The 108514-nt window shown below is 61.0% G+C and overlaps 2 protein-coding genes across 4 annotated transcripts; one reads left to right on the top strand and one right to left on the bottom strand.

Annotated features, from left to right (window-relative positions):
- Nucleotides 1–18090: 18090 nt before the first annotated feature.
- CKM (creatine kinase, M-type) lies at nt 18091–26842 on the top strand. Its single transcript, XM_044989227.1, has 8 exons — nt 18091–18244; nt 20808–21021; nt 21825–21979; nt 22276–22408; nt 24163–24334; nt 24893–25016; nt 25432–25621; nt 26607–26842. Exons 2-8 carry the CDS (start codon nt 20829–20831, stop codon nt 26783–26785), a joined length of 1146 nt encoding a protein of 381 aa, XP_044845162.1. The 5' UTR covers nt 18091–18244; nt 20808–20828; the 3' UTR covers nt 26786–26842.
- A 2096-nt stretch (nt 26843–28938) lies between these two features.
- MARK4 (microtubule affinity regulating kinase 4) lies at nt 28939–85691 on the bottom strand. Of its 3 annotated transcripts, XM_044989218.1 has the most exons (18): nt 85226–85691; nt 58990–59187; nt 58508–58561; nt 57085–57133; nt 55928–55993; nt 54774–54844; nt 53333–53389; nt 52350–52586; nt 51101–51220; nt 48790–48889; nt 48232–48341; nt 40123–40279; nt 38111–38325; nt 36894–36997; nt 34178–34444; nt 33079–33158; nt 32022–32066; nt 30713–30914 (listed from the first exon to the last, which is right to left on the bottom strand). In XM_044989218.1, the coding sequence occupies exons 1-18, from the start codon at nt 85274–85276 to the stop codon at nt 30850–30852; spliced, it is 2046 nt and encodes a 681-aa protein (XP_044845153.1). In that variant the 5' UTR covers nt 85277–85691; the 3' UTR covers nt 30713–30849. The 3 variants fall into 3 exon arrangements, with proteins under 3 accessions (XP_044845152.1, XP_044845154.1, XP_044845153.1); XM_044989217.1 differs by lacking the exon at nt 33079–33158 and having other exon boundaries at nt 28939–30914; XM_044989219.1 differs by lacking the exon at nt 33079–33158 and having other exon boundaries at nt 28939–30914; nt 85593–85614.
- Nucleotides 85692–108514: the final 22823 nt, after the last annotated feature.

Genomic DNA, 108514 nt, shown 5'->3' with positions numbered 1-108514 from the left:
GCCCTGCCCCCTGAAATCCATGGGAGTGGGACCGGGGCCCAGCACAGCTCATTGCTCTTTGCTTCTGTTGCCTAATTACAGCTCCTTTTCCTCCACCGCCACCACTCCCTGAGCTTCTGCAGAGACGCGGGTCCCTGGGGAGTCGGAGACGGGCACTGTTTAAGGGTTGGGGGGGCAGCAGCACCCCTCCCCCGCCCGACAGGCTCATTCTCCAGCAACCTGTAACTCAGAAACCAGGGGATGGAATTTCTTCAGACTTGGCAGAAATATTCTCTGTCACCCTCAGGGGAAAGCTGCCCGTTTCCAGACCTAACCCCTGTGTAGCGGGGTGACCCCCCCGCTCCAGCCTGGAAGGGGTTGGAAAAGCCCTGCAGAGGGCAAGGTAAAACCCTGGCTGATTGAGGGAAGTGGCTGCCGCCGGGGCCACGCCCCAAACTGAGCCTTATAAGAAGGCCAGGGAAGCCGGAAGGATCAGTCTCTCTCTGTCTGTAGAGGGAGAAGGGCCTGGCTGCAGGGAGCTAGAGACAGCGTACTGGAGTGGAGCAGGGCTGGGGAAAGGCAGAGGAGCTGGGGAGCTCCAGCCTGGAAAGCTCCAGGCTGCGGCCTAGCAGAGGGCTAACAGGTACCGGGGGTTGCAGAGGGCAGCCCAGGGGTAGGCCAGGGCAACAGGTCCAAACCCTCCTTGCCAGTGATGAGTGGCTGACACTGTGGTCTGCCCCAGGGTGTGGGGCTAGACAATGACTGGCAGTAGCCATATACTGAGGTGAGGTGGGGATAGTGGGTTGGGGGTCCCCTGGGGAGGGGGAGACCCAGAACTGTGGGGGTACTGCCAGGGGGCAGCACCCAGTTAAAGGGGCACCAGGGTCCAGGGAGGGACATGGAGGCCAGAGGACAGGTGGATCACCAGCCTGCAGAGGGTCCTGCGGAGCTGGAACAAGCTAATTCCCAGAAGAGACCAGCAGGAGGCACCGGAGGGGTGAGTCCGCTCCTCTACACCCTGCCTTAGGCCAAAGCTGTCGGCTGCTAAAATGGAGCTTCATGATGGAAAAGGGCTCTCACCTTAACATTAGAAATCAACTGCCCCAGAGCTGAGCACAGAGGAATGGGCCAGTGGGGCTGGCACTGACCACCACTTCCAGAGAGCTGGGTTCACTTCCTAGCTCACCCAGAGACCTCTGGGTAACACTCTTTAGCTCTCCCCTGCCTCAGTTTCCCCATCATCCCAAATGAAGGGTGCTCTTTACTTTCTGCTGTGAACATAACAGCCACTGATGATTGTGAGGTGCCCAGAGGCCACGGTGATGGGGCCTCCAGAGTTAAGGTTAAGATAAGCTTGACATTTAAAAGGTTTTTTTTCCCGAATGCCCTAAAATCCATCTGTTGATTCAGATTGGGCCCCCTGAGGGTCTGGGATGGGGGTAGTGGAGCAAACTTGGAATTGTTTGGCACAGAGGTTCCTGGCCCTTGGGCCTGGCACTTACAAGGGGTTTTCCCAGGACCTTGTTTAAAGGTAATCCAGGCACTGGGGCCTGGCTGGATGATACTGACTGGGGGCTGCTTTCTGCGGTTATGGCTCTGGGGTTTGGCATTTTTCCTCCCCAGGGTAGTTTGGAGGCTGCTCTGCGCTGAACCCCAGGGGCAGGCTGTGGGGAGACTGTTCTTCCCCCGGGATGCCCAGTCTTCCCTCCGTCACCGGTGTCGGGATGGCAGCTCCATGGAGCTTTGTCTGGGTTCAATGCAATCGTCTGACCCACTTCTGAATGCCACCCACACTCGGCCCCAGCAACCCCGGGGCCGTGAGCTCTGCAGGGCGAGTGGGGTGCAGCGGGGCGAATCCAGACGCCGTTGGGTCATAAGCCAGTGGGGAATTCCCCCTCTTCTGGCCTGGCGGGTGCCATGCCCCAGCCTGCCTCTGTGCCAGGCCCTGCTGTGCCCATGCTGCTGGCCAGCTGCTCGACTTGGCTGAGGCTCAGGGCCCATCAGGCTGCTGGTTCTGGAATGGATCTGGCCTGGGATCCTGTGCTGTGGGCTGGCACCAGTCAGCTCTGGCAACATCAGCTCCCCACACCTGGGCGATACTGTGGGAGTGGGGCGGGTGTCTTAGCTCAGAGCCCCTCCCTGTGCCCCCAGTGCCACCTGCATCCCCCCACCCAGTGGAGCTGCTCATCCTGCTGTTGTGCCCTCCCAGCCTTTTGGAAGCTCCTCGCCCACTGTCCCGCACCTCCCCTGTCCCCCGGAATCTCTCACACACACGTGCAGGTCAGGACATATAGCTGGGTGCTTGAGACGTGTGTAGTTCCCCAACATGCCAGAAGGTGGCGCTGTTTATCAGTGGACCAGCACCTGCCAGGCAATAATGTAAAATTCCGTGTGTGTGTGTGTGTGTGTCTGTCACACTAATTAGGGCACTTCCTCGCTGCTGCGTGAACATGCCATGCAAATTATTTAATGGGCTAATTTGCATATTTGCACATAACCGTCAGCGTTGTTTTTTCAAAGCCCCAGTGTGGGGTTCTGTGCTGACGGAAGGGTGGGGGAGCGGCGGGCAATGCCCCATGCCAGCACATCACGCACTGCCCTGCCAGCCCGGCTCAGCCGATCTGCCCCTAGAAGAACCAGGGCTTAGCCCCCAGGGCCGGGGCACCCTGCACGGGGCACAGCGCTGCTCCAGGTCTGGGAGATCTGGGTTGGGGACCCCAATGCCACCAGGGGGTGTCTGACAGTGCAGCGCCCCAATGCACAGGACAAGCAGAGCCCAGCTCACCCCCATCCCAGAGGCTGTGGTGCCTGGTGCAGATAATGAATGTCAGATCCAGCTCTGTGGGGCCTTCCCTCCACAATGCACATGGTCCGGGGGCAGGGCCAGCGTGAAGGACATGGAGAGACTGAGAGAGGGAGAACCCCCCCCCACATTTCCCCACATGCAACTGAGGGGGATCGGGGAGGACAGGGGAGGATTGGGGGGTTGTGGCGAAGCAGGGGATTTTCGTGTTTTCAATGGTTTGCATGCAGAGGGGGTGGGACTCAGTTTCCCTGAATGTTACTGGTTTAACGAGGTGGTGGGAGAGGGAGTTTGTTGTTACCGAGAGCCAGAGAATGGCCTAGGGAATGGATACCCCAGTGACTGGTGACCAGCAGACCCAGCTCGGGAGTCACAGCAGGTTCTGGCCAGTGGGAGGACAATGGGCTGCGGAGAGAGGACCCCGGTGACCTGACCAGCCGGGCCCAGGCGGCCTGTTTACCTGGGACAGAAGACAAAGGACAGAGGCAGGGCTTGGGGGCCGGTGATATCAGATGCCCAGCTGGAAGGAGGGGGATTCTGGGCTGGCAGGGGAGAGCAACCAGAGCCCACCTGAACGCTGGAGAGACCTAGATGTGTTGTGCTGAGGGATGCCAGGCCTGAGGCCCTGAGAACTTCCTGTGCTGGGTTCAGTCGGTCAATAACCTTTCTGTTTTACACTGTCTGAGTCTCACTTCAGTCTAGAGATCAGGGTTGCATTATTCCTTCTGGGAGGAAGGATCCAGGGATGCAGAGCGAGTGGACTCCCTGAGGGGGCCCACGGCGAGAGACAGGCGTGCTAAGGCTCAGAGAGGTACAGTTCCAGGAGGTGGAGGGGCTTAACTCCATGAGAGAGTGGACCCCCAAGAAGGGCTGTCGCACTGAAGGGGGTTCCTCCCAGGGACCATACAGCACCAAGAGAGAGCATGAGTCCTGTGAGTCCATGGCAGGGGTGAAGAGGGGACCGGAGAGGTTGGTGTGAGGTCGGAGTGGATTGGCAAAGGGTGGGGGCAGGTTGGATTTAGAAGGCAGGTCAGCATGCACCGTGGAAGTAATGTAGCTGGGGTGGGCCCCAAAGATCACGTCTTTGGAAAATGACCTGCTTGCTTCTCCATGACAAAGATGGGGTCACAGCAATTAAACAGGATGTTGTTCGACACCTTCCAATAAACGATACCCTGTGACCTACCCAGGCACAAGCCACACGAATGCACAGCTGTGTCACCCCTGCTCTCTAACCTGGGGAGCCCTTTGCAATGCCTGGCTGCTGTAGCCTCCAGCCGGGACTGTTCCCAAACAACTTCCAGCACTGAAGTCACGCACCGCGCTGTGTGTGTGCTGCAGCCGGCCAGCCACACCCTGGCTCCTACCAGCCTTTGTTATACTGCGGGGTGACCCCAACACACTCCCAGCTCCGGGTTTTCCCCCAGAAACATATGTCCTGTTCTGCCCGGCCCTGTCCTGGCCAGTGCAAATACATCGACTCCCTTACTCCGTTAAGGGAATAATATGCACACGACTTGTGACTCCTAATGGAGTTTCTCAGACACTTCAACCTGACTGCACTGGATTAGAGAAAACAAGAAAATGGGTTTATTCCTAACAAAGAGAGAGATTTGACGTGAGTCCAAGAAATGAGGTGTAAAAGACAGAAATGGTTACAATAAAAATAAAATGCTTCCTGGTGCCTAAGTGAACCGACTGCTTTTGAGGCAAAGCAGGGTTTTCTCACCGCAATCTTCCAGCAGTCTGACGGCCCAAACCCTTGGCTCAGGACCCGTCCCTCAGAGTCCCAGGGCTGCTTCCTGTGTCTCTTCAGTGCAGTGAATGTGCCAGGCAGGAAGGGGGTGGGGGGGGGTTGGGGTGTTTGTCCCTCCTTTTTATAGTTCCAGTCCCCCTCTTGAAAATCATTTCCACCTGGGACCCAAGAGACAAAGAGTCTGTGTGGAAGGATGTTCCCTGCTGGTTTTTGATGAGCAGAGCCTCGCCACTGGAAAAAGAAAGAGCACAAGAAAAAAACAACAACAGCGAGAACAAGAGATGGAAAAAGTTACAAGACATGCATAAAAACACAGGCTCAAAAAGCAACAACAATTAACTAATATTAGGGGGAAACTGAATAGGTTGAGGGCAGATGCTGCTGCAAAAGCCCTTAGGTGGCCCAAGCAGAAGTTTTGTAAAAGAAGGACAGAACAAGGATGGGTGACAGTACTAGCTACAGCCCAGCGTGCTCTCCCCAGGGGGAGATGAACTGCTTAGGGAAATGGTGCTAGTGCCATCATGAGTTCACAGGCTCAGGCCATCGACCAGTGGTTTCATGTTGGATCAAGGACCCACGGGGCGCAGCGGGCTCTGAATAACCGTGGGGACTCACCACACCCGGCAGGCCAGGCCCAGCTCCACTCCTGGCTGCTCTGCCTGGTTCCGGTGGCTTCAGAACCGTCAAATGCCATGATGGCCACTAGAGGGCTCCTGCCCAGTTGCCAGCCCCGTGGGCTCTTGGGTCCCAGCTGGACGGGCAAGTGGGGGCGTCTGGCTCACAGCTCCCTAGCTGCAGGGACGTGTCTTGGGAAACCTCGGCTCAGAGCCCCGGTGTCGAGCCCAGCTGGGGCACAGAACCTGTGCCTTGAGCCTCAGTGCCCCCCGTCCTGGTGCTGGCCGGGGCTGTTTGGCTCCCGGTGCGAGCTGGAGGTTGAGCCTGGCTGCCTGTGACCCCCGAGAGCCACCTCAGCAGCTGGGAACGGCGCGAGCACATTGGTGTTCTGCCCGCGCTGCCCCCCGGCCACACCCCATACTCTGCAGGCTACATCTGCGGGGTCCCAGGCTGGCGGGTGCCGCCCTCCGAGCCCCTGGGGGTGCAAGGGGCCCGGAGCTTGGCCTTGGTGTGCTGGGGGCGCCGAAGAGGAGGGAGTGCCTCTGCGGAGCTCAGGGAGGGGAGCCCAGCCTGTCACCCCCCTCCCCATCCAGGAACAGCTCCTTGGGGCAGGGGGTAGGTGTGCAGAGCTGGCAGGGAGGGCAGGTCCCAGGTCTCCTGGAGAGTCACCCGCCTGAGCGCAGCCCGCCTGGCCTCTCAGCACCAGCTGATTTACGAGGTGCTGCAGCTCTCAGCCGGGCCCTCTGAGGGCTGGAAAGGGCCAGGCCCAGGTGTCTCTGCTGGCATCACAGGACAGGGTCAGGCGGGGTTGGGTGCCCAGCTGCAGGGCGAGGCCATGGGCAGGCCAGGGCTGCTTTCCACAGACAAACGGGCTTTACAATGAGTTAGTCCCTGAAATCCCCCCTCGCCCAGGCCCAAGGCCCCAGGGATGCCCCCTCCCTCATGGGGACATCGGGCCAGCACAGGGTCTGGGTGGGTGCGGGGAGCAGTTGTATGGAGGGGGACGTGAATTGGGCCCTGAGTGGGGGATCTGGGGTGGGGGGGCACTAGGTGGGCTGGGGCTGCCTCAATGCACTCCTGGCTGCTAAGGAGCCACGTGAGGCAGGGGTGCGGGGGATCCCACCAGGAAAGGCAGAACGACCCCAGGAGTGAGACACCCACTCAGCCCCACCCCCACCCCAGTGCTGGATCCTTGCCAGGGCCGTGACCGCAGCTCAGATCCAAGCAGCTGGGGATGGGGCAGATGGCGGGTGCGTGGGATGCTGCCCACCGTGTCCTCCCCCGACACTGTGCCCCAGGCTGGTGCCAGCACCACACACACCCCTGGCCGTATCTCGGCCCATCACGGGGGCTTGCAGCTCATTCTGCCCTTTCTGGCCTTAGCTGGAGACACACCTGGGGCCTCTCTGAAGCGGGGCTGGGGGAGTCCTGCCCTGGGTGCCGGGCCTTGCCCGCTGCTCACCATGGGCAGGTCTGGGGCGTCGGGATGGCGGCTCAGAGCTGCGTGCCGGAGCAGCGGAGCTGAGAGCCTGCAGCCCCCTCACGCTCTGGAGCAGCAGGCAGCGGGCAGGGCTCTTCGGGGGTCTAGGCTAACGACGCGGAAAGTGCGTCAGGGCTGGTGCTGGGGGAGGAAGGGACCCAGTGGTGATTACAGCCTGTGGTGTTAATAACGGGCAGCAAGGTAATTAGTGCTCAGTTCCTGCTCCTCCCTGCAGGGGGCACAGCTGGGCCCTGCCACTGGGCAGCATTTCACTCGCCCCACCCCATCCTTTGGTGCCCACATACTCGGGGAGGAGTGGGGGGCAGTGCCAGCGTCAGGGGGCAGTGCTTGGGCTGGCAGAGTTTGGAGCTGGGGGGGGTGGGGTGGTCGGGGTTGTGCTCGGGCTGGCAGAGTTGGAGCGGGGGCAGGGGCAGGGCGTGGGCTGGCAGAGTTTGGAGCCGGGGGGGGGGTGTCGGGGGTCGTGCTTGGGCTGGCAGAGTTTGGAGGCAGGGGGCAGAGGTAGGGGGGAGGGGTGCAGCCAGCAGGCTCAGGGTTGCCAGTTTTGGCTGGACGTGTTCCTGGAGGTTTCATCACATGAAACAATCTCTCATTCCTGGAGACGCGTTAGCCTGGAGCAGGTGGGCAACCCTAGCAGCAGCTGAGCTGCCCACGGCTTGGGGGGCGGTGCTGGGCCCTGCGGCTCCTGCACTGGCAGGATGTGGGGGTCTGTGCGGCAGAGAGGGAGTCACCCTGTGCCCTGTGGAGGAGGCTCCAGGGCCTGTCTCTCCAGGAGGGCTCAGCACCCACAGCTTGAGGGGGCTCCCAGGAATGCCACATGCTGGAGGATCCCCGAGAGCACGTCCTTGGCATGACACCTCTAGGCCTGAGAGCTGCTCACTGGCATTTGCCCCAGCTTGGTACAGGCAGAGGACCTGAGGCACAGAGAGGGGAAGGGACCAGGTCAGCGTTACACACAGAGCTGGGACAGAACCCAGGAGTCCTGGCTCCCAGCCCCACTCCCCTCTCTGAGCTGGGAAAGAGAACTCAGGAGTCCTGGCTCCCAGCCCCACTCCCCTCCCCCAGCTGGGACAGAACCCAGGAGTCCTGGCTCCCAGCCCCACTCCCATCTCCGAGCTGGGAAGAGAACCCAGGAGTCCTGGCTCCCAGCCCCGTCTGCTATCTGCGGGACACTCCAGCAGACTGCTGTGTATGGCTGTGAGTGCCTGACCTTGGGGTGGCTGCTCAGGGACACTCAGCCAGGGCTGTCCTATGCCAGCTGCATGGCCCAGGAGTGGACCCGCTGGCTTGTGAGACGTTCACCCCGGCAGGGAACTTACCGGCCGTTCAGGGACTGCCCCCCATGCCCCTGGGTAAGATGCTGCCTCCCCGCCCTGCCTTGCCTGGCAGCTTTGCTTGGGCACAGGCTCACAGCACCGGGTCACAGCCGGGCGCCCTGAGCACTGTAGGAGAAGGTGACATCAGGGTCATTTGCTGGCTTCAGCCTGGCTGGCCCTGGCTGGAGCCCCCGGGTGGCCCGTGAATGCCAGCGGTGTCTCAGCAGGGCCCTTGACTGGCAGCCAAGCCGTCCTGTCAGTGTCCAGGTGGCCAGCACTCCAGAGCGAATCAGAGCAAAGCGACAGGCGCTGGCAGCAGGGGTGACCCGGTCAGGGCTCACGGGAAAGAGCACCTGTCCTGGGACCCGGTTTGGAGACACGAAACCAGAGACTGCTGGCTGCATATGGCCAGGGTGGCCTCTCCCAGCAGGGGGCGCTGTGGGGAGCGGGGCAGGGCACTGGCCAGGGAGCATCTCCTGCTACTCCAGTCCTGGCCTCTCCCAGCAGGGGGCGCTGTGGGGAGCGGGGCAGGGCACTGGCCAGGGAGCATCCCCTGCTACTCCAGTCCTGGCCTCTCCCAGCAGGGGGCACTGTGGGGAGCGGGGCAGGGCACTGGCCAGGGGGCATCCCCTGCTACTCCAGTCCTGGCCTCTCCCAGCAGGGGGCGCTGTGGGGAGCGGGGCAGGGCACTGGCCAGGGAGCATCTCCTGCTACTCCAGTCGGGGACTCTCCCAGCAGGGGGCGCTGTGGGGAGTGGGACAGGGCACTGGCAGAGAGGTGCTCCCCACAGGGTCTGTGCAGGGGTGCTGGCAGTAGGGGGTGCTTCGGGAAGGCATGTTGACTCTTATGATTTACAGATGGGGTCTGCTGCCCAGGAACATGGAGGAGGGTGGCAGGAGGTGGTTCTGGCTGGAGGATGGGCTGTGTGAGCGTGGGGGGGGGGGAGGGGGGAAAGAGGCCATGGGGCTCCCAGCTGGGGTATGGGATCTGCAAGGGCAGGGAGGGGTTGGGTGACCAGATGTCCCGATTTTATAGGGACAGTCTCGATATTTGGGGCTTTTTCTTATATAGGCTCCTATTACTTCCCCCCCTCCCCCCTCCCACCCTGTCCTGATTTTTCACACTTGCTGTCTGGTCGCCCTAGGGAGGGGGGCAGCCAGAGGAATGAGCTGTGTGAGTGCGGGGAAGGGCCCTAGGTGGGGGATGGGCTGTGTGAATGCAGGGAGGGTCCCAGGTGGGGGATGGGTTGCATGAGTGTGGGGAGGGTCCCAGGTGGGGGATGGGCTGTGTGAATGTGGGGAGGGTCCCAGGTGGGGGATGGGCTGGGTGAGCACGCTAGGGGGCGGGGAGGCAGCCAGAGGTTGGGTATGGGAGGGCAGGGGTCATAGCTGGGGGTGGGCCCCTTGCCTAGCCCTGGGGTCTCCCTGTTGCAGGCTGGCAAGTCAAACTTCCCAGCCGGCCGGGACATCTGAGCAGCTCTGCCTCACTAGGACTCTATAAATAGCCCTTGTGCCCGGGCGCCTGGCGTTCCGGGATCTAATTCCCGTGAGCCAGCGGATCCGCACAGAGGTGACACCCTGTGAATCTCCCTATCACCCAGCAGGAGGGTCTGGCACATCCCCCCTAATATCTGCAGTGCAATCCCTGACCCCCACGACTTTGCTCAGCGGGTCCCTGGGCTGCAGGGAGTTGGGGGGCTCAGCAAGGGGCGCTGGGCCACAGAGAGCGGGGTGGGGTCAGTAGGGGGCACTGGGCTGCAGGGAGTGGGGTGGGCTCAGCAGGGGGCACTGGGCTGCAGGGAGCAGGGTGGGGGCTCAGCAGGGGGCGCTGTGCTGCAGGGAGCTGGGTGGGGGCTCAGCAGGGGGCACTGGGCTGCAGGGAGCAGAGTGGGGGCTCAGCAGGGGGCGCTGGGCTGCAGGGAGCTGGGTGGGGGCTCAGCAGGGGGCGCTGGGCTGCAGGGAGCTCAGTGGGGGCTCAGCAGGGGGCGCTGGGCTGCAGGGAGCTGAGTTGGGGCTCAGTAGGGGGGCTCTGGGCTGCAGGGAGCCAGGTGGGGGCAGTAGGGGGCGCTGGGCTGCAGGGAGCAGGACGGGGGCTCAGCAGGGGACGCTCTGCTGCAGGGAGTGGGGCGTGGGCTGGGTTGGAGGTGCTTTGCCTTGGTTGTCTCCCTGCCATGGGGCAGCTGGTGGACTAACTGTTCCCTCTTTCTTTGCCTGAGTCACGGAGGTTCATCCCCAGCCCTAGCAGCTTGGGGAATGTGTCTGTCTTGGAGCTGGGGTGTGATGCCCAAGCTGGCGCTCGGGTGAGTTCGCACTATGGAGAGCGCCCAGGCTAGCTGCCCAGGTACCTACCCACAGGGTTCAGGCGGGTACCTCGGCCTCTGGCCGCTGCCCGAGCTACGCTGCTCTTTGCACTCTGCTCGCTCAGAGGAGAACTAGTGCGAGCTGATTGTAAGAGCTGGGCATCTCCCCCTAGCTCGTGGCACTGGGGCAGGGCGAGGGGTGCCTGAATAGCTTTACTCCCCTTTGCTGAAGCCATGCCATGCCCGGCCCCCCATGCACACCACGGCAGCCTGGGGCAGCACAGAGGGGGCTGAGTGTGACTCAGAATTGGGCCTGGGATTTTCTACTTCCCTGGCTTGAGAAGAAGCCACTTTCCAGCTGTGCACTAAGATCTCTGGAGTCTGGGGCTGAGCGGGCACCACACAGACCAGCACTGGATGCTCAGTGTTGCTTCACCAGAATACAGGGCAGGGCAGGAGGCACAGCCAGCACACCGCATCCCAGTGCTCAGGGCTGGAGCGGGGAATGAGGACAGGGGACCAGTGCCACTCGGAGCAGCCAGGATCGTGGGGCCGAAGTTGTTACCTTCTACATGGATGCTGCACTTTGCACATGGCATGCTGCACACTGCATGCAACACACTGCAGATGGTATGCTGCATGTAATCAGCATGTCACACACTGCATGGCACACTGCACACTTAATGCCCACATACTACAAACAGGATGCTGCAGAAGGCATACTTCACTGCACACGGCACACTGCATGCCAGATGTTGAACACCACATGGCACACCGCATGCCACATATTGCACAGCATACTGCACTGCGCACACTGCGCACGGCACACTACATGCCACACACTGCACACTGCATGCCATATGTTGCACACCACATGGCACACTTCGTGCCACATATTGCACCGCATATTGCACAGCACACTGCACATGGCATACTGCATGCCACATATTGCACAGCATACTGCACTGCGCACACTGCGCACGGCACACTACATGCCACACACTGCACACTGCATGCCATATGTTGCACACCACATGGCACACTTCGTGCCACATATTGCACCGCATATTGCACAGCACACTGCACATGGCATACTGCATGCCACACTCTGCATGCTATATATTGCTCAGCACACTGCACCTGGAACACTGCATGCTGCACACTCTTCTCAGGCAGTGCAATGCCTATGTTAGGAAACCCAGTGCCCTGAACCCAGCCAGCCTCCGGGAGCTTGTGCCCAGCATGTCGACACAGTGCCGTGGTATAACTGTGGCCAGCGTGAGACACCTGCCCAACCCCAGCCTGAGACATGATCAGCTGGGCCCAGTGGGCTGGGGTCCTGCAGGGCCCATGCAACAGTCACCTGGCCCAGCTGCAAAATTGCATGGGGTGAGAGCCCCAGAATGGGCACTGTTCCTAGCCCCCCACCCAGCTAGAGCTTGGTGGCAGCCTTGAAGCAGCCGGTCTCAGAGCCAGAGCTCAGTGGGGTCTGGGCTGCCCCATAGCCTACGTGCCCGTCCATCCGTCCCCACAGTCTCCTGTTATGCTCATATGACGGGCACTGGCCTTGCCAGGGGTATAAAAAGAAACAGCTGGGGATGAGGGGGGTGCTGGGCCACGAGCTGCCTCACGAGGTGCTACTGTAGGCCCTGACCGGCCACCCAAGGGTGCCAGCTCAGCCTGTGCGCAGGCACAGACCCAGCCAGCCTCACACATCCACCGTCAACATGCTGCACGGGCAGGATCAGGCCCCCCGCCCAGACACTGCACAGGCAGGATCGGGCCCCCCGCACGGACACTGCACAGACAGGCTCGCCACCCCCCCCAGACACTGCACAGGCAGGATCGCCACCCCCCCAGACACTGCACAGGCAGGATCGCCCCCCCCCCAGACTCTGCACAGGCAGGATCAGGCCCCCCGCCCAGACACAGCACAGGCAGGATTGGGCTCCCCGCACAGACACTGCACAGACAGGTTCGCCACCCCCCCCAGACACTGCACAGGCAGGATCGGGCCCCCCGCACAGACACTGCACAGGCAGGTTCGCCACCCCCCCCCCCAGACACTGCACAGGCAGGATCGGGCCCCCTGCCCAGACACTTGCACAGGCTGGCTCACCTCCCCCCACCGCCCAGACACTGCACAGACAGGATTCCCCCCCCCCCCCGCCACCACCCAGACAGATCGGGCTCCCCCACCCAGACACTGCACAGGCAGGATCGGCCCCTCAAGCCCAGCACACTGCATAGGCAGGATTGAGCCCTCACATGCTACACGGGCAGGATCAGGCCCTCAAGCCAGCACACAACCCTGCAGGCAGCACCCCACAGTTAGGGGCCCATGGGTCCATCCGTCAGCCCCTGCATGTGGTAATGGTCGCAGTCCACCAACCAAGGATCACTCATGAGAAAGCCAGCGGCATTTCCCAGGTTGGATTCATCTGAACTTCAGTCCCACTGTATGTTCTCCCACCCCCTCGCCCCCCCAAGACATTCAGTCCTTTTGGACTCTTGTTGAAAAAAGAGTCCCACAAAGCCATCGCACGGACGGCATTTTAATGTCTTTTGAAGCGTCTGCAGCCCGTACTAGCGCTAGCTGGAGTCGCTGGCCTCTGCAGTGTGTGTAGGAGAGACGAGGGTTACACTTTTCTCTGCGCAAAGCTTGTCCTCCGCCACGTCTTCTGGAGAAGTTTGTAGCTCCATCAAATGCACAAGCAGCCTGCTGTTGGGGGTCCCATTGACCAAGCATTTAACCCGCCTAAGATGTCACAGATGCAGCCCATGTGTCTTCTGTAACCCGACCAGCTAGAAATGCACCTACTGGCGTACCACGGACTCCCCCAGCATCCTGAGGTGGCCCTTGGGGCATGGGGCAGAGAGCTGCCATGGGCACAGGGTGGGCTCTGGGTTAGGGAGCACAGGTTGGGCTGCTGTTCCAACCCCCCCGTTGCCCCCTGACATCGCAGGATCGTCCAGCCGGTGCCTCCCGGCCCAGCCCCGGACTTTCTTATCCCAGGGTAGGGCAGCGGGAACTGTGGGGCTGGGAGGTGGGATTGGGAAGGGTGGCAGGGGAAGGGGGGACAGTGGGGGATGGGTGGGACGGGGGACTGGGACTGGGCTGGGTGGCAGGGAGAGGGGCACTGTGGGAGCCAGGTGGGAGGTGGGATTGGGAAGGGGCTGGGTGGGAGGGGGACTGTGGGGGATGGGTGGGAAGGGGCTGGGTGGGAGGGGGACTGTGGGGGATGGGTGGGAAGGGGCTGGGTGGGAGGGGCAGGGCAGGAATCCCAGTGATCTCCCACCTGGGCAGGGCCAGAATCGCAGAGATCTTCAGCCCCGGGCAGACCTGGTGTCGCAGAACCCTCCCGCCCCAGGCCAGAGGTCTCTGTGTGACGCGTTGGACCCCTTGGGAAGCCACCTGATGTGCTGAGATACCACTGAGTCTCCCTGTTCTGCCAGCCTGGGCCCCCTTTAACCTGTCCTGCTGATCCAGGCTCTTAAAACCTCTAACACTGGCTGGAGCCCAGAGGTTCAGTCTTGGAGGTGGAGCGGGGCCAGCCAGGCTCCTGGGAGAGCCCTGTGCCCCCTGCGGGGACTGACGCCCCAGCGACTCTTGCAGGGACGCTCGGCAGCACTGGCAGACCGGTCGGGTTCACAGGTCCCTGGAGCCCAGCACAGGATGGCCCCAGCTTAGCGCTGAGACACGGAGGTTAAAGCGTCGTCCGGCCTGGTCAGCGCAGTGAACCCCATGGCCAGGCTCTGTGTCTCTCCCCATGTGACCTCCTTGGTCAGTTCCCAGGTGAGAGCCCCTGCTCCTTCCAGAGCCGGCTCTTACCCCGCCCCCCCGATCCAGTCCTTTATTCTCAAGCTGGGGGCTCTGCTCAGCTCCCTGCCGGGCGTGTCCATCCAGGGGTCACTGGAGCTAGCGTCTCTCCGGCCCCTTGTTGATGTGGGTCCTTGAGGACTCTTCATTCCCCCCACACAGGGAGGTGACCCCTCAACCTGTGTCTCTTAGGGGGCCCAGAGAGCAAACTTCATCCCTTTCCCCCCCAACAGGGGTAGCCATGCAACGAAAAGAGGTAAACTGAGGCACACACCAGCCTCATAAAAATAATACAAAAAATTCCCATTTCGTCACAACATCCTGCGGCAGCGCTTTCCACAGATCGGTGATTGCTTGGCTCTATTGAACGCCTTGTGGTTTAACTGAGGCCTCCCCAAGGAGAGTAGTGCCTCCCCCACCTGGCATCCCACCCAGCACCCCCTGAACTGCAGCCCCGGGCTGGAGTGAATATGGCCTGAGAGCCCCGGGTGGCTCAGCCAGGATATGTGGGCAGGAGCTTGGGCCCAGGCCCTGGCCTTCTGGGAGCGGCAGTAGGAAGGGAGGGCTGGGGCGCACTGCTGGAGCAAACTCTGCCCCCCCCGTGCCCCCCCAGAGCTGCAGCCAGTCCCCGCAGCTAGGTCTCTGTTTGTCAGCAGGGCCCTGGACACTAGCTGGGGTCTCTGTTCCCCATTTCGGTCCTGGAGGCCCCCCCCCGGCCCTTTGTGCCGTGGTGGGCGCAGCAAGGTCAGGGGGGAGGGAACAGGTGAGGCCCGGGAGCCCCGCGCCGCGGCCCAGCTGCGGGTCGCATTCCCATAAATCACTGCAGCGGCAGCTGCTGCGGCGCTGGCTCACGGCCCCTCTCCACGTTAGGAAGGAGTCGGGGGCCGGGACACCCGATCCGGGCTGTTTTGGGCTCAGGCCTGGAGCCCGGGGCTGGCGGGAGGCTGCCAAGCTGCTCTGGGTCCAGGCCAGCTGCAGAGCAAGCGGAGGGTTGGCATTGCTGCCTATATAAAGAGCTGGGCGGCCTGGCCTGCGGGGGGCGGGGGCCATGTGCTGACAGGCCAGTTCAGCAGGCCTAGCCCTGGGCTCCAAGCTGGCTGGGAGCTGGATGGGCTCGGGGGGGGGCTGGCTGGCTGTGGGGGCCCGGGGGGACAGGCTGGATGGGGGGCAGGTGGGCTGGGGTGGGCAGGCTGGGGGGGCTCAGGGGGGCAGGTGGGCTGGGGGGCTGGCTGGGGGGGGCTCAGGGCAGGCTGGATGGGGGGCAGGTGGGCTGGCTGGCTGGGGGGGCTCAAGGGGACAGGTGGGCTGGGGTGGGCTGGCTGGCTTGGGGGGCTTGGGACAGGCTGGATGGGGGGCAGGTGGGCTGGGGGGGCTGGCTGGGGGGGCTCAGGAGGACAGGCTGGCTGGGGGGGGTAGGTAGGCTGGGGTGAGCAGGCTGGCAGTGGGGGAAGGTGGGCTGGGTAGTTGGGGGGGGCAGGCAGGTGGACTCGGGGGCCTGGCTGGATGAGGGGAAACAGGTGGGCTGAGGGGCTGGGGGGCCAGGCTGGCTAGATGGGCGGGGGGGACAGGCAGGCTGAAGGGCTGGTGGGGACAGGCTGACTAGGCGGCATGGGGGGGGCAGGCAGGCTGAGGGGGTGGGGGGCAGGCAGGCTAGGCGGGATGTGGGGGGGGGACAGGCAGGCTGAGGGGGTGGGGGCAGGCAGGCTAGGCGGGATGGGGGGGGACAGGCAGGCTGAGGGGGTGGGGGGCAGGCAGGCTAGGCAGGATGTGTGGGGGACAGGCAGGCTGGGGGGCTGGGGGGCAGGCAGGCTAGGGGGTCTGGGGGACTTGACACTCCAGTGGTAGCACTGGCTGGGGGGCTGGGCAGACAGGAGCCCAGGCCAGTGTTTCCCAGCAGGGGGGCGGTGGCTGTGGTTGTGGAGAGGGTCCAGGGGGTCACCCCACCAGAGCCGTGTTAGGAATTAAGCCATAGCCAAAGGACCCCACGGGATCCACTGGTGGGGGATGGGGCAAGGCAACAGCATCTTCTATCCCCCCCCCCCAACCCGACCCCCCAGGCTGGGGGCCCCCAGCAGCCCCAGGACAATGCAGACTGGGGTCACTTCTCCTTGGGTGCCCTTCACTTCATTTCTAAGGGCGTCTGACAGGTGGGGCTGGGCTGGGGATCCCCAGAGCCGGCTCGCTCAGAAACTGCCCCCCTCCAGGCCTCCCCGGGCTCTCTGCCCTTGTGGGGAGGAGGCACACGGAGCACACTGGGTGCCCAGACCCATGGACACCCCCTCCAGCCTGCATGTGGGCTGGTGCGGTTGGACCGTCATCCCGGCCCCAGATCTCTCCATACGGGTGCCCCCCCAATTCCCCCTGCAGGCAGCCATGTCTGGCCATGACCCCCCCCCCAATCCCCTGCTGCTGGTGACTCTGCCCAGCTATGTCCCCCAAACCCTCCCCTGCCCCCCCCCCGGGACACTGGTGCCTGGGTGGGGTTTCCTGCAGCCAGGGGGTGCAGGGTGGGGTGGGAGCTCAGAGTCTGGGAGGACACGTCCCGCTCGCAGAGGGACCCTGTCACAGTGTGGCCTGGGGGAAGGAGTTTGACAGCATCTGTCCAGGGCGCCTGCCCGAGCGGGAGACAGGGTGGGGGCAGGTGGCACCCGCCACCTGGGGCTCAGGTTAGGGTGCGAAGCGGCTCCCACTCCCTAACCCAACCCTTTCCAACACCGGCAGGGCCCCAGTGCCGGATCCACTGGCCCCTCCTCCCCCTGCCCCGCCTGGGGGTCATTGGGGCCAGGGACGCCACTGTCTGCACAGCTCCAACCGGCTGTGGGGGGGAGGGGGGATGGGCAGGGGGCTCCAAGGGGGCGGGGCTTAGTTGGCTTCATTATTATTCATTGCTAGAGGGTCACATGTTTCCTAGCAGGTGCCGGCCAAGTGCGTGGCACCCGCTGGGGACTCCCTGCATCCCTCCATCCTCCCTGGGGGCCCCCAGCCCCCTCTGAGCCCCTGCCAGGGATTCTGTCTGCCCCCCACACCAGAGGGTCTGGGAGGGAGTACCCCTCATGCCCCCCATTCTGCCATCCCAGGGTCCTCTAACATCCCTCACGCCAGGGGCTCTGTGGGCCTCTCCTCCCCTCCTGCCCCCCATGCCTGGAGTGTTCGCGCCCCGGAGGCCCGCAGCAGGGACGGGCAGTGAGGACGCTGGCACTAGGGAACAGTCTGTCTGGAGGGGACAGATGCAGAAAACACTCAGCCCCTGTTCCTGTATGGGGGGGTGAGTGGGAGGGGCTGAGTAGGCGGGGTTGCCCCTCCCCCCAATTATATGGATATTGGCTTTAACGACCCATTTATTGCACCCTAGACAGCAAGGTGTCCCCCATGTCCCTGTTTCACCCCAAGAGCAGACGTAACTCTTTAACCCCCCTCCCCCCATAGCAATGCAATGTACAGGGGGAAACTGAGGCACGTGTGGGCTTCATAAATATTGCACCGAAAATTCTCACTTTGTCGTAGCCCCTCCCACATGCAGGGATCTCCGGCCCGGGCTGCAGGTGGAGAGCTCCCTTCTAGGACATTTCCCCAAGGGGTGGTGGGAGGAACCCAGCCGGTCGTGGCCCGGGGGGTGGATGGGATGGACCTGGCCAGTTGTGGCCCAGCGGGGGTGGGAGGGACTCGGCCGATTGTGGCCCCGGGGGGTGGTGGGATGGACCCAGCCGGTCATGGCCCAGCGGGTGGGTGGGACGGACTCGGCTGGTTGTGGCCCGGCGGGGGGTGGGAGGGACTCAGCCGATTGTGGCCCCGGGGGGCAGGTGGGACGGACCCGGCTGGTCGTGACCCAGGGGTAGATGGGATGGACCTGGCCGGTCATGGCCCGGGGGGGTCACAATGCACCAGCTGGGATTTCTCCCTGTGCTGTTTGTCTGTTTTGTTCACTGGGATACAGCCAGGCCGAGATCCCGCAGCCCTCGGGCGCCCAGCCAGGCCAGCTGGAGACATCCCCAAATTTTGTGCTGGGCTGGCGGCAGCAGTGTCCAATCGGGGTTGGCCGGCTGCTCGGAGCCAGCCAATGGGAGCTGGCCACAAGGTATATAGGGGCAGCTCCCCTGCTGTTGTCTTGGGTCACCTGTTGCGCTGGAGTAGAGGAGTCCCCGTTGTTCTGCTGATCAGGTAACCCCTGGTGCGGGCTTGTGAGGCAGCAGCTGATGGAGCCCAGGAGGGGGCTGGGGCTGGGGCTGGGCTGGGCAGGGCAGGGACGGGTGTCTGTGCCGTCCTTGGGCAGGGCAAGCAGAGAGTGCCCAGGAGCTGCTGGGCAGGGGCTGGCTGGGTGGGTGGGTGCTGGGTGTTCCCAGGCTGGGGGCCACAGGGAAAGGGGGCCCTGTGGGTGCAGTGTGCATGGGGCGTCAAATGGCAGTGTCCCATCAGCTTCCTGGAGGGAAGGGGAAGCCCCCTGAGGGGAGATAAGGGGCCCAGCAGGGTGGTTGGTGGCCAAGGTGCCCCCATGGAGGTGGAGGGGCTGCAGGGCCAGTGGTTGGTGCTTGGGATATGCCCAGGGATGGCCCTGGGTTGCTGGTGACCTGTTTGACCTTGGCAGTGCCTCTGGGTCCCTGGGGGATGGTGGAGGGGCTGTGCTCAGGGTCCCTCTGCTCTCAGAGCCCTGTGGGCTGGGGCCCCATATCGGAGCCTGCTGGGTCCCTCTGCTCCCAGAGCCCTGTGGGCTGGGGCCCCGGGGCCCCATATCGGAGCCTGCCGGGTCCTGGCTCCAGGAGCGCTGATCCACGCCAACACAGCTAGGGTGACCAGACAGCAAGTGTGAAAACTTGGGACAGCGGATGGGGGGTAATAGGAGCCTATATAAGAAAAAGACCCAAAAATCGGGACTGTCCCTATAAAATCGGGACATCTGGTCACCCTAAGCACAGCCCCTGGAATGTGGGTGCAGCTGGCAGCTGCGGCTGCTCCCGGCAGGTGCCCGGGGCCCTCTTGGGACGAGGGCAGGGGCTAAAAATAACCAACCCAGAGCAGCAGCTGAAAAAGGACCCGACTTTCCACTGGCAGCAACAAGATACATCCCCTCCCCTGGGCTCCTCCCCACTGGTGCATCGCCTCTGACCTCTGCCTGCCTGTCCCTGCTGCCCCATAGGCATCCACCCGCCAGCCCCTGGGCATGATGGCTGCCACCGTGCTCTGCCACAATGATGCTCCCCTGCCCCGGGAGCCCTGCCCTGACAGTGGGGTGCTGGGCGCTGCCCGAGGCTGACACTGGCTCCCCTGTTCCAGGAGCCCGAGCCCTCACCTTGGGGGAGCGCCCCTTGCTGGACCTAGCTCCCATTGCCCAGGGAGGACCCACAGCCCCACGCCAGCCTTCAGGCTGGGGGTGTCACGGTGCACAGGCTCGGGGCTCCGGAGCCGCTCTGAATGAGGTTCAGGCAGGACCCTCCTGCAGCGTGACCCCCCTCCGGGCTCACTCTGCCTAGGGCAACCGCCTGGGTCTGACCTCGGAGCGCTCAGCACCCCGCTGCATGCCGTGAGCTCCCCGCAGGGAGTCCCCCTGGATGGGACACCTGGGACAGCCTCATCCCCCCCCCAAGGGGCCGTGCACCCCACTCCCGCAGTCAGCAGTGAGCCCAGGCAGCGGGTCACACCCACAGGTTATTAGTGGTGGGGAACACAGCGGAGAGCCGAGCTCGTTAGCACAGACAGCAGGAAGTTACAGCAAAGTCCATCCTGGCGGGAGGGTGGGCAGGGCCGCCCAGACGATTCAAGAAGCCTGGGGCAAAGCGGGGGAGCTGCGGCGTTTGTAGTCACCCAGCAGCGGTCCGGGTCTTCGGCGGCATTGCGGCGGTGGGGGGCCCTTCAGTCGCTCTGCATCTTCGGCAGCACCGAAGGGCCCCCCGCCGCCAAAATGCCGCCAAAGACCCGGAGCAACCGAAGGGCCCCCTGCTGCTGAAATGCCGCTGAGGACCCGGACTGCCACCGGGCCAGGGCTCGTGGGGCCCCTGTGGGGCCTGGGGCAAATTGCCCCACTTGCCCCCTCCCGCCCCGGATGGCCCTGAGGGTGGGGAACCCTGAACCCAGAGCTCTCCCTTCTCGAGTTCCTCAACCACAGACGAACCAGCTTCCAGCAGCCGAGCCTCAGTCACGCCCAGCTGCCCGCCTCTGTCCTCTGTCTCTTTCTCGGGCAAGCAGGTCCCCCGGCCTCTACCTCTTGCTTTGTTCTCCCACACCTCCGGCCGGCTCTGGCAGAGAACGGGCCCAGGCCATCAGCTGCCAGGCTACAGAGTGTCGGCCATTGTCTGTGCCCAGGCAGCCAGCCGGTAGTCACACCTGCTCACTAGGGGTCTCTGCAGCGATCACACACCCTTGTCCCACCACCTAGATACTTGAGTAACGCAGGGGAAACCGAGGCGCACACAGTATTCAGACAAAACATTAAGAACTTTCCCACTTCGTCACATGGGGTCACCCTGACTTAGGTGCCTCCACCCCCCAGGAGACCTCAGGCTGGTGCAACTAACACAGGATGCCTGGGCAGTGGTGGGACGTACCCCTCTGTCTGGGGTGTGGCTCCCCCTCCCATGGCTGCTGTGCTGTTGGGCCCAGGCGGGTGGGGAAATGGGCATGGGAGGCTGGCGGGATCAGCCCCCTGGGCATGGCCGAGGGGTTTTGTCCAGCGACCCTTGGCTCCAGCCGGCGGCTGCCCCCGGGACTCAGCAGGCCCCTGTCCCCGCAGGACTCGCCCCCGCCCGCCATCATGCCGTTCGGGAACACCCACAACAAGTACAAGCTGAACTTCTCCGCGGAGGAGGAGTTTCCCGACCTCATCAAGCACAACAACCACATGGCCAAGGCCCTCACCCTGGACATCTACAAGAAGCTGCGGGACAAGGAGACCCCCAGCGGCTTCACCCTGGATGACATCATCCAGACCGGGGTGGACAACCCAGGTGGGTGCTGGCTGACGTGTTATCTGTGACAGGGCTCTGACCCTCGCCCCCGAGAACCTCCTGCCCCTCGCTCCCCACCCCCCTCGGCTCTCTCGCTGCTTTCGACCCAGTCTAGCTGGGCATGGCAGCGGCTGTCCCCAGCCTCCCTGCAGGCTGACCCCTGACTCCCCAGCCCTGCCACTCGGTGCCCATGTCATCCACCGCGGCACCGAGTGCGGCCCTGCCAGGGGTGAATCAGGATGGGGCCCCTAGGCCTGGGAGGTGCCTGCCACTGAGCGAGGCGAGGGCCTTGCAGACACCTGGCCTCTAGCCCCTGGCCCCTGCTGGGGGGGCACTAGGGGGAGCCACCTCTTGTGAGCTCATATCTCCCCCCCCTCCCCAAGTGCATCCAAGATCCTGTGAGCCTCCCCCCGACCCCACTCCCCGGTCACTGCAGCTGCCCAGCCTGGCTCCCAGCACTGTGACAGTCTGCTGGAGACTAACACCCCCCCCCCCCCGGTGTCCCTTGGCCTCCCCCACAGCCACCAGCAAAGGGACAGGCCACCTGGGCAGGGTGGGGGGGAGTGACCCCCTGAGCCTAGTGCAGAGGGGCTGAGCCCTTCCTGCTGCCCCCCAGGGGCCTGGTTCCTGGCCTGGCCGCCCCCTCGCTGGGGAATGGGCCCAACTCGCCTACCAAGGAGCAGCAGGGTGGGGTGCCATCCACCTGCGCCCTATAGCTGCACCCTACGGCAGGGCCCATAATCCCTGTGCCCCATGGCTCCTCCCAGCCTGCCCAGTCTAACCCCCCCCCACGCTGCCTACAGGGCACCCCTTCATCATGACGGTGGGCTGCGTGGCCGGGGACGAGGAGTCCTACGTTGTCTTCAAGGACCTGTTTGACCCCATCATCCAGGACCGGCATGGCGGCTACAAGCCGACGGACAAGCATAAGACCGACCTGAACCACGAGAACCTGAAGGTGTGAGCAGGGGTCGGGGGGACGGGGATTGGAGGGGCCGGGGATGGAATAGGGGTGGGGGGACTAGATGGAGTGGGGCAGGGGATGGAGCAGGGGTTGGAGGAGCTGTGATGGGGGATGGAGTGGGGGTTGGGGGGCCTGGGACGGGGGAAGGAGGGGAAGTTTTGGGGGAGTGGGACTGGGATTTGGGGAGCAGGGGGTGTGTTGCGGGAGGGACCCGACTCAGCTGGGGGCCAGCAGCTCGGGCAGGGCCATCCCAGGGCATTACAGGGTCTGGTTCCCTCTGGCTCACGCAGGGCGGAGACGACCTGGACCCCAACTACGTGCTGAGCAGCCGGGTGCGCACTGGGCGCAGCATCAAGGGGTACACGCTGCCCCCCCACTGCAGCCGCGGGGAGCGCCGCGCCATCGAGAAGCTCTCTGTCACTGGTAGGGGGCTGGGGTCAGGCCCCATCCGAGAAGTAGCAGGGATGGGGCGGGGCACCTGCGGGCCAGGACTCAGGTGTGCTGGTAGGGGGGGCTTGGGGGAGGGCTGGGGGGATCCCCACAAGCCATGAACTGAACATGTCTCATGGGGGGCGGGGAAGGTGTCCCCTGGGCCAGGCCGTTGGTGGGGTGAACCGCTCTCACTGGCTGTGAGGGAGGGGGGTGTCTGTGGGGCCTGCTTGCTGTTTATGGGGCATGTGGTGGGAGGGATCCTGCTGGTTGCGGAGGGGAGGTGGCACCGGGCAGGTGAGATGGGGCTGTTGGGGGCCATGAATGGGGTGTGGGGGTTGGGTGCTGGGGGCTGGGCACTGAGTGCAGGGGAGTAGGGCTGGGTGCTGGGGGCAGGGGGGCTGGGTAGTGGGGCATCGAGGAGGCTGGGCACTGGGGAGCAGGGGCAGCGTGGCATTGAGGGCGCTGGGTGCAGGGGAGCAGAGCGTTGAGGGTGCTGGGGCACTGGGTGCAGGGGAGTGGGGGAAGTTAGGTGCAGGGGAGTAGGAGGGGTTGGGTGCTGGGAGTGGGGCGCTGAGGGGTTTGGGTGCTGGGAGGCTGAGTGCAGGGGAGGGAGGAGTTGGGCACTGGGTGCAGGGCAGCAGGGTGCAGGGGAGCGAGGGAGTTGGCTGCAGGGGAGTAGGAGGGGTTGGTTGGTGGGTCCAGGGCAGCGGGGTGCTGGGTGCAGGGGAGTAGGAGGGGTTGGTTGGTGGGTGCAGGGCAGAGGGGTGCAGGGGAGTGAGGGAGTTGGCTGCAGGGGAGTAGGAGGGGTTGGTTGGTGGGTGCAGGGCAGCGGGGTGCAGGGGAGTGAGGGAGTTGGCTGCAGGGGAGTAGGAGGGGTTGGTTGGTGGGTGCAGGGCAGAGGGGTGCAGGGAAGTGAGGGAGTTGGCTGCAGTGGAGTAGGAGGGGTTGGTTGGTGGGTGCAGGGCAGAGGGGTGCAGGGGAGTGAGGGAGTTGGCTGCAGGGGAGAAGAAGGGTTGGTTGGTGGGTGCAGGGCAGCGGGGTGCAGGGGCGTGTGGGAGTTGGCTGCTGGGGAGTAGGAGGGGTTGGTTGGTGGGTGCAGGGCAGCGGGGTGCAGGGGAGTGAGGGAGTTGGCTGCAGGGGAGTAGGAGGGGTTGGTTGGTGGGTGCAGGGCAGCGGGGTGCAGGGGAGCGAGGGAGTTGGCTGCAGGGGAGTAGGAGGGGTTGGTTGGTGGGTGCAGGGCAGCGGGGTGCAGGGGAGTGAGGGAGTTGGCTGCAGGGGAGTAGGAGGGGTTGGTTGGTGGGTGCAGGGCAGCGGGGTGCAGGGGAGCGAGGGAGTTGGCTGCAGGGGAGTAGGAGGGGTTGGTTGGTGGGTGCAGGGCAGAGGGGTGCAGGGGAGCGAGGGAGTTGGCTGCAGGGGAGTAGGAGGGGTTGGTTGGTGGGTGCAGGGCAGCGGGGTGCAGGGGAGTGAGGGAGTTGGCTGCAGGGGAGTAGGAGGGGTTGGTTGGTGGGTGCAGGGCAGCGGGGTGCAGGGGAGTGAGGGAGTTGGCTGCAGGGGAGTAGGAGGGGTTGGTTGGTGGGTGCAGGGCAGCGGGGTGCTGGGTGCAGGGGAGCGAGGGAGTTGGGTGGTGCATGTGCGGGGTTGGGAGCCGGGCAGTGGGGTGCTGAGGGGGTTGGGCTCTGGGGCATAGGAGCCATGGGGCTGGGGAACGGAGCCAGGATTGGAGCTGACCCCTGCTCTCTCCTCAGCCCTGAACAGCCTGAGCGGGGAGTTCAAGGGCAAGTATTACCCCCTGAAGGACATGAGCGACCAGGAGCAGCAACAGCTGATAGACGACCACTTCCTGTTTGACAAACCCATCTCGCCCCTGCTGCTGGCCTCAGGCATGGCCCGCGACTGGCCCGATGCCAGGGGCATATGGTGAGCACCGAGGCCCCCAGCCCCACTGGAGGGGGAGTCTGGGTGGGGGGATTCAGTACCAGGACTCCTGGGTTCTATGTCTGGCTCTGGGAGGGGAGTGGGGTCTAGTGGTTAGAGCAGGGGGGCGGCTGGGAGCCAGGACTCCTGGGTTCTATGCCTAGCTCTGTAATGGGATGCTAAACTGTTTCACCTCCAGGTGGCGCTGCATGCTCCTTCCCTTATCCCTGCTGCCCTGGGCCCTAGGGTGGCGCATTAGTGGGGTCTGACAGTCGGGGCAGGGTGCCCCGTAGCCCGTCCGTCCCTGGTACTGGGCTGCCCAGCTCAGAGCGGCCCTGCAGCCCAGCAGGTACAAGACAGACTGGCAGATTCTGGCCCAGAGGCCAGGGCTCTGCAGCAGCTGTGACAAGGGGGCGCGGGCACTGCCTGGCTTGTGGGGGGCGAGGGCTGATTGGGGCAGGGCTGGAGAGGAGTCCCAGGAGGCTGTGCCAGGCTGGGCAGAAGGACCATGCCAGGGGCTCAGGCTCTGCCGGTGCCATCACACTGCGCTCTGGGTTGCAGGCACAACGACAACAAGAGCTTCCTGGTGTGGGTGAACGAGGAGGACCATCTGCGCGTCATCTCCATGGAGAAGGGCGGCAACATGAAGGAGGTGTTCCGGCGCTTCTGTGTCGGGCTGCAGAAGGTGAGCCCCCTGTGCCCCCGCCCCGGGAGGCAGCCCAGCAGTCCTGGCTCCCAGCCCCCTGCTCCAAGACCCCAGACTGGAGAGACAGCCCAGCAGAGCTCGCTGCCAGACGCTGCTCTAACCACTAGACCCCGCTCCTCTCCCAGAGCTGGGATAGAACCCAGGAGTCCTGGCTCCCAGCCCCACTGCCCACCCCGGTGCTGGGAGTGGGGGTGAGGGCCAGCCAGCTGGTGTACGGGCACACTCCAGGCCAGTGGGCTGGCCAGACCCTGGCTGGGAGTTGGGGGGAGGGTGGGGGGGGCTGGCTGGGAGTCGGGGGGCGGGCTGGCTGGACCCTGGCTGGGAGTTGGGGGGTGGGCTGGCCAGACCCTGGCCGGGGGGCGCTGGGCTGACGGGCTCTCCCCCTGCCCGGCAGATTGAGGAGATCTTTAAGAAGGCCGGCCACCCCTTCATGTGGAACGAGCACCTGGGCTACGTGCTGACCTGCCCCTCCAATCTGGGGACCGGCCTGCGGGGCGGGGTCCATGTCAAGCTCCCCCACCTCAGCAAGCACCCCAAGTTTGAGGAGACCCTCAAGAGGCTGCGGCTGCAGAAGCGCGGCACAGGTGAGGGGCGGGGGGCCCAAGTGGGTGTAGGGCAGGGCTGGGGGCACAGGTGAGGGGTGGGGGCACAAGTGGGTGTAGGGCAGGGCTGGGGGCACAGGTGAGGGGCTGGGGGCCACCAGTCGCTGTAGGGCAGGGCTGGGGGCACAGGTGAGGGGAGGGGGCCCAAGTGGGTGTAGGGCAGGGCTGGGGGCACAGGTGAGGGGCGGGGGGCACCAGTGGGTGTAGGGCAGGGCTGGGGGCACAGGTGAGGGGCTGGGGGCCACCAGTGGGTGTAGGGCAGGGCTGGGGGCACAGGTGAGGGGCGGGGGCCACCAGTGGGTGTAGGGCAGGGCTGGGGGCACAGGTGAGGGGCGGGGGCCACCAGTGGGTGTAGGGCAGGGCTGGGGGCACAAGTGGGTGTAGGGTGGGGCTGGGGTATGGGGGGCAGGGCTGGAGACACAAGTAGGGGTGGGTTTACCAGGGGCTCGGGTTATAGGGCGTATAGGTGGGGCTACAGGTGTGTGTGGGGCACATAGGTAGGGCTGGGGTTACAGATGAGGGTGGGGACATACGGTTGGGGGAGGGGACTCAGGTGGACGTGGGGGCACAGTTGTGGGGGGCGGGGGCAGGGCTGGGGTTACAGGTGGGGAGAGGGCAGGGCAGGGCTGAGCTCCACAGGGGCTGGGTGACACTGTGGTGCGGCCCTGCCCATCCCCCAGGCACAGCCGTGTCCCGCTGCCCCCAGCCCCTGGGTCCCCTTGCGCTGAGGGGCATCTGAGAGGCTCTGGGTGAGGCCTGGACGCCAGGAGTGCCGGGGGGGCAACCAGGCAGCTGTGACGTGGGGGGGCTGGAAACGTGCTGGGCCGTCGCTGCTGCGTGGGGTCTCCAGGGGCCGGGCAGCTGTGGGCAGAGAGGCCAGGCTGGCGCGGTGCGGCCAGGAGGCTGGTGGGGCTGCTCCGCTGCAGTGGGGTCTGGGCTCAGCTGCATGGCGCTCTGCCCCTCCCAGGTGGCGTGGACACCGAGGCGGTGGGTGCCGTGTTCGACATCTCCAACGCCGACCGGCTGGGCTTCTCCGAGGTGGAGCAGGTGCAGATGGTGGTGGACGGCGTCAAGCTCATGGTGGAGATGGAGAAGAAGCTGGAAAAGGGCCAGGCCATCGACGACATGGTCCCGGCCCAGAAGTAGGCGCCTGCCCCCTGCCAGCGGGCATGTGTGACCTAATAAAGTAACGGTGGCCACCCAGCAGCCTGTTCTGTGTCCTTGGGGGACCTGGCGGGAGCGCAGGTGGGGAGAACAGCTCCTAATTCCAGCATGTCCCAGTGCCAGCCGTGGGGCTGCGTGGCAAGGGGCTGTCACGCCCCCCAGCTCTTGTGCTCTGGGGAAGGTTGGGCAGGAACCGCCCCACCCCCAACTCCCAGGTATGTGGGTGCTGGGCCAAGTCCCTGGCTTTGGAGGGGGGGTCCCCACACCTGATGGGCAGGCAGCACATTAGCCAGCCGCTCTGCTCTGCTGGGCGGGGCACTGAGCACCCAGGGCTGGCCTTGCTGGGTCTGAGCCCCCCTGCTGTGCGCTGGCCTCGAGCTGTGTGCCCCCCATGGGCATGTCAGCTCCCCATCCCCCAGTGCACCAGGGAGGGGAGCTGCCAGCTGTTTCCTGAGCCCTACAGCTGAGCTGCTCCGCCATCTGCCTGGCCTCACCCAAGATTGTGTGTAAGAGGGGCTATGGTCTGGGCAGGAGAGGCCAGGCCAGCCCCAGAGCTCCTGCTGCCCCCCTGGCTGTTTACAGGGGGGCCCACATGGTCAGGGTGAGGTTTGCTCGGGGGGATGCTGCCCCTCGGGGTGTGCAGCAAAATGCCCACCTCCGCTCCGGCCATAACAGCCCCTGGCCCCCTGGCTCCTTGGGAGCCTGGTGTGGTGGCTTCCCCTAGCTGTGTGCAAGGGGCAGGACATACGCCCCATGATCTGCCTGTGCAAAGAGCCATCTGTGTTGGGGGGTGTGGCTCAGGTGGGAGGGCTCCAACCCTGGCATCACTGCTCCAAGGAGCTGGGGCCCCTCTCCCCATGGCCCTAGTAGCAGGTGGAGGCCCTGGGGCCCTGTAAAGCCGCACTGGGGGGCATCCTCCAGCCCTGCTCAGTGCCTGCAGCCCAGCCTGCCCTCTCCTAGGCACCTGTTTGACAAGCAACCACCTCCCTGGCATTGGAGCTCAGCTTAAAACTCCTGAGAAGTACAGGGGCCCTGGGAGCAGGGTGCCAGCTTGTCTCTGTCAGTTGCCCATCATCCCCTGACTCCAGGAAGTGGGGCTTTGAGTTGCTCCCTGGGGGGCTGGTACCACTGGTGAATGTGGGCCTGAGCCTCCAGAGAGAAATGGGGCAGTGCTGGAGGCCCTCCAGCCATCCCCATGTGAGCCCCCAGCTGTGCCCCCCTGCTCCCTAGCCCAACCAACCGTCTCATCAGATCAGATCTCAGCTGTGCCCTCCAGCCCCCCAATTTCATGAGACCCCAGCGGTGCCCTCCAGCTCCCTGCCCTCCACGCAGAGATGCAGTCTCTGGTTGCTGGAGGGGGCTCCCCTCTTGGCACGGTCCTCAACCCCGCTCTCCTGCCAGCCCAGCGGGTGGCATCGCATGGAAGCAATGGGGGTGGGGGGGGAGAGACCTGACACACAACGTGAAACAAGGCAAAACTGGTCCTGGAGCAGCTGCCTAGAGCTGGCATCTAAGTGCCTGGCACCAGGGGCCCATTACCCTGGAGCAAACCAGGGTCACAGTGCGTGGCAAGCACCAGGCACCCACCATCCTCATGCAGGGGCCAGTGGAACGCCCACCCCCAGCACAGAACCCCCCTCCCCAGAAGGCACTCCTGCTGGTGCCAACCTGTGCCTCACACCACGGCTTTCTGCAGAGCTGCCCAGGTTTCCCAGCAGCCCTGGCACCTGCACACGCAGGCACAGGCTGGCCTGCCACTTGCTAGTGGAACGGAGACAGGCCAGGAAGTCCCACTCCCGTGGGACTTGCTGGGCTGACAGTGCCTGTGGTGGGCTGGGCCTTGAAATCACCTACACATTAAATACAACCCCCTCTGTCCCTGCAGCAAAATCCTCTGCACTCTGCCCCGTGCTCACGGCCGGCAGCAATCTGGGAGGGGGTGGAACAGCTCTCAGGACGCCTGGGTTCAACCCCAGGGCAGCCTCCGCCGACACAGGTTTCTTTGCAAAGCACCCTGTGCTCCCAGGGTGGCAGCCCAAGGGTGGAGACGGAGGAAGGCCTGCGCTGTGGCAGTGCCAGGACAGCCGGGCGAGACCTGTGCCCACGTGGCGGCGAAGCAGGAGCCAGACGGGGCGGAGGCTTCCTATGTTTATTGGGGGGTCAATACAGACTGGCGCACAGGGCTGGAATAACTTAAAAACGTCCCAAGGCTCTGGCTCGGTGCTCTACACAACCCTAAGGGACGCGGGGGCTATTTACAGGGGCTGTACAAGGGGGGAGGGTCCGGCCCGGGGGGGAGGAGACCCACCAGGGCTTTCCCGGGAGCTGCCTGTTGCTTTGCTCTGCTCTTTAAAAAATGGGGCAGGGGTGTCAACAGGCCCCCAGCTGGGCCTCCCCCTCACCCAGCCAGGATGCCTGCTGCCTAGGGACGCCCCCCCAACTGCCAGGATGCCTGCCACCTAGACACACCCTCCAGCCCCATGGCCAGGACGCCTGCTGCCTTGCTTACAACCTCCTTTGTTCCACCAGCCCCTCCGCTGCAGCCCCCGCAGGAGCAGGGCATAAAGCCAGGCTGACCCCCACCCCCCAGCCCTGGGCACACGTGGGCAGGTCGTGCCCATCCATGGGAGGTGCAGCCGTGCCAGGCCCCAGGTCGTACCAGCTCCGGTGAGGCCGTGGCCCACCTGGGGCCCTGCCCGCCAAGGGAGCTGTGCCCCGGGCAGCGCTGAGTCCCCCTGGAGGTCCAGCCTCCCCAGGGGCCGCCCGCAGGGCCCCTCTCAGCCACTGGCCCTGAGCTGAGGCAGCCAAGCAGGGGAGAGGGAGAGAGGGCTGGGGTCAGAGCTGCCCCCAGGAAGGGGACACAGTCCCTCGTGCTGCCCTGCCAGGGCTGCTGGGCAACAGGGGTGAGCGCTGGAGCAGCCATGGGCACTGGGGCACTTGCCCCATGGCTCCCAGCTCCATCCCCCCTCACCCACCCACGAGCTCAATCAACACTTTCCAGGGCCCGAGTCATTGCCATGGCCTAGGCTGGGACCACCCCCGAGGACCCCGCACTCGCCCTGGCACCTGCTCAGCACTGCTGTGCCTAGAGGGGGTCCCCCCTTGTCCCTGTGCTGGGGAGACTTGTGACCTCTCGGCCACCCAGGGAGATGGGGCTCCCCTCTGGCCCAGAGCTGGAGGCGGATGAAACTGTGGGCCCGGTGGCTACACTGCTGTCCCGAGCGTCGGCCCCACTGCATCGCCCCCAGCCCAGAGCCCCTGCCCTGCCCTCAGCCCACAGTGGCCTGTCAAACCTGGAGTGCCCCCCGTGCCCTGAGCCCCCCCAGCCCAGAGCGTCCCCCCCCCCTCCCAGAGGGCCCGGCCCTGTCCCTGCCAATGTTATCACCCCAACACCTGCCAAGGTTGGGAGTGTCCCCCCCTATCCTAGGGCCAGTAGCTCGCTGACACCCCACAATTGGCCTGGAGAGCCCCCTGCTGCACTAGGCTGGGCACGCCCCACTGTGTGTGGGGCAGCCCCGGGCCTGGCCCCAGCCCCTTGCCCCAGAGGGGAACAGTGCCCGGTGCCCTGGCTCTCCCTGTGAGCCCCTGTGAGCAGCAGGGCAGGCCCCAGGCCTAGGCCCAGAAGAGGAGAGGCCGGGTTCACAGGCCAGAGGGGTCAGGGGCATTTCCCCTCCAGGCCGAGCTGCTGGCCAGGTCCATCTCAGGGCTGCACTGGCTCCAGGCCAGGGAGCCAGTGGGGACGGGCAGGCCGCTGGGCGTGGGGAGGCGTCCAGGGCGCTAGAGCTGCAGCTGGCTGGCAATGCTCGTCACCACGGTGCGGAAGGCCAGCGAGGTGCCGGCCAGGCGCCGGAAGAGCACGCCGGTGAGGCCGAGGCGCTGCAGCCGGCACACCTCCGCCTCGAAGTGGCAGAAGTGCTCGCTGGCGCTCTTGGCGTGCGTGCAGGACAGGAGGAAGGGCTCCAGCTGGCGGCAGCGGCAGCTGGCCGAGTCCGTGGCCTGGCGCAGGGCAGCCATCATGGCCTCGGGGGGGTGGGTGCTGGTCACCTTCACATTCCAGGTACATCGGAGCAGCCGGGGTTCTGCTTCCTTTTGATTCCAAGGTAAATTGCAACTGTGGGCGGAAGGAGCAGAGGGGGCGTCAGCCGGGTGGGACGGGGGCTGCAGGGCGCCGAGCTGGGTCCCTCGCTGGGGGGCTGGGTCCCTGCCGAGACACTGCTGGGGTGGAGGCATGTGCTGCCAGAGCCCAGAGCAAGGGGCAACTGTGTGTGGAGGCTAGGTCCTGGGCAGCCCCGGCAGGACAGGGCGGGTCCTGGGCAGCCCCGGCAGGGCAGGGCAGGGCGAGTCCTGGGCAGCCCCGGCAGGGCAGGGCGAGTCCTGGGCAGCCCCGGCAGGGCAGGGCAGGGCGGGTTCTGGGCAGCCCCGGCAGGGCAGGGCAGGTTCTGGGCAGGGCAGGTTCTGGGCAGCCCCGGCAGGGCAGGGCAGGTTCTGGGCAGGGCAGGTTCTGGGCAGCCCCGGCAGGGCAGGGCAGGGCGGGTCCTGGGCAGCCCCGGCAGGGCAGGGCGGGTCCTGGGCAGCCCCGGCAGGGCAGGGCAGGGCAGGTTCTGGGCAGGGCAGGTTCTGGGCAGCCCCGGCAGGGCAGGACAGGGTGAGTCCTGGGCAGCCCCGGCAGGGCAGGGAGGGTTCTGGGCAGCCCCGGCAGGGCAGGGCAGGGTGGGTTCTGGGCAGCCCCGGCAGGGCAGGGCGGGTTCTGGGCAGCCCCGGCAGGGCAGGGCGGGTCCTGGGCAGCCCCGGCAGGGCAGGGCAGGGCAGGTTCTGGGCAGGGCAGGTTCTGGGCAGCCCCGGCAGGGCAGGGTGGGTCCTGGGCAGGACAGGTTCTGGGCAGCCCCGGCAGGGCAGGACAGGGTGAGTCCTGGGCAGCCCCGGCAGGGCAGGGCAGGGCAGGTTCTGGGCAGGGCAGGTTCTGGGCAGCCCCGGCAGGGCAGGGCAGGTTCTGGGCAGCCCTTGTGGGATGAGACAGGGCGGGACAGGGCAGCCCCAGTGAGACAGGAGGGGGTGGGGTGAGCGGGACAGGGCTGCCCCAGCAGGCTGGGATGGGGCCGGGCAGGGTGGGACTGGGCTATCCCAGAGGGCTGCGAAGGGGCAGGTCGGGGCGGGGCAGGACAGGGCTGCCCCAGCAGGCAGGTCGGGGCAGGTCGGGGCGGGGCAGAGCAGCACGTACCTTGTGAGCGCAGGTCCCCCGATTCTCTCAGGTTCGTCTGCGACCCTGTGGCGGGGACAGAGCTGCAGTTAGTGCCGCACGCAGAGGGGGCAGCGGTGGGTGCTGGGCACGGCTAGACAGGGCTGCTCCCGGCCCCCGCTCCCCAGGCGTATGCCCCCATCCCCAGGCCGCGAGGGGCCCGCGGGAAGGTTTCCTTTAAGCCTGAAGATGTCTCTGGCTTGGCGGGCTGTTGATTCCTCCATAGGGCGGCAGAGGGGGAATGACGGAGGGTATCCGAGGCTGCTCCGGATGGGGCACGCTGCCCCCGGGGCCCTGAGCCCTCCCAATGAAGCCGCATGCTGGTCGCTAGGCCATGGGCCCGGCCGGGCTCCACCCCCCAGCAGATGGGGCAAGCTGGGAGCAACCAGACAGGGAGGGGCAGCATCTCTGCCACTTTGGGGGGCCGGAGCTGGATGCTGCATCACTAAACCCTCTGAGAGCTGCAGAAGGAGACCCCCCGTTCCTGCCTCTTGCTCGCAGCCCCAGGGCCCAGAAGGACCCAGCGTAGGCACCTCACCCCATGCAGCCGGGCATGGGCACAACCAGGGGGCTCCATTCTGGGGCTGCGGTGCAGAAAGGCCCTGCACTGGGGGAACCTGTCACCCCACAGGCCGCAGGAGCAGGTGGGGACAAGGGGGCTTTTGGAGAGGACCCCAAGTATTCTCAGACCCCCACAATGTGAGCCCTAAATGTCTATATGGTGGCATGGGCAGGGTCCACACTGCCCTGGGGCACAGGAGCCGTGGCCTGGCCAGATGCCCTTGGGCACAGGAGCGGCATCCCGGCCCTGCGGATTGCAGTGCCCATACAGCTCCCCGCTGTCCAGCCCGATCCCACCCCCTCCCCGAATAGAGCTCTCGGGCACTGGGAGATCCCCCGGCTTTCAGGCTGGGGGGCTGAAGTCCGATACAGGATCTGGAATGAGAAAGAAAAGGTACGAAGAGAGAGCACGCGAGGGGGGGGACAGAGCGAGGGGGGGGGGACAGAGCCAGGGGGGAGCGGAAGCAGCGGCACTTACTGATTTTGGCTCCTTGAGGCACAGAGGCGCCAGAGACGCACCTGTTAGAGTTCTGCCGCTTAGACGGGTCAAGAGTGACCCTGAAACAGAGAAGGCCGGAGTGAAGGGGGAGCAGAGAGCTAGAGACCAGAGGCAGGAGGTGCCCATGCCAGGCACACGGCTCATGCAAGGAAACTTGGCACTCAGACCCCGGGGCCCAACCTGGGGGTCCCCACAGCGCCCCCTGCTGGGAGACGCCGGAACTGGATTTGCTGGGAGCACCACCACAGCACCCCCTGCTGGGAGAGGCTGGAACTGGATTTGCTGGGAGCCCCCCACAGCCACCACCCACAGCGCCCCCTGCTGGGAGAGGCTGGGACTGGATTTGCTGGGAGCCCCCCACAGCCACCACCCACAGCACCCCCTGCTGGGAGAGGCTGGGACTGGATTTAGAATCATAGAATCATAGATTATTAGGGTTGGAAGGGACCGCAAGAGATCATCTAGTCCAACCCCCTGCTCAAAGCAGGACTAATCCCCCAATGGGGCCCTCAAGGATTGAACTCACAACCTTGGGTTTAGCAGGCCAATGCTCAAACCTTGCAGGGAGCTCCACCACAGCACCCCCTGCTGGGAGAGGCTGGAACTGGATTTGCTGGGAGCCCCCACAGCCACTACCCACAGCACCCCCTGCTGGGAGAGGCTGGAACTGGATTTGCTGGGAGCCCCCACAGCCACCACCCACAGCACCCCCTGCTGGGAGAGGCTGGGACTGGGTTTGCTGGGAGCCCCCCACAGCCACCACCCACAGCGCCCCCTGCTGGGAGAGGCTGGAACTGGATTTGCTGGGAGCCCCCACAGCCACCACACACAGCACCCCCTGCTGGGAGAGGCTGGAACTGGATTTGCTGGGAGCCCCCACAGCCACCACCCACAGCACCCCCTGCTGGGAGAGGCTGGGACTGGATTTGCTGGGAGTTCCCCACAGCCACCCCCCCACCCCGCTCCCCAGAGCCCCCCCTGCTGGGAGAGGCTGGCACTGGAGGAGTTGGGCATGTCCCCTCCACAGCCAGCACCCCGCCCCCTGCCTCACGCCAAGTGCTGGGCTGGGGGCACTCACCTCCGCGTCAGCTTGGAGGTGAGTTTGCTGAAGAGGTTGGAGGTGGCGCGGCTGCGGCTCTGGGGCAGCGGCGTGGCCTCGTGGGACAGCGTGGGGGAGGTGGGCGGCCCGTTCTGCACGGCCCCGCGCCGGTCCCGCACCTGGCCCCCGTGGAAGGTGCTGCGGATGGTGGTGCCACGCGAGAGGCGGGTGCGGTCTGAGGACGAGGAGGACGTGGCGATGCTGTGGCTGGAGGGCGACGCGGGGGGCACCCGGTTGGCGATGGAGCTGGGAAGAGGGGAGAGAGCCCCATTGTGAGCCTCACGTACTGTTCTCCCATCCACCCTCCATGCACTCCCTGCCCATGCACCCTCTCCTCCCCACCCCTATGCACTCCCTGCCCCATAACCGCCACACACCCTCTACTCCCCACCCCATACACCCCCTGCCCCATAACCCCCACGCACTCACTCCTCCTCACCCCCATACACCCCATGCCCCATAACCCCCAGGCACCCTCTCCTCCCCGTCACATACACCCCATGCCCCATAACCCCCAGGCACCCTCTCCTCCCCACCCCCTATGCACTCCCTGCCCCATAACCGCCACACACCCTCTCCTCCCCACCCCATACACCCCCTGCCCCATAACCCCCACGCACCCTCTCCTCCCCACCCCATACACCCCCTGCCCCATAACCCCCAGGCACCCTCTCCTCCCCGTCCCATACACCCCATGCCCCATAACCCCCATGCACCTTCTCCTCCCCACCCCATACACCTCCTGCCCCATAACCGCCACACACCCTCTACTCCCCACCCCATACACCCCCTGCCCCATAATCCCCACGCACTCACTCCTCCTCACCCCCATACACCCCCTGCCCCATAACCCCCAGGCACCCTCTCCTCCCCGCCCCATACACCCCCTGCCCCATAACCCCCAGGCACCCTCTCCTCCCCACCCCCTATGCACTCCCTGCCCCATAACCGCCACACACCCTCTCCTCCCCACCCCATACACCCCCTGCCCCATAACCCCCACGCATCATGTCCTCCCCACCCCATACACCCCCTGCCCCATAACCCCCATGCACCCTCTCCTCCCCGTCCCATACACCCCATGCCCCATAACCCCCATGCACCTTCTCCTCCCCACCCCATACACCTCCTGCCCCATAACCGCCACACACCCTCTCCTCCCCACCCCATACACCCCCTGCCCCATAACCCCCACGCACCCTCTCCTCCCCGTCCCATACACCCCATGCCCCATAACCCCCATGCACCTTCTCCTCCCCACCCCATACACCTCCTGCCCCATAACCCCCTTGCACCCTCTCCTCCCCACCCCATACATCCCCTGCCCCATAACCCCCACGCACCCTAACCTCCACACCCCCTCTACACCCCATGCCCCATAACCCCCAGGCACCCTCTCCTCCCCACCCCCTATACACCCTCTGCCCCATAACCAGTGTTCCCTCTAATTTTTCTCACCCATGTGCAGAATGAATTTTGTTATGTGCACCACTATGGAGGTGACACATGATACATGACCTTCATATTGGTGCACATAACAAAATTCATGGGGTGGGGGTGGGGCCGAGGGGTTTGGAGTGTGGGAGGGGGCTCAGCGCTGGTGCAGAGGGTTGGAGTGTAGTGTGAGGGATCTGGCTGGGGGTGCGGGATCTGGGATGGGGCCGGGGATGAGGGGCTCAGTGCTGGGGTAGAGGACTGAGTGCAGGGGGTGAGTACTTTGGGGTGCAGCCCCTGCCCCATAACCCTGATGCACCATCTCCTCCCCACCCCTTATCTATCCCCAGCACCTCTCCTCCCCACACCTTATGTATTCCCTGCCCCATAACCCTCACACACTCCTCTCCTCCCTAACTCATGCACTCCCTATCCCATAACCCCCACCACCCTCTCCTCCCCACCCCTTATCTATCCCCTGCACCATGACTGCCACTCTCCTCCCAACCACCCCCAAGCACCTCCTGCTCCATAAGCCCCAGGCACCCTCTCATCTACACCCCTTATTTATTCCCTGCCCCATAACCCCTAAACACCCTCTCCTCCCTACCCCATGCACCTCCTGCCCCATAACCCCCACGCACCCTGTCCTCCCTACCACTATGCACCCCCCACCCCATACACTTGCTACTCTATTAACCCCCATGCACCCCTCTCCTCCCCACTGCTTCTGTACCTCCTGCCCCATAATTCCTACAGGGTAGGTGGGGGAAGGGGCCCTGTGAGGTTGTCCCAGGATCTGTCACGGTGCTGCCTGTGGGGAACTGGGGGGAGGGGGCCCAGCGAGATTATCCCTCCGCCCCCGATCCCTCAGCTCAATCATGGCTGATGCTTGTGGGGGAGGGGAGGGGAGGGGCTTCCTCCCCCATCAAAGCTTTCCTCTCACCCACCAGCACTGCCCATCCCTTCTGTGTCCCCCCTCCCCCACCTTACCCAGACTCAGGGCAGCAGCCTCTGCCCCTCACACCCCTGGGCTGGGGGGGGAGCCCCTTCCCCCAGACCAGCCTGCACTGGGGGGGGGGCTCGGGGAGGGGGCTCAGCAGAGCTCCTCCCTCACGCCTAGGGCCAGGGGGGCCTGGAGCTTGGCAGCCCCATCTCAGAACCTGGTATTGCCCCCTGGGCCCATCCAGCCTGTCATTCCCCCCTCCCCAATCAGACCCCTGGGCCCCTCCCAGACAAGCCCCCGTCCCAGCCCGGCTACCTGTTCTCCTTGCCGTTGTGCAGCAGCGAGTGGCGGTCGGCGCCGGGCCGCTCCGTGCACACGTACGTGTTCCTCCGCGTCATCACGCTCGACGGGATGTTGTTCTGCAAGGGACCGAGCGGGGCTGAGCCCCAGATCTGCGGGGCCCACCTAGTGCTCACCACCCACAGGCCCGGGGGCACGGGAGCAGCAGCTGGTGGGGAGACAGGCCTGTCCCCTGGGCCACACGCCATTCCCCTGGCACACACCTCTCCTGCCCATGCCCCATGGCACACACCGCTCCCTGAGGTACCCTGACCGTCCTCCGGGGGCACACGCTGCTCCCCAAAGCACCGTGCCCGTCCCCTGGGGGCACACACCGCTCCCCAAAGCACCGTGCCCGTCCCCCGGGGGCACACACTGCTCCCCAAAGCACCGTGCCCGTCCTCTGGGGGCACACTCCACTCCCCCCCAGCACCCTGCCCTGCTGCCATCCCCCGGGGGCACACACCGCTCCCCAAAGCACCGTGCCCGTCCCCCGGGGGCACACACTGCTCCCCAAAGAACCGTGCCCATCCTCTGGGGGCACACTCCACTCCCCCCCAGCACCCTGCCCTGCTGCCATCCCCTGGGGGCATACACCGCTCCCCTCAGCACCCTGCCCTGCTGCCGTCCCCCGGGGGCACATTCCGCTCCCCAAAGCACCGTGCCCATCCCCCGGGGGCACACACCGCTCCCCAAAGCACCGTGCCCATCCCCCGGGGGCACACACCGCTCCCCAAAGCACCGTGCCCATCCCCCGGGGGCACACACCGCGCCCCAAAGCACCGTGCCCATCCCCCGGGGGCACACACCGCTCCCCCCTAGCACCCCATTCTGCTGCTGGCCCCCGGGAGCACACGTTGCTTCCCCCTACCCCACTGCCCTCCCCCCAAACTCCCGCCAGCCCCCCACTGCCCTGGCCTCTCCCCCGAACTCCTCACTCCCATCCCCCCACTGCCCTGGCCTCTCCCCCGAACTCCTCACTCCCATTCCCCTGAACTCCCCCCACCCCACTGCCTGTCTCCCCCGCACCCCGGGGACACACACCACTCCCCTGTCCCTCCCAGGGGCACATGCTGCTCCCCCTGGCACCTCGCCCTGCTGCCCATCCCCTGGGGCACACACCACCCTGTCACCCGGCTCAGCCCCTCAGCCTGTCCCCTTTCCCACCCCCGCTGCCCCAGCACCCCCCTCACCGTGGTGATGGTGCTGTCCTTGCGCCGGTCGGGGATCTCTGATTTGTTGGGGTTGTTGGCGCTGCTCACCATGGGGCTGGAGGGGGGGATCCCGCGCCCGCTGCTCACCACGCTGCAGCTGGCCTTACGCGAGGGCATCCGCTCCTCCTTCAGCTCTGCCTCCCCAGTGCTCGTGGGGCTCCTCTTGGGGTGCATGGGGACCGGCGAGGGGCCACCTGCGGGCAGGGATAGCTCTGACATCCTGCCCGGGAGCCTTGGCTGCCGCCCCGCCTGGGTAGAGGAGGCAGCAGGCCGGGCTGGCTGGCGCTGGGGGCTTCATCTTGCTCCACCATAGGGTTTTACTCAGTCACAGTCCCCCTGAACTCCCCCCCACCCTGACCCCTCCCCCAAATACCCCACGGCCCCCACTGCCCTGACCCCTCCCCCAAACTCCCCACAGCCCCCCACTGCCCTGACCCCTCCCCCGAACACTCCACGGCCCCCCACTGCCCTGACCCCTCCCCCCAACACCCCACGGCCCCCCACTGCCCTGACCCCTCCCCCGAACTCCCCACGGCCCCCCACTGCCCTGACCCCTCCCCCAAATACCCCATGGCCCCCACTGCCCTGACCCCTCCCCCGAACTCCCCACAGCCCCCCACTGCCCTGACCCCTCCCCCGAACACCCCACGGCCCCCCACTGCCCTGACCTCTCCCCCAAACACCCCACGGCCCCCCACTGCCCTGACCCCTCCCCCTAACTCCCCACGGCCCCCCACTGCCCTGACCTCTCCCCCCTACTCTCCATGGCCCCCCACTGCCCTGACCCCTCCCCCCAACTCCCCACTGCCCCCCACTGCCCTGACCCCTCCCCCGAACTCCCCACCGCCCCCCACTGCCCTGACCCCTCCCCCACCCTCCCCCCGGCCCCCCACTGCCCTGACCCCTCCCCCAAACACCCCACGGCCCCCCACTGCCCTGACCCCTCCCCAAACCCCCACGGCCCCTCACTGCCTTGACCCCTCCCCCGAACTCCCCACGGTTCCCCACTGCCCTGACCCCTCCCCCGAACTCCCCACCGGACCCCACTGCCCTGTCCCCTCCCCCGACATACCCAAGGCCCCTCACTGCCCTGACCCCTCCCCCGAACTCCCCACGGCCCCCCACTGCCCTGACCCCTCCCCCGAACTCTCCACGGCCCCTCACTGCCCTGACCCCTCCCCCGAACTCCCCACGGTTTCCCACTGCCCTGACCCCTCCCCCGAACTCCCCACGGCCCCTCACTGCCCTGACCCCGCCCCCGCACCCCCCCCGGCCCCCACTGCCCTGACCCCTCCCCCGAACTCCCCACGTGCCCTCACTGCCCTGACCCCTCCCCCGAACTCCCCACGGTTCCCCACTGCCCTGACCCCTCCCCCGAACTCCCCACGGCCCCTCACTGCCCTGACCCCTCCCCCGAACTCCCCACGGCCCCCCACTGCCCTGACCCCTCCCCCCAACACCCCACGGCCCCCCACTGCCCTGACCCCTCCCCCTAACACCCCACGGCCCCCCACTGCCCTGACCCCTCCCCCAAACACCCCAGGCCCCCCCACTGCCCTGACCCCTCCCCCGAACTCCCCACGGCCCCCCACTGCCCTGACACCTCCCCCTGTGAACTCCCCACGCCCCCCCCACTGCCGACCCCTCCCCCGAACTCCCCACAGCCCCCCACTGGCCTGACCCCTCCCCCAAACACCCCACAGCCCCCCACTGCCCTGACCCCTCCCCCGAACTCCCCACGGCCCCCCACTGCCCTGACCCGTCCCCCTGTGAACTCCCCACAGCCCCGAGCTCTCCCCTGAACACTGCACAACCCTCCGTACCCATTCCCCAGAGCCCCCAGGCAGCACCTGGCGCCCAGCTGCCCTTTCACCCTGGTGCCCCCTGGGGTTCTGCGCAGCCGGTGCCCAGCAGCCCTCAGGATACAGGGGCCTCAGAGCCAGAGGCCTGCTGCTGTGGGCGGGGGCTGAGTGGGGCAGCCTGGCACTCACAGAAGTCACTGTGCCGCCGCTGCCGGTGGTAGGTGGAGGAGCTGCGCTGGCTCTTGCCATGGGAGGACGATTTGCTGGTGCCATTGGAAACCTCGCTGGGTGCCCGCACGCGGGCCAGGGAGAGGCTGCTGCCCGTGCGTGACTCACTCCCCTCCACCTGCCGGGAGATGACACCTGTTACTCCCGCCTGGGCGACCCTGCCCTGCACCTAGGCGCTGGCTGGAGTCCAGGTGGGTGACGCTGGCCAGAGGTGGGAGGTGATCCTAGGGTGCCCCCTAGAGCCAGCTCCTTCGTGCCTGTGGCCAACCCACCGCACCGTGCTGCCAAGCCAGCGCACACCCAGCACGGACTGTGATGCCCAGGCCAGCCGGTGGTGCATGTCTGCTGGGGGAGCTCCTGCCTAGCAGGAGCGGGGGCTGCTCCCCTCTCGTGCTTGCACCAGGGCTGGGGCTGGCCCAGTTTGGAGAAGGGAGGCTGAGCCACAGCCCCCCCCAGGAGAGAAACCCGGGGGCCGTGTCCTGTTTGCTGCCTGGTCAGTCACCCCTGGCCTCCTGGGCCCACTCCTGGGTGCTGCTCCCCAAGCCCAGATCCCACCATGGACTCCCCCGAGTTGCCCAAGTTTTCTGTAATGGTTATATGGAGCTGAGGCATGCCTCAGTTTCCCTCTGTATGTTGCATGACTGCCCAGTGGCTGCAAAAGGGTTAACTGTGTGTGTGTGTGGTGGTGGGGGGGATAGCTGGCTGCCTGAGGGGACGAATTCAGCCATTGAAGAATGGCTCAACTGTGGGTCCAGCAACACAGAGACACCCCACCCCCCCCAAGTAGCAGCAGGACACCCAGCTGGCAGGCCTGGGGAATAAGGGCTCAGGGGCTGCCTTCTGGAGGAGCTCAGACCTGGGGAGCTAAGGGGGATGGGAGAGGGAGCAGGGGCGGCTCTAGACATTTCGCCGCCCCAAGCACGGCGGCATGACGTAGGGGGCGCTCTGCCGGTTGGGCGGCAGGCGGCTCCGGTGGACCTCCCGCAGGCGTGCCTGCAGAGAGTCCGCTGGTTCCGTGGTCCGCTGGTCCGCAGCTTTGGTGGATCTCCCACAGGCGTGCCTGCGGGAGGTCCACCGGAGCCGCCTGCCGCCCTCCCGGCGACCAGCAGAGCGCCCCCCGCGGCATGCCGCCCCAAGCACGCGCTTGGCGTGCTGGGGCCTGGAGCCGCCCCTGGAAGGGAGCCATCCCTGCTTGGCTGGCTCCTTGGTCTCTGGCCTAGCCTCGGCCTCTGCGCTGCTCCAGGCCGGTCAGAGGTGGAAGCCAGGGGATAACACATGGCTGCCTTGCTCTGCAGAGGCTGCCGGTGTGGCTGTGACACTCCTAGGAGCATCGTGCGGCAGTGGAAGGGGACGGTGCAGGGCTCCGCAGGACACCGACTGGGCTGGACTTGCTGCAGGGAGACGGGGTTGCCGGTGCCCAAGGCCCAGTCTTGCTGTCCTGGATGCCGGGGGCCTGGCCCTATGGAACTTTCTCGGGGCCTGGCCCACTAAAGGGGTCACTCCCCGGAGACTGATCACAGGCCGGGGAACAGACCAGCCTCTGTGACTCCGTGACACCCTCCCACGCCAGCCCCAGTCCCCCTCTGGCCCCTGCAGCCAAGATCTGGTTGCAGGGCGTGGAGCTGGCAGCTGCCCCGTGTGGTTGCTGCCCCTCCCAGTTCGGAATCGCTGGCACATTTCACCCAGCCTCAAAATACCATCACAGAGGCTCAAAGTATATGTATCCCTCCCCCAGCCCCAATCAGGAAGTGGAGCAAAACACGCCCCCATGGTTAACCAGCAGAGTAACGGAGATGGTTAGGGACAAAAAGACATCTTTAAAAATCCCACGGAGGGAAACAGAAAGACGCTGGTGACGCAAGTGTAAAAGCGCAACTAGGAAGGTCAAAATACGAATTTGAAGAGAACCTAGCGAAAAACACAAACAGCAAAAAATAAGCGTAAAACACATCAGAAGCAGGAAACCTGGCAAACCATCCGTGGGGTCGCTGGACAATGGAGGTGCTAACGGGGTACCCCGGGAAGACAAGGCCGTCGTGCAGAAGCTAAACGAATTCTTTGCATCAGTCTTCACTGCAGAGGAGCTGAGGGAGATTCCCACCCCTGAGCCATTCTTTTTAGGTGACAAATCTGAGGAACTGTCCCAGATTGAGGTGTCGATAGAGGTGGTTTGGGAACAAATTGATAAACTGAACCGTAAGAAGTCTCCAGCCCCAGATGGCATCACCCAAGGGTTCTGAAGGAACTCGAATGTGAAACCGCAGAATTGCCACACGGTTACTCACCTGTCACTGGAGGCACTTCGAGATGTGTGCTCCTTATCTGTATCCCACTGAGGGTTATACGCATGCACCATGTGTCCTGGCCAGAGATTTGGAAGTAGTAGCATCTGTCGGTCCGTGAATGTGCCCTTGCTCCGCCTCCTGGTTTAGTCTGAGGCGATATAGGGCAGCGTGGACTGACTGCACCCTCAGTTCCTTCTCTCCACTGCAAGTCACACAGATCAGCAGCAGAGAGGAAGGAGGGTGGGACTGGAATTCAAATAGGGACCACACAGCTTGAAGAAGAGAAGGTTCGTAAGGAGCTCCACGGGGCCACCTCACACAACTGTAAGCAGCCCGTTGTGAAACGTGGCTGTAGTCGATGCTCGTGCTCTTGTGGAATGGGCTCGTAATGTGCGCCGAAACCTACTTAGAGATCCAGTGTGTGGAGATCGCTTGCTCCTTAATCCTGTCAGCTATCGCCATAAACAGTCTAGGGGACTTGCTGAATGGTCGAGGGAGTGAAGGCGCCGCTCCTCTGCCAAGGTTTGAGTGTCACAGAGTCCCCAGGCGATGCTCTGGAACTGCTCCCCACAAAGCCAGTCAGGACTTTGGGGAGCCTCCTCTCCCCTGGAGCAGACTGTCTGCAGGGCAAGAAGCTCACACGGCTTCACCTTCCTGGGTCTGACCTTGGAGCATTCAGCATGTGCCCCTCCGTGTGCTTCCCACAGCGAGTCCGCCCAGGCGGGGTCCTGGGGAAGCCAGAGGATCCTGCCCCCCACTTCGGGGTCAGACGTGACTCTCAGCCAGCCAGTAAAACAGAGGTTTATTAGATGACAGGAACACGTCTAAAACAGAGCTTGTAGGTACAGAGAACGGGACCTCTCAGCCGGGTCCATTCTGGGGCCCAGTGAGCCAGACAACCCCGTCTGCCCTCACTTCCCATCCCCAGCCAGCTCCAACCTGAAACCCCCTCCAGCCCCTCCTCTCTGGCCTTTGTCTCTTTCCCGGGCCAGGAGGTCACCTGATCTCTTTGTTCACCTTTAACTATTCCCTTGCAAGGGGGGAAGGGCCCTGGCCTTTTGTTGCTAGGAGACAGATTGTCAGCCATTTATGCACCCTGGAGACTTTTAATATATAGGGGAAACTGAGGCACTCATACAGTATTCAGAGGAAAGATTAAGAACAGTCCCACTTCGTCACAGTGAGGCTTCGGAAAGAAGGCAGGTAAGCGTATGGGTTGGTTGACATGAAAACAGGATACAACCTTTGGCAGAAACTTGGGGTGCAGACACAGAGAAACCCTGTCCTTATGGAACGTGGGATCCGCTGTCACGGCCCCCAGTTTGCCTACCCGTCTCACGGAAGTAATAACCACAGGGAAGGCGGCCTTCACGGAAAGGAGAGACAGAGAGCAGGAGGCCAGAGGTTCAAAGGGTGATTTTATCAATGTCGTGAGGACGAGGGTGAGAGCCCATTGGGGGGCGATATGTTGGACAGGTCCCAAGGAAGCATTTCCAAGGGGCGGATAAAGTCAGAGTGCCCCTCCACAGAGGATGGCAGGCACGGATAGCGGCTACGTGCACCTTGATGGAGTTGAGCGCGAGTCCTGACGCCTTCAGGGCAGTACAGAAGAAGGGGAACGTCCACTCCTCTGCCGGACCCTGGAGGGGAAACACTTCCACCTGGCCCAATAGGAGCCTCGTGGCCTCTTTCTTGCTACTAGAGAGGATGTCTTGCCCTGCCAACAATCAGTCCCATTCTAGCCAAGATGCCCACCTGAAAACCAAGCTTTTAGGGGGACCATCTGTGGATCAGGATGCCTGATCCTGCCTCTACGTTGTGCGAGCAGCTCCGGGAACATTGGCAGTGGAAGCGGGGGACACATTGACATGTGGAGAAGGAGAGAGGCCAGAACAGAGCGATCGGAATGACTGTGGCCCTCTCCTGTCCGATCTTGCCTAGAACATGTGGCAGGAGCAGTAGGGAAGAAAAGGTATAATTGATCTGGTCTGACCAGTGGATGAGTAGGGCATTGCCTTGGGAGCGGGTGCCGCCCCCGCCCCCCTCCCCAGGGAGTACTGGGTGCCTTTGCTGTTGGCATGGGAGGCGAAGAGGACTCCGGTGGTTGGAGTCTCCCCGAAAGTGGAAATGTTGGCAACCACGGTGTCGTGGAGCGCCCAAGAATTGCCTGCTCAGAGAGTCTGAAATCATGTTCTGAGTCCTGGGGAGATAGGCTGCCGACAACAGGATCTTGTGGGCAATGCACCAATCCCACAGACAAACGGCTACTGTGTGCCCCCCTTGCTTGTTGATGTAATTCATGGTGGTGGTGATGAGAACATGACGGGAGTGAATGGATGGGAGAAATGCGCGGGACGCCCTCCGCACCACCCAAAGCTCCAGGATGTTGACCTGCATTCTCGATTCCCAAGGGATTCAAGTCCCCTTGTTACGTGCTCATCATGAGCAAGGCACCAATGGCTCTATGGATGGGGAAAGGGAGGGTACTGCCACTGAGCTGGTGGAACCTCTGGATAGTCATAGCGACGTTACAGGAGGGGCGGACCTTGCACTCCATCTGTGTCCTCCGATGCTGAGAAGCCAGAGCCTGCAGTACTGGCAGAACCGCAGGAGCCATAGGGGAGCAGGTGGGAACACGACCCACAGGAGGTAAGTTCAAGGTAGGAAGGCATACGCCCTTCGGTGGCAACTGTACCTGAAGACGTAGGCACCTCACCACCTCTGATGCAAAGAGTTCATGAGGCTCGGGGGCTGACTTCGGCCTTCCTGGTGTCACCGGCATGTGACTCGTAGCCGGAAGCAGAGCTGGAATGGAGCACTGCTGCAGAACCCATGGTTCCCTTGACTTCAGTGGCACCAACCAACCTGGAAGGGGTGCATGGCATGGTGGAGCCGGGAGCCTGTGATGCGTCGTGCTTGTGAGCCTTGGAACATGCCGCTTCTCCGTGGCTGGAACTTGTAGATGATGCAATGTCCTTTTAGGGCCATGCACATGCGTCTCAGCCTCACAACTAGGCCCCAGCATGGGTCCATAGCACTGGTACGAATGGAACCGGACTGGGTCTCCATGGCAGGAGGTGCACTCCTGGGTTTCTCAGGGGGGCAGTCCCTGGCCGGGGTCTAACTGCGGTCTCATGGAGACTTCCATGAGGTAGTTCTCGAGGCGGAGAGCCCAGCCTGCCGGAGTACGGCACCTGAAAGCAACATGGGCTTCTCCCAAGCAGTAAAGGCAGCGCTTAGCTCGTCACTGACCAAGAATGAGTGATGGCAAGAGGTGCAGATCCTGAACCCCGACGTCTTCAGCATAACCCAGTACCCAGGCCTGGTCGCTGGGAAGGGTGGGGAGAGCAGGAGACTGGTAGAATGGCATCCCAAAGTCCCTAACAATCCGAAAAACTAAATTACTGTAAAACCAACAAAAATACTAACCACATACAGGTAGAAAAGTATCTCTCCCCCCCACCCACATTTTAGAAAGGGCATCATAAGAGACAAGAGAACAGCAAAGGCTCCGATTTGGACCACGCAGCGGTAAGAAGGAACTGAGGGCACGGTCAGCCCACCCGCCCTTTACCGTCTCACACAAAAACATGAGGCATGGCAAGTGAGCATGTGCGGACCAAGGGACACTACTAATTTCAAAATCTCCAGTTCTGGATGCATGGCACGTGTGTACAACCCTCAGCGGAAGAGAATACGGACCATCACTCGAAGAACTGAGGTATGTAACCTATTGCTTACATCAGCCTCTGTCCCAGATGACTGGAAGATAACTAATGTGATGCCATTTTTTAAAAAAAGGCTCCAGAGGTGATCCTGGCTATTACAGGCCAGTGAGCCTAACTTCAGTACCGGGTAAACTGGTTGAAACTATATTAAAAGCACATAAATAAATGTGATATGCTGGGGTAGAGTCAACATGGGTTCTGTAAAGGGAAATCATGCTTCACCAATCTATTAGAATTCTTTGAGGGAATCAACAAGCCTGAGGACAAGGGTGATCCTGTGGATAAAGTGTTCCTGGATTTTCAGAAAGCTTCCCTCGCTAAAGACTCTTAAGCAAAGTAAGCAGTCCTGGGATAAGAGGGAAGGGCCTCTCATGGATCGGTAACTGGTTAAAAGACAGGAAACAAAGAGTAGGAATAAATGATCAGTTCTCACAGTGGAAAGAGGTAAATAGCGCAATCCCCTAGGGGTCTGTACAGGGACCAGTGCTGTTCAACATATGATCTGGAAAAAGGGGTGAACAGTGAGGTGGCAAAGTTTGCAGATGATACAAAATTACTCAAGATAGTGAAGTCCAAAGCTGACTGCGAAGAGTTACAAAGGCACCTCACTAAACTGGGTGACTGGACAACAAAATAGCAGATGAAATTCAATGTTGATAAATGCAAAGTAATGCACATTGGAAAACATAATCTCAACTATTCATACAAAATGATGGCATTGAAATTAGCTGTTAGCATTCCAGAAAGAGCTCTTGGATAGTTCTCTGAAAACATCCACTTGCTGTACCGTGGCAGTCAAAAAAGCTAACAGAGTGTTGGGAACCATTAGGAAAGGAATAGATAATAAGACAGAAAATATCACAATGCCACTGTATAAATCAATGGCACGCCCACACCTTGACTAATGCGTGCAGCTCTGGTCACAAAAAAAGATATATTAGAGTTGGAAAAGGTACAGAGAAAGCCAACAATAATGAGGACGGGGAAATGGAACAGCTTCTACATGAGGCGAGATTAGAAAGACGGGGACTGTTCATATTTGAACTATGGGAGTTATGGCCGAGGTCTATAATTGTGACTGGTCTGGAGAAAGTGAATAGGGAAGTGTTATTTACCCCCTCACATAAAGAACCAGGGTTCACCTAATGAAATGAATAAGCAGCAGGTTAAAAACAAACATAAGGAAGTCAATGCACAGTCAACCTGTGGAACTCCCTGCCAGGGGATGTTGTGAAGGCCAAAAGCATGACTGGGTTAAAAAATAACAAGATAAGATCATGGAGGATAGGCCCATGGGTGGCTGGTAGCTAAGATGACCAGGGACATAACCCCATGCTCTGGGTGTTCCTAGATCCCTGACTGTCAGAAGGTGGGACTGGACGAATCACTCAATAATTACCCTGGTCTGTTCATTTTCCCTGAAGCACCTGGCACCGGCCACTGGGCTAGGTGGACCATGGGTCTGGCCGCTCTTCTGTGCACGGCTCTGTGACACTCTGCACCCCATATACGCTTCAGTCAGCGTATAAATAATGGCTGCCATGACTCATCGAAGCATGCAAGGGCATGTGACTAGATAAGGTGACACTGGGCTCCATGTTAGTGCCTGTATTTTTCCACAAACTGGGTTGGGAGCTTGGCTTGAAACAAAGAAGTTCCTTCCACATGGAATAAACGATAAAAGGGGGAGGTGACTTCAACACGCGGTGCCTCACTCCCTCTACAACACAACACCTGGAAACAACCTTAGGAACAAAGACTGAACAGGGGAACGGGGGTCCCAGGCAGGAAAGAAGGAAGCTGGGCGGACAGTTCGTACTATCTGATCCTATCCAGTTTAGAGAACTTGGATTGCGGTTTTGTTTGATTTCTTATGGGAACGTGCTTTGAGCTGCTATTAATTATAATCACTGAAAAGGGAGCCCAGGCTGGTGAGACAGAGGGTTCAGCGATACCCCAGTTCCAGGTTGCATCCCGGGGGAAAACACATCACAGGTTCCCCACGGATCCTCCCCACCCTCAGATCAGACCCCAGGCTCCCCTGGGCCCGCACTCACCTCGTTCTTCCTGCCCAGCAGGAGGTAGGTGGCCGTGACCTCATTGTATTTTTGGCTGTTCAGGGCTTCCTTGATCTCCTCGCGGGTGTATCCCATTCCCACCATCACCTCTGGGAGAGAGGGGCTGGATTCACTTCTGGCACAAACACACACACATCCCCCGGGGCAGGTGCCATGTGGTGCCCAGCCCCCGCCGGACAAAACAAGCCCCATGTCCCCGGGACTAGATGCTAGGCCCATGGGCAGCGCCCATTTGCCCAGGTACTACTGAGCCCTGTTGGGGCTGGGATGAAGGAGCCATGTCCCAGCCCTGAGACCCTGTGCAGCTGCCCTGGGGGGAGTTGGACAAGGGTCCAGGCCGTGGCCTCGTTCTGTCCCACAGCCAGTCAGCACGGGCCACTTCGGTGAGCCCTCCCCAAGCTGGTGCCAAGCAGAGCCCCTCCCGGAACCCCAGAGGGACTGCGGACAAAGGATCCCCCTGATGGGCATTCCCCCCCCATGGCCATCAGGGTCCAAGCAGTGGTGCCCACTCAGCACAGCAGGGCCCTGGATCCTCACCGATGCGCTTCGTGTCCCCAAAATCCTCCTCAGGCTCCTTGTAGGGCTTCAGCTCGTCACCCTCATAGCCGATGTTGATCCATTTGTCCTTCATGATTTGCTGAGAGAGAAGGGACGGGTTAGGGGGACTCGGGCCTCCCTGACTGGGGGGCTGCATCTCGAGACCAACCACCCCTCACCCTCCCTCCCATGGGGACAGGGGATGCGACTGCTCCCTGCCACGCACCCTCCCCCTCCCACCCCACACACAACCGGGACAAGGGCTGTGTCTCCCCCCTGCTACATATCCATCCCGCCCACACACACACACCAGGACAGGATTGCGTCTGCCTCCCGCCATGCACACATCACACACTCACGCCCCGGGACAGGGGCTATGTCTCCCCACCACGCATTCCTCCTCCTCCCCCCCCACACACACACACCAGGACAGGATTGCGTCTGCCTCCCACCATGCACCCATCACACACACACACCCCGGGACGGGGCCATGTCTCCCCACCACGCATTCCTCCCCCTCCCACACACACCCCAGGACAGGATCGCGTCTGCCTCCCCCCATGCACCCATCTCACACACACACACCCATCACCCCCCACCCACAACTGGGACAAGGGCCGTGTCTCCCCTCTGCTACGTATCCATCCCCCCCAACACACACACCAGGACAGGATCTGCCTCCCACTATGCACCCATCACCCCCCACATACAACCGGGACAAGGGCCGTGTCACCCCCCTGCCACGTACCCATTCTTCCCCTCCCCCCCCGACACACACACCAGGACAGGATCTGCCTCCCGCCATGCACCCATCACACACACACACACACACACACACACACACACCAGGACAGGGGCCATTGTCTTCCCACCACGCACTCCTCCCCTTCCACAACCGAGACAGGGGACGCATCTGTCCCTTGCCACTTACCCATCGCTCCCCCCACCACAAACACACCGGGACAGGGGCTGTGTCTTCCTCCCACCACGCATGCGCCTCCCCGCCCCTGCACCCATCACCCCCCCATGGGAAGGGGCCCAGTGTCCCTGCCCGGCACCCATCACTCTGCCCCCGCTCCCTGCCCGGCACCCATCACCCCCACATCCCCACTGGGACAGGGGCCGAGTCTCCCCGCCCAGCACTCCTCAGGACACAGCCAGCATCTCCCCAGTTGCAGACCAGGCTGTGTCTTCCCACCAGGTGCCCCCCACCCCCAACAGGGCTGCAGACCAGGAATAGAGACCACAGGCTCAGCACACTCCTTCCAGTGCACCTAGGCCCCATCCCCGCTGCGTGTCTAGAGATGCTGTGGGGCAGGGAGCCCGGCAACCCAAATTCTGCCCCCCAGGGAGCCCCCATGTGGCAGCTGCACCTCCCCGGGGACTCCCTGCTGGCTCCGCAGGCCCCACCCGCACAGGGGGCCAGGCAATGTGGGGGCTGCACGGAGCCTGCCTGGGTCCCAGACACCCTGTAATTATCCCCTGAGTCAATTACACTAATTACAGTCATTGGGGAGACAGCGCCAGGCAGGGCCCCGCGCAGGCAGCACCAGCTTAATGAGAACTCGCCCCCGTGGGGACTGCTGCCACTCGGGGGGCACAAGCAGAGCAGGGGGCAAGGACGGAGTCCCAGCTCCACAGACAGAGTTGGGGGGCGGGTAAAAGGGGCCAGAGAGCCCAGGAGCAGCAGGATGAGGAAGTGGGGATGTTGGTAATATTTTTATGAGGCCCCTGTGTGCCTCAGTTTCCCTCTGGGCTTTGCACTGTTCTGCACAGGATGTAGAGGGTTAACCAGTTACTCCGGGGGCAGAGGCAGGGCTGGGAGGCGTGGGTCACCGCACTGTCTGGAGGCTGCCAATGGGTTGTTCAGGACTGGCCGTAACCGACCCAGATCGATGGAGGGCCCAGAAAGCCAGCGACCGGGACGTTCATGCTAGCCCCAGCTCGGCTGCCTTGCTCTGCTGAGGCTGCCGGAGTTGCTGTGAAGCATCGCGCCAGGGAGGGGACGGTGCAGGGCTCCGCAGGATGCGGCTGGGCTGGACTTGCTTCGGGGAGCCGGGGTCGCAGGAGCCCAAGGCCCCATCTCACAGTCCTGGAGGCCATAGGCCTGGCCCTGCAAAACTGGGGATCCTTGGGGCCCGGCCCACCCAAGGGACTGAGCACAGACCAGCCCCTGTGGGTCCATGACAGGGGAATGCCATGTTCTTCCAGTTCTCCCCGGGGCAGCCTGCCACCCACCCCTCCCCGGGGCACCCTGCCGCCCGCCCCTCCCCGGGGCACCCTGCCGCCCGCCCCTCCCCGGGGCACTCACCTCCAGGGTGCAGCGCTTGGCAGGGTTAAGCACCAGGAAGCGGCGCAGGATGGTCTCGCAGTCTGTGGACATGTAGAAGGGGACGCGGTACTTGCCTCGCAGCACGCGCTCCCGCAGCTCCTGGGGGGGACGAGGGGGGGCAAGTTAGGCAGGGCTCCCCCAGCCAGCCTCCCTGCTGAGCCAGCCCCAGGGACTTGCCTAGGAGCTGCCCCCCCGCATACAATGGGGGGGTCAACTCCGATGTGAGGTGGGGACAATAGGGTCCCCTGGGCCCCAGCTCTGTGCCCAGTCAATTGGGAAAGGGCAGGCTCTGGCTACAGGGGCCCGGAGCCTCCTCTGGGATGTGGGACAAGGCCCTGCAGAAAACACAGCCCCACCTAGAGACTGCCTGTCTGCTGGGCCCTGCCGCCGTGCCCCCCACCCCCCCATGCCCCTGAGACACCCCCCATCCCCATGTCCCCCCCGGCACCCCCAGACACCCCCATCCCTGTGTGTCCCCCAGACACCCCCCATCCCCATGTGCCCCCCAGAACCGCTCATCCCCATGTCCCCCCCAGACCTCCAGACACCCCCATCCCTGTGTGTCCCCCAGACACCTCCCATCCCCGTGTCTCCCCCAGAAGCCCCCCATCCCCATGTCCTCTCCCAGGATCCCCACACCCCTGAGACACCCCCCATCCCTGTGTGCCCCCCAGAACCCCCAGACGCCCCCCATCCCCATGTGCCCCCCAGAAATCCCCCATCCCCATGTCCCCCCAGGTCCCCCAGACAACCCCCATCCCGTCTCCCCCAGGACCCCCAGATGCCCCCCCATCCCCATGTGCCCCCCAGAACCCCCAGATGCCTCCCATCCCCGTGTGCCCCCCAGAAATCCCCCATCCCCGTGTGCCCCCCATTCCCATGTCCCCCCAGACACCCCCATCCCCATGTCTCCCCCAGGACCCCCAGATGCCCCCATTGCCATGTGCCCTCTAGAACCCTCAGACACTCCCCATCCCCACGTTTCCCCCAGGACCCCCAGATGCCCCCCATGTCTCCTCCAGGACTCCCAGACATCCCCCATCGCTGTGTGCCCCCCAGGACCCCCAGATACCCCCCATCGCCATGTCTCCCCCAGGACCCCCAGATACCCCCCCCATCCCCATGTCTCCCCCAGGACCCCCAGAGACCCCCCCATCCCCATGTCTCCCCCAGGACCCCCAGACACCCCCATCCCTGTATGCCCCTTGCCCCCCGCGCCCCCACCCACCTTGAGGTTCTGCCCATCAAAGGGCAGCGAGCCGCTGACCAGGGTGTAGAGGATGACGCCCAGGCTCCAGATGTCGACCTCGGGCCCGTCGTATTTCTTGCCCTGGAAGAGCTCGGGGGCGGCGTAGGGGGGGCTCCCACAGAACGTGTCCAGCTTGGAGCCCAGCGTGAACTCGTTGCTGAACCCGAAGTCGGCGATCTTGATGTTGGCGTCAGCATCCAGCAGCAGGTTCTCCGCCTGGGGGGGGGACGGGGGGCACAGCAGGGTCCGGCCACGCCCCCACAACCCGGGGGCTGGGGTACGTCAGGGTCCAGCCCCACCCACAGCTGAGCGGGAGTTGGGGTACGTCAGGGTCAGGCCCCACCCCCACAGCCAGGGGGAGGATAGGGGCAGTACCTGGGAGGGAGGGAACAAGGGGGAGGGGTGCTGGGGCAGAAAGGGGCTCTCACCTTCAGGTCTGGTGTTTGTCTGGGGGGAGGGGAAGTACACGGGGGGAGGCTGGGGGAATGGTCGGGCAGTGCCCAGGGTGGGGGAGAGGAAGTACACGGGTGGGGCTGGGGGGATGGTCGGGCAGTGCCCAGGGCGGGGGAGGGGAAATACACAGAGGGCTGGGGGGATGGTCGGGCAGTGCCCAGGGTGGGGGAGGGGAAGTACACGGGGGGAGGCTGGGGGAAAGCTCGGGCAGTGCCCAGGGTGGGGGAGGGGAAGTACACGGGGGGAGGCTGGGGGGAAGGTCAAGCAGTGCCCAGGGCGGGGGCGGGGAAGTACACGGGGGGAGGCTGGGGCGGGGGAGGGGAAGTACACGGAGGGCTGGGGGGATGGTCGGGCAGTGCCCAGGGCGGGGGAGGGGAAATACACGGGGGGTTGGGGGGATGCTCGGGCAGTGCCCAGGGTGGGGGAGGGGAAGTACACGGAGGGCTGGGGGGATGGTCGGGCAGTGCCCAGGGCAGGGGGAGGGGCAGAACCCGGGTGGGGTGACTCACCTTCAGGTCTCGGTGCACGATGTTCTTCTGGTGACAATAGTGCACGGCCGAGACGATCTGGGGGCAGAGCTGGCAGTGAGGGCAGCGAAGCGACTGACGCCATCCTCTGCCCCCCATCGCTCCCCCCACCCCCGCTCCCTCCCAGGAGAGAAAACGGCCCCTGTAAGGCGAGTGCCCTGCTGCCAGGGATCGATGGCTGGGAAGGCAGCGCCCACCTGGGTTTCCAGGCCAGCTCCCAGCCGGGGGCCCTTAGCCCCCACCCCGCACCACCACACGCGGGAACAGGGGTTCTCACACTTTGGCACTGGTGACCCCCCGCCGAGTGCGACCCCCCCTTTACAGAGTAAAAACACTTTTTTATATTTCACGCTATTATAAATGCTGGAGGTGAAGTGGGGTTTGGAGTTGAGGCTGACAGCTCATGACCCCCCATGTAATAACTCGTGACCCCCGAAGGGTCATGACCCCCAGTTTGAGAATCCCTGCACAAGAGGATCAGCAGCACAGCCCTTCCCTCCTCCATTGCCCCCCCGCCCCCAAGCCCGGCACTGCTCCCCCTCCCCCCACACCACTCAGCCTCCACCCCATAGACTAGGGCCAGCAACGCAGCACTGCCACCACCTCACCCACGGAGCACACAGTCCCCGTCCCCCCCCCATGGGCACAGAACAAGCAGCCCCCACATCAGGAGCACATTCCCCCCTCACTTGCAGCCCCTCTGAACCATCAGCACAGCTCCACACACACACAGAGCATGCAGCCCCCCCGAGCCATCAGCACAGCCCCTCCAGAGAGCACATAGCCCCCACGTGCAGAGCCAGCAGCCCCCCCACACACACAGAGCACACAGCTCCCCCCCCACAGGCACAGAACATGCAGCCCCCCCCCATCAGGAGCACATCCCCCCCTCATATGCAGCCCCCCAGAGCCATCAGCACAGCCCCCCCCACACAGAGCATGCAGCTCCCCCCACATACAGAGTACGCAGCCGCCCCACACACAGAGCACGCAGCCCCCACGTGCAGAGCCAGCAGCCCCCCACACATGCACAGAGCACACAGGCCTCCCACACACATGCACAGAGTACACAGGCCCCCCACACACATGCACAGAGCACACAGCCCCCTCATCCCTCAGGCTGCAGCTGACCAGAGACCCCGCCCTGAGCTTCAGTGATGTGCCCAACAGGGCAGGGGCTAGGGGTGCAGAACTCCCACCCTGCTCCCCACAGCGCCCCCTGCTGGGAGAAGCTGGGGCTGGAGTAGCCGGGAGCTCCCCCCACAGCCAGCTCCTGCCCCGCTCCCCACAGCGCCCCCTGCTGGGAGAGGCTGGAGTAGCCGGGAGCTCCCCCCACGGCCAGCTCCTGCCCCGCTCCCCACAGCGCCCCCTGCTGGGGTGGTCAGGGCTCTTGCCCATTCCCCTTTCCAGATTCTGTCCAGACCTGTCTGAATTTTGCCCGGGCTTCCTTCTCCTTCATCCGTCCGTGTGACACGAGGTAGTCGAAGACTTCGCCTGGGGGGAGGGGGTGCTGTCAGGAGCAGTCTGTAGTGGCAGGGGGTAGTGCCAGGGAACCCGATGCTAGGAGGGAGGCTGGGGTGAAGGGGCTTCGGGCAGATGTGCCCCCGCTGGACAGCCGCAGCCTCATGAATGCAGCTTTCCTGCCGGGGGGTCCATTACAGCAGGACATGGGGGGCATGGAGACCCCACACATTCCCCAAAAGCGGCCGCTGGGGTAAGTGCTCAGGAGCTGGGCAAGGCCCTGGACAGAATCAGGCTGGTTGCGTCGGGGTTCGTGCCCCCTGCCCGGCACGGGCCCACCCAACCGCACCCTGCAGCGTACACTATGGGATGAGCCTGAGCCCAGGTGGCACCAGCAGGCACAGATGGGAGTCGCCTGTGGCGCCACTGGAACGGGTGGGAATGTGTACGCCCCCCGCCTGGCTCCCAGCGCCAGCCTGTGCCAGGGAGGCAGCTGCCAGGTGGGTGGCACCTGCAGGGGCCTGGTGGCTTGGCTTATTTTAAACAGAGCGAGGATAATTTTAGCAGCATGGGTGGTGGGGGGGAGCCAAGCAGGGCCTGTGATCAGGAGGGGCTGTGGGGGGAAGGGGGCACATCATGCCAGGCAGAATCCCTGGTCAGGAGGGAGTGGGGGCGTGTCATGCCAGACAGGCCCCTGGTCAAAAGGAGCTTCTGGGGGTGTCACACTGGACAGGGCCCCTGGCTGGGGGTGGGAGCAGATATGCCAGGCAGGACCTGTGGTCAGGAGGGGTCGGGTGGGGACATGCCAGGCAGGGCTCCTGCCTCCCCCCAACACCTGCCTCTCTCTCCAGGTTGTGATTGCTGGGGAGGCCTTTGGGGTGGGTCCCAGTGCCAGGCTGCACCCCAGGGCAGGCTGGGTGGGGCTGTAGCACATTGGAGGTGAGCTGGGCAGAGGGATCTGGGGGCCACGCAGGGAGGGGGTGTGGGAACGCAGAGGGGTCCAGAGCTCCAGGTGCGGCACAGACACACCCAAGGGTTGCAGGGGGCACAGGCCTGGGGGAGCAGCTGGCGGGGCAGGGGCAGGGGGGTGCCGGTGCGGCAGGGGGGCATCCTCACCAGCGCTGGCATATTCCATCACCAGGTAGAGTGTTTTCTCCGTCTCTATCACCTCAAACAACTTCACTGTAACACAGAGACACGGGTCAGGGCCCAGCGAGCCCCACTCCCACTCGCACAGCCCACGTGGTGCCTGCCACTGGGGCCCTGGTCGGGGGCTCTCCCGTGGTGAGGCTGGAAGCATCTGCGCTCCCTGTGCAAGTCCCAGTGCCCCTAGCTCCTGGGAGTGTGGACAGGGTGGGCTGGGGAGTGGTGTGTCTGAAAACGCCCTTCGCCGCACAGCAGGGACCCCTTCCAGAGGGCTGGGGGCCGTGACACCGCAGAGACAGCTCTGATCTGTTACCGCAAAAAGAAGGATATTCCCAAGCAAACCCCTCAGCTCTGTTGCCAGGTGCTGCCCGGACCCTGCAGCGATTCCCTGCACTCCAGAGCTCCCGCCCTTGGGCAGCTGGGGCAGAGGGGGGTGGGGTGACCCAGTCCCAATGTCTGCAAATACTCGGGGAAGGTTTGCACAGTCGCCAGCCTTCACTCTACCCCTCGCTGTTGCCCCTGTCTGCTCCCTCCACAGCTCTGCCCTGTCCAGCGCCCGCTTCGCTCCGAGACGCCCTGGAGCCTGCAGACAGCCCCACACGCCAGCCGGGAGATGGCAGACGCGCCCACGGCCCCACTGCCACGGACCAGAACCCCTGCACTCACACGGAGCGTGCTAGACCCTCCTCTGAAATATATGGGTCACAGTCCCCCAAACACCCTCCCGGGATGGGCCTGACCCTCCCTCCAAAACACCCTCCCAGGCAGGGCCTGACCCTCCCGCTCAATGTCTCCACAGGACGGTCTGACTCCCATCCAACGCCTGCCCCAAATGCTCTCATAGGATGGGCCTGTCTCTCCTTTCCCCCAGACCCATCACTGGACAGGCCTGCCCCAGTCATGGGATGGTCCTGCCCGCCCCATGCCCTCATGGCAGGGTTCTGACCCCCTGTAGTTGAGGGACCTGCAGGGGCAGTGCCCACCTAGCAGAGGTGCCAGGGTCCGGATCCTCTCAACTAGCAGGGGCAGTTGAGGCTGGAGGACGGGGCATTTGGGGCTGCTATTAGCTCAGGCCCCACCACCCCCGTGCTGCTGAGCCCGAGCCAGACCCCCGGACCCCAGCTCACCGATGTTGGGGTGGTTCAGTCCCTTCATGATCCGCACTTCCCGGAAGAGCTGCAGGGGGCAGAGAGACGGGGGGAATGGGGTGTGTTAACAGGCAGCCTCACAGCTCCTCCTCACCTGCTCCACCACCTCTAGCCCCCCGGGCCTTTCCCTCTAGGGGGCACCGGCTCCAATCCGGCCCCACGGCAGGGGAGCAACTGGTTCAGGGGGACAGGGAATGGGACACGGGGCCTTTCCCCTCTGGGGAGCGCCAGCTCCGATCTGACCCTATGGCAGGGGATGGGCTGGCTCAGGGGTTTGTTCTAATCTGCTCCCCACCCGCAGCTCCTTTGACCTCGGAATGCAACGCTAATTAGCAGCCCCTGGAGATGCCTCCGGAGTGGCTGTTACCACAGCGACCAGCCTGGCCTCTGGGTGCTAATTAGAGCGGTGATTTAAGGGAGGGGAGCCTTTGTCAATGCCAGGGGCTGGGGGCAGCCAGTGGGAACTGGGGCTGGTAGTGGCCTGGGGTGGGGGGACAGGAGCAGGGCATGTGCCCTGGGGCGGATGGGAAAGGGGGGCAGGTGCCAGGCAGGGCGGGTGTCCCAGGTTAGCTGGGTGGAGAGGTGCAAGGCAGGGTGGGTGTCCCAGGTTAGCTGGGTGGAGAGGTGCCAGGCGGGGCGGGTGTCCCAGGTTAGCTGGGTGGAGAGGTGCAAGGCAGGGTGGGTGTCCCAGGTTAGCTGGGTGGAGAGGTGCAAGGCAGGGTGGGTGTCCCAGGTTAGCTGGGTGGAGAGGTGCCAGGCGGGGCGGGTGTCCCAGGTTAGCTGGGTGGAGAGGTGCAAGGCAAGGTGGGTGCCCCAGGGGGCCACTGGGCAGGCGGGATGTGTCCCCAGGGTAGCTGGGGGTGGCGCTGGGTATGAGACCCGAGCTCGCGGCAGAAGCACAGTGAGGAAGTCGCGGGCATGGGGAACCCGAATGCCAGGGCCAGAGCCCCCCCTCCCCCAGCCCGGAGCACAATGGGCTCTTTGTGGAGCCTGGGAACCCAGCCGCTGGCATCAGAGCTGCGCTGCGGGCGGCCAGCGGGAGGTGGGGGGCGACCCCCATCCAGGGGGGCCTGGAGCAGCTGCCCCTCCTGCCTGTCCCAGACCTGGCGACCTCTGTCCCTCCAAGCCCAGCCCCCGGCAGCACGGCCCCAGCCTGGACAATGCCCCCTCCCCAGGGCATGGGGCTGCCAGCCCCTTCAGGGGAGCAGGGCCGCCCAGAGGATTCAGGGGGCCTGGGGCAAAGCGATTTCAGGGACCCCTTCCATTAAAAAAGAGTTGCAATACTATAGAATATTATATTCTTGTGGGGGCCCCTGCGGGACCTGGGGCAAATTGCCCCATTTGCCCCCCCTGGGCGGCCCTGGCAGGGAGTGGGGCCCCTCCCCCCACTGCTCACACTCACCTTCTGGAGGCTTGTGGGGTTCAGCTGAGTCTTGTCAATTATTTTTATTGCAACCTACAAACAAACCAGATTCTGACTGGGGGGGGTGTTTAGGGCACTCAGTGCCTACGCCCCCCACTTCCCTCTGCGTGCCCCATACGCCCCTCCACTCCCCTGCCCCATCTGCACATGTGCTATCCTCAGCCTTCCCCACTCTGCCCAGTGCCCCCGCTTGGAGATCTTCCCTGGCCCCCCCACCACCTCTGAGCTCAGAGCTACTGTGCACCCACCCAGTTTACACTACTCCAGAGAGCCCCCCACATCCCTCAACCTCCCTGGAGCGCTGCCACATGGCTCCCCACGTCCCCCGCTCTCCCCGGAGCACTGCCCCATGCGCCCCCACCCCCCGTATCCCCTGCCTGCCCTCCCTGGAGTGCTGCCCCATGACCACCCCATAGCCTCCAACCCCACAGAGCGCTGCCCCGTGGCCCTCACACCCTCACCTCTCTGCCTGTCAGGATGTGCCGGGCCAGCTTGACCTTGGCGAAGTTGCCCTTGCCAATGGTTTTGAGGAGTCGATAGTTGCCGATGTGGGGCTGCTCGTCGGTGCAGGAGGCGATGGAGTTCCGGCAGCGCGCACCCAGCGACCGGCTGGACCACGATGAGCCCTTCTCCGAGCGGCTGCTGGCCAGGGTGGAGTGCTGCGGGGGGAGAGACAGCGTCACCTGGGGGCAGGGGGCACCGGGCGCTGCGAGGAAAGAGTCCTGGCTCCCAGCCTCCTGCTATAACCACCAGGCCCCACTTCCCTGCCAGAGCTAGGGAGAGACCCCAGGAGTCCTGGTTCCCAGTCCCCCGCTCTAGCCACCAGACCCCACTCCCCTCCTGGGGCTAGTGCACAGTTTGGGCGGAAGGCATGCTGCTGCCACCCAACAGCTGGGATGAGTCAGCACAGGGACCTGGGGGGCAGGGCCCCAGCCCCATGGGTTCCCCAGCCCCGAGTGCCATATGCCCGGCTGAGCAGGAAAGCCCAATGGGGTGGAGGAGTCACTGTGCTACCAGAACCAACCAGACCCTGCCTTAGGATGATGGCATCACACACGGCAACAGGCAGGGCAGGAAAATGACCTCCATCCCCCCCGCCCCAAGACCCCTTCCTGGGCACTGGCCAACTGGGAACGGGATCAGGAGAACCTCCCTAGGGAGCTGGGGAGAGTGTGGTCCGGCCATCAGAGCCCCCCGCCGAACCCTGGGGTCAGGCACTGCTCGGGGCCCAGGCCTGGCCCCGCAGCCGGAACCTCCTGCTGAACTGGGGCCAGGCCCAGCTGGAGGAGCAGGCGGGAGGTGCAGCGAGCAGGCCCTGCAGGGGAGCAGCCTGCAGGGGCCGGGGTGACACTGAGCCCAGCCTGTTCAGAGTCGCTGCCCTTGCCGTGTCCTGCAGCCCGCAGCAGCCCCTGGGAGCCACATCTGCAGCTTCAAGGAGACTCCGTCGATTCTCCCGTCAGCGAGCAGCAGCAGGAGAGTCCAGACAGCAGGAGTGTCTCCTGCCTTCCCCCAGACCCCCTCATACCTGCCACAGCCCCCCCACCTCCTCTCAAGACCTGCCACTGCCCCCACACAACACAAAGCCCCTCCCCACACAGTGCTGCTGTCCCCCGCCGCCCCGCCCAACCCTCACAGCCCTCGTCCCTCAGTACTACAAGCTTGCTAGATTGGTGCAGTAAAGGCGTCCCCAAATCCCAGCCTGAGCCCCTCACAGCCCCCCCGCCATGTGCCCTGAATGCCCCTGTGCTCTCAGAGCTGCTGTCCCAAGCGGGCCAGGCCCAAGGAGCCGATCGCATGAACGAGCTCAGACAGCTCAGAGCAACTTGGCACGAGGAGCTCACAGATGGACACCAGCAGCAAACCCTGCAGACCAGGGGTGCCCCCCCAAAACCATGTGGGGGCAGCACTCAGCACCACACAGCCCCAAAGGCCAGGCACCTCCTTCCCAGCATGCCAAGGCCCCACATATTGAGCACCCCCTTCCCAGCACTGCGGGGGGCCCAGTGCTTAGCACCCCACAGCTCTGCAGGCCGTGTACCCCCCCAGCACCACAGGGGGCCCAGAACTCAGCACCCCACAGCTCCACAGGCCGGGTACCCCCCCAGCACCACAGGGGGCCCAGCACTCAGCACCCCATGGCCCCGCAAGCCAGACACACACCCCCCCCAGCACCATGGGGGGCCCAGCACCCAGCACCCCATGGCCCCACAGACCAGGCACCACCTCCCAGCACCCTACAGCCCTGCAAGTCGACATCTCCTTCCCAGCACCATGGGAGGGCCAGCACTCAGCAACCCACAGCCCCACAGGCTGGGCGCCATCCCCCAGCACCCCACGGTCACCAGATCAGCCCCTCATAGCCGTAGGACAAAAAGGTGGTTAGTGGGTTACAGATTATTGTAATAAACCATAAACCCAGTGTCCTTATTGAGACTGACTTTTAGTGTCTAGTAAAGTTATGAATTAAGGTCCCAGGCTTGTCTTTCAGAAGTGTTGAGGAAGTTTCCTTTGAGGATGAGGAAGGAGAGTTCAGATAAAGAGTTACCATGCTGTGAAAAGTGTCCACCCACAGCCAAGGGTGTTTTTGTCTTTTATCAGTTTCCTCTGAGAGTTAATTTGAGAGCGCAGTGACTGTCTGGTTTCACCCGCATAGTAATTGTTGGGGTGTTTCGTGCACATGTTGTGATAGACATGTAGGATCCATGGATCTGGAAAGTTGTGTTCTGGGGATCACTGTAGATATGATTACAGGTTTTGAATCTGTTGTTCTGGCAGGGTCTGGTGCTGCTTTGAGTTGGTGGGTCCTGTTCTGTGGGGAGCTTGCTTCTGATGATGAGCTTGGAGAGGCTGGGGGGTTATTTGAAGGCCAGAAGAGGGGGCTCAGCAAAGATTTCTTTCAGAGCGGGGTCCCCATCGAGTAAGGATTGTAGTTATTTAATGATACCCCATATGACAACTAGGAGTGTGCGGTCAGAGCAGGATTTATATCTGTGCTGAAACAGCTTCTCTCGGCGTATTTGGGTGGCCTATTCCATGTTGTGATCTACTTCTCTGGTGGAGTGTCCTTGTTTGATGAAGGTGGTTTCGAGTGTGTTAAGGTGTGTATCCTGGACTCTCTTCACAGCATATTCTGTGGTATCTGAGAGCCTGGCTGCAGCTAACAGATTTCTTGGTGTTTGGGGTGGTTACAGGATCTGTGAAGGTAGGTGTGGGGATCCGTGGGTTTCCTGTGTATAGCTGGCTGTAGGGTTCCATTGCTGAAGCAGATTGTGGTGTTCAGGAAGTTGATGCTGGTGTGGGAGCATTCTCGAGAGAGTTTAATGGACGGGGATGGGGTGGTGGCTGCTTAAGTTGTGGTGGAAACATATGAGGGAGTTTAGGTTGTCTGGCCAGATGAAAATATCATGGATGTATCTCAGGTATATCATTGGCTTTTGTGGTGCATTTGTCCAGAAATTCTTCTCCATGTGGCCCTATGAAGAGGTTGGCATATTGGGGAACCATCCTAGCACCCATGGCTGTTCCCATGGTTTTTGACAAATGAGAACTGTTCTGGGTGAGGATGAAAGGGCTGAAGGTGGTGATGTGCTGGGGAGGGACAGCTGAGGGTTGTCCAGTGTCTTGTAGATAGTTGAGGCAAGCATCTAGGCCATCACTGTGAGGGATATTGGTGTGTAGGGAGGTGACATACATGGTGACAAGGGTGGTGTTCCGAGGGAGGCTGTTATTGTTGCAGAATTTCTGGAGGAAGTCTATTGTGCCCTTTGTGTACCGAGGATGGTTTCTAGGAGTTCTGATATTCCTTCAGTAAGAGTGCCAGGGCCGACGGGTCTGCCTTAGGTCCCTCATCTGTGCATCTTGGGAAGCACACAGACGGTCCCTGGGGTGGGTTTGTGGAGGATGAAGTTGTAAAGCAGGGGTCGGCAACCCTCGGCACGTGTGCCAAAGACGGCATGCTGCTACCAGCGACCTGCCAGGATCCTGGCACCACTCAGCCCCCCCGCCCACCGCTCTCTCCTGCGGGGGCAGGAGGCAGAAGCTTGGTCCTGCCAGCAGCCAAGCTCCTCCCTCCCTCCCCCACTTCTTCCCCCAGCGTGCTGCCTTCCTGCGCCGTCGCCACCTCCTCTCCTTCCCTGCGCCAATCACCTGATCGCCCTTGCGAGGGGGAGGGGGAGCGGAGCCGCAGCGCGCTCGCTGCTCCGGGGAGGAGGCAGAGAGGAGGTGGGGACGGACGGGGCCCTGGGGGACGGGGTGGAATTGGGCATATCCCCTCCAACCCCCTGCTGTGAGCCACTCATCACAGGGGGCTGGGAGCACCCCCATGAGCCAAGCACCCCAGCCCTCTGCCCTGACCCCTGCACCCCACACACCCAATGCCCTGACTCTTGCACCCCTCCTACATCCCCACCCTGAGCACCCAACAGGAGCTCCTGCACCCACCCCCATATTCCCACCTGCACCCCCGGTCTGGGGTCCCGGCCATTGGCCCCACTCAGCCCACTGCGAGTCTGGGGTCCCGACTGCTGGCCCCTTGCCAGCCGGGGTCCTGCAGTCCCCGCTCAGCCCACTGCTGAACTAGGTGAATGGAACCCCAGGCTGGCAGCGGGCTGAGTGGGCTGGCAGCGTAAGATCAGCATTTTAATTTAATTTTAAATGAAGCGTCTTAAAAATTTTAAAAACCTTATTTACTTTACATACAACAATCGTTTAGTTATATAATTTAGACTTATAGAAAGAGACCTTCTAAAAACGTTAAAATGTATGACTGGCCTGCGAAACCTTAAGTTAAAGTGAATAAGTGAAAACTCGGCACAGCACTTCTGAAAGGTTGCCGACCCTTGTTTTAGAGTTTCTCTTGGAGTTGTTTGGGGAAGGATTTGATGATACCCTTAAATTCCTGGGTGAATTGTGATGTGGGGTCTTCTTTGAGTACTTTATAGCAGTTGGTGTCAGGAGGGCCGACAAGGGGGGGTGGGGAGCCGGTACAAATTACCGGGGCCCGGCAGTCCGGAAGGGGGCCCGGGGCCCGGCTTCGTCGGCCCTGTTTAGCCGGTCCACCCTTGCTGGGGGGAGGAGGCCGAAAAAAAATTTTCTCTGGGGCCTGAACCCACTCTCCGGGGCCCTGGGTGTCAGAGAGCTGCCGGTTGGCCTCACTCTATCTGTTGGTCTGATCACTATCTGATATTGTCATCTCAGCAGTGGAGAGGTTGGGGTGGATGTGATGTTTGTTGATTGCAGAGTCATTTTTTTTCTCCTGAAGCAAGCAATGTAATGATCAAGTGTGTGGTTTTGTCCACTGTGGGGTGCCCAGTCAGACTCCCCACAGAGCAGGGGACACCAACTCAAAGTGGCACCAGACCCTGCCACAACAACAGATGCAAAACCTGAACCCATAGCTCCATTGCTATGATGGTCACTACTCCACAAAACACACCTTTCAAGGTCCATGAGTCCTGGACATGCCTAGCACAATACATGGTATCACCTCATCCAGTGCACTAAACGCCCCAATAATAATAATGCAGGTGAAACCAGACAATCCCTGCGCTCTCGAATGAACTCATGCAGAAAAATGATAAAAGACAAACAGCACATCACCCGTGGGGGAACACTTTTCCCAGAAATGATCACTCCGTATGTAACCTCCCAGGCCTCGTGCTCACAGGAAACCTGCACAACCCTTTCAAAAGATGAGCCTGGGAGCTTAAATTCATAACTTTACTAGACCCTAAAATCATGGTCTTAATAAAGACCATGGATTTATGGCTTATTTCAACAATCTGTAACCCATTAACCCCCCTTTTTTATCCTCTGGCTACAGGGCTACACGGGCCACTTCACCTTCAATGGTCTCTTAGAACATGAAGAGACACAATATCTTGGGAACCACACAGCTACAATAGAATGTGTGTTAACTACTTATGCCAAACAATCTGGTTCACCTTTTATTTAGTTGTGACCCCAGAACCTTTCCCAGCCCTGAAGACGAGCTCCGTGTCGCTCAAAAGCTTGTCTCTCTCATCCCCAGAAGTTGGTCCACTAAAACATATGACCTCATCTCACGGCAGAACAAGGAGTAATGGTCTCAAGTTGCAGTGGGGGAGGTCTAGGTTGGATATTAGGAAAAACTTTTTCACTAGTAGGGTGGTGAAGCACTGGAATGGGTTACCTAGGGAGGTGGTGGAATTTCCTTCCTTAGAGGTTTTTAAGATCAGGCTTGACAAAGCCCTGGCTGGGATGATTTAGTTGGGGATTGGTCCTGCTTTGAGCAGGGGGTTGGACTAGATACCTCCTGAGGTCCCGTCCAACCCTGATATTCTATGATCCACCTTGGCTTGCTGAAGTGCCAGGTAGGATTTAAGCTCTGGCTCTGTGAGTTCAGCTCTTAACACAGTCACCTGAGACCTTAGTCCATTGTCGCCCTCCAGCAGAGCCTTGCTAAGTTCACATGCTCTGTCCCTGCGGATCCTCCGAGGGTTTCAGCCAGTCCTTAACCACCAACCCCTCATATCTCCTGCTCTTCCCCACAAGCATTTTAACCCTTCAGCACCAAGTAGGCAGCCATGCCAAGTCAAACAAGTCATTGCCATGCACACCATTCATCCAAATACTACAGAAAATTCCCATTTCTGTCACACGTGGCTAACTGGAAATCCAGAGTTTCCTAGTGTTTGACTTTGCAACAGTAGTGAATATGTGTGGGGGGGTAGGGTGACCAGACAGCAAGTGTGAAAAATCAGGACAGGAGGCAGGGGGTCATAGGAGCCTATATAAGAAAAAGACCCCAAAACTGGGACATCTGGCCCCCCTACTGTGAGGCATCTCCTAAGTGTTTATAAAGGCAAACTGAAAACTTGAGTCCCATCCTATGGCACTGAACTGAGCCCCTCCTGGGTCACAGGCCAGGCTGAGACTTTTACATCCACCACAAGGTGCTCTACTGTTTGAGCTAATGGGGTCACTGGTAGCAGTAGGAGACTGTTATCCTCCATGTGGACCAGCCACCCGAGGGGGATGAGATTCACGCTTGCCAGTGGGTGTCACTACTATTTGCTGACAGCAGAGGACTGGTGAGACTCAGGACTCCTGGGTCCCATTGCAGGCTGGGGAAGGGAAGGGAAGGGAGGGGCTGTAGTAGTTATAAACCCTTCTGCCCCTGTGCCCCCCATCTGTCCCTACCCCCTCTGCTTCCACCCTTCCTCTTGGGCTCCTGTCTTTGTTCCCCCGTCAGTCTCTCCTGCTGCTAACCCCGCAGGCTGGCCTCACCCTTCTCCCCCCAACCTGGGCCCAGCAAGGGGGCACTGACCACGCAGGAGAGATGGGCTCTGGGCTCTCAGGTCTAGGGCAGCCCTTGGCATGAGGGGCCAGATGAGTGGGGAGCAGAGAAAGTGTGTTGGTTAGCAGGGGCAGAGGGAGGGAGTCGGGTGATGGGCCAGTTGGCTGGGGGTGTTGGGAGGCAGAGGAGGGCACTGGTTAGGGGGGGGAGAGGTAAGGAGCCAGCAGGCAAGGAGGAGGGTGCCACTTGACATGGCACCACGATAATGCTGTATCCCCACCAGCCGTTTCCCTGGGTGAGGGCCGCACTCCCGAGGGTGGGAGAGACTGGCAGCTGCAGCTCTGTGCCACTCACTGCGATCTCCTTGCAAACGTGAGCGCACGCCTGTGTCTGTGTCTGTCCATGCCCACCCCAGCCTCTCATCGGCCACGGGCTCAGTACACGGCAGCTCCCAGCCCAAGGCTCCCTGGCATGCGAGCCCAGGGCCCCGCTCCCCTGCTGGGCTCGGGGGAGCCAGGCACCCCCGGCGTCTGGTTCGACCCCAGCTGAGAAAGTGTCCCCGCTGTGGGCTGGGTTCAGGGTCAGCAGGAAGGGGCGATGCACAGCGGGCTCAGGCGTTCGCCTGCAGGGCCTGGCTCCTACAGAGCCCGCCGCACCGCAGGAGGCTCCCGGGGCAGTACCAGCCCTGGTCCTGCCCCAGTCCAGAGAGCACATAGGCCTGGCAAGGTGAGAGGCCCAGCACCTCGTAGCTGCCATCCATGGGCCCTGAGCCTCACAATGGCTGGGCCCGCTGCAGGGCAGGCTGGGCTGACCTCCCCTGACATACAGGCCTGGACAGTGATAGGCTCCTGCTCCCCAGGGGCTCCCAGTCTGAACTCCACAGGCCCCAACCTGCTGGCACAGGGGGCATCATGGTCCCAGCACTGCCTCATGCGTCTCCCTTCCAGCCTGGCATCTGGGACCTCAGTAGCATGGCCTCACAGTGCTACGGCTGGTGCTCATCCTGCAGCAACACACTTCAGGGTCCCAGGGCGTTGGAGCTGTGTTCCAGCTCCGCTCCAGCTCCAGCTCCAGGCAAAAACCTGCAGCTCCACTGCTCCGGAGCTGCTCCATGCTCCAGCTCCGGGCTCCGCTCCAAAGCCCTGCTTCAGGCTACTAAATGACACAAACATTGGCCCTCGCCTCCTTCCCACCTGCCCTGGAAGGTCAGGGCAGAGAAACAAAAATGATGAAAGGTCTAGAGAATATGACCTACAAGAGAAGATTGAACAAACCCAATTCTTTCAGTCTGGAGAAGAGGGGACATGATAGTTTTCAAGCACATAAAAGACTGTTACAAGGAGGAGGGAGAAAAATTGTTCTCTAACTTCTGAGGACAGGACAAGCAATGGCCTTAAACTGCAGCACGGGTGGTTTAGGTCGGACTTTAGGAAAGCTTCCTGTCAGGGTGGTTAAGCACTGGAATAAATTACCTAGGGAGGTTGTGGAATCTCAGTCATTGGAGGTTTTTAGGAGCAGGTTAGACAAAACACCTGTCAGGGACAGTCTAGATAATACTTAGTGCTGCCACAAGTGCAGGGGACCGGATTAGATGACCTCTCAAGGTCTCTGCCAGTCCTATGATTGTATGACTCGGGGGAAGGAGCTGAGGCAGTGCCCGGGGCCATGGGCTTGGGGCAGAAGGGAGGTATTGCCAGTACAGCGGAAGAGCACAATATCACACAAGATGATCTTGATGATATTGAAAACTGAGTAATAGAAATGGGATAATATTTAATAGTGCAAAGTCATGTACAAGGTCACGGGACTAACAACAAGAATTTTTGCTATAAGTTGGGGATTTATCAGTTGGAAGTGACACAGGAGGAGAAAGACCTGGGTGTACTGGTTAATCACAGGAGGACTATGTATGATGTGGCTGTGAAAAAGGCTAACACAATGCTAGGATGCATCAGGCGAGGTATTTCCAGCAGAGACAGGGAAGTGTTAGTACCATTATACAAGGCACCGGTGAGACCTTATCTGGAATACTCTGTGCAGTTCTGGTCTCCCATGTTCAAGAAAGATGAATTCAAACGTGAACAGATGCAGAGAAGAGCTACTAGGATGATCCGAGGAATGGAAAACCTACCTTATGAGAGAAGGCTGAAGGAGCTTAGCTTGTTTAACCTAACCAAACAAAGGCTGAGGGAAGATAGGATTCCTCTCTATAAACACATCTGAGTGATAAACACAGGGAGGGAGAGGAGTTATTTAAGTAAAGGGCCAATGTGGACACTAGAACAAACGGATACAACTGGCCATCAACAAGTTTAGGCTTGAAGTTAGATGAAAGTTTCTAACCATCAGAGGAGTGAAGTTCCCGAGCAGCCTTCCAAGGGGAGCAGCATGGGGCAAAAATCCTACCTGGCTTCAAGACTGAGCTTGGTAAGATCATGGAGGGGATGGTATGGTGAGACGACCTACAATGCCATGTGGCCCATCGGTGGCTGCCGGTAGCAAATATCCCCAATGGCCGGAGATGGGGCATGTGATGGGGAGGGCTCTGCGTTACTACAGAGAATTCTTTCCCAGGTGTCTGGCTCGTGGGTCTTGCCAACATGCTCAGGGTCCATTGATCGCTGTATTTGGAGTTGGGAAGGAATTTTCCCCCAGATTGGCAGAGACCCTGGGGGTTTTTCCATCTTCCTCTGCAACATAGGTTTAAACTAATGCAGGTTTAAACTAATGTAAATGGTGGATTCTCCGTAACTTGAAGTCTTTAAATCAAGATTTGAGGACTTCAGTAACTCAGCCAGAGATTCTGGGTCTATTACAGGGTGGGTTGGGGAGGTTCTTCAAGGTGTGGGGTCCCTATCTGAATTCCAGTCCCATCCTCCTTCCTCTCTGCTACGGATCTGTGCGACTTGCAGTGGAGAGAAGGAACTGAGGGTGCAGTCAGTCCACCCTGCCCTTTATCGCCTCAGACTAAACCATGAGGCGGAGCAAGGGCGCATGTGTGGACTGACGGACACTACTTCTAAAATCTCTGGCCCAGACACATGGTGCATGTGTACAACCTTCACTGGAATACTGATAGGGGCCACACATCTCGAAGGACCTCCAGTTACAGGTATGTAACCTCCTCTTCATCTATCTGACCTCCTGCACATCGCAGGCCACAAAACCTCCAGTTACAGGTAAGCAACCTCCTCCTTCTTCAAGTGACAGTCTCTATTGTGTTTCCCTAAGGGTGATTAACAAGCAGCACCCAGTTAGGAGGAGGGTGCGAGGAAGAGGACAGAACTGTGGAACGGAGAACAGCCGCACCGAACGAGACATCTACTACCAAGGTGTACTGAGAAGGTTTGTACCGAGCTCCACGGGGCCGCCCCACACGTCTGTAAGCGGCACGTCATGAAACGTGGCTGTAGTCGATGCTCGCGCTCTTGTGGAATGGGCTAGTACGCCAAGGGGCGAAGACAGTCCTGACAACCAACAGGAGAGCGTAATGTGCACCGAAACCCACTCAGAGATCCTCTGTGTGGAGATCGCTTGCTCCTTAATCCTGTCAGCTATCGCCATAAACAGACTAGGGGACTTGCTGAATGGTCAAGGGAGTGAAGGCGTCGCTCCTCTGCCGAGGCTTCGGAAAGAAGGCAGGTAAGCGTATGGGTTGGTTGACATGAAAACAGGATACAACTTTTGGCAGAAACTTGGGATGCAGACACAGAGAAACCCTGTCCTTATGGAACGTGGGATCCGCTGTCATGTCCCCCAGTTTGCCTACCCTTCTCCCGGAAGTAATAACCACAGGGAAGGCGGCCTTCACGGAAAGGAGAGACAGAGAGCAGGAGGCCAGAGGTTCAGGGGGTGATTTCACTGAGGGTGAGAGGACGAGGGTGAGATCCCACTGGTGGGCGCTGGTTGGACAGGTCCTAAGGAAGCATTTCCAAGACCTGCTAGTCAAGGGGCGGATAAAGACAGAGAGTGCCCCTCCACAGGGGATGGCAGGCACGGATAGCGGCTACATGCACCTTGATGGAGCTGAGCGCGAGTCCTGATCCCTTCAGGGACAGACGCCAGTCCAGAAGAAGGTGAACGTCCATGTCCTCAGGGGCAAGACCTCCTCTGCCGGGCCCTGGAGGGGAAACGCTTCCACTTGGCCCAATAGGAGCCTTGTGGCCTCTTTCCTGCTACCAGAGAGGATGTCTTGCCCTGCCAACAATCCGTCGCATTCTAGCGAAAATGCCCACTTGAAAACCGGGCTTTTGGGGGCGCATCTGTGGATCGGGATGCCTGATCCTGCCTCTATGTTGTGCGAGCAGCTCCGGGAACATTGGCAGTGGAAGCGGGGGATGCGCTGACATGCGGAGCAGGGGAAACCAGAACTGGTGAGGCCAAAATGGGGTGATGAGAATCACTGTGGCCCTCTCCCACCTGATCTTGTGAAGGACCTGAATCAGGAGCGGTTGCGTGGGAAAGTTGTAAGGGGTCTGGCCCAACTGGCAGAGGATGAGGGCATCACCTTGGGAATGGGCGTGGAGGCCCACTCTGGAGCAGTACGGGGTGCATCTGCTGTTGCTGTGGGAAGCAAAGAGGTCCCTGGTTGGAGTCTCCCATTGGGCGAAAATGTCACTGGCTACAGTGTCATGCAGTGCCCATTTGTGGTCGGCCATGAATTTTGTGCTCAGAGAGTCTGCAATCACGTTCTGAGTCCCGGGAATATAGGCTGCTGACAACAGGATCTAGTAGGCGATGCACCAATGCTATAGACAAACTGCTTCCACAGAGAACGCTGGCGCCCACGCGCCCCTTTTTGTTGATGTAATAAATGATGGTGACATGTCACTTCTGACATGACAAGAACATGATGGGAGTGAATGGAGGCGAGAAATACGTGGCACACTCTCCACATCACCGGAAGCTCCGGGATGTTGATGAGCATCCTGGATTCCCAAGCAGCCCAACTCGCCTGTGTCACATGTTCGCCCATGTGGGCACCCCATCTGGCGAACCCATGATGAGCGTCATGCTCGGGAAGGATGGAAGGAAGGGTTTCCCGGGGCAGACTGACCCAGGTCCGTCCACCAGTGGACAGGGAGGAGTACCTCAGGGGGAAGTGTCAACAGGAGGTCCATGGTATGTGGTGAGGGAGAATAGACCCTCTGGAGTCATAGCTGGAGTCAGCGAAGGTGGTGACAGACATGCAAGCTACCATGTGGCCAAGGAGGGAAAGGTAAGTCTGGACCGTAACAGAAGGACTGGTGACCATCTTGGCAATCAGCTCTTGGTAGTAGGCTTGTGCGGAGATTGCATCATGCAGGCTCCTATGAATTCTAGTGACTGTGTGGGATCCAAAGTTGATTTTTCAATGCTAACACTCACCCTAACGGAGGAGAGGTGTCCGAGCAGCATGGAGGTCGAGGTTCGAGCCTCCAGCATGGAGGTCGAGGTTCGAGCCTCCTTTTGCATCCCACTGCTAGGAGCCAATCATTGAGGCAGGGTACTATAAGGACCCCCTGACATCAGAGGTGGATCTCCACTACAAAACAAAAAAACGTGGCACAGTGGTTAAGTCCGAAAGGCCAGACCCTGGACTGGAAACATTGATCACTTACCACAAACCTCAGGAACCTTCTGTGGGTTGGATGGAGGTCTATATGAAAATAGGCATGCTGTATACTGCGAGCTATAAACCACATGCCTTTTCCCAGCGAGGGTATGATGGCTGCTAAGATGAGCATTCGAAACCTGGGCTCATGTAGGAACTGATAGAGAAAACGCAGGTCCAAGATTAGTCTCCATCCACCCTTCTTCTTGAGTACGAGGAAATACGTGGACTAGAACCCTGCACCCTGGTAAATCATTGGAACAGGTTCTACTGTTCCCCTCCGTGGTAGGGAGTCCACTTCTAGGGAGAGGATACTGCCGTGAGAGCAGGGGCGGCTCTAGGCATTTTGCCGCCCCAAGCACGGCAGGCAGGCTGCCTTCGGTGGCTTGCCTGCGGGAGGTCCACAGTCCTGCGAATTCAGCGGCAGCCTGTGGGAGGTCCGCCGAAGCCGCGGGACCAGCGGACCCTCCGCAGGCATGCCGCCGAAGGCAGCTTGCCTGCCGCCCCCGCAGCAACTGGCAGAGCGCCCCCCGCGGCTTGCCCCCCAAGCATGAGCTTGGCTTGCTGGGGCCTGGAGCCACCCCTGCGTGAGAGTGGTCCCTGAGGTGGGGCCAGCGTTGGGGACGTGGGTGAGGTAGCATCATGAACTCGATTGTACAGCCACGTCAAATGACATCCAGGACCCACTTGTCCATTGCTATCACACGCCAAGCTGGTAAAAAGAGTGCTAGGCATCCCCCAGAGGGGGTGGGTCAGGTGCACGGTGGGAGGCGGCTCTCTTGGTGCACTCTGAAATATCGCTTTTGCGAAGACTGAGCATGAGATGCAGAAGGCTGTGCTGGGGAACCTGGAGAACAGGACCATGGTGTTTTCTGTTCCTTGCGAGGAGGCTCATAGGCAGTTGATGGAAGAACTGAGGTGTTCTGAATCACTGGGTCGGCGGCGGGGGGCAGAACTTGTGCTTGGGTGCTAGTGTGTAAATACCCAACGATCATAGCGTGACTCTGGAATCCTTGAGGGAGTGGAGGGAATTGTCAGGTTTTTGGCTGAAGAGAGGAGATTCATCAAAAGGGAGATCCTCTGAGGTACTTGTTCTCATGACGTCCCCATAGCCAATGTGCACGAAGAGGCGTCCGCTACATCCACCAAGGTCTGGAATGTCATCCTCCCAATGAGTCTGTCCTCCTCTAAGACCGGGGTTCTCAACCTTTCCAGGCGTCTGTCTCCCTTTCATGAGGCTGCTTTGTCTTGTGTAGACCAAGTTTCACCTCACCTGAAAACTACTTTGCTTACAAAATCAGACATAAAAATACAAAAAGGGTCTCAGTACACTGTTACTGAAAACCTGCTGACTTTCTCACTTTTACCATATAATTATAAAATAAATCGATTGGAATATAAATATTGGACTTACATTTCAGTATATCGTATATAGAGCAGTATGAACAAGTCATTGTATGAAATTTTAGTTTGTACTTTGACTTTGCTGCGTAGCCTGTTGTAAAGCTAGGCAAATATCTAGACGAGTTGACATACGCCCTGAAAGAACTCTGCGTATCCCCAGGGGTATACATACCCCTGGCTGAGAACCACTGCTCTAAGATGGCTTCTGCCCACTTTCAGGCTTTCTGGGGAAGCTTGTCTGCAAAGTCCACCAAATTGCCGTTAAGTTAGAAAGTCGTATTCAGCAAATAGTGCCAGAAATCCGGAACTGAAGGCTGGCCAAGAAGACTTTGCGACCCAAGAGGTCCAGCCGTTTACCCTCCTTGTCTGCCGGGGGGAACATGGATGTTGCCTGGCCTGCTCCATCACTGCTTGTATCACGAGGGAATTGGGTGTGGGGTGAGAAAACAGAAACTCAGATCTCTTCGCTGGTACATAGTACCTCTTCTCTGCCCCCTTGGCGGTAGGAACACAAGCAGACAGTTCGGGTTGGTTGGAGAATGGCATCATGGATCAGTAGAGCCACTCTGGTTGGTACCAAGGCATGCAAGGTGTCAAGAAGCTGGTGCTGTTTGTCCTGTACCTCCTCCGGTGGAATGGGGAGGGCCTCAGACACTCCACGTAACAGGTCCTGGAACTGGTTGTCAGCCGGGAGTGAGGAGGGAACCGAAGATACAGCGGCGTCTGGAGATGATGAAGGGAACCACTCCTGTGCCAGCAGCACTGTCGGAGCCGGACTGAGTGGTTCATCCTCCAACACCGGTTCCGAACGCTTACTCAGTAATAGCTGGAGCCACAGGTGCTGGAACGAGGGGTGCGGTGGGTTATCATCACATACAGGGTTTACAGTTTGGTTCAATGGCTCTCAGCACCCCCGCTATAAAAATTGTTCCAGCACCCCTGGCTGGAGAGGAGAGACTAGGGACTCTTCCCTTCCTGAACGGGAAGGTTCCAGAGGTGGATACTGTGGCCAGGACCCCCAGTATGGCCAAGGAGATGGATCCGCCGGATGGTGTGGAGGGCCCCAAGGAACTGGGTACCAGCGGCTCCTTTGCTGGGGAAACAGAGGGTATTGCCACTGAGTTGGTGGAGCCTTCGAATATTCGTATCTACGGTAGGGGAGGGGCAGTCCCTGCCCTCTATCCGAATCCTCCAATGCTGAGAAGTCGGATGATGGTACCGGCGGAACTGTATGAGCCATAGAGGAAACACAACCCGAAGGAGGTAAGTCCAATGTGTTACAATATGATGGGGGCTAATTTAGCTACAACAACTCAGGAAAAAGATCTTGGAGTCATCGTGGATAGTTCTCTGAAGATGTCCACGCAGTGTGCAGAGGCGGTCAAAAAAGCAAACAGGATGTTAGGAATCATTAAAAAGGGGATAGAGAATAAGACTGAGAATATATTATTGCCCTTATATAAATCCATGGGATGCCCACATCTCGAATACTGTGTACAGATGTGGTGTCCTCATCTCAAAAAAGATAATCTAGCACTAGAAAAGGTTCAGAAAAGGGCAACTAAAATGATTAGGGGTTTGGAGAGGGTCCCATATGAGGAAAGATTAAAGAGGCTAGGACTCCAGCTTGGAAAAGAGGAGACTAAGGGGGGGATATGATAGAGGTATATGAAATCATGAGTGATGTTGAGAAAGTGGATAAGGAAAAGTTATTTACTTATTCCCATAATACAAGAACTAGGGGTCACCAAATGAAATTAATAGGCAGCAGGTTTAAAACAAATAAAAGGAAGTTCTTCTTCACGCAGCACACAGTCAACTTGTGGAACTCCTTGCCTGAGGAGGTTGTGAAGGCTAGGACTATAACAGCGTTTAAAAGGGAACTGGATAAATTCGTGGTGGTGAAGTCCATAAATGGCTATTAGCCAGGATGGGTAAAGAATGGTGTCCCTAGCCTCTGTTCGTCAGAGGGTGGAGATGGACGGCAGGAGAGAGATCACTTGATCATTACCTGTTAGGTTCACTCCCTCTGGGGCACCTGGCTTTGGCCACTGTCAGTAGACAGATACTGGGCTAGATGGACTTTTGGTCTGACCCGGTACGGCCATTCTTATGTTCAGGGTAGGAGAGCGTACCTCCCCAGGCACCGGCTGAAGTGGAAGATGTGGAGATCTCGCCTCCTCCAAAGCAAAGAGTTCATGAGGCCCAGGCTCCGACTCCAGCCTCCCCGGCATCGGCGGAATGTGGCCCAGTTGGAACCAGAGCCAGAACGGAGCACTGCCTTGGAACCAAAGGTTCCCTTGACTCGCGGGTGCCGACCTGGAAAGCGTATGTGGTTCGGTGGATAGAACTGGTGGATCCGACACTCTCTGTGACTTCTTGTCATGCTTGTGAGCCTTGGAACAAGCCGCTTCTCCGTGGCTGGAACTCGTGGAAGGCTCATTCTTTCTTGGGCCTGGAGGAACATTCCCTGCCATGCTTATGCACATGCTTCCCAGCCTCACAACCAGGCCCCCGCAATGGGTCCATAGCACTGGTACGAGTGGAACCAGACTGGGTCTCCGTGGCAGGAGGTGCACTCCTGGGTTTCTCAGGCTGATGAACTGGAGGGGGGGCAAATCCCAGGCCTGGGCCCGACTACAGCCTCACGGCAACCTCCATAAGGTGGTTCTTGAGGCGGAGACCTGCCAGGGTACGGCTTGGGAAGGAGAGGTGGATACGGCACCTGGGAGCAATGTGGGCTTCTGACAAGCAGTAAGGGCAGCGCTGCCTCGTCGCTGACTGAGAATGAGACAGGCAGGAGGTGCAGACCTTGAATCCCTGCGTCTCCCGCATAACCCAGTACCCAGGCCTGGGTGCTTGAGGGAGCGGGGCGGGACCGGTATAAATGACATCCCAAAGTCCTTACAATCCTAAAACGACTATTAATACTAGAACTACAGTCAAAACAACAAATTAACTATGCACGAAAAAAGAAAAAAAAAAGACTTTTTAGTTAAGTGAGAGATGAGAGGAGAGGCTCCGACCTGGACCACACAGCGGTGAGATGGCACTGAGGGCGCGGTCGGTCCGCCCCACCCTTTATCACCTCCGATGAAACCATGAGGCGGAGCAAGGGCTCATGCTCTGACCAACAGATGCTACTACTTCCAAATTCTCTGGCTCCGGGCACATGGCGCTTGGGTATAACCCTCCAGGGAATACAGATAGGGACCAGCACTCCAAGAAGAACATGATAATCCCTTCTGGCTTTAAAGTCTATGGGTCTGTGGAGCAGTTCAGAGGCTGGCCAGAGGGATCATGCTCCTTCCGTCCATCCATCTCCAGGGGAAATCATTCCCGCCTAGGAGCAGGAGGAGCTACTGAGTCAAGCCCCAGCCCTGAAGCACAGCTCATAGGGGTGTGGGTCTGAGGCCAGGCCCGTGGAGCCAGGAGAGCCCATGCTAGCAGGGGGCACTGATGCCAACCAGCCAACGCCAAGTGAGCAGGGGCCAGCCACCTCCAGTCCCAGCCTGGCGAGTGGTGTGCAAAGAGCATGGCTGTGCCAGACCTGGCCCCGCCCAACAGAGCTGTGCTGAGCCAGCCCCGGGGCCAGCCAGGGCTCGTTGTGAGTCACTGTGGTGGCCGGCGGCACGGCCGCAGAATGAGTTACTGCTGCTGTCTGCTGCCTCGGTGCCATGGAGTGGGCTGGCCTCTGTGCTGATGCCCCAACCAGCCTTGGGAGCTGGGCCTAATCGGGGCCCAAGTTTGCCAGGAACCCGGATGAAGCCTGCAGCCAGCGTCGTTTCCCCCCCCCCACCCCCACCCCAAGAGAGCTGACAGCACTGGCAGCTGCCTGGGTGCTTTGCACTCAGCAGCTGGATGGGCCTGGACACGCTGAGACAAGAGCGAGTGACGGCCCAGCAAAGCCCGGGGCTGCCACGCTGCATGCAGACGGCTACAGGCCACCGGAGGGGGGGCAGACCAGCAGGGCGGGGCTCTGGCCTGCCCTCCATCCCCAGGAACTCTGGCTTCACCGCCAGCACTGCCTCCTTCCCCGCAGCCCCATGCCCCAAGGCTAGCATGGAGCTGGATCCCAGGGCCAACAGGCAGCTGGGGAGGAGAGTTTGCCTGCACTGCCACCCTCCGATGGGTAAACAGAAGCCTCCAGCCCCAGCGGCTTCCAGCCTGGCACAGCAAGGGAAGGACACGGCCGCCAGGCACGGCTCTCGCATGCAGGGGTGGCGATACTGAGAGAGCTGGTACGCCCCATCCCAGAGCCGCAGGGCTCCCCATCCTGGAGCCAGCGGCGCAGGGACCCCTCCCATCTCGGTGGCCCCCCAATCCCAGAGCCAGCGCTACATGAACCCCTCTCATCCCGGTGCCCCCCCCAATCCCAGAGCCAGCACCACGGGAACCCCCCCGCCCCCATTCCAGAGCCAGTGCCACATGAACCCTCCCCAACCCAGCGCCCCCTCCATCCCAGAGCCAGCACCATGTGAATCCCACCAATCTCGGCGTTCCCCCCCAATCCCAGAGCCAGTGCTGCAGGAACATCCCCACCCCCAGTCCCAGAGCCAGCAACCCCCCATCCTGGCACCACAGACAGGGCCGCCCAGAGGATTCGGGGGCCTGGGGCAAAGCGGGGGAGTGGACATAAAAAAGGCGCCACCTGCTGCGGTGCTTGTACTCACCGGGCGGCACTGCGAGTCTGCGGCAGCGGCGGGTCCTTCACTTGCTCCGCGTCTTCGGCAGCACTGAAGGACCCGCCGCCGAAGGCCGGCGCGAGTGAAGGACTTGCCACCGAAGTGCCGCCGAAGACCAGGACCACCGCCGGGTGAGTAACAATTAAAAAGGCGCCTCTAGCCAGGGGAGGCGCCTCTAGCCCCCACTTGCACACACCCCCAGGCGGCCCTGGCCACGGATGCCAAATCCCCAAAGCAGAGGCAGTATTTCAGGGTCCCCATCCCCGCACTGGTGCCATGGAAACCCCCCCATGACAAAGCCAGGGGGCCAACCCTCGCCAAATGACTCTGCAGCAGCTCAGAGATCAGTTGCTCGGCTCTCCTGAGGATGCATTACCTTGGCTCCTCCCCAAGCACCACTGCCCTGGCCAGGGAGGGTAACCCAACCCCCTCTGCCCACCCCAGCTGCCTCGCTCTACGCCAGCCTCCTGGCTAGCTTGGCAAGCTTCCCGCCATCTTGCCAGCCAGAGCTGGGGCCTGCTAGCCTGGATTCGGCCTCCAATGCCCACTGTGCCTCTCAGGAAGGCCTCCCCTCCCCAGCAGCCCCAGACAGAGCCCTGCTCGGCAGGCGTTCAGGGCCAGAGCCAGACCAGTCCTGGGGGTCACCTGCACCCCAGGACGCTGCAGCTGTCCCTAGCAAGGCACCGAGGACATTCGGGGTTCAGGTCAGACTTAACCCCCCTTGTGTTAGGGGCGGGGGTGAGCCTGCCAACAAGGCCAGAGCCTGGCATCTCATGTAAACTCCACTGATTGCTGGTGCCACCTCCGCTCCTGCTTTCTCACTCCCCTCAGACCAGCAGGTGAGAGCAGCCCTCCCCAAACCAGCCACGCAGCTGGGGACAAGCGAGGACCGTGAGAGAGGGCAGCTCTCCCCAGGGAAACACAGCACACACACACACCCCCACCAGGCCCTGCAGAAGGAGAAATGACTATAAAAGACCCCACTTTCCCCCAGCCCAGGCTCCCACGAGCTCTCCCAACCAGGGGCGCCTGAGCTGTCGCTCCGTGTCTGCACGCTCTACCGGATCCCAGGGGCGAAGCTTCCTAAAAGGCCCCTTTCAAAATTAATTTAAACTCACAAGCTAATTAACGGATTTAGCGGCACTTCTCCGAGTTCACCCAGTGTGCAGGGAGGTCATGCTGTGCGCGCTGTGCGGAACCGGTGGGTCGAGTGCCGGCTTTGAGCACAAAGCTCGACTCGCCCCGAGGACGGCCCCATGCAGAGCGCAGCCCTAACGTGCCCTGCCGCAGAAGCCATGCGGGGGGGGGGGGGAGCAGTGTGCTGACTTTTGGCCCAGGCAAGGGGATCACTGAGTGCCGGCGAGCCAGGCCCCAGCCAGGCTGCAGAGAAGGGAGCCTTGGCCCAGCAGGCTGAGCTTTCGGAGGCTCATTCCCAACACACCAGCCGGCTCGGGATGGGATAAGGAGACGGGAGGCTGCTGGACCATTGGCCTTGGATCCGGCAGCTCAGACGCCAACACGGCCCACGTGCAGAGCATCTGGCTGGGGCCCAGCGAGCCGAGCCGCGAGCCGAGCTGGGCTGATGCCGATCTAACCCATCCCCTCCACCCATGCTCGAGGACAGGGAGCACCCGTCCCAGGCGGCACCAAAGCAGCAGGAGCTGCAAGCGCTAGCGCCGACAAACACGCACCGGCAGCAGATCACCCCACCCTGGCCTGCCACCTGCCCACTGTGCCAGGCGTGCAGAGGCAGGCGTGTCTGGCTGGACCAGCCCTGAGCATTGCAGAATAGCTTCTCCTTTCCCTGGGCGGTGTGGTGGCAGTGTGGGCCCCCCGACTCAGGTGTAGCTACGCCGGTCCCCGCAGTCCCGTGCAGCCCATTCCCTTCGGGCACCTCTTCTGAAACTCCACTGCTCCGGGGCTGGGGAGGTCACCTGGCTTTCAACGGCAGCACGTGTTTCCCAGCCACACGTGGGGCCTTCCCAGCTGCCAAGGCTGGGGCAGTGGTGCCCTGTCAGGCGGCGTCAGGCAGCGCGCCCTGACTAGCACGGCCCAGGTGGTATTTAACCAGGCGGGAGCGAGCAGCGAACACGTGTAAACACAGAGCCCTCCCCTGCCCCGGGGCTCCAGGCCCTGCTAGTTAGGGCCTGCTGGCTGACATGGTCCAAAAGCAACTGGGGGCGGGGGGCAGTGCACAGCGGGGAGAGAGGGGGTGCCAGGCTCAGACACTGCAATGGGGCGCCAGCTCTTTAAACAGGAAAGGCAGGGGCCATGCCAATGGCAGGAGGAGCCCAGAGTCTGGGCAGCAGACGAGCAGGGGCGGAGCGCACAGCAGGGCGTGGTCTGCTCCCACCGCCCCAGGGAGCCGGGGGATTGACCCAGCCGGGTGGGGCTCAGAGGGCACACTGTGCTGAGCCCCACAGGCTGTGCTGTCCTCACAGGCAGCACTTCCCCTCGGGCGCAGCAACGTGGCCCCCGCACTCCGACCACCTCCACTGCAGCACCGGGGCTGGTCCCACCCCAGGCCTCCAGCAGGGGGTGCTCATGGGCCAGGGCCCAGCCATAGAGCCTCAGGCCAAGATTTGTAGACGTGTTAACAGACTTCGGTGGCTCCGTTTCTGGGAGCCCCACAGCCCTTCTGAAGGCAGGGCCCCAGGCCCCTCATGCCCACCCCACAAACAGCCCCTCACTCACTGGCTACTTCCGGAAGAGTTTGGCCTCGGGCCCTGCTCTGACCTGACAGCATCCCAACCCCACAACCCATGGCAGCCACTCAGGAACCTCCTGGCTGGCCTGAACAATCTCCTGTAGCCCCCGGGGCCCCAGACCTGGACCCCTGAGCCCCACAGCTCCCCTTATGCCCCTCAACTCTGACCCCCAGCCCCCTGCTATCCCAGGCCAGGAATCCATCCCCCTCCACCCCCCAGCTTTGCCAGTGCCCCTCAAACCTGACCTGCAGCCCCCTACTCTCCCAGCCTTGGAATCCACCCCACCCTCAGCACTGCCAGTACCTCTTAACCCCTTCCCATAGCTCCCTGCTATCCCTACCCTGGCTCCCCCAGCCACACAGCTCTCCGGAGGCCTTCAGTCTGCCAGGCCAGTTAAGGCAGAGATGCCCACCAGTACCAAACCTATTGGTGACATGGTCAGAAAACCACACTGGGAACTAGACAGACGCCCTGCTCCATTTCACTGGTGGCGTGAGCTGCAGAAATAGCTCTGGGCAGCAGCATCACCCAGCCAGTCCCTAGGGTGCACCAGCTGCACCCACTTGTGGGACCTGGAGCCCAGCAGGAGGGCGATGGGAGCAAGGGTTCCAGGCCCAGTCCCTGACCCTTAGCAGGGGGGCAGTGACGCATGGGAGGCAGGCAGCAGTGCATTCTGGGATGCCAAGCACAACCACTCAGGCAGGGGAAGGGGGAGCCCAGCACCCCAGGTGGCCTGAGTCCATACATAATGCACTGGAATTGCTGTGCAGTGACCTGCGTCCCACCACAAGGGCAGCCGAGGCCATGGGGCTGTGCCAGGCATCATGTCAACGGTGCAGGGGCCGAGTGTGGAGTGGCAGCACGTCCCGGAGAGGGCATGGCCCCCTAGGCAGGGATGAACGGGGTTTGCGCCTTGCCCACCCCACTGCCCCCATGGTGGCAAGATGTCAGCAAGGGGAGTGAGGTGCCCCATGCCCTCGGCACTAAGCCCACGGCCTCCCACAGCAGCTTCCTCTCCCTTTGACCTGGACAGAGACTGCTTGGGAAGGCCTTTGGGGCTAGAGATGCCATGGCCTTGCTGGGCCACTCTCCAGCTAGGCACTGCCTGCACCACTGCAGGCCATTCCATCACCCTGCCACATGAGCCTAGCACCTCAGGTGAAGAGTCACTCCTGTGCTCAAGCTAAGCAGGCTGGCATGGGCTCACAGCTTGGAAGGGAGCCCTCTAAGCCAACCTAATCTTCTCTACAGCAGTCTCATAAGCAAGTGGTTTTCCACCTCTTGGCATTTGCACACCACTAAAAGATTTCAAAGGGAAGTACAGATCCAAGGCACAGCCTGGGGGACCCCCTGGGCTCCTTGGACCACAGGTTGAGAACCCTGTCCTGGGCACAGTGGTCTAGAATGAAATTACTGTCTGGTGGGTGCACAGCTGGCTGAAAGACCAAACACAGGGGCATGCTCACTGGGCAGTGGTCTCTAGTGGGGTCCCCCAGGGTCAGTCAATATTTTCAGGGATGACTTGGATAATGGCATGGAGCAAAGGGCTATAAACTCTGCGGAGGCCACCCAGCTAGGAGGGCAGGAAGTGCTTGGAAGGCCAGGATCAGAATTCAAAGCAAACTGGAGAATTGGTCTGAATTCTGACGTTTATTAAAGACAACTGCAAACTACTTCCCTTAGGAAGGAAAAAAATCAAACGCCCAAGTACAAAGCGGGGCCTGGCTGGCTCGGTGGCAGAGCTGCTGGACAGGATCCGGGTTCTAGTGGATCACAAACTGAATAGGAGTCGACAACGGGATGCAGCTGCAAAAAGGGCAATTCTCATTCTGGGTGCAGTACCAGGAGTGACGTAGGTAAGACACAAGAAGTAATTGTCCCGCTCTGCTCGGTCCTGGGGAGGGCTCTACGGACGGTAGGCCAAGTAACAGGCTTACGCTGCAGCAAGGGGGCTCTAGGTTCGAGATTAGGCCAAACCTTCCTACTATGGAAGGGGAGTTAAGGTCTGGGCTAGGTTGTGTAGGGAGGGGGTGAAAAACCCCACCATGGGAGGGACAAAGCCCTGGCAGGGTGGTCTAGGGTGACTAGGTCCAGCCTCATTGCAGGGGCTGGAGTAGATGACTTCTCGAGGTCCCTTCCAGCCTGACATTTCTACGACTGGGGGAATGGGACCAAAAGGAGAAGGGGGAGGGAAGACCGGGTGCCAATGGGGGCAGGGCCTGCCCTGGGGGCTGGGAAACCCCTCTTCTGAGAGCTCTTCAGGACAGGGCACTCCCAAAGCCTGAGGTGGGGCTTGCTTAGCCCCCAGGGAGGGGCTGGCTGCTGCATGGTGCTGACCCCAAAGCCTTCAGTGGGGTGGAGGGAGCCCAGCGCTCTGGGTTGATGCCTGGCCAGCAGCAGCAGCCCGGCTCCCTGGGGAGGCCCCTGCAGCACCACCCCCCACCCCCCAGGAGGGGAGCACAGGGCCTTGGGTCACCAAGGCAGTGGGTTTGGAGTCCTCAGGCCACGGAGCTGGATTCCCAGCAGGCCTGTGTACTCAGAAGGGGCAGGGCAAGGGTATTCCCTGGAGCAAACCCTCTCACTGCCCTGACACCCATGCCCTGGCTGGGCAGCGGACTGGGGCGGGAGGGACGCGAAGGGAAATGACGGAGGTTGTTGCAATCTCAGAAAGCCACTTCCCCAAAGCAGGACAAGCTGCTCCATCTCCCAGGGACAGGGAGGCAGGCGGGGTCACTGGTGAGGGAAGGGATTTAGGGACTCCTGCTCACTCAGCACCAGAGTTTGCTGGTGATGCAAGATGACCCACCCCAGCAGTGAAGGATGTAGTCAAAGATTTTTGGGGGGGGGGGGGCAGGACTCCTGGGTTCTAACCCCAGCTCTGCAAGAGGAGTGGGGTGGAGCTGGGGTGTCACAGAGCTGGGAACAGAACCCAGGAGTCCTGAAGGAGTGGAGTCTGGTGGCTGAGACTCGGAGGAATCAAGACTCCAGAGTTCAATCCTTGGCTCTAGGAGGAGAGTGGGGGCTAGTGAGGTACAGCAGGGGGAGACAGAGTGTCAGGACTCCTATCCCCAGCTCGGTCTGACTCACTGCCTGACCGAGTCACTGCCCCTCTGTGCCTCAGTTTCCCCCATGCAAGAGAGCCACTTCACTCCCCTTTGCTGGGTGCAATGGGACTAAGCTAGTTACCCTGCTCTTTGACTGGCAAGGCCCAAGGGCCATCTCCCCAGAGAAGGTTCCCTCCTGAGGGCTGACAGCAGCACGGGGCCCACGCTGGCTTTGCTGTCCACCCCCATCTCCGGCGGCCACAGGAGGAGGGAGCGGGTGCCCCGGCATGTCTGGGTCTCAGTGCACGCTGGGCTGTTGCCAGGACTGAACTGTCCCACCGCATAGGGGTCAGGAGAAGGGGCCGGCAGGAGATCGGGCTCCCAGTAGGCCAGGCCAGGCTCGGAGAGGGCTGCCCAATGTCACACACGCAGCAGCAGGAGCATTGGAGCCACGCAGGCGAGGAGAGGAGAGAGGCTCATTGACTCGCGCTCCAGGGTATCTGCATCCCACATCAGGCCAAGTGCATGCTGGGAGCATCCAGCAGAGGCCATGGTGGGAGCAGAGCACCAGCCTCCACAGACAGATGGCTTGGGCCAGGCTGGCAGGGGGAGGGACATGGCTCATCTCAGCGAGGAGGAGGCCACTCCAGGCGCCTTCCCCTAGGGCTCCTATGTCACGAAGCAGCCCTGCTCGGAGATCCTGGTGCCACCCAAGCCAAGCACATGGGCAATTCCAAGGGAAACTTTGCATTTGCCACCCTGTGTCTGAGACTGGTGTGTCAGGCCAGGGAGGGAGCCAGGCAGAGAGGGGGGCTGGCGGTGCCAGGAAATGCCACCTTAGTTGCTAAGGAACTACTTTTCCCTGTAAAGTACAGCCAGCGCAGGGCAGAGCGGCTCTGGAGAGTCCATGGCAAGGACACACAGGTGGCAATGTCACTGTGCCAGCAGGAACGCCGGCGCACACGGACTCTCCTCCTCCCGGGCAGGGTGCAAGGCAGAGGACATGGGAGTCCATGGGCAGGGCCCGCCTGGCTCCTAGGAAGATGCCAGTGCGGGGTTGTGTCTGCGAGTGTGAGGAGCGTGTGAGGCTGGGGGTCTGCAGCTCCCAGTGTGTGATATGTGCCTTGGTGTGTGTGTCAGGGAGGGGTGGTGAGTGTGCACGCGTGTGGTTGACGGTCCGCAGGTCTCACCATGCCCTAGGAGGTCGTTCCCCTTCTCCTCTAGCTCCACACCGCAGGGGGACATTCAGGCCCAAACCACAACCTCCTTCACTGCTTCCACATCCCCCCAACTCAACAAAGGCCTCCTGGCCCGTCCCTGCTGCAGCAAGCTAAGGCCCAAGCTGAGCCAATGCAGAGTCCTCGCCCCCCCAATGTGGTAGCCCCCCTCCCTTCCCACGGAGACACCACGTGCCCCCTCACCGAGGCAAATGTCATTGCTGACCTTAGCAGCCCACCCAGGATGCAGGCACTGCCAGCTCCCCGCGCCCCCAGCCCAGCATAACACTCCTCAGCTGGGGCGGGCTCCGGGACCCGACCCCTCTGTTCGCTCCCAGCTGTGGGCTGGGTGGGAGCCAGCGAGGCTGGGGGAATGGCCCCAACGCTGGGCTCGCCCTCCCTGCAAGGGCCCGCCGGCTGAGCCTTTGCAGAAGCACCCTGCTGCAGGTGGGCGCAGCTGGGGGCCCCGGCTCTCTGCATCGGGGGCTGGGCCCCGCTCCACCCCGGCTCTCTGCATCGGGGGCTGGGGAGACGTTCCCAGCCCGCCCCGCTCCCTCGCACACACGATCTGCCCCCTCCCCGGCCAGCCCAGCGCAGGGGCGGCCCCGGCCCCACCCGGCTCGCCAAGCTCGGGCCAGGGGGTGGGAGGCGAATCGATCCCGGGCGCTGCCCGGCGGCTCCGTCCATTGTGCGCCGCCCGCCCCACCCGCGGGGCCTGGCTCCGGCCAGGGGCAGGGGCAGCGCAGGGGACAAAGGGCCCCGGGACTCACCGCGTCCGAGTTCCGCTCGTTGCCAGACGCCAGGGCGGTGCGCGAAGACATCTTCCCCGGGCGCCGGGCGCGGGGGCTGGCCGGGGGGGACCCGCGCGGCTCCGCGGCTACAAGGGGGCGCTCATGGCCCCGCAGGGGGGATGGGCTGCAGCGCCGGGGGGTCCCACCCCGGGGAGCCCGGCTCCGGGCGCCCCTCGCCCGCGCACAAAGGGCAGGGGCGGCCGCGGCTCCGGGGCGCCGCCCGCGGGGGGGATGCTGGAGCCTGGCGGGGGGGGAGGGGGCGGCTGGTGCAATAGGAGCCGAGCCCCTAGAGCCAGCCGCGGGCTCCGGCCATCCCGCTCCTGCTCCGGGCCCGCCGGGCGCTCACCAGCCGCGGCTGCCGGGAACGGCCCTGGCCGGGCAGCGCGGAACCATCGGGGCGGGCGGGCGAGCGAGCGGGGTCCCCGCCTGGCCGGGGCGGCTGCAAAACAGCGAGAGAAAGGGAAGGAACCGACGTCAGGGAGCGAGCGGGGCTGGGCGGGGGCCACCCCTCCCCCCGCCTCTTAAAGGCGCAGGCGGCGCGCCCCGCGGGGATGATGGGGGGCTGGAGCCCGCCCCCCCCCCGGGTTTCGACCCCCCGGCGGCCGCAGGGCTCCGTGTCACCGGCCTATCCCACTGCCCCCCCCCCGGGCGTAGGGCAGCGCGGGACCCGGAGTGGGGTGCAGTACAAAGCACTGGGATGCTTACGGGGGGCAGAGTGGGGGGGGGGTGAGTCCATAGTGTGGGGGTGGGTGGATGGGGGTATAGGGATGAGGGTGGAGGGATGTGGAGGGATGCGTGGGAATGTATAGGGTAGAGGGATGGATGGGGTGTGTGTAGGGATGGGGTGGTGGGTGGATGGACGGGTGTATAGGAGTGGATGGTGAGGGAGGGATGGATGGGGGTGGATGGATGGGAGGTATAGGGATGAGGGTGTGGATGGGGGTGGTGGGTGGATGGAGGGGAGTGTGTTGGGGTGGTGTATGTGGATGGATGGGATGGAGAGTGGAGGGGGTGGATGGTGATGGATGGAGGGGGTGGGTGGGTAGATGGGGCTGTATAGCAGTGGGGGTGTGGATGGATGGGAGTGGAGGGATGGATGAGGGGGTGTATAAGGGTGGATGGGGTAGAGAGGTGTATAGGGTGGGTTGTGGATGGGGATGTATAGGGGGGATGGGGTGGAAGGATGGATGAGGGGGTGTGTGGGGTGGGTGAATGGATGGGGTGTATAGGGGTGCGTGGGGATGGGTGGGGTGGATGGGGATGTATAGTGGTAGATGGGGTGGAGGGATGGATGGGGGGTGGATGGGGTGGATGGATGGGGTAGAGAGATGGGTGAGGTGGGGATGGGTTGGGTGGATGGATGGGGGTGTATAGAGTGGGGTGTGGATGGGGTGGGTGGATGGATGGATGAAAGGGGGTGGATGTGGTGGATGGATGGGGGGTTTATGGGGTGGATGGAGGTGTATAGGGGTGGGGTGTATGGGGTGGGATGAGGGTGGGTGGATGGATGGATGGGAGGTGTATAGGAGGAATGGGATGGATGAGGGTGTATAGAGGTGGGGGTGGATGGGGATGGATGGATGGAGGATGGATGGGGGGATGTACAGATGAGCATGGCGGAGTATATCCCAGGCTCTGACCAGGATGGTTCCAGAGAAGACACATGGCGATACACGGATAGCAGTAGCTGGACATGGTCGGTGGATGAGGGTGTATAGAGTTGGATGGGGGTTGATGTGGGGTATATAGAGGTGAGGGTGAATGGGGGTGGGTGCATGGATGGGATGGAGGAGTGGATGGAGATGGATGGAGGGATTGGATAGGGGTTGATGGGGGTATATAGAGGTGGGGGTGCATGGGGATGGATGGGTGGGTGAATGGATAGGGTGGATGTGGATGGATGGGGGGTATATAGAGGTGGGGTGGATAGGGAGGGATGGGGTGGATAGGGGTTGTATAGAGGTGGGGATGGATGGGGGGTGGATGGGCTGGAGGGATGGATGTGTATAGGGGTGGGTTGTGGATGGGTGGATGGGGTGGAGGGATGGATGGGGGGTGTATAGGGTGGGGTGTGGATGGGGTAGGTGGATGGATGGATGGATGGAAGGGGGTGTATGGAGTGGATGGTGATGGGTGGATGGGGTCTATGAATGGATGGATGGGGGGTTATGGGGTGGATGGAGGTGTATAGGGGTGGGGATGGAGATGGATTGGGGGTGGATGGGGATGGATAGATGGAGGATGGATGGGGGATGGATAGATAAGCATGACGGAGTATATCCCACGCTCTGACCAGGACGGTTCTAGAGAGGACACAGGGCGATACACAGATAGTAGTAGCTGGACAGGGTGGGTGGATGAGGGTGTATAGAGGTGGATGGGGGTTGAAGGGGGTTATATAGAGGTGAGAATGAATGGGGGTGGGTGGGTGGATGGATGGATGGGATGGAGGAGTGGATGGGGACGGATGGAGGGGTTGGATAGGGGTTGATGGGGGTATATAGAGGTATATAGAAGTGGGGGTGCATGGGGATGGATAGGGTGGGGTGTGAATGGGGATGGGTGAATGGATAGGGTGGAGGGGTAGATGGGGATGGATGGAGGGGATGGATGGGGTGGATGGAAATTGGGGGTGGATGTGGAGTGTATAGAGGTAGGGATGGATGGATGGATAGAAGGGTGTGTACAGGGATGGATGGATGGATAGGAGTGTATAGGGGTGGATGGGGAATTGGGAATGGATGGGGGGGTGTATAGAGGTGGGGATGGATGGATGGATGGATAGAAGGATGTGTACAGGGATAGATGGATGGATAGGAGTATATAGGGGTGGATGGGGAATTGGGAATGGATGGGGGGTGTATAGAGGTGGGGATGGATGGATGGATGGATAGAAGGATGTGTACAGGGATAGATGGATGGATAGGAGTATATAGGGGTGGATGGGGAATTGGGAATGGATGGGGGGTGTATAGAGGTGGGGATGGATGGATGGATGGATAGAAGGATGTGTACAGGGTAGATGGATGGATAGGAGTATATAGGGGTGGATGGGGAATTGGGAATGGATGGGGGGTGTATAGAGGTGGGGATGGATGGATGGATGGATAGAAGGGTGTGTACAGGGATGGATAGGAGTATATAGGGGTGGATGGGGAATTAGGAATGGATGGGGGGTGTATAGATGAGCATGACAGAGTATATCCCAGGCTCTAAGCAGGACCGTGAGAGACAGGATACATGGCAGTACGCAGATAGCAGTAGCTGGATGGGGTGGTGTGTCTGGTGACAGACAGATGCTGACAGACAGACAGATGTGCATCATAACAGTACTCCTCCCCCAAATGCAGCCAACTGCAAACACCAGGCATCAAAAGCAGCCCCCCCCCCCACATGATGGCCTCCCCAGGGTGCAGCTCTAACTGCAGGGACCTGGCAGCAGAGGGCAGTGCCACAACATGCCAATCTGCTGCATTGGGGAGGCAGGAGGAGAGATCAGCGCCTTTCCAGAGCAGCCTTCTCAGATCCAGCCACTCCCTCCTTCCCCGCCTCCTCTGATACTGCCAGGGACAATGTCAGCGCTGTGTCCCCACAGGCACGGAAACCAGGGTGTGCCGGGGTACATTGCCCCCCCCAGGTGGCTGGGTCAGAGAGTCATGGCATCCATGCCAGGCTGGAGTCTCTTCTCCCCCTGGGGCAGGCACAGGAGACAGAGCAGCTGGGTTGCCAAGAGGGGGCGGCCTGCAGCGGAAGAGCGGGTGAGACTGGTGCCTCTCCTGGAGGAAGAAGGGGCGCGGTCTGGGTGGAGGCTCCTCTGGAGGGAGAAACCCTGCCGAGCTAATGGGGGTGTGGGCGGAAACAGTCTTTGCCTCCTGGCGCAGGACGGGACCGTGTCATTAACATGGCACAAGTTAAATGGATTCAAACTGGGCTAACGGAGAGGTCTCAATGTGCCCCTGGAACCGGGGACTCATCACCGAGAGGGTCTGTTTCCAGCAGGGTCCTGCAGCAGGAATTGGTTCTTGGCCCTGCGCTGTTTAATGTTTTTCTCAATGACCTGGAAGGGGAGGGATAGCTCAGTGGTTTGAGCATTGGTCTGCTAAACCCAGGGTTGTGAGCTCAATCCTTGAGGGGGCCACTTAGGGATCTGGGGGCAAAAATCAGTACTTGGTCCTGCTAGTGAAGGCAGGGGGCTGGACTCAATGACCCAAGGTCCCTTCCAGTTCTAGGAGATTGGTATATCTCCTATCATTATAAAACATCAAATCACCACTGGTGACATTTGCAGATGGCCCAGAACTTGCAGGAGAGGTGAATAATGATAAGGACAGACAGGTCACTGACAGAGTGGTCTGGGTCACTTGGAAAACTGGGCACAAGCAAACAACATGTGTTTTAATAAAGTCATTCTGGTCTGGCGAGCCCATCGTTACAACCCTGTGAGGATTTTCTGCTTTACAAGGTCTGCACCCCAGTGTGTCTCACCTTTTTTTAACCCTTTTAAAAATATATCTAAGAACAAACAATGCAGGCCATACTTACAGGAGGGGGCACTCTATCCTGGGAATCTGCGATGCTGAAAAAAGCTTGGGGCCCGTGGTGGATAATCATCTGAACACGAGCTCCCCCTGTGATGCTGCGGCCAAAGGGGCTAAAGCAATCTTGGGATGCACAAACAGGATGTGTCAAGTAGGAGCAGAGAGGTGAGTTTACCTTTCTATTTGGCATTGGTGCAACCACTGTTGGGATCCTGGATCCAGCTCTGGTGCCCCCGGAAGAGCCTGAAGAATGACTGAACAATCAGAAAACCTGCCTTATAGCGACAGACTGATCTTAACAAAGAGCAGGTTTTGGAGAGATTTGAGCACAGCCTGTAAGGGGAAGAAATGTTTGATAATGGGCTCGTCAGTCTAGCAGACAACAGCCTAACATGATCTGGTGGCTGGAAATTGAAGCCAGATGAATTCAGGTTGGAAATTAGGCCTGTGTTTTTACCAGGGAGGGGAATTAACCAAGGGTCGTGGTGGATTCTCCTTCCCTGACAAGTTTTAAACTGAGAGGGGATATTCTGTAGTTCAAACAGGGGTTCCTTCAGGGCAGGCCAATGGCCTGTGTCATGCAGGAGGGCGGATGAGCGGCTCACAGTGCTCGCTTCTGACCTGAGACTCTGGATCTGTCCTTGTTTGCCTGCAAGGGGCTTCAGCTTCCCTTCAAAGGGCGAAGATGCTGGAGCTGGGGCTGTGCCAGGGGCCTGGCAGCTGGGCTGCATTCTGGGGCACGTCCTGGGGATTGTGGGGAAAGGCAAGTGATCTCAGGAGGGTGCTGCCAGCTGCTGCCATGTGTGAGGGCTTGGAGCAAGCCTTGTGTGTAACTGGCACTGGCCTGGCTTGCCCTCCCTTCTGGTGGCATGTTTGGGGGGCCTGGGCTTGGGTTCCAGTCCAGCTGGGAAACAAACTGGAGAAGGTGGGGGAGCACTCTCCCTATCTCCCTTTCCAGCAGGATGGAGGCCCACTGACCACACAGCGTGGGAGTGCAGTTTGCTGGACGGGACCAGGCCTGTTGGCCCATCCTTCCCTGCGCTGGTTCAGGGGCGGTGACGTCCGCACAGCTGGTGGCATGATGCTGCACTCCAGCCAGACGATTCTTCCTGATGCCTGAGCTCCAGCCTCCCTGCTATTCCGGCCGTGGCCAGCTTGGCTAGCAGAGCCTGTTGCCAGCTCCCTCAGTGCCATGGGCGCAGGGTGGATGAGGAGGGCTCTGCTCCAGGTCTGGTTGCTGGCTAGCCTCCACCATGGTGCTGCCTACATGTCCATGCCCCATGCTGTGTCCCCCCCACCCCATGACCTTGAGGATTCCAAGGAGGTGAGGGTGTGGTATAAATGCGGGAGGCTGGCAGGGGTGCAGTGACAGGAGGTGGGGTATACAGGGAAACCAACAGAGAGGGAAGAAGGGGGCCTTTTGGGATGTGCTTCGCTCAGGCTGCGACCCTGGGGGGTTGTTTCGGGGAGAGCAGTTTATATTGTTCTTTGCTCTGGGCTGAGCAAAACGGAGTGGGGGCCTGTGCCTCATGCCTGCGATTGGGGGGATGGGGGATGTGCCTGTGCAGGGGTTGACTGCAGGGCTCCGGCCTGGGTGGGGGAGGAGGGGGGGGAAGGGCCATGCCTGTGTGGGGAAGGCAGTGGTGGGGGGGGGGATACTACTTGGCTGTGATCGGACATCAGGATGGAGAGTCACCTCTCTCAGGAAGCCCTGAGTGAGCTGGATGGCAGGGTCCTGCTCTTTGGAACCAGGGGCGGCTCTAGCCATTTCGCCGCCCCAAGCACGGCGGCACGCCGCGGGGGGCGCTCTGCCGGTCGCTGGTCCCGCAGCTCCGGTGACCTCCTGCAGGCGTGCCTGCGGATGCTCCACCGAAGCCACGGGACCAGCGGACCCTCCGCAGGCATGTCTGCGGGAGGTCCACCGGAGCCGCCTGCCGCCCTTTTGGGGACCGGCAGAGCGCCCCCTGCGGCATGCTGGGGCCTGGAGCCGCCCCTGTTTGGAACACTACAAGGGCTGCGCTCCCCGCTCCCCCCAGCAGGGAGCAGGGTGGTGTCAGACCCTGGGGCAGGCAATGGGGCTTGCACTCCCCAGGCTGCACCCAAGTGTGTCGGGGCTGCTCAGAGGGGGTCAGTGAGACCCTGCCCCACATGGGGGGCAGGGCGTGGACGAAGCCTGGGGCTGGAGCTCCCTCCAGGAGTGGGAGCTGGGGGCCTGGCCTGGGGGACACAGATGGGGAGCTGGGGCAGGGGGCTGGGGGCACAGAAGGATGCTGGGTGTGGGGGCTGCCTCCAGGGGTGAGGGACAGGGGCGGAGCTGGGACCACAGACGGGAGCTGGGGGCGGGGCTCATGTCAGGGTGGGCGGGGATTGGGGCGGAGCCGATTCGGTGCGGGTCTGGGGGCGGGGCTCCCTGCAAGGGGGGCGGAGCTGACGGCGGCAGCACAGCGCGGCCGCGATTGGCTGCGGCGAGGCATAGAGACAAGGCCTGTCCATCAGCCCCGGGGTGGGGCTGCTCACTCGCCATTGGCTGGCGCAGCAGCCAATCGCCAGCGCCAAGCCCGTGGAACCGCAGGGCGTTAACCCTTCGCTGCCCGGGGGCTAGGGAGTAGCTCCTCCCCCGGCCGGCGAGGGGTAGCTCGGGGACGGGGGAGCGAGGCCTGAGAGCCTGCGGCGGCCTCGGGCTGCACCCGGGTGGCAGCGGGAGCGCAGGATCCTCTGCAGGCATGTGGCCTGCACACACATGCCCACATCCGCGTGTGATTGGCATGCGGCACTGGCACATGCATGTAACTGGCCACACAGCACAGGCACCCGTGGGATTGGCCACGCAGCATGGGCACACCCATGTGATCAGCCACACACACGGCACAGGCACATGTGTGTAACTGGCCACACAGCACATGAACATGCATGTAACTGTTCACATGGCACAGGCACACGTGTGATCGGCCACATGGCACAGGCACATGCGTGTAACTGGCCATGCAGCACAGGCACACGTGTGATCGGCCACACGGCACAGGCACAGGCATGTAACTGGCTGCCCAGCACAGGCACGTGTGGGCAGAAAACACTGGGCACCACTGCACTCTTTGACCCAGTCGAGGTAGGACAAGAGCCCAGGGCCAGGGGCTGCAGCCAGACACGTTCCCACTGGCAATAAGGCCCATATGTTCACCAGGGAGGGGGATTAGCCCAGTGGAGGTTCCATCTCCGGATGCTGCCAGGCCAGTCTGGCTCCTTTGAGGAAGACGCTTCAGCCAAGCCCGAGTGATTGGGCCCAGTACAGAGGGGCCGGGTGAGATGTAATGCCCTATGTTACGCAGGAGGCCGGGCTAGATGGTCTCAGGCCCATCCAGCTTTAAATTCTGTGCAAATGTAACCCAGCAAACCCAAGCTCCCCTGATACAAATGCACAATCACATGTACACGCGCACTCTCCCAGGTGGACGGACTCGTGCTCACACACTTTCTGACCCAAGCACAGCCATGCACATGCACAGAGAGGTCCGTGCAAAGTACATGCCATGTTTGCAAACCGCAGCAATTGGCACCGCTCTGAAGAGAGGCCTGCTGCCCCTCCCCTTGCTGAGTTGTGCTGGGGCTGGGGGCTTCCTGGCATGTCTCTGTGGGGGGGTGGGGCACTCTGACTTCATTCCCTCCCCTGCTGGGGCTGAGGTGGTGCACAGGTCCCCTGCACCCAGCAGGCGGCTCTGGGCTCCCCCCCCCCCCTCAGCTGAGCTGCGGGGGAGAGGGATTGAGTGAGGCACAAACCTCCCTCTCCTGTGAGTGTGTGTACATGTGTTTGTGGGTGTTGCTGCCCTCTAGTGGCTGGCTTGCAATGACTGGCACTGAGCGGGTTGATGAGCAGAAGCGGCCACAGGGGTAGTGTCTGTTTACCAGGTTCGGGTCTGCTCCCTGAGAGGTGCATGGTACATGTAGTTGCAGACAGCGCATGTAGCACACATTGCAGTGGGGCCTCAGCAGGGACCAGACAGGCCAGCTCTCTGCCTGACAAACAGCCTCCCCCGCCCTGGGCTGCTCCGCTGCACCACAGGGGTCTCTGGAGAGGGACCATTCGGACTCCCCAGGCCAGAGCAGCCCCCAGCGATCCTGCCTCCAGCCCATGGGCTTGTGATTGAGCCGCAGTCAGTCTCAGACCGTCTGACTGCCTCAGAAAGAGCACGTGGCCTTGTGATGGGGCATCTGCCCCACACTGGCCCATAAGGGGTTAATCGGCAGCCAATTAGAGAGGGGCTGCAAGGAGCAGCCAATCATAGCCCAGCAGGCTCATATAAGAAGTGCTGGGCAGAGCAGAAGTCAGTAGCTGACTGGAGCTTCAGGGGAGAAGATCAGGCTCCTAGCAAGAGGCAGGAGTCCCAGTACCCTGGACAGAGTATGCTGCCAGCAGGGACCAGGGAGGCTAAAGCGAGCTCCTGGCTGGCTGCTAAGACTGGCAGGCTGAAGCCCTGAGGTAAGGGCAAGGTGCTAGGGGCATGAGGAAGTGGCCCAGGGAAAGGTATGGGGAGGTTGGAGGAGTCACAGCACATGGCTGCCATCTACAGAGTTCCTGGGCTGGGACCTGGAGTAGTGGGGGGGGGCAGGTCCCCTGGCCCCTTGCTGCCGAGGAAGTAGCCAGACAACTGGCTGTGGTTGCCACTGAAGGAAGTGGCTGGACAGTGGACTGCAGTTCCCCCTGGAAGGGGGGAGAACTGAGGGTGGCACAGCCAGAGGGTTGTGTGCTGAAGAGGATGCTGTGTGCTGAAGATGAATTTGGGGTGACATGGGTCCAGGAGCAGAGGTGATGGTGGGTGAGACACCACCAGAAGAGGGCACAGAGCTAATTCCCAAGGCAGCCAGTAGGAGGTGCCGCAGTGGTGAGTCCCACCCCATCACAGGCCTCCCTTGCTAGGATGCCAGCTCCATCCTGATGGGCATGGATCCCTCCCAGGCTTTTGGAGCTATTGGGCCAGAGGGACAACTGTGTTGTGGCAGCTAGGATCCTCCAAGAGAGGGTTCGGAGGGGACTGGGTCTGGTCTGCCAGCAACACCCTGGGGAGGAGGTTTTCTAGCTCAGTGGGCTCCCTAATCCCACAGAGCCAGATCCCATGGCTGGAGCTGACACAAGAAGAGCTCAGGAGAGAAGCAAGGTGCAGATATTTTGCAGGGAGGGCAAGTGACCCTGGCCACTTGGAGTCTGTATGTTGAGACTGGGGAAACCTCTGCCCTGGGTTGGCCAAGCGCGGGGCTAGAGGCAGGTGAAATATTTTCTGGCGCAGGCTGTGGTGCATGACCAGAGCCGGAGAGTCATTCTCTGGCCGGCACCGCTGATGTGACATGTGGCCGCCCCCAGCGTCCTTGCTGTTGTCCCCAGGTCCCAGCCAGGAGAGCGGGGGCTATGCTACGGGGATGGTCTATTCGACATGGGGTGCAATCTGACCCCCTTGGCATGTTCCCATTGACTCCTGTGGGGCCAGGATCCCAGCTGGGGTCTTCCCCCTGGGAAGGCACTGGGGTCCCTGATGGCCCTGTGAGTTAGTGGGCCGCTCTCTGCGGCAGCTCTAGGGGGATTTGAAGGAGGAGATGGGTGTTAGTAGGTGTATCACGGTAGCACCCAAAGGCCCTGCAGAGAGCAGAGCCCAGTGCTGCCCAGACCCAGAGCAAGAGAATCCCTGCCCCCACAGAGTCCACATACACGGAGCAGGGCTGGGGGAGGGAGGGGCGTGTCGTAGAGTGGGGCTGGCCTGCTGGGAAGATGGCACTAGGGGAGAGTCATGTCTACACTGCAAAATTGGGTCGATTTTACTGAAGATGCCGTTGAGCCTCCAATGTAAGCAAGTTGATTTTTGCATGTCCCCACTGTGCACATTGTGTCGGCGGAGCGCATCTTCACTAGCAGGGCTTGCATCGACGCATGGAGCGCTGCACTGGGGGTAGCTGTCCCACAGTGCATAGAGCCGAGTGGGATGTTGGGTTGGGCTTGCAATGCCTCATGGGACCAAAACACTTGTGCGGGTGGCTATGGGAACATGGCTTTAGCCTCCCATGATGCACTTACCTCCCTCCCTCCCTGAAATCAATGGCAAACAAAGCATGCCTTTTTTGCGCCTCTTTTCCTAAGCCTGGGTTACCTGCACAGATGCCATAGCATGGCAAGCATGGACCCCGCTCAGCTGTATCCTGTTGTGAGCATTACAAACACCTCGTGCCTTATCCTGCAGTGTTGGCTCAGCTGAAGCAGGAGCCGCCATGCAAGCAGCTCTGCTGGAAGCCATGGAGCGGAGCAATTAGCAGATGCTGGCGACAGTCGCGGCTGTCGCGCATCACCTTGACATGGAGCGCTGCTTCTGGGCCCAGGAAACAAGCACTGACTGGTAGGACCGCATCGTTGTGCAGCTATGGGGTGACGAGCCATGGCTGCAGACAGGGCCGGCGCAAACCATTAGGCGACCTAGGGTGCTGACATTTGGGGGGGGCAGCGACCGTAGCGGCTGAACATCCGGCCGCCGCGGTTGTCAGTGGTATTTCGGGGGCGGGACCTTCTGCCACCTCTGGGGGTGCCATTTTGGGGGCGGGACCTTCCGCCTCCTAGGGCGCCAAAAAGGCTTCCGGCGCTCCTGGCTGCAGAACTTTCGAATGCGCAAGGTCACTTTCATGGAACTGTGTGAAGAGCTTTCCCCAGCCCTGAAGCGCAGCAATGCTAAAATGAGAGCTGCTCTGGCAGTGGAGAAGCGAGTGGCAACAGCTCTGTGGAAGCTTGCAACGCCGGACTGCTACCAGTCAGTGGGGAACCAATTAGGTGTGGGTAAATCTACCATGGGGTCTGCTGTGATCCAAGTTGCCAGGGCAATCAAACTTCTGCTAAGAAGGGTAGGGACTCTGGGAAATGTGCAGGACATAGTGGATGGTTTTGCTGTGATGGGGTTCCCTAACTGCAGTGAGGCAATAGACAGAACACACCTCCCTATCTTGGCACCAGACCACCTTGCCAAAGAGTACATAAACCGAAAGGGGTACTTAATGGTATTGCAAGCGCTAGTGGATCACAGGGGCCATTTCACTGACATCAACACGGAATGGTCGGGAAAGGTGCATGATGTGTGCATCTTTAGGAACTCTGGTCTACTCAGAAAGGTGCAAACAGGAACTTTTTTTCCAGACTGCAAAATAACCGTTGGTGATGTTGAAATGCCAATCGTGATCCTGGGAGACCCAGCCTACCCTTTGCTCCCATGGCTCATGAAGCTGTACACAGGCAGCCTGGTTAGCAGTAAGGAGCAGTTCAGCCATAGGCTGAGCAAGTGCAGAATGGTGGTGGAATGTGCCTTTGGACGTTTAAAAGCCCGCTGGCGTAGTTTGCTTACTATGTTAGACCTCAGTGAATGCAGTATCCCCATTGTTGTTGCTGTGTGCTCCATAATATCTGTGAAACAAAGGGAGAAAAGTTTCCGGAGGGGTGGAGGCAGATCACCTGACAGCAAATTTTGAGCAGCCAGACACCAGGGGAATAAGAAGAGCACATCAAGGTGTGCTGCATCTCTGTCAGGCTTTGAAAACTGGTTTCATCAATGACCCACAGTAAAATGACACTTATATGCATTGTTCCTTACCCTAGCTGTCTCCTTCATTGCATGTACTCCCCTGTAAACTACACCCCCACCAACCACTGTGTGCTGAATGAATAAAGAGCCTTTTCTCCACAATCCCATTAATTTTTATTACGCTCACAAACGGACAAGGTTTCAGCTGCAGAGAATACAAAGCATAGGGGTAGCATGGACAGTGCATACATTGTGTCTGGTGCAAGGTTAAATCTTTTTTATAAAAGAAACACCCCTCAATGCACACCCCCTGCAAGCTACAACTTAAGCAGAACTGCTGGCTACTGCAAGAGTTGTTTTGCTGCTCCAACCATGGTGAGTAAGGCCATGAGGCAGGGGCAGGAGGTCTTTTGCTGCAGCTTTTGTTAAGACATCCTTGGGATCAATGGTTGCAACATCAGCACAACCTCCTTTCCCATAGCAACCAGGATGGTTCTTGAGGACAGGCACCAGTGGAAAGCCCCACAAACAGTTAGATCAGGGGTCGGCAACCTTTCAGAAGTGCTGTGCCGAGTCTTCATTTATTCACTCTAATTTAAGGTTTCACGTGCCAGTCATACATTTTAATGTTTTTAGAAGGTCTCTTTCTATAAGTCTATAATATAGAACTAAACTATTGTTGTATGTAAAGTAAATAAGGTTGCAAAATGTTTCAGAAGCTTCATTTAAAATTAAATTAAAATGCAGAACCCCCCCAGACCGCTGGCCAGGACCCGGGCAGTGTGAGTGCCACTGAAAATCAGCTCTCGTGCCGCCTTTGGCACACATGCCATAGGGTTGCCTACCCCTGAGTTAGATTGTTATGAAAGTGGCACCAGATTGGGGTGGAAGGGAGATGAACAGGAAGTGTTGTGTGCCACCCACACACACACATTTTAAATGCTGGCTGTAATACACAGTGATCCCTTCCAACCACAACCAGGGAACGCTTGGGGAAAGCGTGGTTGCGTGACCCAGAATTCACCAAACAGGGGCGGATTGTTTATCAAATTGCTTGCGGTTTAAAGGCTAGCATTTCAAGTTTTCCCCAGGGGACCTTATGCGATATCACTCTCCTGAGGGTAACAGAGGTGGAAAGGGAGCAGATGCTGCAAGTAGGGTGACCAGATGTCCCGAATTTTGGGTCTTTTTCTTATATAGGCTCCAATTACCCCCCCCCCCCCCCGTCCTGATTTTTCACGCTTGCTGTCTGGTCACCCTAGCTGCAAGAGTCTGGGTACAGACCTGGTCCTTGTGCTGCAATGATGCCAGAAGTGTTAATACTGGAGTGGGGCGGGAAAGTGTCCTACCGTGGTGGATGAAATAAGGCAGCCCTTCCCAGAAACCTTCTGCCAAGGACTGCAGAGTGCCTCCACGAGAGCTTCTTAGAAACCTCAAGGGAGGATTCCTGGGCCCATAGGCTCCGACTTCCCCTCTTTTTCCATGGGTGCTAGACCCCTCCCCCAGCCCCACCCCCACTCCACCCCTTCCATACCTAGAAGAAATCATTAGAAGGCAGGAAACATTTAGATAGATGCGATCAGGTTTATTTATTTATTTTGGCTTGCGGCTCTCCTGTCTCCTCTGTACTAACCCAAGATGCTTTTGTTTGCTTGTAACCTTTAAGCTGAACCCCCAAGAAAGCTATTTTGGGTGCTTAATTTTTTTGGAATTGCTCTTTTAAAATCTAGCAAAGCCTAAGTTCCAGATGTATTTTTTCTTTTTCATTTTTAATAAAATTTACCTTTTTTTTTTTTAAAAAAACAGGATTGGATTTTTGGTGTCTGACAAGGTTTGTGCATGTTGTTTGATTAGCTGGGAGCAACAGCTAATTTCCTTTGTTTTCTTTCTCTGCTCTTCCCCGGAGGGGGATAAAGGGCTGGAGGATACCCCACAGGGAGGAATTCCCAAGTGCTCCTTCCTAGGTCCAAGGGGTTTTCTTGCATTTGGGTGGTGGCAGCGTTTACCAAGCCAAGGTCAGAGAGAAGCTCTAACCTGGGGCGTTTAATACAAGCCTGGAGTGGCCAGTGCACATTTTTTAGAATCCTGGTGGGCCCCACTTCTGCACTCAGAGTGGGGATTTAGCCTTGACAGATGTCTACTGAAGCACTACGCCTCTCGTGGAGGTGGTCTACGGCCGTCAACTTTACAAGCCCTTTAGGTCGGTGGAAGGGATGCGGTAGTGTAGACACATACATTATTAACTCAACCTAACGCGGCATATGTCAACTTAACTTTGTAGTGTAGACCAGGCCTCAAGCATGACGTGGCAGTGGGTGAAGAGAGCGGGGTAGATTGGCAGCATGAGGCCAGGATGCAGGAACTACAGGACCTGGAGATGCAGGTCCCAGCTGCCTGGGTGCCTTCTCCGCAGGATTTCTCCCCTGGCAGAATGAGCCCCCTCGGCAGCGCCCATCCCGTGCAGGGTCCCCCAGCAGCACCCATCCCTGCAGGATGTCCCTGGCACTGTCAAGGAGTGGCTTAATTCCCCCGAGCTGCATCTCCTCCATCTCAGGCTGACGCGACTCCATCCGTCTGGGAGCCAGGGCAGAGGACCAGGGAGCTGTTCTGGCCTCGGGCTGGCTATGCCCCACTGACTGGCGCCCTTGTTTGGGGCTGGCGAGCCAGCAGCTGGGGCTATTGTCTGCCAAGTGCCTGAGCAGTAAATAAAGTCCCTCTGGCTGGTTTCCTCGTGCTGAGCAGCATCACGGAGATAATGACTGCACTGGGCATCCATGACACACAGGCCCATTGTGTGCCCCGGTGCTTCCCCGGGCTGACACCCGCCACTGGCCAAATAATGGCAGGGGAGCCCTGGCCAGCCAGTGGGCAGAACAGAGCCAGCCTGGGTCCCACGCACCCATCCGGGAGAGCATTCTCACTCTGCAAAGCCAGGGTCACCCACACAGACGGGCTCGAACCCTGACTCGGGGAGAGAGCAAAGAGTATCTGGGAATGGGGAGCCGTCACCCCTGGGGCATGTCTGGTGGGGTCCTGCAGGGCTCTGCTCCTGGCCCGACACAAGTCAGGAGCTTTATCAATGTTCTGGAGGACAGTATCTAATGGCTGCCGGCGAGGTTACGAGGGACACGCAGAGTGGTGCGGGGTGGTGAGGACAGTTCCGTCTCACGGAGTGATCAGGATCGCCTGGGCTGCTGGTGCCCTGGGACCAAACAGGTTTAAAAGCCAATAGCAAGGTCATAATCAAAGGACAAAGGGTGTTGGCCACACGTCCAGGGTGGAGGCAGGGTCCTGGGAAGCAGGGACTCTGCAAAAGACTCGGGAGTCGTGGGTGGATGAGCCAGGGTGGATGAGCAGGGGTGGCTAGCAGGAGCAGGGAGGATACAGCACTGGTGAGACCATCACTGGATCCTGCGTCCGGCTCTGGTGGTCACACATCAGACAAGGCACTGACAAACTGGAGAAGAGCTACTGGAAGGATGCGAGGGCTGGATGAGGCTGAAGGGGCTGGACCTGGGTAGTTTGTCCCAGAGAAGGGTCAGAGGCACCTGGCTTACCAGCACTGCCCCGGGGAGCAGGATTCGGAGAGCAGAGAGCTCTGCGACCAGCAGTCAGCGGCAGACCCAGAGCTGATGGCGCAAAACAAATCTAGGTTTGAAATAAGGTGTTGCTGTAAGAGCGATGGGAATGAGCTCCTGGAGCAGACCCCTCCGAGCCTGGGGCAATCGCCAGCACTTGGGGCTTTGTGCGGAGGCTGGGGGTTTCGCTGTGAAAGCCCCGCTGTGGAAGTGCTGGGTGGGATGCCGGACTCACTGTGAGCAGTGCTGTACCGGGGTCAGACAAGAGCAGTGGTTCTCACCCAGGGGTAGGCGTAGCCCTGGGGGTGTGCTGAGGTCTTCCACAGGGTACGTCAACTCATCTAGATATTGGTCTAGATACAGGCTCCAGAAAAAGTACCAGCGAAGTCAGTACAGACTAAGATTTCATACAGGCAATGACTTGTTTGTATTGCTCTAGATACAATACACTGAAAAGTGAGCACAATATTTAATTCCAGTCAATTTATTTTATAAGGCTATGAGAGAGTCAGCGATTGCTCAGTAACTGCGTGGCTGTGACACTTCAGTATTTGATGTCTGATTTTTGTAAGCAAGTCGTTTTCAAGTGAGGTGAAACTTGGGGGCACAAATCAGGCTCCGGAAAGGGGGACAGTAGGCTGCATAGCTGGAGCACCCCCCCATAACTCAGCACCCAGCAACCACGTTTGGATCAGCTGTTCGGTGGGCCCCACCGGTCACCACCAATCAGATGCTCAGTGGCAGGAGGGAGGTGCTGGGGGAAGGGGACAGAGCGGGGGTGGGAAGAGACGGGGAAGGGCGGAGTAGGGGGGGAATAGGAAGGGCAGGGGTGGGACCTCGGGGGAGGGGGTGGGGGGAGGATGGAGCCTTGGGGGAAAGGGGCGGCGTGGGGGTGGGGCCTCAGAACGGAGCAGGGGTCGAGCTCCCACCTGGACAGAAGAAAGCTGTCACCTGTGGTAGGCTGGAACGGTTGAGCGCCACTGGCACTAGATCACCCTAACGAACCCTTCTGACCTTTGCGTCTTGGAGTCGGTGAAGTCTGGCAATGGGGCTGCTGGCCACGCTGCCTCCCACAGACCCTGGGAGAGAGTAATGTCACCCCCCGGGCATGGAGACTGGGGATCTATCTGTCTCGGATGGTTTAAAACGAGTCCTATAATAATAGGAGATATACCAATCTCCTAGAACTGGAAGGGACATTGAAAGGTCATCGAGTCCAGCCCCTGCCTTTACTAGCAGGACCAATTTTTGCCCCAGATCCCTAAGTGGCCCCCTCAAGGATTGAACCCACAACCCTGGGTTTAACAGGCCAATGCTCAAACCACTGAGCTATCCCTCCCCTCCGGCATCTTGCCAGGGGGTTAGACCCTTATGGTCTTGTCTAACTCTCTGGGTCTATGCTTCTATAAGGACAGCCACGGTGGCTCAAACCAATGGTCCATCTGGCCAGTGTCCTGTCTTCTGGCAGCGGCCAATGCCAGGTGCTGCAGAGGGAATGAACAGATCTGGGCAATGATTGATCCATCCCCTGTCGTCCAGTCCCAGCTTCCGGCAGGCAGAGGCTAGGGACACCCAGAGCATGGGGTTGGGTCCCTGCCTGTCTTGGCTAACAGCCATCGACGGACCTATCCTCCATGACTGTCATGGATTCGCAGGTCCAATGCTCTCGCCCAGCTCTGGAACAGTCCCTGGAGGGACCCGACAGTGTGTCAGCCCTCTTAGGGGTAAGGCCTATCTCTTCACCGCCCCTTGGGACCAAGCCGCAGAGCCTTCAGCCCCCCACTTCACTCGCTGAGCTCCCTGCGGCGAGTCCACCTGAGTTGGGCACCTGGGGAGACTTATGCACCCCAAGGGAGCAAAGCACCCCAACTCCCTGCCTTGGGAGTGACTCTCCACCGGTGCCAGAGAAGCAGGAGGGTTTATTGGATGGCTGGAGCACAGCGTACAAAGTCCTTAGGTAACATGGAGAACAGAAGGTTACAGCAACTTCCATCTGGGTCAGTCCAGAGCCCAGAGACCTCCTCTGACCCCTCTGTAGGCTCAGTCCAGAAGCTTCTCTTCCCTCCAGCAGCCCACACTTAACAACCTCACCTGGCCTCTTCCCAGTCCTTTGTTCTCCAGCTGGTCACACCCAACTGGCTTCCTGTGGAGGGTGGGCCATCCATGCTCATTTGTTTGGTGCCAAATGTCCGGGCAATTGGAGTGGCCATTGTCTTCTGAGACTCTCCATGGGCAGGGGGCCCAGGCCCCAAGTAGCTAGGCCTTGGTCATGCCTGTATCTCCACCTCCTCCTCCCACACCTAGTTAAGTATGCACCACATAGGGGAAACTGAGGCACGCTCAATAGTCATCCAAAATATCATGAAAATTCTCACTTTGTCACAATGACCTTATCTTATTCTATAACCCACTTACAGTTTTGGCCTTCACAACATCCCCTGGCAATGAGTTCCACAGGTTGAGTGTGCATTGCTGAAGAAATAGTTACCTTTGTTGGTTTTTAAACCTGCTAATTTTATCAGATGACCCCTGGTTCTTCATAGAATATCAGGGTTGGAAGGGACCTCAGGAGGTATCTAGTCTAACCCCCAGACAGATTTTTGCTCCAGATCCCTAAATGGCCCCCTCAAGGATTGAACTCACAACCCTGGGTTTAGCAGGCCAATGCTCAAACCACTGAGTGTATGTGAAGGGATAAATAATACTTCCTTATTCACTGTCTCCACACCAGTCATGATTTTGTAGACTTCTACCATATCCCTCCTTAGTCGTCTCTTTTCCAAGCAGAACAGTCCCAGTCTTTTTAATTTCTCCTTCTGTAGAAGCTGTTCCATGCACCCGTAATCATTTTTGTTGCCCTTATTTGAACCTTTTCCAATTCTTTTCTAAAGTATCTTGTGATGGGGTGAGCAGAACTGCACGCAGAATTCAAGATGTGGGCATACCATGGATTTATATATTGTCATTACGATATTTTCGGTCGTATTATCTATCCCTTTCCTACTGGTTCCTAACACTGGTAGCATTTTTGAGTGCTGCTGCGCACTGGGCGGATGTGTTCAGGGAACGGTGGGTCCAAGGTCTCTTTCTTGAGTGGAAACAGCTAATTAACACTCCATCCTTGTGTATGTAGAGTTGGGACTATGTTTTCCAGTGGGCATCACTCTGCACTTATTGAGAGATCCTTTTGTAACCTTTCTCAGTCTGCCTGGAACTTAACTATGGGGAGTAACTCTGTATCATCGGCAAATTTTGCCACCTCAATGTTCACCCCTTTTCCCAGATCACTTATGAATATGTTGAATAGGATCGGTCCTTGTACAGACCCGAGGGACACCACTATTTACCTCTCTCCATTCTGAAAACTCATCATTTATTCCTATCCCTTGTTTCCTATCTTTTAAGCACTTACTGATGCATGAGAAGACTTTCCCTCTTATCCCATGACAGCTGACTTTGCTTATGAGCCTTTAATGAGGGACATTGTCAAAGGCTTTCTGAAAGTCCAAGGAAACTCTAGCCACCGGATCACCCTTGTCCTCATGTATATTGACTCCCTCAAAAAATTCAGATGGATTGGTGAGGCGTGATTTCCCTTTACAAAAGCCGATTTGACACTTCCCCAGCATATCATGATTTTCTATGTGTTCTTTACTGTAGTTTCAGCCAGTTTGCCTGGTACTGAAGTTAGGCCTGTAATTGCCAGGATCACCTCTGGAGCCTTTTTTAAAAATTGTCAATCCTCCAGTTCTGTGGTCCAGAGGCTGATTTAAGCAATAGGTTACACACCCCAGGCTGGAGTTCCCTCAGAACTCCTGGGTGATTCCATCTGGGCCTAGTGCCTGTGGTTTTATCAGTTTGTTCCAAAGCCGGATGTGGAATCTCAAGGAACCCCTGTTTCCAGGAGGGGACAGCCTGGGACACTCCCTCCTGCCCCACAAACACTCCCCCCAACACACACACAAGAACACCCTGTTTCTGGTGCGTCGGTGCCTGGGCTGCGAGTGGCCCAGCCTGGGCCATGCACTGCAGCCCCGTTCCCCGGCTGGAACAGAAACGCTCACAGCCACTTGCGAGGCTCTGACAGGGTAGATGGTGCTCGGGGTGGGGGTGGGGGGGGGGCTAGTCAGGAAGATGGTGCCAGGGAGGGCTCTGGCAGTGCTGGCTTGGGGTAGAAGGTGCAGGGAGCTCCGGCAGGGCAGATGGTGCCCAGGGCTCCAGGGTGGGTGCAGACAAGCGTCAGGCTCAATGAATCACCTACAAACATACAATTTCTATAAGGTTCAGGAAATGGGGCTGAGTGGGGTTCGAGAAGGGAAACACTCAGAACAGGGTCCTAGCCCAGTGTCCTCCCCACCCCACCCACTGCCCCTTGGCCTAGCCCTCCCCCACTGCACAGGGTCAGAGTGAGGGGCCCAGCCAGCCTGCCATACCCTGGCAGACTCTTGGTCCCCTCTAGCTAGGCCTGGGAGCAGCACACACAGAGGGGAGAGGGGACCCTGCCACTGCATGGGGCCCCACTGAGGGGGACCTGAGGGAGATCCTGGCTTGCCCCAGGCTGCCAGATTCCCTGCCTCCCCCCCAGGCTGCCAGCCCCCTGCCTACCTCAGCCCCCCAGCCCCACTGCCAGCCCCATTGCCAGCCCCTTGCCTACCTCTGTCTGCCAGCCCCCCCACTTGCCTGCAAGCTCCCCTGCCTGACCCACTCTGCCAGTCCCCCCACTCACCCACCCCTGCCAGTCGCCCCACCCCTCGCCCCACTCTGCTCCCCCGCCCGCCCCAAAGGGAGTGTCAGACCCAGGGCACCCAGCTGCGCGGTCCGCGCTGGGGAAGGCCACAGGGGGGCAGCAGAGGGCCAGGAACGAGGTGTCGCTGGTGGCTCGACAGACACCTGCCACTTGTTCGATGGATTAGTTCAATGAGCTAATTTGCATGTCAGGAAATCATTTGCATATGAGCAGGGCTTCCCTCCAGGGCTCAGCCAACGGTCTGGGTCTCCCCATGGCCTGCCCCGCCCCCCCCCCCGGCTAGAGGGGGAGTAAAGCCTTTGTGGGGTCCTGGGCCAGAGCAAGAGGGGGCCCTTCCCCCCCCTTCTGCCTGACACCCCCCCACGTGCTCCTGCTAGGGAAATGGAGTCGGGGTGGGGAGCACCCATTTTTGTGGGGTCTCCCAGCTGGCCGTGGCCCCTGAGCATGGGCTTTGTTGGCCCAATGGCTAATCTGCCATAGACCCCCCCCCCACAACCCAGTGCTGCAGCTCCCTGCTCCCCTGCCCACCACAACCCAGCTCTGGAGCTCCCCCCCACAACCCAGCCCTGGAGCTCCCCACACCCCTGCCCTCCTGCACAGCCCAGCGCTGCAGCCCCCCCCCCCCACAACCCAGCTCTGGAGCTCCCAACCCAGGCCTGCAGCTCCCTGCCCCCACCCCCTTCACAACCCAGCCCCAGAGCTCCGCGCACCCCCCAACCTCCACATGGCCCAGCTCTGGAGCTCCCTGCCCCCACCACAACCCAGCCCCGCAGCTCCCTGCACTCCCCTCCCCACCCCCTGCATTGCCCAGTCCTGGTGCTCCCTGCCCCCTCTTCCCCCCACAACCCAGCCCTGGAACTCCTCATGCCCCCTGCGCCCCTCTTCCCACATGGCTCAGCCCTGGCGCTCCCTGCACCACGCTTCCCCCCTCACCCGAATTGCCCAGCCCTGGAGCTCCCTGTCCCACCTGCCTCCCTCTCGCCCCCCCCCTCCCCCCTGCATGGCCCAGCCCTAGGATTGCCAACCCTCCGGGACTGGCCTGAAGTCTCCAGGAATTAAAGATTATGTCATGTGATGAAACCTCCAGGAATACGTCCAACCAAAATTGGCAACCCAACCCAACCCTGGAGCTCCCCATCCCCCCATTGCCCAGCCCTGGAGCTCCCCATCCCCCCCACAGCCCAGCCCTAGAGCTCCCTGTGCCCCCGGCACTCCCCCCCCCCCATGGCCCAGACCTGGAGCTCCCCATCCCCCTCACGGCCCAGTCCTGGAGCTCCCCATCTCTCCACAGTCCAGCCCTAGAGCTCCCCATGCCGCTGGACCCGCCCACATGGCCCAGCCCAATCTGGGGGTGGTCCAGGGTCAGTCGCTTTCAAGGGCCCAGCTGGTCTTGGCCTCACTGCTGGGCCTGGGACACGTGGGCTGAGACCCTCATCCCCACATGAGGCCCCCCGCGGTGCCCTTTGCCCACAGCCGTAGCCGGGAGGTGCCACACAGATCCCCAGCAACTGTGTTCCCCAACTACGCAGCACAGCAGGCCTGGCTGCCCGCACATTCGCGCCCCTACAGGGCTCACCGACTAGTCACTGCATCCCTCGCTCAAAAATTAAAAAACCCTAAACCGCAAGGCCGTTCCTGTGTCTCTTATCACCAGGTTATCAAAAAAGGGTGTAAGTAGATTAGCCAAAGCTTTGTTGCATATAATACTATATTATCATCTGTACCTTTTAAATAGCAGTCATGCAATTATAACTCTGTAACTCTTAAGTATTTTACCATTTACTTACTATTATTAATTTTAATAAAAAAGCTTTAAGGCTACATCTGTCTCAGTGTGAGCGTCCCGTCATACCCCCGAGGGTCCTTTATAAATTCTGTAAAGCCTGATTCAAAACAAAAACTTTTATCTTCTAATCAAACAAATTGGCAAGCCTAAACCCATACTAATTAATAATAATAATATTAAAATCAAATCAAATCAAATTAATAAATTAAATTCCCATCTTATCCCAATTAATATTATCAGTGCACCCTCAGTCAGGCTACAACGCCCCCTCTGGACCCCGTGTGCCCGACTGGCTGCCCGGGTTCAAAGACGAGGGGTTCAGACTGGCGCGGGTGCCGGGACGGGCTGCTGGGCTGTTCAGGCACCATGAGCGCCTTCGTCCTGGGTTTGTTCAGCGCCGAGCACAGCGGGGTCCTGGGGCAGGGCTGGGCTCCTCGGGACTCGGTCATGACCACATCGGAGAGCAGTGCGGGCTGCCCGGAGTGGGGGGTGAACACCAGGGTGGGCACGGAGCTAGTGAAGCACAAGGACAGTGTTGGCACCAGCACAGCTGGGATCAGCTGGCCAGGGATCGGTGTCACCCCACGGAGGGGGCGGGTCAGGACCAGCCTCCCAGCAGGAGCAGGGAGCAGGGCCGCCCAGAGGATTCAGGGGGCCTGGGGCAAAGCAATTCCGGGGGCCCCTTCCATAAAAAAAAAGTTGCAAAACTATAGAATATTATATTCTTGTGGGGGCCCCTGTGGGGCCTGGGCAAACTGCCCCACTTGCCCCCCGCCTCCGGGCGGCCCTGGCAGGGGGCACAGACGGGAAGTGGTCTGAGGATGGAGCTGGAGAGGTTTCTGGCTGGGATTCTGTGCCAGGACCCCCTGGCACATGAAGGGACCCTGGGTGGGGATGGCCCCAAGGCCACGCTGCCCGGCCGCTCCAGAGCCCCCGGGGGGCAGTGGCTGGGGTGGGGGAGCTGCAGGTCCGTGTCTGGCAGCGCCACAGACGATGCCCTGGGGTTGCTCCAGCCCTGCCCGGGGCAGCGCCTTGGGGTCCCGTTCTCCGCCGCCCAGGAGCAGCGCGCCCCAGGCCT

The sequence above is a fragment of the Mauremys mutica genome, chromosome 15 (genome assembly GCF_020497125.1).
Source record: "Mauremys mutica isolate MM-2020 ecotype Southern chromosome 15, ASM2049712v1, whole genome shotgun sequence".
NCBI classification, from domain to species: Eukaryota; Metazoa; Chordata; order Testudines; family Geoemydidae; genus Mauremys; species Mauremys mutica.
Note: the sequence above shows the minus strand (reverse complement) of the source record. Positions and strands in the feature narration are given on the sequence as shown.

Coding starts and splice junctions, on each gene's coding strand:
- CKM (XM_044989227.1), top strand. CDS start 20,829: ATGCCGTTCGGGAACACCCACAACAAGTACAAGCTGAACTTCTCCGCG. Junction 22,409..24,162: donor CGAGAAGCTCTCTGTCACTG/GTAGGGGGCTGG, acceptor CTCTCTCCTCAG/CCCTGAACAGCCTGAGCGGG. Junction 24,335..24,892: donor CCCGATGCCAGGGGCATATG/GTGAGCACCGAG, acceptor TCTGGGTTGCAG/GCACAACGACAACAAGAGCT.
- MARK4 (XM_044989217.1), bottom strand. CDS start 85,276: ATGTCTTCGCGCACCGCCCTGGCGTCTGGCAACGAGCGGAACTCGGAC. Junction 51,221..52,349: donor TTGATGGGCAGAACCTCAAG/GTGGGTGGGGGC, acceptor CGTCCCCCCCAG/GAGCTGCGGGAGCGCGTGCT. Junction 48,890..51,100: donor CCAAGCGCTGCACCCTGGAG/GTGAGTGCCCCG, acceptor CTTCTCTCTCAG/CAAATCATGAAGGACAAATG.